The 124,215-nt window shown below is 40.6% G+C and overlaps 6 protein-coding genes across 9 annotated transcripts; 4 read left to right on the top strand and 2 right to left on the bottom strand.

The window, feature by feature from the left end:
- Positions 1 to 1,024: 1,024 nt before the first annotated feature.
- On the bottom strand, positions 1,025 to 25,769 carry KDSR (3-ketodihydrosphingosine reductase). The gene is made up of 10 exons (XM_058822543.1): positions 25,537 to 25,769; positions 18,455 to 18,544; positions 17,304 to 17,360; positions 12,411 to 12,476; positions 12,172 to 12,267; positions 11,016 to 11,207; positions 9,230 to 9,313; positions 6,802 to 6,885; positions 4,905 to 5,006; positions 1,025 to 4,543 (listed from the first exon to the last, which is right to left on the bottom strand). The coding sequence occupies exons 1-10, from the start codon at positions 25,642 to 25,644 to the stop codon at positions 4,424 to 4,426; spliced, it is 999 nt and encodes a 332-aa protein (XP_058678526.1). The 5' UTR covers positions 25,645 to 25,769; the 3' UTR covers positions 1,025 to 4,423.
- Positions 25,770 to 37,264: 11,495 nt separating this feature from the next.
- VPS4B (vacuolar protein sorting 4 homolog B) lies at positions 37,265 to 55,925 on the bottom strand. 2 transcript variants are annotated; one of them, XM_058803322.1, is made up of 11 exons: positions 55,798 to 55,925; positions 52,949 to 53,060; positions 51,422 to 51,572; positions 50,088 to 50,155; positions 48,356 to 48,475; positions 47,976 to 48,132; positions 46,609 to 46,757; positions 46,352 to 46,433; positions 44,153 to 44,372; positions 41,362 to 41,499; positions 37,265 to 39,569 (listed from the first exon to the last, which is right to left on the bottom strand). In XM_058803322.1, the coding sequence occupies exons 1-11, from the start codon at positions 55,822 to 55,824 to the stop codon at positions 39,468 to 39,470; spliced, it is 1,326 nt and encodes a 441-aa protein (XP_058659305.1). In that variant the 5' UTR covers positions 55,825 to 55,925; the 3' UTR covers positions 37,265 to 39,467. The 2 variants fall into 2 exon arrangements, with proteins under 2 accessions (XP_058659305.1, XP_058659296.1); XM_058803313.1 differs by lacking the exon at positions 55,798 to 55,925 and having other exon boundaries at positions 52,949 to 53,654.
- Positions 55,926 to 67,142: 11,217 nt separating this feature from the next.
- SERPINB5 (serpin family B member 5) lies at positions 67,143 to 82,110 on the top strand. Its single transcript, XM_058807771.1, has 7 exons — positions 67,143 to 67,300; positions 72,463 to 72,637; positions 75,202 to 75,339; positions 76,331 to 76,448; positions 77,719 to 77,861; positions 79,239 to 79,406; positions 80,632 to 82,110. Exons 2-7 carry the CDS (start codon positions 72,464 to 72,466, stop codon positions 81,022 to 81,024), a joined length of 1,134 nt encoding a protein of 377 aa, XP_058663754.1. The 5' UTR covers positions 67,143 to 67,300; position 72,463; the 3' UTR covers positions 81,025 to 82,110.
- Positions 82,111 to 86,023: 3,913 nt separating this feature from the next.
- LOC131559401 (serpin B12-like) lies at positions 86,024 to 96,383 on the top strand. Of its 3 annotated transcripts, none has more exons than XM_058807737.1 (8): positions 86,024 to 86,111; positions 91,107 to 91,287; positions 92,640 to 92,753; positions 93,099 to 93,230; positions 94,095 to 94,212; positions 94,765 to 94,907; positions 95,110 to 95,280; positions 95,404 to 96,383. In XM_058807737.1, exons 2-8 carry the CDS (start codon positions 91,117 to 91,119, stop codon positions 95,806 to 95,808), a joined length of 1,254 nt encoding a protein of 417 aa, XP_058663720.1. In that variant the 5' UTR covers positions 86,024 to 86,111; positions 91,107 to 91,116; the 3' UTR covers positions 95,809 to 96,383. The 3 variants fall into 3 exon arrangements, with proteins under 3 accessions (XP_058663720.1, XP_058663731.1, XP_058663712.1); XM_058807748.1 differs by lacking the exon at positions 86,024 to 86,111 and adding an exon at positions 88,505 to 88,605 and having other exon boundaries at positions 95,110 to 95,175; XM_058807729.1 differs by lacking the exon at positions 86,024 to 86,111 and adding an exon at positions 88,505 to 88,605.
- Positions 96,384 to 108,724: 12,341 nt separating this feature from the next.
- On the top strand, positions 108,725 to 112,421 carry LOC131559430 (leukocyte elastase inhibitor A-like). The gene is made up of 7 exons (XM_058807784.1): positions 108,725 to 108,892; positions 109,385 to 109,447; positions 109,989 to 110,177; positions 110,387 to 110,504; positions 110,824 to 110,966; positions 111,700 to 111,867; positions 112,017 to 112,421. Exons 1-7 carry the CDS (start codon positions 108,725 to 108,727, stop codon positions 112,419 to 112,421), a joined length of 1,254 nt encoding a protein of 417 aa, XP_058663767.1.
- Positions 112,422 to 118,253: 5,832 nt separating this feature from the next.
- On the top strand, positions 118,254 to 123,844 carry LOC131559438 (ovalbumin-like). The gene is made up of 7 exons (XM_058807794.1): positions 118,254 to 118,421; positions 118,975 to 119,022; positions 120,297 to 120,425; positions 121,213 to 121,330; positions 122,095 to 122,237; positions 122,520 to 122,675; positions 123,411 to 123,844. Exons 1-7 carry the CDS (start codon positions 118,254 to 118,256, stop codon positions 123,813 to 123,815), a joined length of 1,167 nt encoding a protein of 388 aa, XP_058663777.1. The 3' UTR covers positions 123,816 to 123,844.
- The last annotated feature ends 371 nt before the right edge of the window (positions 123,845 to 124,215 follow it).

The following is a 124,215-nucleotide window of genomic DNA, read 5'->3' as shown; positions in this document are numbered from 1 at the left end:
AGACAGACACCTTTTGAAGTCGCCCTCCAATGACAGAGGAAAGGAAATTACTTCATGAGGTTTTTACTACCAGCTTTTGACAGACAATCATGCACACACCTACTCTACAGCGTGCCTGGTACTGGCTGGGCAGGAAAAAACCCAATTAAATGGAACTACAAGACAATTTTATTTCACTTCCAAGGCTAAATTATGAAAAAGATTGAGGAGAAATCTAGTTTGGCCTGCTACTTGTACTGAAATGGGAAAAAACAGGAGCTCCAGTTGCAAAATGGCCTTCTCCCATTTAAAACCTTAGAATGTTGGGGAATTAAAAGAGTAACACCAGGAACACATTTTAGACAGCATATGCTTTCTTCAATCCATCTTTGATTCTGTCTCTCTGATAATTTAATACAAATGTCTCTTTAAAAGATTGAGCATTTGCGATTTTGAATTTGAGAATAAGTATCTTGGCACTATTTTTCCTCACTATTATGCTGGGGGCAAGCTACACACTCAAGCCTGTGGTTCCTACCACAGAACTCCAGTATAATCCAGTGATTTTCTACACAGCTGCGTGCTCAGTGCTGGTACAGAAAGACATCTGTCCTAACCATTACTTCTATTGTTTTCCACTAGGAAGAATGAGCATCACTTGGCTCCTCAGGACTCTCAAAAGCACTTCCAGAGAGCACAAGCACTGGTTACATACTGGCAGTACCTCCAGCAACAAAGGCAGGTTTTGTCAATTCAATTTCACTTTCATTATAGTTTGAGGACACTGGGTCTGCTGACAATGCTCACATTTTTTACATCCTTTTTTACCTCTGCCCTAAGCTGCTAAAATGGAAGGACATGTTGCCTCCTCTGCTGTCCTAAAAATTAAGAGACTCCTGGTGAGCTAACCTCAGGTTCAAAAAAAGAAAAACCCAAACTAAAAAATGTTTAAAAAAAAGTAAAATAAAACCCCACCACACCAAAGCCCTGCAAACAAATTTATCCATTACTCTTTATCCTCTCAAAGAAGTTAAAAGTTACAAGCTTTGTTGATTCTCCATTTATTTTGAGAAATATAAAATATGAAAACTAGTTTACAGTTCTGGCACAAAAAATGATGTCGCAATAAGCACAAAGTTTCTTTTTACAAATAACGCTATATATCTTTACCATTTAAAAGTGCCTAGAGTTTTTCACAGCAAATAAACTTTATTCACCTATATATTTTTCCTTATTAAAATATTAAATCTATTTAAATTGCACGTGAACACCTTGGTGAAGTAAACTAGAAGGAAAATTATAATAAATCTGTATATAAAGCAAACAGTCATTAGAAACTACATGGAATGGAAAAGACTATCGAAGCCTAAATTGAATCTTAAAGGCTGACCAAGAAAACAAGAGACAAGACAGCAAATGATATGGCACAAGTGATTAAATTATTGACAATTACACAGTAAGTAGAAAGTAAAGCCTATGTGAAGATTTTCACGGGTCTAATACACTGCTAAAACATTTCGATGCAGAGGTTTTGTAACATTTAAACTGGCAAGTTTTTCAACTGCTAAACATTTTTCCACAAGATTACAAGGCATCTCCTTCACTTTATATTGGACCTTAAAATGAGTACATTGGTAGATAGAGAATGTGCATAAGAAAACAAAATTTATACCAAAGGTTGCTGTAGTTGACAATTTACCTTGTTTTGACAGTAAAACAGTGGAGAAGTTTATCAGCTAAAATTAACATCACTAACTTGCAACTGCAGAAACTGGAACAATGAAAAAGATTATTCTTCTTGCTTTAAAAAACATACCTTGTTCCAACCTCCACAGCTGCTGAGGGTTCAACCTACAGTTTCACTGTCATGACAACCACTTACACTATGCAAAATCAGGTCTGCAAAACTGAGGTGTCTGGAGATCAGGGCCATAACTTTCACCTGGTAGCCTTACTCATCCAGATACTTGCACTGAATTCTATCAGTCATGACTGGGAGGTGAGTGGCAACCCAAGATGTCCAACCTGAAAGCTTTAGAGGCCCAGCTGCCATAGTGTTGTGTGTGCTCTGACCTTCTGGGTCGTGTTTCTTAAATGCAAACCCTTTAACATTCCAAGTCGAAGATCCAAAAATTCAAGTATCCAAAGGCTTACTGGTTTTAAGTCCTGACTTTCACGCTTGTGCTGGTATCAAGTCACATGCATAAGCATTTCTTTCAAACTACAACACAACCCATTCACCCTTTTTGGTATCTTTTCCAGGTGGTCAAAAGAATATTTGATCTGCATCAAAACCAGAATAACATAGATCATAGGGTCTGAAGAAGTGTTCCAAGGCCAGGCTGGATGGAGCTTTGAGCAATCTGGTTTAGTAGAAGGTGTCCCTGCTGATGGCAGGGGGGTTGGAATGAGATGATCTTTAAGGTCTCTTCCAACCCAGACCATTCCATGATTCTGTGAATAGCATTGTTATGTTGCTTTAAGAAACACAGCAATGTTGACAATGGATGTATGATAAATGCTCCTTTATGTCACTCACATTAAGCAGCACAGGAAATACAAATGCACACTGGATTTCTTTGCACTGAAGCCAAGCTGTTTAAAAATGCAGGAATACACTATACTCTCAAAATTAGTATTATATTATAGGCATGCACAACTTCACATATCTAAACAAAATCAGGAGGCAGGACCTAAAACACAGAATTGGTGAAGAATTCAACAGCGCCTCAACATTTGCAATCTAATGAATTTTCACCACTTAAAATGAGAGCACCAGTGTGATCCTCTCCAAAAAAATGTTTATAACCAGGTATTAAAGCAAGTTTAGTCTATGTGAAGGAAATTTGAAAAGTGATCAACCTAATTCAGAGAGGGAAAAAAACCAGCCTCAATAAATTACATTCTAAGGTTTTCCAGTTAACCACTTATTAATTTTTATCTCAGTTTAATTGAATACATCTCCTTAAATAGATATAGAGAATCTCTTAACAGAAGCAATCAATTTTGCCTATTTTGGTTGTTAAACATTACTGTCATAGAAGTGAAAGTGCCCGGTTTTACATATAATTTTAGATTCAGAGTACTGAATGAAAATGGAAATATGGCATTGAAAACACAGCAGTGCTAACAAATACAAAATATGCAGCTTTTGAAAAAAAAAGCAGCTCACAAGGCACTTATACTATAGTGGTCCATTAAATAAACTGTATACATAGTGCACCCTTAAAACATCATTGTTATGCATCAAGCTTTTTCAGTGTTAAACGAGATTTATTAGAAACAACCACTGGGTTCTGTATATTCTGAAGCAGTTATTGAGCAGCCTTGTTTCAGATAATGTAAATGAGACAAATTAGAAGTGGGTCATATAAGGAGAGTATTTTATGTAATTTCTCATGTGAAAGCTTTTCCGTGCAGTGATAAAATGCAGTGTGGAAGGCCATTCTGACACACATCTCTTCCCCCTGCTGACCCCTCTGCCCTGAAAAGCTACATTCCTGCTACTGGAAGAGCCCGGCATTTTAATTACAATTGATTCCATCATCAACCACTGGTTTGGCTCATCCTTTGCAGCTTTGAAATTAATGTGCATAACAGTAGCATTAAGCCACTTCCCTTTCCAGAGCAAAAACTGGCAGATTAGGTCTCTGTAAAAATTCTACATTGTTTCAATGGCTTAAAATGCTGAGTTATAACTGACACACTTGATACTGGTTTGATTTTTTTTTGTTGTTGTTCACAACAAACTTCAAAGGCCAGAAGAGCTACAGACCCGACCACATTTCCTAGCATTTCTCTGTGGGAACGGGTTCTTCATCTCCCTTTAGAAAGTATGCACATATTAAACCATACTTTTTAATTACTCCCACACTGAGAAAGCTTGGATCATACAAATGTATTTGTGATCTTCAGGTTTCCAGTTGTATGTTGGACAGAATAAGGAAAGCTGTCATTGACAGAAGGATCTGTAGATTGGCCAAAGGAAAAGTTAACATTCTAAATCAAAAGCAGTCCCAAAACATTAGCAAAAGGTACCACCTTGTTCAGGGGACCTCAATCTACTTCAGCCCACTCTGTCATGGTACTTATTTCATCCATAAGCACCAAAGTGAGAAAACTTAAGTATTTGTCCAGAATTACCGCACATTGTCCATTCTCAAATTCTACTCTGCAGATCACTTACGAGCTCTCCAAATTCTTTCCAACTCAAATCACCAAAAAAAAAAAAAAAAAAGATACCTAATCCTCATTCACACTTTTGCATAGTTTGGCATTTTCTGGATTTGTACTTTTGTTTTTTCTTTCATAGCTTTTGGGGGGACTCCTCTGTCACACATGCAAGTACTTCCAGCCTATATCCTTCAGGAGCAAAACTGAGTCCCACTTAAGCAGCAAGCTGTCCAGGACCGCTTGACATTCTTCTTTCCACTCACAGTAAAGATTACTCAGTTTTATCTGCACTTTCAGATTTTTCCCTTTGCATCATGCAGCGACGAACTATGCTGTCAAAACTTCCTAGGTAAAATAGGCCAATGATGCGAAAAATGCCCATGCAAACAACCTGGAAACAGAGAGAAACAGCTTTCAATTCATTTTGGATCCCAGATTGCACCTCATTATTGAATCATAATTTTTTTTTTAAATCAAGTTCTATGCAGGCATGTTATATAATCTCAGAAAACAAACTTACCAAAAAAAGCTAACTATGTAACAGTTCAGGACTGAGTAGCAGTGTATACTCTCAACTCAGTCACCAACTTGCTGCTTTAGCTTGGAAATACTACTGCAGTTTCCCAAACCCAATTGGCACAGTATTAACAGCCATTTGATGGAAAGATAATCCATTTCTGCATCATGTTCTACATTCTGAAATTATTTTGAACGATGAGAAATTATGACAACAGGTACTTCCCAAATCCTACCTGCTGAAGACCTTCAGTAATAGAAGTGACTGGTGACATCCCACTTGTCAATATTGACAGCATGTAACCATCTGATCCGACTGAGCTGTTGAAGTTCCCTTGCTGGATGGAAGGATTAAGAAAACAAAAAGTAATTTTCCCAGTTGTGGCCGATCATGATGTGTCTTATTTCAACAGCTACTCTTGATGGACACAGATAACTGATAGCACTAACATCAAATATTTTATTTTAAAAAATATTGCCACAATTAAGAAGCAAAATACTCCAAATATTTTGGGCTATACAGCAACATTCCAAAAGGCATTAATTTAAAAATGGAAAAGGAAGCTAACTCCTCTTCAGAGAGAGTGTGCTAAATTACTGCAGATTTTTACAAGATATAAAGGCTGTAAATTTCTTCTTGAGGCATGCTTACTTCTATGGAAAATACATGACAGTCTTCACAGGTATAAGCATATTTCAGAAACCAAATGATACCCTAACTCTATCAGATCACCAACCACTACTGTAATTGTATGACAAATACAGCTTGCCTTTTGTTAAAATTAGCTTGCTTATCACATGAGATTTGCAAGGGGGTGTATTTCAAACACTTGGTAGAAGGTTCTGTTTCACCTACATCAAGGATTTTTAACTGCAAGACGCAGCTTGCTAAGCAATTTAGAGGAGAGAAAAGGGGGGGAAAGATACCAGGAAGAAACACCAAATACAACCAAACAACTTTAATTACTTTACAGTAAAATTGCAGTTCTACAGCTCTCACTCCCAGGCTTCTCTCATTTGTTTTCATTTGACTTTATGCCAGACAGACTTTCTCAAACATTGTGGGACTAAGTCTGTGGAATGTGGAAGTGAAAGGAAAAGGTGGAGTTCCTGATTCAGGGTTAGGGGTAAATCTATGCAAAGTAGTAGAGGTTATTAGATCTGATTATTTCCCAACACACACCTGAGAGTACACAAACACCTTCTTGCTTCTATTTCAGTCTCTCTGCTGATTGGCCAGAGTGCATAAAGACCATGTCTGAACTAATATATGATCCAAAGTGTAGAAAGTATGGTATAAATATATCAGATGCTTAAGATGAGAGAGGAGATTAATTTTCCTCAATCACCAGAGAAGAATACTCTGTTAAGGTAGTACTTGCTTTAAAAACAAAATCAGACATAATTTTGTGTTTATGTGCTGTATCTGTGAAAACACTGTAAAAACCTCACAACTGAACACCTGCTGTAGATGTAAACCATGTTGAAGATCAAGAGTATTTGGAACTGCAAAGTCACTGCAGATTTTAGGATTCAATGGGTGTGCTTTATGATCATGAAATTTCATGTTTGCTTCTATTCTGAGATGCTTTATTAAGCTTGCAGCCATTCCCTAGCACAAAACATTGAAAAAAAAATCCTCAGAAAGGCAATACACTAAGAACAGCATTTCATGTATTTTAATCACTCAAATCACATACTTCAGATATTAAAAACCAAAAAAGGTCAACTGCCTTCCTTTATTGTAAAATTACTTTTATATGAGCTCATCTTCAAGAAAAATAAGAGTGCAACAAGCTTTTGAGGTTAGACAAATGGTATTTGATATATAAAAAGTCAATAGTTTAGTGCTTTCAAGTCAGTCATAATCCATCTTTGAGACATTGCATCATAGTGATGCATCATTTTAATCTGTCTGTGTACAACTTCAGAAACCTTTTACTTCTGAAAGACTATAAAATCGTTTGTAGGCACAGTGGCAGAAGAAGGAATAAAGAAAACAGCTCTTGTTCAAACTACCCTAAGAGAACTGTTTTGTGTTAATTGCTTTTGCATTTAGCTTAGCCATTATCTTACAGTCTCAGTCCCAGTCTCCTCACCACAGAACATGCTCAAAAAACACAATTTACTTACTATGGCATCTTTCACTATAACTCTGGCAACTTGCTCTGCTTGGCAAACAGATGAGGTTTCAGAAATCAGCTTCGTCTCTAAGGGCTTTAATAGAAAAACACCAGTTTAAGTTTGACTTAGCACACACAGGAGAGAAAAACATGAAGGTCAAATTTTGAGTCTTCTGTCACAGATGACATCGCTGCTAGCAAGTGTCACCTAAAACTCCCATTTAAACACAGGTATAAGCATGTTCATAAATAATAGTCCAATTTTACAAAGGGGAATGACAACTTTTCCTTGAGTAGTACGTTTTTGTGTATACTTTATTACTACCATGAAAATGAGGTTTTTTTCCCCCCAAGTATTTTATTTTTAGTAGAAGCTATCAAAACGCTTTAACTAGTTTTCCTCAATACTTACACTTGTTCATTAACGTTTTTTGCCAGAAATTAAGCATAAGGTGGGCCTGAAATATTTTAAGATCCTATAAAACAGCTTGCTTTTTTTTTTCAGGCCTACTGTAATATTTGGATTAGTTTAATTCTGGGATTATTATTTTTTTTAAAAGCACTTCTAGGGAAAAGTTGAACAACTACAGCTTTCTTATCATCAATTCAAAGTACTACAGTAATTAAATTTCATAGAAAAGGGCCTATTTCCCAATATTTGTAGAATAATGAGTTTTGATTTCATCAACCAAGCTCACTGAATTTTATTTTTTTTACTATGTGTATTTTAAGGGTGGCCGGGGCACATCAGTGCCTTTGCCAGCACAATCACATACAAAAACTTTTTACATGCATTCCTACAGTGATATGGCTCATGTCATCAGATCTCCATTTCACAGCCCCTTATTTACTTTTGAGCTGATTGGCCAGTATCAAATGAATCTGAATGAGCTACAGGGATATCAACAGTAATCAAATACTCTAGATCTGAGGAAAAAATAGCAGCTGTTCAGGAGTGACAGCTAAAGTTAATGACATGTTGGAAAGAAGGCAGGCAGAAATCAGCCATTAAATGCTTGATCTGGCAACTCAGCTGGCCAAGGCATGGCTGTCATTTGTGAGGCAGCTACCTCAAAAAAAAAAAAGAAAAGCTTACTGAATAAACACAGGAAAGCAGAATCCTAGCTCCTGACATTTTCTTTCACTACATTCAATAATTACAGAGAAAAATAAGGAGATGCAAGATACAGGGATATGACCTAATTAGTATTAAATATTAATATTATTTCAGTAGTATTAAATAAATGCAACAATAAATGAGTATCTGAAATGTCAGAGCAATGCAATATTGCAGAGATTTAAGGTACACTATCATGCTAAGGGCAAGTCATACAAAGAGGCCATGTAGGCTAAAACAAAGCATAATTCTCTCCTAAAAGACAAAACAGACTTTTTTGACAAATAAGATAAATCTCTCTCAATCTCTTTCAAAGAGAAATCTTAGATGAACAGTACATTCTCCTGGTGCCTGCTGGTGCCCTGAAATAGGCTAAAAATCCTAGAGAATATGCAAGCTATACAAGTATCTGCAGATGTCTAATTCTGGCACTTTATGCGGATGTGTGGGAGTGCACATTTAATACAGAATATCTGTATCAAGAAATGATGAAGTAAGAATTGTGTTATACAATCCCTGCTGATTCCTATTCAAAGGGTGAAAGACAAAATGGAATTCAAACTCAATTTCCAATTGTACGTGATGCTGCATGTTGAAAAGATGATAGCCTTAGATAGCAGATTTCTAGTTCACAGTATGCAAATAAAAAATAAAGAGATTTTTTTCCTGGTTACCTGATGCTGTAGTCTGAACAGGGGGCCTGAATGTGATTTTTGGAATTATACTTCACATGTACGGACATGGCAAATGACAAGAAGTGACTAAAGGTCAAAACTTTCACTTTTAAGGTAATCCAAATGAAAAAGGCCTCCTGCTGCTGACACATCCTTCTGAAAAGCGATACTGTCATTTCCACTATGAACACAGTGCCAGAGAGTTTCCTTTCTACTGCAATACTAGAGACCAGCCATTGCTGAACTGGGTCATTACATGCATTCATACAATTTGATCTGGTTGCAGGCTCCACTGAAGGAACTGAGGATTGCTCCCATCTGTCATATCTATCACAACAGCCACACATTATCGAAGATGCAAAACAGCAATTTTATTTTTGGTTAATTAAGCTTTAATATCAAAACAAACAGTGATTTTAGCATTTACCACCCCACAGCAATATTCTGATTGCATGCAGGAATACTCTGCAATGTTTCAGATCTTAAAGGCAAGTATTAAAGCCTCAGAACAAGAAACTATACAAAATTATCCTGCAACCTATATAACTCTGCATAGTTAAATACTGGTAAAATTGAAGTGTTTAAGAGTACTTAAAATCTTATTATGATTTAAAAACACTGATTTCAAAAATTGAAGGACAATTTACCTTTGTTTTACTTTCTTCTGCAAAGCCAGGAGTATCAGTATCTGGAGGATAGGCCACCGTTACATAGACATTGTATGGTTTTACCTGTATTTTACAAAAGCATTAAGTGTTACCTTAATACTGACAGCTTTTACATGTCCCTTATAATTTCATCAATTTCTCTTGCAATTAATAAGTTCAGCAAGCAACAATTCAGATTGCTTCTAGGGTTAAGTACTCAGCAATTTCAAGACCTGCAGCTTTGTCAACTGAGAAACAAAACAGCAAAGATTTTAAAAAGGTGATTGTGGTGCTTTTTCTAATAAAATTCCCTAAAAAAATTTGCAAATTATTTGATGAATCTTGGTGGTTTTCAAGACACCTAGGAAGAATATTAAAGTAGTTTAGGTCTATAATTTTACCAATTTCAATTTCTAAAAGAAGACTAAACCACTGTCAAATACCAGTACCCAACATTTATAAACACAAGGCCAAAAAGGCTTTCACTGAGGAAAAAAAATAACAAAAAAGTAAAATTCAAATTTGTTATCTTTAAGAGGTATACTCAAGTCTCAAGGCTTTCCAACCCACGGTATAAACTTGCAAGAGGTCAAAGTCTAAGGAGACAAAAAATAATTGGAAAATGTGAGGGAAAATGGAAGGTCTTAGATCAAGGATTGTATTTATTTATGTATTTGTATGTATGTGTCACAGAATTACATTACTTAGTGCAATCCTATTCAAACTGCTACAATGCAAATCTGTACCACAATACAAATAAAATAAAAAATTAATGAAAATATTCAGAGGGCCACGATAAAGCAAAATGTTGTAAAGCACCGAGCATTTTTATTTCTATTATGAAACATTCTATATTGAACACACTTCCTGAAATACCACACCACACGCCCATAAACACCCTATTTTTAGTCTTGAATAATTCAGTCTCCAGAAAAGTATCTGCCACCAGTCTGAAGAGAGACCCTGCATTCACACTGTTCTATCTGGCAGACCAGAAGTGATTAGAGGCAGTTTTACCCCACATTCTTATCCTGATCAAGGCATATGACAGGGACTATGTAAGGGTCTGGAACCAAACAAAGGCATTTCATACATAAACACATAATTACTCAAATACACATTCCTGACAGGAAAATGACAAAATTAATTTTCAAATCAGTTTTATCTCTCTTACTACAATGTATTTACCCACCTTGTTCCACTGAACAATGAAAATAATGTTTGGTTTTGGTCTTAAACATAAGCTTAGATCACTGCAGGATAAAAAGCTCATATATATGAAAATACTGAAGGGCGAGTAACCGCAAACCCAATTTTTGTTTTGGTGGACAATCCTCAAATTCTAGCTTAGGAGTTTTACAGTTTCATATACCACTTACCATGGACACTCAAACAAACTGGCAATCTCATGCATCCATGTGATATCTTCAAAACCATTTTGCACTTAGAACCATGAAGAAGGCTTTTAATCAAGAGTCTTAAAAATCTAGTCCTTTTAATTAAAATAAAAGATGAAAAAAATGTCTGCACATGTGGTCATGCTCAGTTTTAGGAACAGATTCAATCTATTCCCTCTTATGCAACTGAAATCAGGTTAGTTTCTACAACCCATGCAGAGCAGTAAGGTTGTACTGCTGCCAAATGAGGCAAATAACACACAGATATTAGCAATGCTGCACAATACAAACCCCCCCAGTCCATTTGAATGAAAATGTCCTGTGCTAAACAGGACAGTTACAACAAAATTGTTTATAACCAAAATTATTTAAAACCATTGCACACATACCTCCATTTGCAGGGCTTCAGCCAACCCTCGAAGAGCAAACTTGGTGGGAGAATAAGCTGTATATCCAAACAGGCCTAGCTGGCCAGCCTGAGATGACACAAAGACAATCCTTCCCATTCTGCGCTCCTTCATGGTAGCGATTACTGCTCGGCTTGGGTAAACACTGCCCAGGTAATTCACTGCCATTAATCTCTGTACAAACAACACCAATATTGGAGCATTTGAGCCTCAGAGCCAGAATTCTTTAGCCAGCTGTTTGGTCTTATTTATGGAAAACACCCTACTTCAGTCTGCTTTAACAATCAAGTTCACCAGATCTGTTCTGGCAAAAGAAACAACTGTTTTCTATTCTACAGCTTCATAAACTGTTTTATAGCTAAAAATGTCACTCCAAGCCAAAAGAAATCCTGTAAGTCTTAATAGCATCCAGGATACTGATAATACTGTGGACCATATGGCCTTGAAGGAGAAAGAATAATATTTCAGGGAAAATCTAACCTGAACAGCCTCCAGGAAGCAATCCATTTAGGCATGATGCATGAAAACGTACTGAAAGTTTAAAGAGCTTTCTAAAACAGGAAACAGGAAAAATGCTATGTATCTACACGTTTCAGAGATTTTATTCTTTGCCAGGATAGAGGGAAGTCTTTAATTTCATTCTCTACAAGACATAAAACACAACTGATAGCCTATACAAGCAATAAAATGGATGATTCAAATTTTTTATAAAATTATGCCCATTTAGAATTTTCAGATGATTCAGCATTGTCTGTAGATGAATGGAGGCCTGAGGGCTGTGGACAAAAAGTAGCCAAAATACAGGTGTTTTAGGGTGGCTTTTTTGTCTTTTCATCAGAGCAGCAGCTTCTCAAGCTGAAACAATATGTGCATCTCAGAACTGAACACTGATAACAGCTGCATTTTTCTTAAACAGGTTAAAAATATTTTTGAAAAATCTTCAAGAGAAAAAAATGAAACTATATGAAATCATTAGGAGAGAAGTTAGAGGCAACCTTTGCAAATCTGAAGAGATTCTGACAGCTAGCACAAGTCAAGTATAGCACTGGTCAAGTCTGCAGACACAGGGATACAATCTAATTGTTAGAATGGTTAAATAAGAAATCATCTTATGATAAAATAAAGTATGCTAACTCACTTCAAAAGAATTCACTTCAATATCCTCAAATTTGCCTGTAACTGATGTTCCTGCACAGTTTACGAGCATGTCAACTGGCCCCAACTTCTCCTGAGCCTGGAAGAGAGGACAGAGGTTAAGATATTCTTCATGAGGAAAAACCTTCCTATATCACCGTACAAATAAGAGACTATTTCCAACAGAAATACAACACACAGAGATAAGCTCAAGACACGTAGGTGAATCAGTTATTTTCTCACCTGTTTTAGAACATTTTCCACTTGTTCATAGTCTTTAGACACATCAACAGAAATACAGAGTACAACCTAGAAAAGAAAAGTGAAAGCACATTTTCACAACACACTAAGTCTAGTAATTGTTGACTTAGAGTCTTTCAAAATGAAACAAGCCCAATGCCATATCTTTTCCACAAAAAAAAGTCTTTTTGACAAGATATTCTGCACTTCTTACACACTGGAGAAAGCAGTTTCTGCTACCTCCAAGCTCCTCCCCCTCACACACAGGTTCTAGTATAATAAAGATTACATTAAGAACAAATAAGCACTTCATGATCTTCAAAGCAGTGACTCATGTGCAAAGTACAATTTCTAATTTACTGTACTAAGAAACACTACTGACAGAGTTATTTACATGAAGTTTAGTAAAAGCTATTTTAACTAAGACAATCAAAATTCCTCAGCAATATGTTTAACTTTCATCAGCTAAAAATAACACAAACCATCTGTATGGCTTAGGCTCATCTTTATAGAAAAAATTGGTTTTTTCCACCACATAGCAAAGCATTGTTGCAGCGTTACCCTGAAATGGTAGCACCAGCAGTGCAAAAAAAAAAATCTTTTCCAAAAGTTAGGAAGCAAGTGTTAAAAACCCTCTAATTTTAATACTTGCAATGCACACTACTTCCTTATTTCATGACTTTTTTTTTAAGAATAGTAGTAAACCTAGTTGCATAATATTTAATTGGGACATCTCAAGGACAAAATGAAAATAAAAATTCTAGGAGAAACTGACTCATTGCACAGTGTCATAAATATCTAAAAAAGTGAAGGCATGTGTACATATTTACATCTTGTCTGAAAATCAGACATTAAGGGGTTTAGTTTGAAAGATATAGAAAAATTAAAATAACCAGGGAAGAAAAAAGCAGAAGGGAGGGGTGGGCAGGCAGGATGAAGGAAAAGAAGTGATAGTGATATGGGTTTTTTGCAGCTAAAAGTTAGGCCCTGTTTTCCTTGAAAGTTACTGACTACTTTCAGCAAGATGGTCTCAGAACCTAGGTTTTCAAACACCTTCAAATGAACTTCTGGCCAAAGAAAGCACTGCTTCTCTTGGGTTACCACTTCCAAACTGTGACTGCTGCAAACACCATGTACTGACAAATAAGCTCTACTCTCTCTGCTAAGCCATCAACAGAGCTCTGGGGCAATTCCTCATCTTGAACTGAAAAGCCATCTCCTATTGCAATAATAGGAGGGACTCCTGTATTCTTGTTCCAGCTTCTATCCTGTTACTTTGGTCAAATTAATTTAAAGGTTGGAGATAAAATAAAACAAAGTCATCAGTAGTTTGTAAAAAGTATGCTCATGACCAATTATCATGGAGCATGTGGGCAAACACACACACACACAAAAAGGCTCACCACAGTGTAACTAACTGCTTTGGCAGCCAGTCATTCGTCAGTCCTGCCCCTGGTCAGACTGTGACACTTCTTAGCTGCATAAACAGCATCTGCCTGCCATTCCTGTACAGCAGGTTGGCTATTCCTGCCTCCCAGCACCGTGTGTAGTTGGACAGCAGAGTAAACTTGTGGCACAAGTTATTGGCAGGAATCCCCTTAAGGCATTTATTGCATTTTGGAAACATTTATCCTTTTCATAAGTCTAAGAACAAAACAGCAGCTGAATGCAAGCAACACTGAATTATCATTTGGATGTCTTTGCCAAGATCAGTGAGGGGATGAAGTAAATCATAGTTCTCTACAAAAATTGGAGCAATTTGTTTATTTTACAGATTGCACAGATTAGTTACACTGTGAACAACACACTTGGGAACACAGCTTTTACTGACTACTATCATGTTTTACAATTCACCTCTTGGCTTCTATTATTATACATTCTTTCTGCTGCCATATACTAATTACTTTTACTCCAAAATATGGACCATAGATCCACATCTAAGACACCAGAAGCAGTCTTATGCCCAGCCCTGCTCATCACATTTTGTTCTAAATATTGCATGATGTTGGATCATTAATAATGCCTTTCCCAATAGAAGATCAACTCAATCCCCAGTAAAGTAACAGAAAATATTATAGATTAGAAAAAGGATTTTAAAAATACTGGAAAAAAACTCTAAGGGTAAGGATTTTGCTGCAGTACACACCTATATCCAGAGAGGCTGCACCATCAGCACACTAAATCACAGGCAAATGTGAAACATTAAAGGTACATACTGGCCAGACTCTGGTTGTCAATGCAGCTTGGCTTCAAGTATGTCTCCAAGAGCAGAACAGTGACAGTACATGCTCAAAAAATAGTAATCTTTTCTGAGGATCTCTGCCTCTTGACATGGGACCACTCAGTGTTTCAAGGACACAGACAATGAGATCTGCAGGAAGCTTGCAGGTGACTCCAAGCTTGGTGGTGCAACTGACACACACAAAGGACAGGATGCCATCCAGAGGAACCTGGACAAGCTTGAGAAGTGGGCTCTTGGGAATTTCATAAAGTTCAACAAGACCAGGTACAGGTATTGCATCTGGACTGGGGCAATCCTCCCCCTCCATTGATGCAGGCTGGGAGAGGAACTGAGAGCAGCCCTGGGGAGAGGAACTTGGGGGTGCTGGTGGATGAGGGGCTGGACATCACCCTGCCATGGGCACTCACAGCCCAGAAAGCCAAATGTGTCCTGGGCTGCATCCAAAGCAGCGTGGGCAGCAGGGCCAGGGAGGGGATTCTGCCCCTCTGCTCTGGTGAGACCCCCCCCCACCTGGAACCCTGCATCCAGCTCTGAGGCCCCAGGAAGCACATGGACCTGTTGGAGGCCACAGAAATGACCAGAGGGCTGGAGCACCCCTCTTATGAAGACAGGCTGAGAGAGGGGCTGTGCAGCATGGAAAAGGCTTCAGGCAAACCTTACAGCTGCCTTTCAGTATCTAAAGGGGGCCTACAAGAAAGCAGAAGAGGGGCATGTAATGATAGGACAAGGGGAAATGGCTTTAAACTGAAAGACAGTAGGTTTAGATTAGATACTAGGTAGGAATTCTTTACTGGGAGGCACTGGCACAAGTTGCCTAGAGAAGCTGTGATTCCTCATCCCTGGAAGTGTTCAAGACCAGGTTGGATAGGGCTCTGAGCAATTTGGTCTGATGGAAAGTGTCCCTGCCAAGAGCAGGAGAACTGGAACTAGACAATCTTTAGGGTGCCTTCCAGCCCAAACCATCCCACGATTCTGTGATCTACTAAAGGTTGCAGTCAGTGTATGTTACTTACACCAGGCATCACCTTTCTCTACAGCCTTTCAGTAATCCTTTTGTACAGCTCCTCTGTTCATCTACTGTCACTTTACAGCTTTTGATCTGTTGCTCCAGTGCCAGCTCTGCCCCAGACTCCCTGCCTTCTCCAGTTCTGTTCTTTCCATTCAGATCAGTCAGGCTTCCCTGAGACCACATCCAGAACCCAGAGCTACAGAGGAGCCAGCCTGCCCACCACCTCTGCTGCCAAATGCTTAACCTGGCTGCAAGCCTGAAACTGCTTCTGCAAAAAAAGCCCTAGTCACTCCACACTGGAGCTTGCTCAGCCTTGAAGGTGCTTTTGGAGATTTTCACTGAAACTCCTAGGTACATGCACCAAATAATAGTCTTTTTAGAAGTCAGCATCTATCAAGCTAGGACAGATTTTAACAAGAACATCCTGACGCAGTGTTTGACAAGGGATTATCTGTAATGCTAAGCTTGGGAAACTGCTAGAGCAGCTAAAAGAAAATGGTTATCAGGATTTTTTTTAATGGGCAAAATGCAGCTTCTCCTCACCTCAAATAGCTTAGATTTTCAAACAAAGTTGCTCTGAGTAAGGCAGCATGCACAGAAAAAAAAAAACAAACCAGCTTGAGCCATTTGATAAAAATATAAGGAAGCATCTATCTTATCTTATAAATGGAGGTATTAAAAAATTTTGTATAATTTTCAGCGACTATACTAATATTTGTGCCAGCAAATGTGCAGCTTTTTTCATTGCTTCTTTTCAACAGAATATCTAGTATATCAATTCAATTCTTTAAAGTAAGTTCTCAAGTATAAGTAAATTATCATATCAGCTGGGACTGAGGGCCCATAAAAATTATGGACAATTGAATTGCATTTATTTGTGATCACGAAAGGAACTTAGTTACTAAGTTACTTTTATGATAACAAAGTTCTGGAACACAAGAAATCAAAGATGTTAACAGTTTCAGTACTATTTCCCCTCTCCCCTTCATTATTAGTAGTAAGAAAAAATTATTTTACTATTTCACCTCAAGTTTGCATGTTTTGAACACAGCAAGCTTAGCAAGTTAGTACTTCCGCAAGCTCTAAACTATTGCCCTCATGCACAAGTGCATTATCTATGCAGCAAAGCAGCTTCTATGTTTAGAAGTCTCTGAACTTCACAAATTTAATTTGTGTAACTGGTATAGGAATCAGTCAGGAAAAGGAACAAAAGTATGACCTAGTGAAATAAACCTGGGAACAAGCAACTAAACTTCTTTCCCAAGACACATGCTGAATTTATGAACCATGTAAAAAACATGGTATTTGAGGAAAAAAAATATTGGTTCTTCCAGTTCATTTGAAAGAATAAAATGCTTATCAAGTGACAGTAAACTGCAGCTCTCCAAAAAAGCATTCTACACCTACAGATGAAGACATCTTTTTCTAAGAAAAGCAGGCTAATGCACTAACTAGGCGACATCAAATATAGCAAAAGCTCAAAACATCTCAGACTGGTAAAACAGACTGGTATTCCTCAATCCGAAGACTGAGTCCTCACTCAGTTTTGTCAAACAGCTTTGTTTTAAATACAGGACCAGTGAACTGTGTTGTAGTCGCTGTCTTAAACAAAACACACAACAGCCCCTCTTGGCAGTGACCTTACCTGCTTGTCATTAACAGAGTACTTTTCTATTTCCTTCTTCGTCTGCAACAGCTTGTTCTGAAACGGACACAGAGACTACTGAAACATAGTTCTGAGAGCAGCCCTCAGTACTTCAATATGGCTTAAGCCCTAAAGCCCCCCAAAGTTATCCTCAAATAGTTGAGAACATTTTACTGTCATTTTGAAGACTTACAAAGACCTGAAAACATGACATTTATCAAGAACTCACTACTCTGTTTTTCACTTTGTGTTCTAAAGCCAGTAATGACTTCCATAGATTTAACGCTTTTGTTTCATGCTACAGAGAGCACCTGAAACTGTAGGTATTGATTCTTCTCCTTTATTTTGGCCCTATTTTAATTTTATGTGATATTACATAAACCTTCCTGCAGAATAATCACTGGCATGAAATAATCAAATCCCAAAAATCTGGTAATTTCAAAGTGTAATAATCCTTTCAAGAAAAATTCTCTTAACTCTGACTACATTCAAGGTTATGTAAAGTAAGTTCTCAAGTGTAAGTAAATTATCAAATCAGCTGGAATTGAGGGCCCCCCAAAAATTAAATGTTTTTATTTCCAGAATAATTAGGTTTTTTGCAACAAATAAAACAACAGCCTGTTATGAAAACAGAGTATTTCCAATTAAATTCTGAATACCTCTGAGTTAAAAAACAACAAAAAAAAAAACCCCAACAAAGCAATGCTTTTCCTTCCAAAGCTGATGAAGAGGTTTTCACTAGTAAAAAATATGATGATATGCTGATTAGACACCAGTACATTCTGTGAATTTTAGAGACGATTAAACTCCCACATGTCACTTACTGTAGGGAAATTCCACAGTTTTAACCAGTGTAGGGGTTTTCCTGATTTTGTGCTCTGGCACAAATCTAGACAATGATATAACAAATACCAATAACAAAAGCAACAGTACTGGTGCAGTTTTAAATCAAGCTAATCACAAATTCCATGTTGGGCTATGCTTCTTAAAAAGGCAGCCACCTCTGCTATTCAAATGCATTAATTTGGAATGCTTAGGGTCCCCTTAAAATACACACCAAAGTAGTATGAATAATCATCTATTCCAAAATTATTCCCCACCTATACAGATTTTGTGAACAGTTTAGACAGTAAAATTACACATGTACTTACCTCATCCCTTGCAATCAGTGTTATGAAAGCACCTTGCTTATAGCATTCAATAGCAATGCATTTTCCAATTCCACTGGAGCCTCCAGTTACCTAAAAGTTGTTTGAAAATATCAGTGTTAGTCCACTATTCTCATCTCTTCTCACATATGTATGAGTCAAATCACATGAAAATTCCAAAAACAAACTGAGGTTAAAATATCACCCAATGAGACAGAAATACAGGAGACGCACTAAAGTTAGCTTACTTATGGAGTATGAATGAAACATAAGATCTGAACAGATCAATGAGCCTTTGTTTCCACCTTAAAACCAGTTTTACCTCCGTTTTTGTTCATTTCTGTTGTCAGGCACACTTAGACCACTCCCACATGGGCGCTCTCACATGTTCCATAGGCTACCTCTAAAAGCATCTTGTTAAAAGTCTGAAATCGCTATGAATGCCATGACACTGCCATTACATACTGCCCCCTCAGACCTGGCCACAGTAGAAATTACTTGTAAAATCAGCTATTGCAGATTGTTTTCTGAAGATGTCATCATGCAAACATAAACAAAAACCACTTTCTTTCTTATTAAGGGAAAAATCCCATTAATTCAACAATTTGCCCCTTGTAGTGTATTTTTCAGTCCCCCAGTCAGAAACTTGAACTGTCCCCATTCCATCCTGCTATTTCAGTTTACTGGGGATGCCAACACCTAAATTTTGATAACTTTTTCTTCTTCCTCCAAGCTGTACCATCTGGATAGTCTTATATGCAAACAGGAAGTTAATATTTCATTAATATTAGACAAACACAAGTTGATGGCTACAGTCCTGCATCATATGCTGCAGGAGTGTACCCTGACAAATCACACCAACATACAGCTGAAAGTCACCTTACCACCTCTCTCACTACCCTCAATAAACCTCTTTATGAACTGCCTGTGAAACAAGATGTAGATGACAATCCTGACCTCTCTTTTTGACTAAAATAAAAATGTCTGCCTGATCTTTAGGTGACCTGGATCAGTCTCAGTCTGCATATGCTGCTGGTTCTAGGACACTGGTATCTTCCTTATATACTCAAGTTATTAGAATTTTCCTTAAACAGCATATTAAAACTCATGCTGAGAAAATATTGTAACAAAATACCTAGAAGCAGTTATTTTAAAGAAAAACACATTGATGAAATGAGTTTGGAAGAATTGGAAGAAGATGAAATTCAGATTTCTTTGGAAATCATCATCTTTTGCTCTTCATCAAAACCTTTCCAAAGACTCCAGTGAAAGGCTACCTCCTCCATTTTAAAAAAATGGAGGCATTGAGCTAATTAGTGTACCAGCAATGATCCCAATCTCTAACTACACATCCTATCAAAAGCCTTGTGTTGTCTTCTCATTAGGTAATGTCTCAGTTTTGTTTTCAGAAATGCATTATCCTCAAAATTCTTTCCACTCCTGGAGGCAGTAAAGTCAGAAGAGTCAGAAGTACATTCCCATGAGTCACTAAACTCTTCTTTCATTTGAGTATTTTACCACTAGCCTTCAAAAATAGCTTAGTGCAAATAAAATAATCCCAGCAAAGATTTTCGACACAATCCACAGTTTCTGACTGGCTCATCTTGAGCCGAAAATGGGCCAAGAATGGGCGTAGCACTCACAAAGACTAATTTCGGCACTTTAGGCTTCCTCTGTTACTAGAGAGAACTGCTTCAGATTAACTTCTGACTGACTCTGCAAGATCAGCTTCTCAGTACCCAAACCTTTGAGGGTAACTCCAAGAAATACAAAACCCTGTCTGCAGTATTACGAAACAACAACGACAGCTTTCAGAGTAAATAAGTCCGTAAGAGTGCGAGTGTCAATTATTGATTTGTCACTTCAGCAGAACCACAGAATTAATTTAATGATTCATTAGGGACAGAAGCAACAAATACACTGAAATTCTTAAAATAGATTGCAATATTTCAATACATAGCTGAAAAGGTTAAAATAGTTTGATACATTCAGGCAGACCTCAGATCCACAGTACGTGAGATGCTTCCACAGATCAGCAGCAGGTACACCAGCACTTATCGATGGGCATGGAAGACTGCTCCAATTCCAATTTTTGGTGAGACAGCTGACTACTACCAGCACAAACTGGTGGCTATCAGAAATGGGTCAACTACACCAGTGCTTGAGGAATTCTCTGCAGGTGAAGGTACTGGCACCAAGCCTCCAGCTTGTCAAACAGCGCTAACGTTCACTTCAGAAAGATAATGTCTGAAGTCATGCAAGGAACAGAAAAAGGAAGTTTTTACTTACAGTCACACCCAAGAACAGAGCTCATATCAGATTGGTTGATGATAAAGTGCAATATCAATTAGCTGGGAACTTTAGCATTTAGGTGGGAGGCTGCTACAAGCACGTGGGAGGTTGTTACTAATACATCTTTAAAGGAGCATTCACCATGAGTGCTACTGTAATAGCAAAAAATAAAATCTCCAACACCAGTGAAAAGTTTGCTTTGTGCTATAATGAAGTTAACCTAAGCAAATCTATGAGGTCTGTTAGGTATGTAAGTTCCTAACATGCTCAGAACTAACAGAAGAGCACACACCTAGTCTGCTAAAGACAACATTATTACAATTACTTACCCTTGTGGCTAATGGTTCTACACTGTCACTGCATTTCATTAATTATGGACATTTGAATTGCCACCGATCCCATTTTTATATTTTACTGTAACCCAGCCTCAGAGGAGTGACCAAAAATAAAAATCTGACCACTGCAACTCAAATCACAGATTAGTATTTTGACAAGAAGGCACAATTAAACCTTAGCATTAATTCAGATACTCAGAATGCAACACTTGAGCAGTGTTACTGAGCTGTTTCCATGCTTAAAAAGAAGAGGTACCAAACTATGTATGCCAAAAAGTACTTGGCTACAACTTGTTGAGCTATGATCCCTGATAACAGAGTTCAATTTTTAGGGGTCACAGGATTTATTTCCCCCTTATAAGTGGAAACAGTGGTGTGAGGTACAGAGAATTGATTTATTAGATCTTCAAATTTGAGATACTGGAAATTCATTTCATTTGATGAGACAGTCCAAATCCAAATTAACTGAACTGTCATCAGGAATGATCAAGACTTGATATGGCATCTCCAATAGAACTTAGTAACTTTCACTGAGAACTGGATGCAAGCTGGCTTCATGCTTTGAGACAGTGCTCTGACAGAAGGTTCTACTGAAGTGGAACGTGCCTTTGAGCGGCTCTAAGTGGTTAGCAGGTCTGACTAGGCTCGAAATGACCTCTTGCCGAAGCACTCGGATGTGTCCAAACCACAAATCTTATCACTCCCAGCACAGGAATGACAGACACCAAGATGGGCCTTCCTGACAGCTGACCACAGTCACCAGGCTGGGTTCTGCACAGAAGTGGGGAAATTACTGGACTAGAGACAACCTACCTGCAGGAGAGTTTGGCACCATCATCCTGAACTGCACCTACATTAAAAAGGGCCCTTGTCAAACTGAATGGGAGACAACCCCAAGCAGGTCCTGCCATTGCTATTCCAAACTTGGATAACTGCATTCATAACACTGAATGCAAACTCAGGGGTCTGGGTTCTTCTCAGAAATTTAACTTGGTTTTAGAAAGATTAAGGCTGAAACAAGGGGAGAAGATCAGCGTTCATATTTCAGCATGGAGTTTTTAAACATCACTCAAGAACTTTTGTAGAGAAACTGAAGAGAGAACATGTGTAGAGAGCAGGTGTAACACCCCTGACAAAGGGCAATTAAATGTGGTCTGAGTGAGCTCAATGCAAATGCAGCAGTGGTGACTGCCTTAGCCTATTTTCATACTCCTGTCTACTGTTACAGCCAGCTACCAAAATACTAGCTCATTCTCACAGAATCCGTGACATGTACTAGTTTTTAGCCTGAGACCAAAGGAGACATAAAGCCAACGGCAAGATAAGAAATGTATTAAACTGCCTTCTGAATCCCAAAGCACAAAGAAGTTCAGCACATGAAGCCGCATCTCTACAGCACAAAAATAACTTTTATGCCCTTTCTTTGAGAATGCTTCCCTAGTCACACAAGAAGTTAAAAAGTATTAAGCATCTAAGAAGCATTTTATTTAAAATAAGTTAAACCTAATGCCTGAGCCAATTTAAGAGCAGAGAAAGCCCTTATCATTTAGTGGTGCTAGCCGGGGTAAAGAAAATACATAGCAGATAAGGATGGGGGTGGCGGGGGGACAGGGGGTGAGGAACCCACAAGATTAGACGATGAGTAATTTGGAGTTCTCTAGACTCACTCTGAATAGCACTCCTTTTCTAAGAAAAAAGGGCTCTTATAATTCTATGATTTTTCCAGAAATCACATCTTGCCTAACACAGCAAGGGCTTCTGTCACGCAAACGTGCAAATGACTGTGGGAGAGGACAAAGGAAAAAAGCTCAAGTTTTCTGCTTCAAATTCCTATCCCAAATGGCAGCCACAGTAAGTTATTCAGCCATAACTCAGACATCTCCTAACCATAACTGCTAGGAGTAAAGAGAAATAATTTTTCTGAAGGATTAAAAGTGAAAAGAATGCTGACTTAAGTTGAAAATTCAATAACTGGTATGTAATAGCCTCTGAAATTGCCTAATGACCTTCCTTCAGAAATGCAACAGATTTCATTACACTTTGAACAGATTCGTAGAAAGAAATGTTTCTAGGGAAGACTGTCTTTTTCTGCTTCAGTAAAGCAATTTATTCGGGCATATTTTGAAAAATTATAGTGTGCAATGACAATCACTCACCCTGTTGAAAGGGCTCAGCCAGCTATATACACAATTTGCAGGTCATTCTTTTATTTATTTCAACAGTGCGTTTAACTGAGGCCTGATACTTAAACAGATTTTGATCTTTTTCAGTAAGAAGACTTCAAAGAAACCCTTACATAATGTTATGGTCCTTAAATATTTTCATGAAGTCTCTCAGTCATTTCAGTAGCAGAGACTGCTCACTCCCACCATGCGATTAAAGAATACTTTACACACACAACATGGGAAGTCTTCTTAAATAGTATTTCTGATTTACATTACCATCATCCCATACTTTTCCTTACACGTGACATTAGGGAATCTGAAATCCACAAGTACAAGTGTGCAGCATTATTAACAGCATCTACACATCCAAGAACTAGTGACCTTCAATCCAGCTGTTCCATATTTCATTAGTTTGCATAAGCACTTTAGGAGCATAACTGAAGTCAAAATAAAGCAAGCAGTTCTACAAGTGCTGACATCAATAAAATTGTTTGCCCGCAGATTTGTATTTGTATCAAGTTGGATATATCTTACAGCCTGTAAATGTAAGATCAAAAAAAATGTAAGATTTTTCATCATCAATACATTCATATAGTTAGTTTTCCAGTTGAACTCCTAATTTTACAGGACTTGCAGGAATACTGTTTTTCCGACTTCTACTAGTACCAAATGGAGCATAAACTGCTAATTAGCAGCAATGGTTACAGGAAGGCTTCTCCAACAAGAACAGTCTCATCATTTTTAATGTGAATTTGTTTTAATGAACTCTTCTGATTGGAAGAGCCATCACAGTAGCTTTTAAAGAGTTTAATTACTACACAGAACCAACAAAACTCCATGTAATCATTGCATATATAAATAAACAAAACCAACCAAGCAAAATCCATTTCACTTTTTGTTTGCTATTCTATTTCTTCACAAAAGTCACAAAAGTGTGTAAGTCTCCTTCACCTTTGCCTTAATAATCATTACTCCTACAGGGAAAGAGCCATAACCCAAGAACCTTAATGCAACCTTGAACACACCTCGCACCGAATGTAAAGCCAGATACAGCACCCAAGTTAACACCTACTGCAAAAAGCAACTGCGGAGCACTGTTGCAACTTGGAAACATCTTAATCATTGTGGGGACAGCTCCATCCTCCAAAGAGGAACTCCAAAAGATAATAATGAAAAAAACCAAAACAAAACTACTCACTTACAGTAAATTTAAACAAACGGTAAACTGCAGCTTCTCTGCACAAAACATACCCTGGAGATTTGGAGATAAACTAAGAAAGCTGATTCAAGGACCCTGAATCTTTTGAACCGCTTAACTCATTCGCTGTCATGTGCCCAAATTCACTATTTTGCGATGTCTCCAAAAGCAAATGGGTAGTATTCCTCTTTCTTCCGTCCCCCTCTTCCCCTCTTCCCAAGCCACATATTCATATAACTTCCAGCGATGTACTACTTATGGACTCTTTCAACAGTATGCTCTTCCAAAGACTTCTTCCTACCATCTTGTCAAAATATTGCCCAAAGACATCCATATCAATGTGCTTAAAGATGAAAGGGCGCCCAAGTGTCATCTGACCACTTCCTTTGTATTGGTTTTTCCATTTCCTCATACCTGACTTGGTTTTTTAGACCAAGGAGATCATAGATTTGGCCTTTGGTTTATGCGTGTGTACACACACCACGTCATTACCCTGGGAGATGCTAAAAGAAAAGAAAACTCGAGGTAACCGGTGGCTTTGGAGAATACAAAAGGAATGTCTCAAAAAGCCAGCGCTGAGATTGGAAGATGGTGACTCAGACCATCGCCTTAAGCCAACCGGGACACGCAGCGGTTGTCAGAGCCATCGGGACAGGTCATTTCCTTATCACCCGGGACTTGTGGCTCCCGGTGTTTTGGTAGCTCGGGGTGCCACCGCCAGCTTTCCACGCTTCCTCTCGGAGCCGCGGGCATCCAAGGCTGGCGCTGCCCGGCCGCCAGCCCCGCTCCGGGCGTCCCCAAACCTCCCGTCCCCGCCGAGCGCCTTCCCCGCTCCTGCCGCGGGATTCCCGTGCCCAGAGCCCCGGCTGCCAGCGGGGCATTGACCCCATCCTGCGCCCCACCTCGGAGACAACGGCTTCCTTCCCTCGTTCCTTCCCTTTCCCGGCGCAGGGCGGGCGGCTCGGGAGCCATCCCGCCGCCTCCCCCGGCGCCCAGGCCGAGCGGCAGCGCCCGCCCGCTGCCTCCTCCCGCGGCGGAGTGGGACGGCGACCGCGGACCCCCGCCCATGCCCTTCCCGAGGGGCGCCGCACTCACCACGACGTGCGCGCCGGGCAGCTTCAGCGACTTGGGGCTGATAAGCGGCGACACCATGTAGAGGAGGAGGACGAAGGCCACGATGAAGGCGGCGGCCAGGAGCAGCATGGCTTGGGCTGCGCCGGCGGAGGAGGGGCAGCGGGCGGGCGGGGGGCCGAGCCCCTCGGGCGGGCGCTACGGCGCGGGGGTCTTGGGACCGCCCGTCCGCTGCCCGTGCCGCGGCGGGACCGGCGGGGACGGCGCTGCCGCGGCGGGAGCGGGAGCGAGCGCGGAGCGGAGGAGGCGGCCGCGGGAGGAGGGCCCGGCCCCGGCCGCTCCGCCGCCCCATTGGCTGCCGGGGCGGGGCGCGGGCCCGCGCCGCCATTGGCCGGCGGGCGGGGGGCGGGCGCGCCCGGGTTGGCGGCGCGGCGGGGCCGGGCCCGAGGATTGGGGCCCGCGGCGCTGCCGGGGTCAGGGACGGAGCCAAAGGGCGGCGGGAAGAGGGAGCCGCTCCCGGCGCGGCGGAGCGCTCCCTACGGGACATTTGCGGCGCTGCGCGGCCGCCCCCCTCGGTCCCTGGCCGTAGCGGCCTCTCCCGGGGGCACCGAGGAGCGGCCCCGATCAGGAGAGCCCGGCCTTGGCGGCGGTACCAGCGGCAGGGCAGCGTGAGGGCGGGCCCGGCCCGTGGGCTCGCCGCTGCCGCCCGCCCCGAGATGGGCGGTGCGCGCCGGCTCGCCGCGGAGGCGTGGGCTCGGAGCTCGCCCCGAGTGCCCTGTCCGTGAGGAGGGAACTGCCGGCCTGGGGACGGAAAGGGGAAAAAGCCCCTGACGTTGGTTAACCATGGAATCGTAGAATGGTTTGTGTTCCAAGGGACCCTAAAGATCACCTCGACAGAGCCTCCTGCCGTGGGCAGGAACACCTTCCGCTAGAACGGGTCGCTCAAAGCCCCGTCCAGCCTGAATGCTGCCGGTCATGGGCCGTCCACAGCTGCTCTGGGCAACCTGTTCCGGTGCCTCAGCACCCCCGCAGTAACGCAGTTCTTTATACCCAACCTAAATTTCCCCTCTTTCAGTTTGTACCCATTCCCTTTTGTCCTGTCACTACAGCTCTTGTGAAGAATCCCTCTCTGTCTTTCCTGCGGGTTCCCTTCAGATACTGGGAGGTTGCTCCGAGGTCTTTACACAGACTTCTCATACAGAGAATGAAGCACCTGTTTCGTACACCAACTTGTTAATGCATTGCCTGAGGTTACCAATTGACATGATGAAAATTGTGGAGTTGTGTCGGAACGTTCCTGCAACGTGCACTCGGAATGGGATGAGGGCAGAGAGCTCTCCCTTCTATGGGAAATATCGTGTGTCAGAGAAGTAGAAAACATAAACCCTTTATGCAAGATGATTGACTGACTTTATCACAGTGTGTTTTAAAGCCTCTTTTACATCATCGCTCCAGTAAAAACAGATGCAGGTTCTGTGGGACTTGGTTTGCACAGTGGTTGAGCTCCTCTGGGTTCTTCTGCTGGCTGCACTTGAAGCTCTTGCTGCTCTCTTCTTCTAAATCCAAAATTTTTTTCAGCATGATGTTCCCTGCTGAGTGAATCTACAGGTTTTTCATGTTATTCACATTAAAAGAAGATGAAAGCACAGTTTTCAGCTTTGAGGCAGAATATTGGAACAAATATTCAAACAAACAAACAAAAAACCCAGAGCAGTCTGAATAAAATAATTCCGTATGTTTGACTTAGACGTTTTGATATTTATTTAGGATATTTTCATTTAAGTTATAATTATTTGTAACTTAAAAACTCAGATTACTTTTTCCTAGTAGTTAATATGCAGTTATTAGCTTGTACAAAATAGTTCCACCTCCCCCCCCCAAAAAACCCAAAACCAAAATAAAACAAAGGAAAACCTAAAATCCCCTAGGCAAGAGGGTGTGCAGAAGGGCGTTGAAAGTAATATTGTAGAGGAGGAGATTAGAAGGAGTGAGTAGGTGGAAATGGAAACAGAGTTGTGGGCAGGGATTATGCAGTTTTTAGGGTGAGAACAAAGGACTCGAATTTGATGCACTAAAAGGATGAGAAAACCAAGGATTAGTCTTGAAACGGGATTGATCTGGAATATGTCTTTGGTGGCATTTTGGATCCAGTGCTTCAGAGGTGGAGGCACAAGGAAGCGAGAGGAAGATACTGTGAATAATAAAAAAAAATGCTAGCTGCTAGGGTGACATCCATGGCAGCTGATTAGTGAGCCATCTAAGAAAAGCATGTCAATTATGTTGTTAGCAGGAGTCAAAATAGGATGTGGACAGGAAAAAGCAGCAACCAAATATGTTCATTTCCTCTTTTACATATGGGTCAGTCCATATGTGCTGTCTTTCCAACAACATCAAATTGACACAAAAGAGGAGATTAGTCAGATAATAACTATAGACTGTTTCTAGACCACCCCCACAAGAGACATTGAGGCTTTCAAAGCTCAAATGTCAGCAGTATAGAGATAGAGCAAAGCAGACAGAAGTAAATCTGTATTTCACCATATAACTCTCGAGATCAAGGTGAGGTGAGGACATGAGTGCAAAAATCATCTGCACTAAGCTCGCAGTAAAATGAAGGTTAAATATTGGTAGGGGAACCTGTACAATGCTTGAATTTGTGATATTGCCCTGGTCAGTCACAGTTAAATGTTCACAGCTTATTAATGGGGAATTTCTCTTGTAGTAGATTTCTTGGAAAATAACATACTGCTTTTTCCTTCTGGCTAAGAGGCCATTTTAGCAACCTTGGGAGTGACAGTGCAGCTGTGATAATGTTTGCTCTTGTTTTGCTCTCTGCATTGTAAAGTGGTGTTGACTTCTGTGAGAGAAAGGCATTCAAAGAGGAAGACCTTATGAACTCCATACAAGTTACCAGTGAATTCCCCAGCAAACTTTTTGATTATTTTAAATAATGCCAATGGAAACTGAAGTCTGCCCTCCCCGAGTTACCTGGTTTGTATCCATCTCACATGACCTCATTCACAGAGGAAATGCATTCCTGGCACAAGGGAATTGTTTACCATAGAAATGCATTCCTGGCACAAGGGAATTGTTTACCATAGAACTGTTTTCTCAATGACTGTGGAGCTGGAAATTGAATGCTAACATAAACATCATAACACCACTCCAAACTGCAGTTATACATAAAGCAATACTTAATTAATCTGACCTTCATAAATAACAGCACAAAGTGTATAATTTTCAAGAGTGAGCCGGCCAATGTCTGTATATACCCTGAGGATGGGGAGGGAGGAAGAATGGATAAAACATACTCATTACTAATTAATCTGCAGAAGAAGCTTCAATACAACAGCGATGTGTTTAGAGAAGGACAGAGAATACAATACAAGTAGATGAAAGCAAAGTATAAGAGCTGTTGCAGCTGTGGTTTTCTGCTTCCTCAGATTTTTTTAATTTAAGTCTTTCAACAGAGTTTTGCAGTGACAATTTTGTGGGACGAGATATTCAATAGGAACCAAAGTGTGGCAACTGTAGAATCAAAGTTATCATTTAAATGTGGAAACATGTTTATGAATTGATAATACTGCAGAACAAATGGCTGATATTAGAAATATCCTTTTGCTCTTAAAAGATACCTGCTCCCAAAACACATCAACATGTAAAAGACACATGTTATGCTTCCAGAGGCCTTCAGGAGAAGGGATGAAGTTTTGGAAGAGCAGGTAGCATGGCTGCAGCCTCCAGCCTCTGGAATCGCTTTTGCCTGACTATTCATCTACTGAATTTTCTGGTTTTGTTTTCTGCCTACTGGGAAGGGCAGGGGAAGATTAGGATCCCATAGGCTACACTGTGAAAAAGCTGGAGATGCCTTGGTGAGATTTCCATCCAAACTCTCCTACTGCATTTAGAAAAAGAAATAGCAGTGAAAGAGTAATTTCCATGGCCAAGCAAAATAACTTTTTTTTTTCTCTTTCCAAAATAACTTGCTTTCTTTTCTAGTCTCCCCCGACTTTTTTTTTTTTTGTTTTTCTTGTAGCAAGCATAGATGTGGCATCGAACAGCCCTCTTAGGAAATTAGCATTAATGGTTACATGACATAAGAGCCATGAATTCTGGGATTCCTGGGAAACTCAAGATTTTAGAATAATGGCAGTGCAAATAGGTGGTTCCTGTCAACCAGCTTTCATGATCCCTTATCGCTTGAAGAAGAATAGTTAATAGGAACTCAAGAGCTGCTTATTCCATCGGAAAAGGATCTAACATACTGTCCCTGTCCATTATCCCATACACCCTGTCCATTATCTATAGAGGATGCTTGGGAAGGAGGAGTGAAATGATGGCCAGTATATGGGGGTGACAAATGCAGGATGTCTGAAATGTGTATCACCCCCAATTGTCTGCCTGGCTGCGCTTTTCCAGACAAAAACCCGGCCCCGCTGTAGCTGTACAATAACTTGTGTGCTGGTGGTTGTGCTGGCAGAGATCACAGAATTGTCTTTGTCTTGCAGGGCCACACAGCTCCCAAAGCAGTGCTCAGGCCACAGCACCCGCTCCAGGTGCCCTCTCTGCTGGAAAAATGTCAGCCTAATCCTATAAGTCTCTCTGGAAGGAAATTTCCTGTGCTGCTGCTCTCTGTGTATCTCGCAGGAGGTGCTTGTTTGTCCCAGTGCTCTCACAGCCACCAGTGAGCACGGGCAGGGCTGATGGCCCAGGGGCTGCTGCAGAACCGCTCCCCAGGCCGTGTGCACACCCACAGGTGGTGCCTGTAGGCAGCCCGGGCTCAGGGCGAAGAGGGGCTGCCTGCTGGGAGCAGAGGAGGTGTCGGTGCCTGATCATGTGCTGCAGTAGCAGGTGACATGCACAGATACAGCCCAGGCACCAGCCTGCTTCCCCAGGGCTGCTGCAGCTGCTTTGGGAGGAGTGCTCTGGAAACAAAAGTGCTCAAAGCACTGTTTGAGTCAGAACTTTGCCTTCAGACTGTACTTCAAAACTTATTTAACTATCTAACATCTTTGGCATAGGTGTTAGAAAGAAAAAAAAAGGAAAACAATATTTTGAATTAACTACTTCTATATGATGAACCATTATATGTTATAATTTTTACTTTATGCTGAAGAAGTAACTGTACTGATATTTGCATGCTGAGCACTAGATCTATTGAAATAGAATTAGTGACAACCCATCAGTAAAGGCAAGTAATTTGAAAAGACATAAATTAAACTTGGGACCAAGATGATCTTGAACTTCATTTAGTATGTTTTTCTTTTTGTTTGGTACACCTACTTATACCAGACCTCACATGGGAACAATTTGCTGTTCACACTTGGACATGAGACTCCTTTAGCTTGCTAAATATTCCTAGGGATGCTGTGGATTGTGGGTTGGAAGAGAAGGCTGAGCAGCCTACCTTCTCCTCAGGTGGCATGGAAAAGTACTGCTGAAAGCGAGCAGGCACAGGAGGGAAGAGGCTGTGGCTGGTCCCTGCACTGAAAGGTTCAGAGCTAAAACATACTTAATATGTGCAAGAAGTGAATGCAGGCCTTTTGCACAGAGACATCCACTTTGTCTCTTGACATAAGCACCCTCTCTCAACTGGTCTTTTCGCCTCAAAAATTATATTTAAGCAAATGATTACAATGCAAGTTCATGTTACAAGATAGCATAGCTGATATTACAGATAACAGCAGTTGTCTGACTAGATAAAGCTCCAGAGACACCAACTGTTTGTTCACCTGACACCGTAACAATACCCCCAGTGCCTCACTGCCCCTCCCACCTTATTGCACTTATCCTCTGGGAACACTCTGCTGGGCCACAGTCATTGAACATGTACAGGAAAATGCACTATAGGATTAGAAGTGATACACTGGGGAGTTTGAAAATGCAGTTCTACCAAAATCACCTTCCTTTCAGGTGTAGTATGATTTTCTCCACTACTTATTATACCCTGAGTGCTGGGTAAGGGGGTTCTTTTATTCCTAATGAAAGGCAGTCCTTTTTCTAATATGCAGATATGCCATAGTCTTATTGGAGGAAGCTTGTGTTTTGAAGGTCTTCATCATAAAATCAAATGTAGAGCCATTCTTACAACCAGCAGTATTTCAAGATGTGACACGTGTCAGCCTTTTCTGGAGTTGCTCTGGCTTTCCACACCTTCCCCCTGCAGCCTTCCACTTGTCAGCACTGCCATCCAGCCTTTCCTCCTTTGCCAGCAAAATCAGTTGCAACTCCTATCCTGCCTCACAGTTCTCCAGCTGGTGGCAGCTGCCCCCTTTCCCCAGTGTCCTAAGGAAGAGCTGAATGGCTGAATGCACAAACCAAGGATCAAAAATATGCATTGCATGGGAATCTGTGCTTCAGGGGGGTGGAAGAGGAGGAGATGCCAGTGCTGTGCTTACTGTGGGGTGACACACACCTCCTGCTGAAAACTGGATAATGAGAGAAAAAGAAGAGGTTCACAGTCTTGAGAGCCCCCCTTCCCCTTTGTTTAATAAGGGCAGATAAGAGTAATGTGAGGATTGCCATGGCTTCACCTTCCCTTGGCCCCAGCTGTCTAGAAAATCCACAGCTGCTTTAATGATTTCTAAGCTCCTATTATGATACTGTGACAGGGAAAGCTTTAATACAGAAGTTCATCTATGGGGAAATTAGTTCCTTGGCCACTATAGTTTTCCAGGTTTTCAGGTAGAAACTGTAGGTGGACAGCTAAAGGACGGAGCCTTTTCTGGTTTTTAAAAAAAAACAGCCAGAAAAGGCATAGGAATTACCATTGAAGCTACTGCATTGCTTGCTCAATGTCTGTATCATGTTTTGCATTCCCTCAGATACAGTCTTTACCTATTACTGTCATCATTACCTTCCTGGATATGTATTTTCATGAATGCTACCACTTTTTAGCCAGATAGGGAACATTTTTGTAGTAAAACTTGCAGCAACTTCTGGCCTATGTCTACTCAGTAACCTGGTGATTAAGTTGCTCCGCCCAAGCTGCTAGTGTGTTTTTCAAAAATAGGAATAATTTTCTGCTTTGTATAGTGCTTTTGGAAACACCTCCATGTAGTGTTTAAAGATTGACAGGTCCTACACATTTGTGAGTCTTCTCTGCTTCAAAACTAAGCTACCAGTTATACCACTCTAGTTAAGCCATGTCTATTAGGCTCATGTTGGTGTGACTTGATCTTGTTACAAAAGGCCAAATTAATGATTTGTAGGCCTGGTAGGCCTCTGGTTGTCTCAAGAACTTACCTTTTGTAGGTGATCTTAGGTAGCTGCTATGCTTGCAAACCACAACATTGTTCCCCAGGTCTTATTTGTGCCTCTCACTGACATCTCTTGTTTCTAGAGCTGCTTGCCCTATCCCACGTTGCTGCGTGGGACAGCATTGTAGGCTCCCATTGCTCTTTGCTTTATAGCTGCACTCTTAAAAATACCAGAGGAACTGAAATTACCTCCTCCAGGTTCATGCCAGGTTCTCTGTCAAAGTCATTCAGACAACTTTGTTTGCTCAATCTTTTAACATGAATTAAGTCTGTTTCCAGTTCCAGGTAACACACAGGATATTGACTGGCAAGAGGCACTGGCAAGAGGCTGGTGTTTATTTCTTGAATGAAATTACACAACCTCTGCCCTTGCCATCAGTCCCTGCTAATTTATCTTTGGCACACACTGCAGAGAAGCTGCTGCTACGCAATAGAAATTTAGATGTCTTGTACATAGCTCTGTTTTCCCCCTCTAACCCAAGAAACAGGCACAAAACACGAGCAATTCAACCATTCGTCCCCCTTGCACTGCTACCAAGTACATCAGAGTTGCTTGTGCTGCTCCAAGTCTGTCTCCATCCTCTAACAGCAGCACAGCCCATTGCCTTCCTGCTGTCAGCCTGGGAAAGGACAGTGTGTACAGATGGGCCTGTCGCTTTGAAGGGAAAAACAGAAATCAGAGACACTCTGTCAGCTTCTGCTTTGTTGGATGTAAACTTGCTTTGCTATAAACACTGGAAAAATATTGGGACATAAAGAGCTTTGAAATACGATTTAAAAAGAAATCAGTGCTTTATCTTCTTTTTGAGAAAGGAAAAAAAATGGTGTGAAGGACAGAGGGTAAGGCAAACAAAAAAAGAAAGAAACTGAAATTTAAAAAAAAAGAAAAAGCCCCAGAAAATTAGTCAAAAGCAACAGGAGAGGCAGGCAAAAATTGCCAATTAACATTCACATCAAAGGAAAATTCTCATCAAAACCTTTTTCTTCTTATAAGAAGCATCATGCATTTCCAGTCTGTACTGCAGTGAAGCGAGCACACTTTACACAAAAAAAGGCCCAAGAGAATAAGCCAAATAGCCTCAAAGCTTGTGGAAACCATTTTACACAGCTGACAACTAGGAGAAAACCCCATAGGAGCCCTGAGTGTCAGCATCGCTGCCCTTGTTCACCAGTCAGCTTCCAGCCTGTGCCAGCTCCAGGGGGTCTGAAGCACAAACCCTACACGTGTTTCTATGGATTGATTTATCCCATGTAGAGCCACAGGCTGCTCAGGCTGAACATCAATACCATGTCCCACTGCCCCACAGAAACTCCATAAATGCTCCAGCACATTTGTTCCCTGCTGGACTGAGCCCACCTAAACCTGGAATGGGCAGGAACCTCACAGCACTCCAGGTGCAGGATGGAGGTAACTTTGCAGCCCCTCCCTGGTGTGCACTGGGTAAGTGCTCACACAGGACCCTGCGTGTTTGTGAGGTGTTTGTCACCAGTGTTCCCACGTACAGGTGTGCCCTCTGTATGAGTTTGGCAGTGTCTTTATAGGGGCACTCCTTCTGCCTTGAAGCTGTGAAGGGGCAGTGAAGACACAGGGGGGACAGAAAGGGTTCGGCTCTGTCGGCAGGTCCTGTGGCTGCTGTGGGAACCTGGGCTGTGCTGCAGCTAAACCAGCTTTGCTGTCAGGCAGGCACTGTGCCCTGCTTGCTCCCACACTGAAAGGGGACACGTGCATCGTGGGCATGAGCTTTCTGGGCAGGTAAGAAAAACAACAACAAAAAAGAAAACATTTTAAAATTATAGTGATAGGGCAAGGCAGGACACAAACATACCAGTCCACAGCAAAACAAGAGCAGATATAAAGATTAAAACAGTAATAATTTCTTTGCTATTCAGTTGTCTATGGAGCAACTAATAGCTGTGATTAATTAATTAAAACATCATTAAAACTTCAAGTGAGCTCATGCTCAAGTCACTCACGAGCATGAGCGTTTCAACTGGCAACTTAAATAGGACATTTGAAAACAGTAATTTCCAGATTTTCTAAAATCTTGCATAAAGCAAAAGTCTTGCTAGTTCAGAGCCTTCCTGCTAGAGCCCATGCTCTAGCCTTCAAGGAGAAGAGGAAGAAGTGATAATTTGCATTCATATGGTTTTCACATTTTCCTAACTTTCTACTGGGCAAACAATTCACCTGGCTCTGGCAGAGGCTAAGGCACAGCTGCAAATAACAGTCCCCACTTGCTGCTGCATTTCCTGAAGGAGATGGTGATATTTATAGCCACTTTGGTGATATTTATAGCCACTTTCCCAGCCCCTCGCCCAGCGACTCGCTACTGCTGAGACATGGACGGAGAAGCAGCAGAAGGCAACTACTTCAGCTGAGATTTTTGTAACAAATTACCTGTGGATGGCCATCAGGCCAACAACAGGGTGAGTCAGAGGAAATTACTGTTTATAGTTGACAGAATGCATGTGACACTGAGCATGTTTGAAAGCAAAGTCCCTGCCTTGAATAGCTTGGATTTAAATGAGTTGAGGCAGCAGAGGAGGAGCGAGGGCAAGCAAAAGCAAGTCCTGCCAATTCATGTTACAGTGCCTGATAATAGGTCACCAAGCAGGAAAGAAAACTCTGGCTGCATTATCAACACCAGGCCTGTGTCATGTGTCAGTGACTTATTTCCTGGAGATGTCTCAAAACACAACCAAAGCCTTTTTAGAAGGGAACCTTGCTCCTGCTATGATGCAGATAGGACATTCTATTGTGTTTCCATGAGTAATGGTTGAGAAGTTCAGCTGAATGAGTCCAAAAATGTCAATTATTTCTGCAAAAGACTGGCAGATTGTACATGTGGCAGGTACCATGCACAGGTGGCATGGATGGATGGAAATCCAGTGTCCCTGAACTCGGGATATGACAAAGGAAAGAAGTAGCCTTGAGTGTTTATTCAAGTTGGAGCCTCTCAGGTAGGAAGGCTGCAAAGGCAAGTAAACAGAAAATGTCACAAACCAGCGGCCTAATAGAAAAGCTCCCATCAGAAGGGTGTGTGTGCATGTAGAAGTAGGGAGGGAGAGGAAGAATTCTAATTAGGTCACAGGGACCAAAAGATAAAAACAGGACAATCTTATCTAATACCTGGGCTGTCACTACAAATGCCAGGACAGAGGATGAACGACCAATTAAAAGAGTTTTTATGCAGCTAATTATGACAACAGGGGATCTGTGGAATAAAATCCCTAGATTAGTACGTTAATAAAAACCTAAAGAAAAATTGAAGGGGAAAGCACTGAAGCTATGCCACATGAGCTACAACAAAAGCTGACTGCTCAAGAATAAAAGAAACAATGTTTTGATAAGAATTAATTATCTGCTGGAATAGCAGCACAGTGTGAAACAAACAGTCCACTGAGTTCTTGCAATAGTTTACGTAAGTTACAGGAACGGCTTTAAGTCAACCATGATTACTAGGGTGAATCTGGTTAAGACCAAAAACATGTATGGAAGCCAATCTTGAAACCAGCTTGTCATTCTGGAGGAAGGAAAGAGTAAACAGCAAAATGAAGATGTTCCTGCATATTTCAACATATTCAGAACTATTAAATAGCTTCCTGTCAAGATAATCCTCTGAAGGCCAACAAAAAAATGTGGAATATTCTTATTAAAACCCTTAAGTAGATCAAAACATCTGACCAGAGAATATTCAGCAGCCTCTTTGCTTCAGTTGACAAAAAGAGCAAATTCTGACAGGCAGGAACACGAAAAAAGCCAATTCCAGAGTATCTCCCTCAGCTACACTTGTTCTGCTCCACTAGTTAAAACAAAAGCATATGAGTATATTCAAAGACCAGTAGACTTGAAAGACAAACCAAATGAAAAACTGAAGAGATTTATGGAAGACTGAAAAGACTTGTATGCTTTTGTTATGCTAGACAAGAACAAAAAGGCAACATGTAAATCAAACTACTCTGGAACTTGACGTCACTCAGGGAATACAGGAAAAAAAATAAGTTGATTTACTGAGCTATTCTAACCCTGTAAGTATGTACATCAAGAGACAGACCACAAATGGTAGGATATCCAAAACTTAATGTCACTGTGAAGAAACCATCTGTGAAGGACATAAGCACATACAGAAGTGATTTAAAAATTATTTTACACACAGGAAGGAAAATCACATTTTTTCATATTGCAGTCAGAGTAAGCAGTAACACCAGAAGGTACGAAAACAATTTGTAAGCTAACCAGCCAAAGATCAGACCACGTTAAAAATGTACAACTAATTTGTCCAGTATTTAAAGAGGTTTTGATTATTCAAAGCAAATACAGTCTTTCATGAATTCTTTGATTTAGACTATTTTCAATTAACACTGCAAACTAAAAAGTGATTTTGCATGCTCCCTCATTAGACTATCATCAGCTATTGATAACTTGGCTAAGAATCTCGATGATAGATATATATTAATTTATCATAATTTCACAAAGACAGCAAACCAAAAAGTTGCCCTTGTAGCTGCAATTCTAAGCAGCAAAGTTTATTTGGAATATATTTCTAAAAACAACTTTCAACATCAAATACTAAAGGTTCTGTTACAGATGTCATCTGAGCAAGCAGCAAGATGTAAATTTAAAACATACAGTATACTTTTCTTTTGCATTAAAGATACGAGATTATACAGTTAAGCATATGGAAGCCCATAAGACAAATCAGCTTACCACAAAAAGGAAAACATAAACCAAAAACCAAAATATTCCTGAGAATTTTAAGATTGCAGGGTTGCAGTAAGGACTCTCATTTTTCAAAAGGTCAAGAGATAAATACTTCAGACAGTGGCTTCAAACCTCTGAAGGACAGCCACGCTAGTGTGTGGCTCACTTCTGAAGTGTTCACAAGAGAAAACTACAAACAAGATCCTGTTGCAATAAGGATTAAGTTTACTAACCATAGTTGCTCTACCTATGCTGGAATTCCTGCCCTCACCCACTCCCACTCCTGCCATCCCCCCAAAAGCTGTCAGAAAGATTTACAGCCCACTGATTCACATTTACACATTCTGATGTAAGACAAAGGTAAAGCTGTGTAACTGAAGGATTTTGGAAAAAACGCTTCACCATGTTAGTAAAAAAAAGCTCAGCACCTTGCAGATCAAAGAATATTTAACTATTTTGTTTGGCTATTAAACACAGAAACAAAAGTCTAAGGAGACAATAAAGCAGTAAAAACTTGAACATAACATTGAAAAAATACTCAACATAGCTGATGTTGTACTACAACATTTTACTTCATTAAAGTACAGAAAATGTCACCCATCCTATGATTTATAAAGTAGACAAAATATGTACATAGAAGAAACCAAACCCCATCAAAAGATGATCATATTTGTGCATATGTACATAAAACATACACACCTAAAATGTGCAAATTTCTTTTAATACAAGTTAAACAAAACATTTGCAGGATAGAGTTGGACAATGATAATGGAAGATAGAGTATTCTAGATATTCTAATGATGTTTCATATCTACAGCCAGTGCAAACTTACAAGGCACAAACTCAATGCTGATGCTGTAGTGTTTTAAGTTACATTCAGGCACATCTCCATTTGCAGTTCTGCAGAAAAAGAGCAATGGAAGTGCTACTTCTGTACTAAACTGCCAGCCTTCTCTCCCAGTTTAAGCACTAAATTGATGTAACCTATATGCTACAGTTACCAGTGGGGTTCTGGGTTAATTTATCACTGGAAAGGCTGTGGCTAAAACATCTGTTCTAATCTCCTCGCATGTGAAGTATGCTATTTCCCAAATACCTCCCAGACATTCTCCAATGACTACATATACCTTGCCAGCCTCAACACGTGGGATCTCAGAGGACATTTCTAAAGCTTTTTTCTAACTTCAGTCAAAACTTCACCAGGAAGAGAATCCAGATTTTAAAAACCAAATAAAGTAAATCCAAACAACCCCCCAAGAAGAGCCAGCAAAACACCTTCCGAGTGACTTGCATTTAACAAACTTGTGTTAAATTGCATAGTGACAGTGTGTACCAGCTAGTAAAGAGTTAAAAACAAAAGCCTGCTGTTTAAGGCAAAATTTTAACATAGCATAGCAGAAAAAAAAAGCCAAATAACAGGTCCACCAATATTTAATCAAAGTACTGGCCCATGTAGTCTTATCCTCACAGTGTTTTCTTTCTTACTTTAACAGCAAACCCACACTCGCAGTATGCTTGATTAGAAAATTTTGTTGCCATTTTCCTAAATGAAATGAGAGCAATTAATACATATGCTGATTGACTGAAAACACCTGACAAATATGTTCTCTCCCACTCCTTAAAAAGGTTTTTTACCTTACTGGGAGGTAAGGTCAAAAACTAAAATTCACTGGTATCCAGGTCTAATATACTACCTAATATGGAACTAGTAATTTAAAGCTTTCTAGTATTTATTAGACATTACCACATCACTTTGCTGTCTCACCCTAAAATTGCATTTTTGTATTATTTTTCAATAGAAGACATTTAATAGACATCTGAGGAAAACAATACAATACAAAAGCTTAAGGGTCTTTGCAAAGGTATCTTCTATTCCTTCTGCAAAGTAAGAAAGGGGTGATTTTATTGGCATTTATTTGAAGTGCCATCAATAAAGACACAAGAATACTTAAAAAAAAAAAAAAAGGTTCTAATGCTTCACACATATCTTTGGTTTAGCCTTCCTGACCAAAGTCTTCTGTAAACTTCCTTAACTTCTCCAAGTCCTGTTCATTAACTGTTGGTTTTGTGCTAGCAAGCGACCTGAGCATATCAGCCTGTCAGAAATAAAACAAACATGTTTTCAGAAACAAGTATAGTACCACTGCTAGCAATTTTTTTGCCAGGACAAATATGCATTAAAAAAACCCTTAAAAAGTTCCCATTAACACAAAACTTTAAGTAAGCCTGAACACTTCTGCACAGAGGCAGCCTTTTAACCCTTTGAATACAGACAACAGTCAATGAGTTTTCCAGTAACAAAATCACAACCTAAGGTTTACGTTTAAGCCACTCATCCATTCAAGTTTTATTCATCTCTTTTTTTGAAAGAGCTGAATTTTTTTTTCTTTTGGTTAGTTACTATTTTCAAACCATTATTAACTACAGCAGATTAAGTGGAAAATACTGAGATGTTCCCATGTATTCTTCACAGTCCAGCAATGTAGAACAGCAATTTGTGATTCATCTCTTGCAAAGTTTTACTGCTCCTGACTGGTAATTTCTGACTCTTCAACTCAGTAAATTTCCTAGATAAATATTTAGATGCTAGGAAATGGAGTTTAGAAAAAAATTTCATAGGTCTTGAGCAGCAGTTAAAATACATTATGAATAAAAAAGGGTAAAGAAAACGAATAAATTCCCAACCAAGGGCAACTGAAAAAAGTAGATGCCCAACACCTCATATTGCTATAAATGATGGGTAAAATAAAAAAATTAGTATAATGGTTTTCCACACATGATATTTGTCTCATCAGACCATAGGCACTCTGCTCAAAAAGAATTAAAGCCTTATATTTTAAGGACAAGAATGGATTTTGGACACTGAAACATCTGCCTGTAGTGCATCAGAGCCCAGGTACCATTAGGAGCACACAAGGAACTGCTGTCTTTAATTTCAGGAAGCACTGATTAAAAATCCAATTATAGATCATGCAGAGAGAAGTTTTAGGGCAGGCCTGCACCTGCATAAATCCTCTTCTGCTTCCTCAGTATGCAAATTCACACAGGAAATTATTTTCTGAAATACAGTGATGGTTCTATTTTCAAAGCATTGCCTGCGATTCCCCATGAAATGCATTGATTTCTTTCATTCCTTACAAGACTGTTTGCACACAGGAAACTACAGCAACACAGATTTGTTATTAAGTGCTTCCCACAAACTTTGTACTTAAATACAAAATTTTCTTCTGCTGCTCTTGGGCGAAAATACAGAATGAGTGTCCAGCAATTATTTTTTTTTAAAGTAGTGATCTAAAACTGAAAACTGTCTTACATATTTTATTCCCTAGGCCAAAGCAAGTATTTGCATATGCACAAAGAAAACAGCAGAAAAAGCTGCTTTATTACCTGTGATAAATTTAAACCTAAACTACCTTTATATCCAAAATCTTCTTACATTTTGGTTTTATACTTGTATTTATTTCATGGGCAATATTTTCCTATAGAACATCACTTCCTAATTTACAGTGAATGTAATTTTCCATTTCCCAGTATTAATGCCACAATGATGAGAAGAAAGTGTATCATGGTGCAGGAACCCTAAAGGTTTTGAATAAATAAAAGCCAAGTGAAAGAACAGTGCAAGAGGCAAATACTGTCTATGGATGAAAGAATGGCAGCTGCATGCCAGCAGACAAGAATAAGAAATGCTTATCAGGGATAGACAGCTGTCTTTTTCATAGCATGCCATACTGTAGTGATTTATGTTGAGAATTCAAAATGTTATCTGGTATGCCCAGCATTTCTGAAAACAAATGTCTCATCCCATTGTCCTGAAAAAGACTCTTTACCTTAAAGTCTTTTCAGAGTTCTGCAAAATAAGAAAGAAATGCTACAAGCAATACCTACCATGGAAACTCTAGGCTCCAGTAATTTATCACCTGGGACCTCCATCCATGTCATTTCTAAGGCTTCAGGATCACCTGGAGAGCAAGGGGTGAATAAATCTACCATCGTATTTGGATTAGACACTGATGGTCCTTTTACCTAAAAATAAGAAAACACTCAGTTTATGGGAGTTACTGTTTTGAAGACAGAAACCAGAAGCTGAACAGCACCCCAAGCAAAAACCATTCCTTGATTTTATGCAGATGCCCTACCCATTGGGAACACACGTCCTGTGGAAGAGAAATTGTACAAGTGTACTGGTATTATTCACCTTGAAAACATGCAGCTGTAGCTAGACACTTAAATTCACATCAGGTCAAATCCCAGAAGCCACATCCTCTTAAGTCTGAGGATTTCTGCAGAAAACTGACGTGCCAGGAAATCTGCTTGGTGAAGACCACCCTTCCTGCTCCCTGGTCACTTGAGGAGCTCATTCATCGCTGGTAAACAGCTCTCTAAAAGCTTCCCAGTGCTTTTCCCTCTGACATCCCGCCTTCCCAAGCTCCCAGCACCTTTCCCGGCACCACCTGGGCAGCGCTGCGTAGGAAACAGCGCCACCTAGCGGGAGAATAAAACAGCTGCCTTCCCGCCCGCCCCCGGACGGACAGACGGACAGAGCAAAGAAAAGCTGCGCCGTGCATCTGTTCCCTTTGTGCAGCACACTGTCCGGTACCAAGGATTTTGCCTTCCCTGGCTGTTACCTGCAGCACCACACAGCCACGGGAACTCGGAGCATACACAGAGGTTCAAGGACAACACGCTAACTGACTATGGACAGAACTGCATCTGCTGCTCCAAGCTGAATTTAGAGCAAGAAGCAGGGCAGCAGATTGTAATATTCAAAATGCACTCTGGCAAACCTGAATTATCACACATGGCAAGGAAAGGTTTACAGTTAATTACTGACAACTGAGGAAAGCTCTGTCTGTTACAACACAAATAATAACGCTAAGATTTTGCTCAGAAAAACACAAAATCGCATCCAATTAAAGCATTAACAATATAAGTGGAATCAACTTGGCTCATGTCAGAGTGTTCAAAGTGCTGCAGTTGTGGAGTTTTTCCTTCCTTTTTTTTTATTTTCTTAAGCAAAAGTAGTTAAGATGCAAGAAGCGCTTTTGAAGTCGTTCCACAAACTGTGACAACTGAGGTTATTTCATTGCTCCATGGCAAGCTCAAACATGCCTCAGATTGTTCCAAATTTGAACTAAACACTAAAAGCTAACAGCCCTTTAGCCAGAAATGCCATTGTCATGTAAAGTTAACAACAGATAAATACTTCAGACATGACTGCTTAAGGGAAGGAAGCATCTAGAAAATCCTTGATATATCAAAGTCACTGTTTATTTATCAACAAATACCGCTTACATCACATTGTTACTGTGAGTTGTCCGCAGAAGTCAAATTTCCTGCCCTCTCATATTCTGGACCATACTGGATTTAAGTGTGTCTTTCACTTTGAATCTTAAGCTGAATGAGTTCATTGGAAGAAACCACATGGAAAAAAAGGAGCCTATCTTCAAAGTGAGTGTAGCTGTTCGGTTCAGAGGCCTTAACCCTTTTATGTCAGGTTGAGTTACTGGTAAAAAAACTGTAATTGTAACTGAGATGACAAAGAACAGCTGCCAACACAACATACATGGTACCTGACACCTTAGGATCTCGAGTTTTTCCTACCACACCTGCTCTTTGAAGAAGCAACAAATTAAAGCTTCCTTTTACAGCAATTAGCACCTCTGCAGAATATGCTGACCTACCTTTACCCAACAACCATGAATTTCTGTCAAAATCAAACTTTGCACTAAAAATATTAACAAAAAGTACCTTTAGTCTGGGTCTATTTTAAAATATGGTATACAGCAAAATAAAATTTTATTCAACTGATACACATTGTATATATTTTAACCTCTGTTTATAACCATTGATACTATCACTCCTTTTTCTCTATTTAAGAGTTTAATAGTTCTCAGGGAGCAATAAATTTGACTGAACAAGGCCCATCTGTGCAAATTCCCCAGGGGAAAGACATTCCCAGATGTAATGGATTTAGACTGGTGGTAAAGAATGCCAATTGGTTCTTGTACAGATGAAGTTTCTGAGATTCAAATATTGTGAAGAAATGTTACTTAAGTCAATACATAGTAATATAGAGGTAACTGGAAGATAAGCCAAACAATATAGTTTGAATAGGCTCTTTGGTGTGTACCTACGTGAAAGTAAACTCGTTTTCACATTACAGCAGTGTAAATGAAACACAGACCTTGCTCAGTTGTGTTGCATCTTTACTACTGTAATTGATTCAATGTTTCTACCAGAACTCTACAAAAACCTTAATTTTTCAGTTTGAAAAATATGCCCAAGTAAACAGAATGTGCTTAAGTACAATCCATCTGTTCTCAAGTGGATGAGGGATACTTTTATTTTTTTTCCAGCATGTTAAGAACCACTTAACTTGAAATACAAAAAAAGCACTTCTGTAACATTGCCATTTAAATGGCAAACTGAACGCTTTTAACACTCTCTAGAGACATTAAGAGTCAGAGCATGAATATTCAGAAATGAGCTCCACCAGACTTATGGCAGGACTAGGGGGGTACATGGAAAGGAAGAACAGTTCTCCCCAGTCAATAAAAAGGACATTCATAACCATGCAGTATTACGTAAAACCAAATTCAGTTTATTTGTAAGGGATTTTCAAATTAAGACTGCTCTCATAGATGAAATAACCTGAAAAATTTTGATTCCTACTTACTTTTTTAAAGTGAGTGGCTGATTGCACTTTTCTAACAGGCTGCATCAGTGCATCACGGACAATGATGCTTATATCTGCACCAGAATAGCCATCAGTTCTCTTCCCAAGCTCTCGATAATCTGAGTCTTTTAGGTCATTTGGAGTTGACCCAAGGTGAAGTTTGAACATTGCAGCCCTGGCGTGGTCTTCAGGTAAAGGAATATAAATACGCTTCTCAAACCTGGTGTAAAAAAGACAAAACCAAAGCGTTCCCAAGATGCCAACTCATGCAGGTGCACAATGGAAAGAGCTCATGCAAATGAGCTTGCTTCTAGCAATATTAAAAAGCAGTTTCAGTACAACAGACCTTTAAAAAAAATCTGATGCAAATATTCAGCAACCTGTTCTCATAAATAGTACTTTAGTTAGCATAAGCTAATATCCAGAATATAAAAACTGCTTCCTTTCCATTACAAAATCCTTCTCTCCAGACTGACATTTTTCTAGCAGAGTTTGAGTGCTAAAAGAAAAAGACTTCTTCCTCTCAGTTTTAAGTGTTAAAGTCTATTTGAACAGATTTCACACTCAAAGAAAGAACTGCCTGATAAGTTTATGCAACAACTTTCTACAGTCTCCAACTAAATTAAGAAAACACCATAGATGGAAGTAAATCTGAAGTAATTCTCAAGAAAATATTGGTAACAGCATTTCCTCCTTTGAAGCAGCATCTGTTCTCAGAGTAGAGATTACCTCTTACCAACAAAGAGCAACTCCAAATCCTGCTGAACACAATAGCCTGATATACATGACAAAGTGGCTCAAATCCATGAAAAATAAATTTTATTATAGCCATTGTTGTACAAGTTCCTTTAAGTCTTGTGGGCTAGAGCTACGGAATTTCTCTTTCATGTTGCTGAGAATGAGAAAATGGTTTGGGTTGAGGGAGACCTTGAAGATTGTCTAGTTTCAACCCCCCTGCCACAGGCAGGGAGACCTTCCCCTAAACCAGCTTACTCAAAACCCCATCCCACCTGGCCTTGAACACTTCCCATGATCCAGAGCTTCTCTTGGGCAACACATGCCAGTGTCTCACCACCGTCATCATAAAAAACTTCCTCCTTATGCCCAATCTAAGCCCATCCTCGTTCAGTTTGAACAACTGCCCCTTGTCCTGGCATTACAAGCCTTCGAAAAAAACCAAGGAACATCTCTCCACCCTTCTACTAAGTTCCCTTTATATACTGAAAGGCCACAATAAGGTCTCTGTATCCTTCTCTTCTCCAGGCTGAACAGCTCCACTCTTGTAACCTGCCTTCAGAAGAAAGGTGTCTAGATCATTTTCATGGCCCCTTCTGAACACACTCTATCAGATCCATGTATGTCTTTTACTGTGGATCCCAACCAAAGCTGGAATTTCAAGAATGACTTGAAATTCTCAACAATACCTTCATTTTTAAATCTGGCTCATACAACTCTAGAGTCATGCAGATGAGAAGTGACATCTGGAGGTGACCTGGTCCAACCCCAAATCAAACTGAAGTATGGCCAGCTTGAATTCGGTATATAAACAAAAGTCAGTGTCAGTCACTAAAAAAAAAAATCAGTGATTCTTTAGTCAAGAAAAATGGCCATTATCCAAGCTGTGTCCTCATCACAACATAATCCTATTTGTCACATAATTGTATCTGTCCTCTGCTTGCTCTGCAGCTCAGAGAAAGATCCAAATAATCAGGTACAGGCAGTCCTGTATCTGCAAAAGTCCTTTATCTGCCGAACAGCAGTTAAAAATCACAAGTTATGCCTGACTAGTAGAAAAATATGGCATTTCTCCATAAGGTTACACTTCCATAAAAAACGCAAGCTATTCACCAGTTTTTTAACAGCTGAAAAGGAAAGTCCCACCCTCTCATGCCCTTCTGAGGTGTGTACTTTTTACCTTGTCCCCTAAGCCCCCCAGAAAACCAAAAAGCAAGCAAGAAACTCCTGTTTCTTCAAGCATAATCATCTAACCAAGAAATCAGATAAACTACAGGACTGAACAACCTACCTTTCTCTAAAGGGGCAAGTGATTATCAGTGTAGCTAAGTCTACTTCATGGAATTGAGTTGCAGAACATTAACCATTCTGCAAACATGAGCTGCATGAACACCTTAAGCACTCTCTGGCTGAAAGCTCACACCAGTTGTGAATCGCACACCATGAAAAAAAGTGCCATCATACCTTCTCCTGATAGCTGAATCCAAAACCCAGGGTATGTTTGTTGCTCCTAACACCAAGATTCCTTCATTGTCAACACCAACCCCTGTATCAAGGCAGAAATAATTTCACAGTTTAGATGATAAACAGAGATTGCTTTAAAAAGCCATCAAAATTTAATGGGGTGGAACTGCAGACATTTTTAGTATTCTAATGAAAGTTACACTTAAAAATACATGTCTTAATCTCTCTGTCTGATTTTGAAGACCAAATAAACTTACCTTGCATCTGGACTAGAAATTCTGTTTTTATCCGTCTAGCAGCCTCGCTTTCATTTTCACTTCTTGACCCACAGAGGGAATCTATCTCATCAATGAAGATGATAGAAGGTTTGTTTTCTCTGGCAAGCTGGAACAAGTTTTTCACTAATCTTAAAGAAGGAAACAGCTTCAGCTATATTAATAATTACAACAGCAGAAACACATAACTTCAGAACGTGATATAGTCATTTCCTTTAGGGAAAGCAAGGGGAAAAAAGCATTAACACACAGCTACTCAAAGAAACAACATTCTTCCAGCTCCATGACTCAGAATTACACTGAATGAGAGAGCCTAGCATAACAAAAAGAAAATAAATTAGAGTGCTCCAGGCATGATTTTGCAAAATAAAGCCCTTTTTCAGTTTACACTTCTACATGACAGCCTGGACTATACAAAAGCACCAATTTAGAAAGATTCAAAAGAAAAAAGCTTTCTCTAAACATTTCTAACTGAAAATAACTAGAGATTTTGTAAGAAATAACATGTATCTTTACTTTCTACAACTTTACTTACTAAATCATTTTTGTATGACATGCAATATTGGTTTCAAATCAAATAAACAAAACAACCTATAACAAACCCCATATACTCCTAGCCATCTCTCATGAACACACTTTACTAGTTTGAAAAAGAAAAATAAATAGGAACATGCTGGGAAATTCTTCATATTACAGCACTAAATCTCAGGCAATAGTCTCAAATGAAGTCAAGCATAATATCTAATGCCAAGCTAGTCTCCAGTTCTGTATTTCTTCTGCAACAGAAGAAAAGCAGCTTAAGGTTTCCAGCTTTCTGGGGAAAAAAATAACTCACTTCAAACACTTTATCTAATGGCCTTTCTTTCTCATTCTATCAGCTTTAAACAGTGTTGCTCAGTTGCCCCACACCTCAAACCATTAAATCATGGTTATGACAAGTATGCTTATCATTATATGAAAATCCTTTCCCTGTAAACCCAGAGCTTTTTATTAATTCAAGAAATCTCTTTTGGAAGACTATATGGACAAATTCCTGGACTTCTAGACTGCAGCCATGTTACTCATGGTCCTTTGCCTTCCTGGTCTTCTTCATACATCACACAGTAACAAATGAAGAGTTAGCATGAGCTCTGTGGTGCTCCCAAAATCTTTCTGAGCACTGAAAAGAGTTTCTCAAAATGCAGCATGTAATGGTATCTTTACATGGCACTGCAGCATGAAGCATAGAAACACCTATAGGTGGTTTTTAAAAAGACAACATCATTTTCTTAAATTCTCTACGGCACTGTATCTCTATAATAATTTCCTCTCAACAACATTTTCCTGGACCTCTGGAAACTCCAACTTACTTTTCACTTTCACCTAACCATTTTGAAACAAGGTCAGATGAAGATACTGAGAAGAAGGTAGAGTTGTTTGCTTCTGTTGCTACAGCTTTTGCTAAATAAGACTTTCCTGTTCCTGGTGGTCCAAATAGAAGAATCCCTCTCCAGGGCGTTCTCTTGCCTGCAAGAGAGAAACCAGCAGTCTTCAAAATGCTATTTTCTGATTATACTCCTCTAGGCTGCTCAGAGGTTTTCTGCATCTACCCATGAAACTTCTGTCAGATGGATCAAAATCTCTTTGTTAAGAGATCAGCTTGAGTCTATGATACATTGGCACAACACACTTCACAGGCCCCAGTGCCAGGCCTGACTGGCCAATAGTAAACAAATGCTGTAATCCTGACCTGTAAACAGGTGTGGAAATTTAATGGGAAGGATGACTGCTTCTTTAAGTGCCTCTTTGGCACCTTCGAGGCCAGCAACATCACTCCATTTGACATTTGGTCGCTCCATAACAATTGCTCCTGTAAAAGACGGTCTAAGTTAGAGACATATATATCTTTTCACAATTACAATAAATTCCAATTGGTGGAAAAAGAAATCTATGCCCATGTCTATACTGAATAAAAACAAGGCATTTCTAATATGATAGAATTACATTACTCAAATGAATGTTATTTTTACAGAAATTTGACACACTTTTTTATCAAAATAAACCATGGATAACCAGAATATTTGTGAGTTAGTAGAAGTCCTGGCACCAACTCATAACTAAATCACCACTGCACTCCCTAAAAACTTTGAAAATCCATTTTAAACAATGCGGCTGCACTAGCTCAGGATTTTTTAAGATTCTCCAGCAGATGAAGTAACTTGCTGCTATCTCCAGACATGCAGCAAACAAACGGATCATCTAATGGAAAAGAGGTTTGAGAGCTAGGGCTAAAAGCATCAGGAAGGTTATATGGATCCTGCTTAGCTGTAGAAGTATTTTCTTAGTCAAGGCACATTTAAAGTTTTGCACCAAGTCTCATCTTCCTCAGTCAGTGAGTTCATCTAACTGAGCTGTAATTCAGCTTTCTCTTCAGACTGGTTAGTCTGGCATGCTAAAAATTTTGTCTCAACTACTTCTAGAAGGGCAAACTTGGAACTCAGGTAGTAATAGGTTATTAAACCTATAATATTAGATCTTGTAATCGTAGCCACTACTTCTGCTATCTGAAGTCAGATTCATGTGGGAAGAAACGAAGTCTGTATAGCGAGAGACAGGATAGGAGTTCAATGCTCATCAATTTTCTGTCACTTTTAAAAAAACAAGAAACTGTCTCTTATAACTGTGCATAGGATTAAATAATGTGCAGAGAAGTAGAAAAAGCACAGCACAGTTTCCAATGGTGATACAACAGCTCCTGAAATTACACAGGCAAAAGATCTGGTAAAGGCATTTCATCTTTGTTACAGTCAAAAACAGGAAAACAATGAGGTTTCTTCAGATCCATAAGCACCTTCTGGTAGGGAAGTTCTGAACAGTTCTTCATTATTAAAGGGAAATAAATATCAAAAAGCCTCTTTTTTACCGCACACCAAAGTGCTGGTAGCTGCTATACATTGCTTCACTGACTATGTTCTGGTTTTGAGTTCAAAAACGCAAACTATGCTACTGAACTGGGACAGCATCATCACTGCATATTATTATAAATGGGCAAGAATCCATGTTTCTCACTCCTAAACATGAATTCCAGTCTTTTTGTGAAAACAGTTCTGTTTACACTATGTATTTGTATCATCATTTCCTTAGCCTCTAGGCAACAGGCTAGTGCACTTCAGAGTAAAAAACCACTAAATCAGTTTAGCCACCAGCTAGCTGGGATTTTGCAACTTCCTATCTTGATAGGTGATACAATTTTAACATGAAGTACAGGGTGCAGGAGATACATTTCAATGTAGTCACTGTATAAGTTCATGGCACACAAATCCTTTTACTTCCATAAAGACTGTGCTTTTGCACATCAAGATTACATACTAGCTGAGCTACTAACAGACATTAAGTTAATCCATACAATTTAGATGGCAAAAATACAGGAACTTGCTTAACTGAAGTAATCCCTATTTAAAGAAAAGGATGCTCCAAATTACCTTGAAGTTGATTCTGTAGCTTCTTTTTTTCTGGGTCCTCTGATTCCCCTTCCCCATCACTGTCATTCCTGATTTGGAAACAAAATGTTGAAATACAGTAAGAGAGACTTCTGTCTTAGGATAAAAATCAGAATGCAAAAAGCAGAAAACCCATCAGGCTGAGGAACTAAAGAAACATGGAGATGCTTTCAGAGCTCTAGAGGTTTACATGACTGTAAAAAACCAGAAGGACACTTTTCTCTAATTTCTTTCCCATTCACCCTCCTTTGCCATTTCAACTTCCTCTTATGGTTCTGAGCCCTCTTAAGACACTTCTGTGTGTTCTGAGCCAGCTTTTAGAAACACAATCCCTTATATATAGCAACACAGAGGTGCTGGAATAGTTTGTTTGTAGACATTGGCACTTCTCCTCTATCTGGACATGCAACAGGACCTGGACAATTCCATCTAGTACTATGAAACTCTCATCAGAGCAAAGGAGACTGGAAATTAAAGGAAAAGAGACTAGAGAGGGAACAACTGGAGTGGAGGTCATGAAAATACATGTAGCCTTTGTGGTATTACCATTTCCTTCTAATATAAATTAAGCCAAAGATGGTACACCTCAAAAAATAAGGCTGATGAAATGAGCAGACATTTAAAAAGACTGAAAATCAGGTGAAGTTTTAAGAGACAACTGAGCAACTTTAGCTGTTCAGGACTCCTAGGAAGGGCAGTCCCACCAGAAGGTATAATCCTGAATTCTTCCTCTCTCCTACCCCCATAAAGGGAGTAGCAAAGGCAAAAGAGGCTGGGCTTGTTTGGGAGGCTCTGCTTGTTCAACTCTCTGATATGCAAAGTGAGAAACAAATCTAAGAGAAGGGAAGCAGTGGAGAGACCAGGCAGCAGCAACACATTGGAAGGATTCAGTCCACCTTACAGAACTTTACCCTACACAGGGCTTTTCATCTCTTCTCAAGTATGAGACAGATCAAACTCAGTAACCCCAGTAATCACCAGTCTGAAATTTTCTAGTTACTAAGTATTTAAATGCAAAAAGCCTTGAAAGGTCATCAAGCTCCTTGCCATTAAATCAAATAATCATTGGATTCAGCTGTTAGTCTGAAGGAGATTTTATTCTTCAGTGATTTCCTATGCGAATGTTCATATTTTAGTAAACAAGCACAGAAATGCTTGTGATTGTAACTCAAGTTATTTTTATTAGCCCACTGTACTTCAGAATTAGTAGTCATCTGAAGCATTTCAGAAACAAGTTAAAATGATCTTTGAAGAGTAGAAGTTTAGAATAAGTTGAGTTCAGGAAGTATTTTGCTTTACCTTCTCCAAAAACATACCCTTTTCCTTCAGCAGGACCAGACTCTTTAACTGGTTTTGGTGCAGATTTTCCTCTCTTTTTCAGATATTCTTTCAGCTTTTCTGCTCGATCCAAGTATTCAGTACATTTTGCTCTAATGCTTTGTTTTGCTTTATCACCCTGTGCTTCATCTGAGAGTTTGAAGATAAACAATTCTTTGTTAACAGCAAACACATGTGCATCAATCAAAAAACAAGACTAAAGATCTGTCTTCTTTATCTCTTATGAATGTACCTCTCTCAGGGCTCATGACATAACCAAACATCTCAACTACTTATTTTTCCACTATACCTTGGAAAGAACTGACCAGAAGGATGTCGTATCAAATATTCACCTGAACATTGCCTTGGCTTAAAATTTGACTCTAAAGGATTAAGGACATTAGCACTGGAAGCTTTTCTGTCAGCCTTTCAAACTGCTAGACATTGCCTTAATAACTGCTTTTCTAAAATAGCTAATCAAGAAGCTGCTTGTGCTAGGCAATTTTTATTTAGAACCATACTTGATTCTTCCATAGCCTGCTAATTTTAAAAGATAAAGAAACATTACATAAAACATCTGAAAGAACTAATTGCGTTTCAACAGCCACACTGTTCTCATAATCACTATTACAGCATTTCAAACCAACGATCAAAATTTAACATGTCGGGTTTTTGAGCTAAGTTTCCAAAAGTCCATCAATATTGTTAAAAGCATAGAAAGTGATATTCTGAGAAAGTCTGTAATATTTAAATGGACAGGAAGTTATAAACATAGATTATCCTAATAATAAAGGACTATAAAGAAAACTACTTTTTTCAAATCATGAAGATTTGTAAGTGTGCTTTTGTCAGGCAAGCAACCTTAGCCCGCTTAGATTAGGGCTGTACCCACACTAAGAAAGTCAATTCCTTGCATACAAACACTGAATGTGGCACAAAAGGAACACAGAAGTGTGAAAAGGCATAAAGTAATGAGAACATGGAAACTAAAGAAAAATTGTTACATACAAGTCCATCTCATACATTTTCTTGGCCAAGATAAACAGCAAGACTATGACATTAAGGAGCAAAAAATGTCAGCAGAGAGGCTTTAGAAGGGCAAGCAGCATGAATTAAAGGTGCAAAAAGCACTCTGCAGATACAGCAGACTTCATGTGTAACATGGTTTTCAGCACAACAGAAATACAGGGATCCCTGTACTTATTGTCATATTTCCTCGTGCAGTGGCCAGCTTGAAACACTGCTACAAAAGTCCAGAGGAGAGACAGCAAACACCTGCCTCCTGTCTTAAAAAAACCTAAAACAAAACACAAGCAAAAAATAATCTAATTTCTTACAAGAATGGAGCAAGCACACAACACAGTAAAGGTAAAAGCTGCAAAATATCTGACCTCAGTCAAACTACAACTAGCAAATATCAACTGTTGATGAGAGCAAAAATTTAAATACTGATGTCAACATAAGAGATTGCTCTTGTGCAATCTGACGACTAAACTCTACTGAATCATCCAACACATCACACTTACATTTAACAACATGGAGCAAATACTGCACGGCGTGTTGGTACAAGCGGAAGGCTTCCTCATAGTTTCCTGCTTTATCTTCTTGTGCTGCCTTGCTAGCAAGGTCTATTGCTTTCTGTAACACAAACAAATCATTAACTGCTGTACAAGAGCATTTTCCGTGATCAGAGACCATTTAAGCTGTTACTGTTCTTTGAGGGACAGTTTTTCAGCTCCTTCACATTTGTCTCCTCAAAGTTGTATTTCCATCCTTCCATGAACAGCAGGATTTACAAACTGCTGAAATTTACTAGCACACAGAAAAGTGCAAGTGAGAAGGACAAGTTTCTGTGTACTAAGCTGGGACTACTATTTTATCTATGTAGTCTGCCCTACCAACCTCTTACATTTCTTATGGAAAGATTTGGAAATCCATTATAAGGCTTGGGTTTTTTTTATCACAGACATATAAACTTTGAACTATGATACAGTTATGCTGTTTAAGGTATGCTTTAGGGGTGCAGTTGACAGTGCTGGGTTAATGGCTGGACTCAATCTTTTCCAGCCTAAACAATTCTAAGATTCTATGACCAATGACATCAGTAAACCCTGTAAACAGCAAAGTCAATATAGGAAGTACTTGATTACAATCACTGAAACTAGCACTATCACTCTTCAAACATTAGGCTGGAAGACATCTTCAAAGACCAGTTGCTTAGTTTCTCTAGGAGGATTTAGATTCTTGATATCCTAGTGAGAAATTTCAATTATCACTCCAGTGGGAGAGGAGAAAAAAACCAAACCCAAACAGATAGAGAACATACCCAAATCTTAAGGACCAAAGAGTTCTATGAGAAGTTAAGAATGGATTTTTACTTTATTTGTTCAGCTAGTTTCAAATAAATCTGACTGAGATCTAAGCCACTGTATTGCACACACTGCTCTATGGATTTATTGTACCACCTCTATTCCATTGCTTGCTTGTTAGTGCTTATTAATTTTCATTACACTTTCCTTCTTGGAATGCCCATACCACTTCCAGACAATTAAAACTGTCATTTTGACCACTGGTAAGTTGAAAGTTGAAAATAAGCACTCAGCCAGAATTAACCAACACCAACTAAATATTCTATAGTCCCTCACCTATTCTTTCTCATGTGGTTCCCTTTCCTAAGCATTGTGACTATGCTCAGGATGATTATGTAATGTCAGGGAGCAAGGCTGAGAGTTTGAACTGCAGCAAGGAGTTTCCATTAGACACTCCAGTACAGATACTCTTGCCACTACCTACACTCTGATGTGTTTCAGGCAGAAAAAAGCTAGTAAACAACAGCCATGAAAGAAACTGCAAAATATAGCATTCTACTGCTTTGTGTTGCTGTCTTGGAAGCAAAGATCATCTCAACAGATCTATCTGAAATCAAAGGTATGTAAAAACAATGAAGCAATCAAACAGACCGTGGGTCTGTTGTGGCAAGTGCTGGAGCACTGTAAGCATCTGTTTCTTTGGAACAGAACCAAAGTCTTTCCTTTTTGGAGAGGCTGGGAGCTCAGGAGCAGTTTCCCAGGTATGAATGGACAGCTGCCTCCTGCTGCCCATTTTATGGTGACTCCCTTATGCACCTCTGTGCACCATTCAAATCTAGCAACAGAGCAAAAGTTAACCCCCCAAACAGTTATTTTCATATCAAAGTTCTTAAGTCCCATCAGTGACTTTAATTATCACATGACATAGTAACTGTATTATTGCCCAATATCCAGAGCAACCCCCTGCACCCAGTACAACAAAGACAGTGATACACATGACATTAATTCCAAAGAATAAATGGCAAAGATCACCTGCTAAAACAGAACTGTGAGAAAAAAGGGCATGTCACAGACCTGCTCTTCTGAAATGGGCAAAAGTCTGCATCACGTATTGCCTGGTTTTGCTATACTCTCTTTTTGTAAACAGCCAAAGACTATTACCTGGCTATTAGATTCTCAGCTCTAACACTTCATTACATCAGCTGCATCTTAGCCTGCTACTGTGAAGAACACCACTGTTATCAAACAGAAAGCATTATTAGAAACTTGTATGAACTAGGGCATAGATGGCCAGCTCTGAGGCACAAACTGCTTTATCAGGCCATGGGTTTATAGTTTGATGAACATCACCCAAGCAAAGAATGTCATCTTAAAGAGGTGTCATTCTTCTCCTGGTTATTATAAACCCTATAACATCTCCTCTAGCTTTGTCAATGCAAACAACACACTGCCAGTGTAAACACTGCACACAAAAATGATCACGGTTCAAACAGCCGGAGAGAAAGAGAAAGAAGGGCTGCTTGGACCGCACTTATTTCACTTCGGGGTTTGTTTTGCCGGCCAGCCGCAGCACCGATGACACCGCCGGAGCCGAGGGTTAACACAAGCGGAACAGCAGAGCAGGCAAAGGCTTCCCACAGCCAGCAGGAGCCTTGCGGCAACACAAGCCAAACCACGCGTCCGGAGCAGAAGCGGCAGCAGCGCTTCCCGGCCGGGCGCTAGGCCCCGCTGCCCGCGTCCCGCAGGGTTGGTGCCCCCGGGCCCCCCTTCCCGGGCCCCTCCGCAGGGTCTCGGTCCCGGGGCGATGAGGGCTGACCCGCGGGCTCTGGCACCCCGGGCCCAAGCCGAGTTCCCCTCGGCTGCGGTGCCCCGGCCCGCTGAGCAGGGGCGTTCGCGCTCGCTGTGCCCCCGCTCCGCCCGCAGCCCCGGCCCAGGGCAGCCCCGGCCCAGGACACCCCCGGGGACGCTGCCGGCCCCGCTCCTTCCTGGCGCCGCCCCCCGTCCGCCGCCGCTTGCCGGGTCCGCCCCGCGCCGGGCAGGGCAGGGTAGGGCCGGCGTGGCTGTACCTGCAGGTTGCCGGTGTTGGCCGCCATGGCGAAGCGCCGAGGGGAGGCAGCGGCAGGAGAGTGGCGCGGGGAGCGGGCCCGGCCGCCGGTGGCGCAGCGCCCCTGCCCCGCCGCCCGCGGAACCCGAACCGCTGCCGCTTCCGCGCCGAGCGCCGAGCGCCGCTTCCGCTTCCGGGCACGCCCCGAGCGCCCGGCCCGCCCCGGCCGCGGGTGCGCCCCGGGCCGCGCTCGCCCGCGGGGTGTTGGGGCTCGGGGGCGACTGTGGGGAGCATCCAGACCGATCCCACCTGGAGCGGGTGACACAGGAACGCACCTAGGCGGGGTTTGGAATCTCTCCACAGGGCAGCTCACGGCCTCCCTGGGCAGCCGCTGCCAGTGCTCTGCCGCCCTCCACGTTCAGGTGGGGCTCCTTATGCTTCAGTTTATGGCCGCTGCTCTCCGTCCTGTGGCTGGGCACCAGCAAAAGCTGTCTGGCACCTTCCTCTTGGCACCTGCCTTGGGGATATTGATATGCATTAAATAAGATCCCCTCCTAGTCCTCTTTTCTCCGATTTAAACAGGTCCAATCCTGTTTAATCAATCACGACAGAGTCATGGGCAGGTGTCACTCACCCGTGGGTTAGTGACGAAGGTCAGGTGACGGCGATGCTTACGGAGTGGGGAGGAGGAAGTGACTCAACACACCAGCAATTACAAACCAGTTCTGAAAGCCAACTTGCTGTGTGGATATAAGGACATCTGCTAAATAAGTGCCATATCTTCCCCTCTGGTTCATTAATTCCTTTAGGGCAAAAAATACATCTTTTAAACTATAATAAACCCCATTCTTCCAAGTACCTCCAAGTTACCACAGTGCAGCTTTGACTTAATAATTCCAGTGTAACTGTTTTGATTTTATTTTGTAATAAAAGTCCTCTGAACTTTTTGATACAGTAATCTGTGTACTCTGTGCACAAGGGAAAAGGCACATCCACAGTTCCCCCTGTACCAGGGAAGGTCATGGTGAATCTCTTCTTTAAGTCACCTGGTTGGCAGTTTATTTTGGTAAGCGTCCTCACGAGTTGGGGATGCTTTGGTTGATTTTTACACATGGTCAATAACAGGTGTTCGCCTTGGATCGACTGCAAATGTGTAAAGACGTGGTGTAGGAAAGACTAAGTCATGCAATCAGGCTTTGAGAAATGAGAGGGTAAAGAGAATTTACTACTAAAGACAACTGAAATTGGCCAAAGTGAAAGGAGAGATGATGATTTCTAAAGGAACCTTAGAGCAGTGTGGTCATCAGGATTCAAGCATAGCATCAGTGGTGGGAGGGGCTCAAGAAAACTGGGTTAAATATTGTATTTCCATTTCTTTCTTATTCCATCTTCAAAGGATGAGGCAAAACCATGCCTTTCACTCATTCATGGTTGATTATGCCATCATGAAGCCTTTGGGGTACTTTTAACCTCCTTTTTATTTAAAACAGGCTACTTCCTTGGGGCATAATTTCCTTTTTGGCTTTACCTTCTCATTCTGCTTAGTGAAACTAAGACTATTCTCAGATTCATTCCTGTTACTAGTAATTCTGTGTCATCTGTACCTATGATTTTTCATTCTTTAATGTTATATTTAGGTCTTAGACCAAGTTCTAAAACAATACATACCTCACAAGAGTGTAAGTATGCCTCTCCAGTCACACTGAACTGGCTTCCAGAAGAAACTGGAAAAAATGACTGGTTTCTGCAAATGTGATTAAAGAAAGTAAATCAGAAAAGGCACCTCTGTCATTTACAGATAACAGGCTAAATCTTGCACTCCTTACTTAAGTCTTACTCATACAATATTCCTGCTATAATTTGACTTTTTTGCCTGAGGAAAGACTTGATGAATGCTGAGTAATGACATCAAGATTATTTCTTGAGAAGCTAATGAAGTGTCATGTTAGGGGCATTACTTCCATTTGAGGGACAAATAGAGTGACATTTTATCTAATACTTCCCAGTGCTGAAGTTCCTGTGTTACCATGTTCTAAGAATGATTGTGTACAACCAAATGTAATGAAAATAAAACATATTAAAGGTGTTAATATGGGTACCTACTGGCCTCAGCTAAGGCCATCCCATAACTGCCTGGGGCATTATTGCTCACATTGCTATGGCATTACATGGCACAGGCACTGATGATCTGTGTTTCCTAAGGCTGAGTCAGCTGTTGTGGAGAATGCTTCCTGCTGCCATGCCTTGGTTTGGAGGGAAGGGGCCCACACTGCTTGTTGCCTGGACACCTTGGGCCAAGAGCAGATGGATACATCAATACAACAAGTCGTGCCTGCAGCACAGCCAGGTGTCGTGTCTATGATTCTCCTCAGCTGTGGCAGCTGAGGGGTGGCTGGAGATGACTAATGTTACCTTCAGAGGGAGATTGGCATCAGCTAAATGATGTGAGAGCCATGCAGGTGAGGGCAGTCACTGCCTTAGAGACCTTTACAGTGCAGACAGACAAGGCAGAGAAGGCAGGAAAATATAGCCTCATTTTCCTGTATTTCTCTAGCTGAATGATGAAATCTTCCAGCATCATTTCATCTAGAAATTCTTCTAGATGAAATGATGCTGAGTCTGGTCAGATCAATCTGACCTGGGTAACAAAGGCTGTCAGTAGCAACACTAGCAAGTAAAATTCAGGTTGTCCCAATTCCATTGCGGCACCTCGATCCAGTTTGGTGTACACATGGTGAGCTCGTGCACTTGGGACAGGACCTGCAATGCACTCGTGGTGCAGCTGGGTCCCTTCTTTGAACCACGCTGGGCTGAAAAGCAGGAGCACTTCAAGCCACCAGCTGTCTTTGGGAGCCCTTCTACCTGTTCCATAGTGCCTGGCCTGTGGGAGTCCTGCTGCTGTGGTATTCCCAGGTGGATGGCTGCCATACATAACCCCCCTAACAGCACTGAAACCACAGCAGCCTTGAGGAGGAGAGCTGTGTCCTAAGAGCTCTTATTCCTGAAGCACTCAGTGCTCTGGGTGCAGAGAAGGTGTTGTGCAGCTATGGAGCCTAGGAGGAAAAGAAATAAAGCTGTATCCACGATCAGAAGGACTGACACCAAAAAAAGCTATGTTACATTTATGGCATTAAAGACAAGAATGAGCTTTGGGGCAAGACTTGAAGCATTGGGTTTTGAGGATTTCATGGTCCTCCAACTCTACCTAGTCTGAGGTGGATGGTGACATTTCCTGCCATAGTACAATAATGGGTGTGGTTGTGCCTACCTAGAAAAGAAAACTTAAATTTGTCACTTTTGAGCTAAACTCTTCATATTTCTTAGTTATGGTAGTTTTCACTCTACTTCTGGTTCAGTTTTTAAACTTGGAAATTCAAAATATGTAAATGCTTGAAGGCACACTGATTTCAAATCAGGTGTGCATATATACAAAATGTTGTTTTCTGGACTAAGTTAGTTTATTCCAGGCAATGGAATGACTTAGAATGTATATTCCTGTAGTTCTTATTGAGATTAATACAGCACACCATAGAAAATAGTCTATGACAATGATTGCAGGTATAACTCAGGGCATATTTTGAAGCTGTTCATTTAATCTTTTGACAGAGCATTTCTATTTCTAGAAATAGAAATGTTGCTCATTTCCTTAAGTTGTGAAATATACACTCCACTGCTCCTACTATGTTTTATGAATGACATTTAGCATAGTGAATTTCAGGACTTTTTCCCCTACTGTTACATGAGTACCAGCAGAAATTGTCATGAATAAAAATGAAATCTGAAACAGTATTTTTCTTAACTTTGCATATGTTATCTTCAAGGGCAATATTGCCCTCTATGAGCATAAGTCTGGAGATTTCTGAGGTTTTTCTTATCTTGAACTCAGCAAATAGGGACTCTCATGGGCATTCTATATAGAGACCAAGGGCAAACATTTCACCTAGGTCTTTTCTGCATAGCATTCCATTTGTTAGGTTTTGATAACTTGTTGAGATTGAATGGAATAAAATCTCTTTGGTGATGGCTTTTTGTACAGTTGAGCAGATGTGGCCTCAGGGCTGTATTGGTTGACTCATTTTCATTTAAAATACACAATTTTGCCAGCTGGAAATTGCCAGCTCTTTTACACATATATGAGTTCAGGGTGCAGCAGCATTTCTTTTTGAAACGTTTTCATAGTCACAGGACTTAACAGCCTTATATAGCCCTATTCACCTCAGAGATTTTATTGTTAAAAGTTTAAAAAGTGCTCCCCAGCCAATGTTTCTTTGAGTTTAGAAATGTTCAGGTTTGGACTGTGCACTTTAGATTGCTTCATACTGCCTTCATTTAAAATTCTGATGACCTGTAGAATCATTCGAACAACTCCTTAGGATATTCTAGATGCTGTCATTAGCTGGGGGTTTGTTTTCATCACTGCCAGATTTTTCAAAAATATAAGCTGTAACCTAAAGAGAAATCATTGGTCTCATAAAATTGGTAGATGAGGTTCTACAACTGTGTTATGAAAGGGTTTGAGCCAGCTGGTTGTCACAGCATGTGTCTCACTGTCTTAAAAAAGACACAAATCTGTGAGTTGACCCAGATTTTCTTTCCCTGAGTCTCCTATGCAATAGAAAGTCTGTAGTGTTTACTGTTGCCAGAGTACCAGAAATCTGAATTTTGTTAGGCAGGGAGAAGTATAAAAGCAGTTCTGCTCCAGTAGGACCTTTTTAAAGTATTACCAGACTCCTCTAACAGATGACAGGGGAATAACTTTTGCCATTCCAATATACAGCAGAATAACTGAACCTGGCTGTTGCAAAACAGAGATTCATCTGCATGAGTAAGTTTTAAGACTGATGGGCTGCCTCTGATGCTTCCAGACTTAATTTTCATGCTGAATGGCTTTTCAAAGTGGCTTTTGCCTGTGTGACTGTAGAGAGCAGTGTTTCCAACATAACTGAATGGCTTTTGGCCTGAATGATTAAGGTGATGAAGGGAAAGAGAGGGGGTATGGGACTAGACTAGCTGTGAGCTACTGCAGTGTAGTCTGCACTAGATTCCTGGGCTAGGATTTCCCTACTGGGTCCCTGTTTATTAATCCCTAAGCCTTTTAATTAGATATGGAAAGGAGCAAAAAACTGGATAGAGAGGTCATTTAACTTTCTCTTGATCCAAGCCACTCTTAGCAGAATAATTTTCATTTTAAGCAGGAAGCTCTTGAAACCAGGCTATTATTCTACCATAACCTATCTATAGTGCTTCCACATGTACAGTGCTTCCACACCTTTCAATACAATTGTCTCTAGGAAGTCCTGTTTTTACCCAAAACCCACTGAAGTCAGAAGCCACATTTGCAGTGGACTTTGAATGTTGGCCTCAGACAAATAGGGAAGTATTTGCATTACCATAAGTAATTACATCTTTCCTCATTACATTTTTGTGTTATTACATTTAATGCCCTACTCCTGTTATATAAATGTTAATGTTATTGTGCTAGTAAGTTTATTAGCTTGTAATATACATGCAGTATCCTCTGAAGTTTTTCCATAGAGCTTAATAGGACCATTAGAACTTAGAAGGACTGAGGAAAATTACTTTTCAGTGGACTTCCTATTCCCTGGGTAAATGTAAGTGGGAAAGTAAGAAGGAAGAACTCTATTATCAAGTCCTAGAACTTTCTTTTGTAAAATATATAACTGAGTCTCACAATTTACAGCATTTTTATACTTTCCCTATCATGGGCTAATAAAATATTATTTTCTGCATGTTTTGTGGTGCAAGTCTTGCAGTCCTGGGTCAATGGTCATAGGAGCTGAATCAACTGACTATGGGAATAGCTGCCTCACTTTCATGGGCACTAGGTTTGCATTTTGCATTAGCTGGAGTCTTGAACTATTATTTGTAAATTTTAAAACCAGGAGCCAAGATGGGTTTGCAGGTATAACTTCTGTAGTTTACTGATTGCACAGACAACGTGCAGGGTGTGTTTCTCCAAGTTGTGCATAAGAATCCACACGGTGTTTTGGTTGCCTTTCCCCTGGAGAAGCAAGAATTAACATGTTCTCCCCTTGTCTCAACTGCATGCAGGGAAAAACAATGACCTTCATGCTACCCTGAAAACACACAAGAGGAGTAAATTCAGCCTGTGAAGTCACACCCATTTCCAGTGAAATATTCAGCAAATATTTATTCTAAGCTTTTATTTTCCTTTAATGTGCATAAATTCAGACAGTGAACCTGCACTAAGCAAGCCTGGGAAAATATGTGTCTTCATCAAGATTATTCACCCAGAGTTAACTACTTGGATTACAGAAGAAAGTGACTCATCTACAGATGACAATGGATAATAAAAACAGGGGGGAAAATTCTCTAAGTCTCATTCCCCCTTCCTCTATACTGATAAGGAGGCACCTAAGGGAGTTGTACAAAAAAAACAGAGCTGGAAGAGAAGCTGTGTGTCAGTCCAGGTCTGCTACGGTGAGCAATGAAGGTCATGTAATTCCTTCCAGAATCTGCTGAATCTTGAGTTAAAGCTGGTTTGGTGTGTGAGGGAGGGAGCTGCTTGGTCCCTTTATTTCCTTTGGGAAAGATACTTCAGGTAATTTACCTTATGTCAGTCTGATCTCCTCCCTCTCTAGAGTTTCCACATTGACAAGAACAATCTTATCCACATACAAGTTTTATTTTGCTATTTGAAGGCAGATAATTCTAAAATTGCTCATATGCTCCATTTGGAATTTACTAATGGATTATTATGCTGCCAATAATTCACTAGTGAGGTCTTCCACAAATCTATAATCAAGCACAAAAAATTGTGGATATGTAAGGAAAGCATTCCTAATAGCAGCACTCTTGTGGTTAAGTGATTTCAACTAAACACTTCAAACATTTGAAAATATCACTAAATAGACAGAAATACTGAGAAAACATAACAAATGTGAGTGTGTTTGCATTTTTTCTGGGACAGAAATAGGGCAGGTGATTTGAATCATAGATTCAGCCTGGTGGAGGAAGCTGATGCAGTAACAATGGGCACCGGTGACAAAGAAAGAAGACTATTATGTTTGTCCCCATGAGATGGCACCCTGAACAAGCAGTGCATGCAGGGATGGGTTCAAAGTTGGGTTTTTTTATGTAAGGAATGGAACACAGGTGTTTTGGTGAGAAGTTATTAATCCAAAACATTGTCTCTCTGCTTTTGTTTCACGGAAGTTGATCTTTCTACAGTTCCAGAGTAATGTGTCAGAGTTTTTAAACTGGTTTACATATATTAATTTCCCCTTGTGTTTCAAGTTCCTAGTTATATTGCGAGGCTATTCCAAGCAGTCAGTCAAATCTGTGTTTTTCTTAAGTTGATTTACACTAAGCATAATGCCTGGTGCTAAGTGCTGGGAGCAACACCTTTAGGGAAAGTAGTCAAATCTTCAACAACCTTATCTCAGCACACAGAATCATTAATTTCCTACTGAGCAAATTAAAGGCCTTGTTCTCACTGAAATCTGTCAGCTGTTTGGTTGCCTATTTAATTTTTTTCCTGATGAAACATTTTTTCCAATGAAACCTGCTCAGAAGAGTTCAGAAGAGCCTCACCAAAAAAAAGAAAAAACAAAAACCCAACACAAAAGTGAAAGCATTGAAGTATGAGAAATTAATTTCCTGTCTGTTACTATTAGAAGTATTAATTTCCTGTCTGTTACTATTAGAAGTGGTTACTATTAGAAGTAACCACTGGTGAGTAATACTTCTACATCATCAGAGATGTCTGAAGAAAACTATTCTGCTACCATACGTGTTGGTTTGTTGTGTTGCTATGTGACATCATCCTTTACACATATTGGTAAAGATGCCTTGGGAGGGAAAAAAAATAGGCTGTTTGTTGCTGTTCAGTTTATGTCTCTCTCAGTGGAAGCATGGCGTTATGCTTTGTTATTGTTGTGTTATTTTAATTTCAAATTAACTTGTGGTCAATGTGATATTTTACTCACATTTCTTATGAAATGAAAAGTACTTTGGCTATGGCTTATTCCTGTTATTAAATAGTAATATAGACTCATGCTATGTGAAAAATATGAAAAGCTCTGCTGTGTATACTTGTTTACAGACACTGCAGTCTTTCTTACCCTTTGAATATTTCTAATTGTATTAAAGCTGTAGGCCGCTAAATCAAAACAAAAGTGTACAAATAACCTCCTACCACTGGTTTCCTTGCAAGATCCAAAGCTTATAGTGAAAGCTGTAACTCGATTAGAAGATCTTTCATGACTGAAGGCATAGAAAGAGTGCACCAGTTTTAGTCTATTCATTATTCAGTCCCACTTGTAGATGATTCCCCATGTGGTCTTTTAAGTATGTGGGCATTAATTGCAATCAGACATGCACTAACAGTTAGTGATTAGGGGGAAGGAAAAATAAGGACTACAGTGGATGCTTTGAACCTCTGAAACAATTTAAATAGTTCTTCATGCTGTATTGAGCAGCAAGAGTATTCCCTCCCTGCAGCAAGAGTGGGGAGAAGGCAGCTGGTGTTTTTTCCTTTCCAGCAGCATGTAGGAACAGTGTTCCTAGGAGGGAGTGGCAGGGAGAGCCAGGAGAGAGAGGACTGAGAGCAGGCTGAGTAACAGTAGAGTCACCCAGTGGGTCGCATCCCTTCTGCAATGGAGTGTGTCAGTTCAGAGATGCAGGCACACAAATGTAACTGCTGGATCCTAGCATGCAGCAACATCTTTGGGTTTTTCCATGAGACCTGGAAGAGTGAGGACAGTAGCTCATTTATTACTCTGCCAGTACAATGTAACTTGGCTGTGTTAAAGGCTTCACACTAAGATTCAAAGTGTTCTATGTCACATCCCCATTGTTTCTACCTTATTCTTTTTTCTTTTTACCTATTTTTTGATAGGAGATGTCCAATTCACAGGGGACTTAAAAATAATTTTTATTTTTTCATAAGGAGAAATCCTGTTATTGGTTCTATTTTTTTTTTTTTTATTTTGGTGGTAGAAAAATAGGTCATAATAGGTGTGAGTTGAAAATACTTTGAGATTAAACTGAACACAACTGATTTAGTGAAAGGTAAATGAAGGACGTGGGGATGCTGATACAAGTAGTTGTTATTCAGTCAGACTGAGGAAGAGCGTTCGTGGACACACAAAGCTTTGCTTCTTGTGCTGTGCAAACTTCGACTACCTGAGATTCAGCATCTTCTTACTCTTCAAGTAAGCATTTTCTACTTTCACACATCTTCCTTGTTGGTCTGTAAGTAACAACCATAAATTCCCATAAATCTGAATAAGTAGCTAGCAGGAAGTCACTATAGTAATTTTAACACTGCTTTCAAGAGCAAGTGAGCCCAAACTGTCCATTCTTGGGGGAAGCAAAACTGCCTCATGAGTCACTCAGTTACCAAAGCCAGTGTACTTCTTCACTTGAAGCATAACAATTGCAGCAGTAATTACTAGTTTCATGGCACCATGATCAGAATTAATTAATTTCTCAGCACTAACTAGGTCAGACTGAAGGATTCTGTACTGCTACATGGTGCCAGATCTCAGCCATCGCAGAGCAGTTTCCCAGTGAGGTGTACCCCGTGATGTTTACACACCTCCATCTTGGCAATGAAGAGCCCTTTCCCTTTTCCACTGACCAGCCCTTTGAGGCACATACCTATATCTGTATTTCTTGCCTGTCAGTAAGAAGGAAATGGATCTGGTGAGTTGTGCTGTCTCTGTGAAGGCAGTCTGCCTGTTGTCCACCTCCCCACAGCTTATCCAGAAGCTCCCGAGCCACTTCACAGTGACTGTACTTGTTAGACCTGGGTCTTAAAAAAGGTTTGCTTCTGCAGAGATGGCAACACTTGGCTTTAGATTACCTGCAGACATCTGAGAAGAGTCTGGCAGCCAAAATTATTGTGTATTTTCATAAACATTTCCCTTACAGAAAGCTTAATTAGATACACAACAATGATGTTCCAGATGGCACAGTTTAGCCAGCTGGCCTGTATCTTATTTTAATTGCCTAAACATATCCACACCCTGTCTTTGTTATGAATTCAGTTATGGAAAAGGACATGAATTTTAAATTTGCTGTCTGGCAGTGACGGAAGGTGAACTCCATCTGCATCACAGCAAAAAAAAAAAAAAAAAAAATTCATTTGGGTAATAAGAGCTTAGAAGCCTCTTGGAAGGAAACATGGGTAGGACCCAATCAGGATGCTGTGGTGTGGTCTGATTTATGCTCAAAGCAACACAGAAACATGTCATTCCAGAAGGAGATACCATCTCCCCAATTCCCACTGTCACCAAGGGAGTACCATGCTGGTGAAAATGCATCCTTTGGTGTCCTACCCCTTTCATTTGGGCAGCTGGGCGCACCAGCACTTCAAACCTGAAAGCAGATTCAATTATCTTGCTTGTGCTTTTTATAGTCTGAAAATATGCAGGGGCACCTGGGGTTACTGAGGTGTGAACTCGGGCTGTGCCTGTGGTGTGGGGCCATTTCCTCATGGGGACTGAGGGGCAGCCGTGGCCTGCCAGGGGTACTGGCACATCAGTCTGATGTCTCCGCTTTCCACTGCGGAGAGTTCAGCTGCCCAGCCAGGGAATTGTGTGGAGCAGGGGCAGGGCTTGGTAAGGGCAGCATATGTCTTTCAAATTATAGAAAATAGACCTGGTGGGCTGCGCTGGCACCTCTCCCTGTCCCTTTCTTTTCCCACCCTGTCATGTTCATTGGTACTAAGGTGGGCTGTATTTACATGAACCCAGTGGTGCCCAATCTGGAAGTGAAGGGGTGGGATTTTCTGTTCCCTGCCACCTCTGGGCACAGCTGGCAGCAGGGAAGGCTGCTCCCTTGCAGAGGACCTGGCTGCTTATGGGAGGGAGCTTTGCTTTGCAGCAAGAAGATGTTTTCCTTTGAGCATTAACTCCAGTTTGACCTTGAGCTTTTTAGGCAGCCAAACACACACATATGCCTCGTGGGCAGAGTTAAGATACTGCCTTAACGCATATACAGATGCAAAGTGCCCAGCCACACACTTCTACGTGTTTTGGTTTTCTTCTGGGTCTCTTTTTCACGATTACATTTTTTCTGCAAATAGCAGTAATCCCAGTTGGAGTTTCTTGGGGTGCTGGTTTTGCTGAGAAGATCTTTAAGTTGCTCATCAACTCCTGCATTCACTCCTTCATTCGTTTTTGTCTTCTGCCTTTTGTATTGCGCTTGCTGAAGGCAACACACAGGGCTGCTCTTTCCTGCCAGAGCTTGTTGTTGTCTTCAGTGGCTGGGCAGGCAAAGACAACTCTGGTGTGAATCATTTTGCTCCTCCAATGTAGGAGTTGCCATGAAGAATGATTAAGGGAGGGGGAAAAAAAAGCGAGAGTGAGAGGGAGTGTGTGTGTGTGTGCACAAATTGAGGCTGGGAAAGTGGGAGTGGTGTCCATGAGTAGGCAAGTAACAGAGTCTTCTGCTCAGCAAGGTTTCTGCACGGGCAGCTGGTTCTTTGTGCTGTGCTCACTTCATTGATTCGTTTACCAGGATTATAGCCTTGCAAAGTAAGTACAGCTTTTTTCTTTCTCTGATACTTTAATTTATGCTGAGCTAATAGTTAACAAATCTTGGCTGTGAAGCATAATTGCATGGAGGGAGTGGGATAAGGAAATTTGTACCAAAAATGTACATGTGGAATCAAAGAAGCTTTTTTGCCTTCCAAACAACACTGTTTTGGTTTCATTTCAAAACTGCTGCAATTGCTATGCTAGGTTTCTTTCTTTTTGGAAAGATTCATTGGAAGAATGAATAAGATCCGGCAAGTGAGACAGCAAGGGCATTAGGAATTATTAAAATATGGTGGTTTATTGCAAATGGCTATTCCCATATTAGAAAAAGCATGTTGTGTATCATGCCATGAAAATCCTCCATATGCCAAAGTATGATTTAGGTTGGTTTGTAAGCCCCTGCTAGAAAGGAATATTCCTCTCGTTTTCTGAAGAGGTGTGTACACTCTGCTCTGTTTGCTCCGAGTTATTAACCAAGTGACTAATCCACACTTGTTTAAAGTGAAGGACAGGAGCTTAGGCCTAGTAATTACACATTTATTTTCAGTGTGACCATTTAGTTTGAACAGTTCATTGGCTATTGAAGTACAACAAAGCATGTTGCAGTGGCTTGTTTCTCTTTCTTTCCTGGAGTGACTTTCCCCGCTCTGTTGCTGACAGTGCTTTTTCCTCAACCATGAGATGTTCTGGTCCCACATCAGTCTGATGTCTTGCACTCCTCAATGTCTGTTCAGACAAAATTTTGTCCTTGATTTTTATCCAGGTAATTTGCCAGGTGGAGAGTTGTCATTTCTGTAGAAGAAGGAAAGGTTCGGATAAATCTTTTATTTCCTTTGTATAGTATATGCTGAGTAAGAGCTTAAGTAGGGTCGTGTTAAACTCTTGATCTAGTTTCAATATTAATGCCTCACTTGTGAAATTTGCATGTGGGTTATTTTATATAATTCATCCTCTTGGAATTTTGTTTGGACTGGAGAGACTGCAGCACTGGCACTCACAACTCCTGAGATATAAACCAAATATATCCCCCAGGATTGGATAGCCAGCAATGTCTCTGCTTTATCTGCCACAGATGTCTTCTCCTGGAAAGACTGCTTAACCAAGAGAAGAATAACATAAATACTTGGTTCCGCTTTATTGGATTATTCCTGCCATACAACTAACTTGACTTGTCAGACATTTGCACACAGATGTTGCTATTCTTGTGATTGTATTTTTGAATATAAGTTATATTTAGATTTTCCCTTAGTAAGCAGATAGTAAAAAAAGCCTCCCTGTTGGTTTAGTTTGTTTTTTGGGGGGAGGGTGTTTTGTAGTTGTTGTTGAATCCAAGAGTGACTAAGCAAAAATGGTGTCTTATACCAATAAACGAGTTTAAGTTGGATTTTTCTGAACTGGTTCTGTAGCCTTTCAGCTCCCTTCTGTATCTGAAAATGTTTCTTTCACACTGTGACAGTCGCAGTTTTAAATAAAGTTGGGTGGATCGCAAGCTCCAAGTGCTTAGAAGATGCCCCAGTGCTGCAGGCTTTTCTGGAAATGCTGATAGTTTGCTTTCCTGGGAAAGGAGGCACCCAATGAGAATCCTTGCAGCAGGCCTTTTTAAAAATTCATTTTCAGTTTTTTGACTCCTCCCTATTTGAGGGTTCCCTGTGATTACTGGCTCAGGAGCTATGTCTGATTTCTGAGACTGCTAATGGGCAGCTAATGGGCTTTCCTCTCACCGGGAGCCTCAGCCCTTCTCACCTGGCTGGAACTGGCTTTACTGGACTTGCAAGGCTTGGGGTGCTCAAGGCTTTAAAGAGATTTAAGATTTTAAAATATTTAATGCTGTAAATTCTTTTCAGTAATATGAATGTTGTAAGCTCTTAAACATAATATAATGGTCAATATTAAATGGAGAATAAAAAACAGACTGACCAGTTGAAAAAGATGGTGGAATAGAGATTATTCTTTGCTGCCCAGCCAATAATTCAAGGTCAAGGGTGCAACTGAGCTTTTTTCCCCAACAAAATGCCCTGAATGCTCCTTATTTCAATGGTAGCATTGAAAAGAAGAAATTAGAATAGAGAGCTTTGCCACTACCAAACAATTTCACTCTCCTCCAAAGAAGCTTTGAGAGAATCAGCAGTTACTGGATGAACAAAGGTACATAAAAGGTTCACCATGAAATACCTCCTGTTTTTCTCACTGAAAAGAAACATCGAAACTTTATAAAAAATCATCCAATGAATAGTATAAGAGTTACTCATGAGGCCAGAGGAGTTTTTAAGCCATGGTACAGCTTTTAACTGGCATAAGGAAGAAGAAATTAATTCAATTATGTAAAATTTCCTATTTTATTTTCTTACTCTGGATGTCTTGCAACCCAAGGAAGTGAAACACAAGTAGTGCATCTACATCTCAAAGTCAACATTAAGCCAGAAAGGAACAAGTGATACCTTTAATTAGGTATGATTTCATATTGATTTTTACTCTGTAAGGAATATCCAGAGGCCTGAATAGAATAATATCATGCCAGCTAATACTAAATAATATACTCCATTAAAATTAAATTAAACTCCAAATTAAATGTTTTTTGGGTGTATTGCATGACTCATGAGATTTTTTGTATTATTTGTCTTTTTGAGGGTGGTTGATATTTACTGAATGACGCATTCTTGGTTCCCTGGGAAATTTTCCAGTTAGAAATACCTGTGAAGTTAGTACTTGCCCCAAATCTTCAATTTTGGGGGGTGGAGTGGGGTGGGGCAGAGAGAGAGAGAGACTGAGAATCAGACAGAGTATAGGAGTGTATTGTCTGTTCCTGTGAGAATGGTTGAGGTAATGGCAAAGATAAGGCAGGTAGCCTATGCAGGGGAATTTATTTGAGACATGCATGGGCACAAAATAGCCCACATTTGTGATGAGCAATTGCAAGGAGGCATTTAAAGGAAAGATTTTATGTTTGCTTCTTTGCCCCGTTTTTCCAAGTTACTCCCTGATCAGTATTCTCAGTCTTTCAGACTTGTTCTGCCTTTGGCCACTGTCCTGCCTAAAGCTCTCCTCCCTTAAGGTGTGTGCTGAGCCCATGGTTGCTGACAAGCTCGACTTTTCTGCTAATTAGTTGCTCTCATGGCTGAGAAATGGTGTCTGCGTAAGCGAGGCGGGTGGTTGCGGTGCTGGGCTGGCACTGGGTCCTCTCCTACACCCATAAGATCTCTGAGATGTTTCCTGAACCCCGTTGTGACATCAGCCCGATGCATGCTGATGCTGTGAAATGGGATCTCCCATGGAAAATTCCTCTTTACCAAGCAGCTGCCAGAGCACTGGAAGGGAGACAAGTCCAGCCAGACCCATTCTGAATTCTGAGTCTGACAAAACCTCAGGATGTTGCAAACTCTCTGGATTTTCATGTGGGGATAAGTTTCTCCAGTGAAATATATTCAATGTTTGCTATCTTCAAGACAGATTCTTTTTCTTGTTTGATTTTTTTTTTTTTTGTTCCCCTCAGTGGGAGTGGATTTGTTAGCAAACAGTTTGTTGCTAATACCAACAGTCAGAACATTTTGCAGGAGTGCAGGGCTGGTTAGGTGAGCTTTTCAAACTTGGACTTAAAAAGCTTTGGTTTAATGCCACTGTATCTTTTATTAAACTTGATTAAATGCAGTGCATTTCACTAACCTTTTATGCTGCATGTTTTAGCCCAAAACAAACTAGTTGTCAAGTAAAACAATTGCCCTACCTAACAGATACAAGAACATGTATAAGTTAATTAAAATAAAAATAAAGACATTTATTTTGTAAAAGGCTTCTGTAGTCAAACAGGTCTTACGAGTAAATCAAAGTTCTTTCTCTATTGTGTCGCAGGCAAATTACGTGCCCATTCTGTTACTCCCACAAAAAATAGTTATAAAATTTATAACTACTGCAATTTATTTGGAAGTCATTACTACTGTCAAGTACCACAGCTGCTCTGAAGTGTCTCTGTACAATGGTGTCAGATGTTCAGCTTCATTTGGGCAGCATAACACATGCAAAAATTTCCATTTCCTTTCTGTCCCTGTCAATAGCTTTGATGGAGCCATTTAGCACTAGTTTAAACAGTTTCCTTTTTTTTTAGGGATACATGGTATTGGGGGCATGGTACTGCCAAATTCACTATACCAAAGGGGTCATCTTCTGTGTGACTGCTGGTCTAAAGCCAGAATTGTGCTATTGACTGAAATTCTGGGGCTCACCCTTCTTGGCTTGAATCTACACAAATGTGCTCATATGAAAGTGCAACTTTGGGTATGTGAAAGCAGCCTGGAAGATGGGAATAGTCTCTGGCTTTCCCAGAGCATGGACAGTAGCAATTGTGCCTTGCCTTTCCTGACTGCACAGGTCATGTAACACCCCTGTGGTATCTGCAGTTACTGAGAGTGGTTAGGAAAATCTTTGAGTTAAAATGGTGCCAGTGATGGGTGGGCACACGGCAGAATTTTTTAGAAGGCCTCCTTTAAGTTTCTAAAATAATCTCAACATACAGGACCAGACAGTTTTCTGGAGACTTCTGGCAAGGCCGGGGATAATCAACCCCAAGAGGAGGGACATGTACCAAAGCTAAAGGTTTAATGGACAATTAGCCATTAAGCAAGATGGAGAAGTTATGAGACCATTAAAGACCTGTCTGAGAGCCAGGAGATCCCAGAGCATAGGTGAATTACCTTCTGAGTCGGCACTTTTTAAGAGTATCAATTAAAAACAAATTAAATTCATATATGATCCAGTTTGACTCAGTGTGTGTGGGTCAGATTGTCTCAAGTGCTTCTGATAATACTGGCTCTTCATAACACGTGGCATTGCCTGCTGTCACTTGAAGATGATGGCTATTACTGAACCTCTCCTCTCCTCTCCTCTCCTCTCCTCTCCTCTCCTCTCCTCTCCTCTCCTCTCCTCTCCTCTCCTCTCCTCTCCTCTCCTCTCCTCTCCTCTCCTCTCCTCTCCTCTCCTCTCCTCTCCTCTCCTCTCCTCTCCTCTCCTCTCCTCTCCTCTCCTCTCCTCTTCCATCCTGAAAGTCCAAGATGCCCAGTCCAGATCCTGGTGCCAGCCTCTTTCAGTGCTCTGACCCAGCCCCACCACAGCAAGAACTGGAATTACAGACTAAGTGAGTCATCTCTCCTTTCTCTTTTCCATTTCAGGATGACAATGGATGCTCTGCAACTAGCAAACACTGCCTTTGCAGTTGATATGTTCAAAAAGCTATGTGAGAAGGACAAAACAGCCAACATTATTTTTTCCCCACTATGCACCTCAACGTCTCTGGCTCTGGCATACAAAGCTACAAAAGGTGATACTGCAGAGCAGATGAAACAGGTAAGTTGTCAGCAGCCTGTTCTGTGGCTGCAAAGTTATATGGCTGTTGTAGGGCTCTTATTAACTCCTGTTAACGTTCTCCTGGATGTCTGGTTGCCTTGTAAGAAAGACTTCAAATTATCCATCTGAATTTCTTGAATAGTTCCACACTCCATGGCCCTGCACAACAAAAGGGTGAAACTCTGTCTTAGATCACTGCATGGATCTCTGTCCAGATCACTACATTTTCTACATACCTGTTTTTTCATTATTCAAAAACGCTTAAGCTTTAGAGAATTGAAAATGATTTTGCCACTGCTGTCAGCAGCAAGTATTTGTAGCAGCCCTGTCACTGACTTTTCCCCTTTCTCCCACAATACTGTAAAGAGGAGATGGATAGAGTAGAAGGGGCACAATTTAGTCCATGTTTCTCCTTTCAAGCAGCTCATGGTGTTCAAGGGGTTTCCAGCATCGTGATCCAGCATGGCAGTCATGATTCAATCAGTTTATGTGGTGCAGGGAGTGAGCCCTCCAGCCTTGTCTGCTGCCTCTGTGTAAGCAGAGATTGAGCTGGATCCTTTTAATCCCAGTGAGGGTCCCCACAGTTTCTGCAGTTACCTAAAGGTTCATGAAATGCAAATTAAATATACAATTGTATGCTGATTATCACCTGGCTCTGAAAGACTCTCTGTATATTTGAATGTATTTTCCCTCCTTTGGAAATTCCTCCATGTAGTTTCTCATTCACTGAAAGTACCTCTGAGCACAGCCTTCTGTGCTCCTACTTATGCCACAGATTACAGGAATCTTGTGCTGTTCACAGAGCTGCACAGCAATATGTCCATGAAAGTCATAGAATCATGGAATGATTTCTGTGGGAAGGGATCTTAAATCTCCATGCTCCAGGCAGGAACATCTTCCACTAGAGCAGATTGCTCCAGACCCTATCCAACCTGGCATTGCAGACTTTTGGGGATGGATCCTGTAAGCTCTGCACATTTTTCCAAACAGTATTAAAAAAAAAAAAAATTAAATTTAAATTTAAATGGTACCCTGCAGCTCCCTTACCATTTCAAAATTCAAGTGTTGTCTTTCTGGTGGGAAAGTTAAAAATATTACCCTGCCCTTATTTCGCTTTCACTTGTGTCTGCAATTTGCTTTGAACCATTCCATAATAACAAGTTAACCTGCACCTCCTCAAGTGGAGCTCTGTTACACAAGCGCACTTGTGTTTCATATTTCTCTAGTGGTATTTAAAAAGTGCTGACTACAGATGCTAAGGAGAGCTTGGTATGCTTTTAAGTGTAATATCTCCTATTTTCCATGTCTCTTGTAGCTTCTGCTTTCCCCTGAGTTTGTGCTTGGGTTTTAAATACTAGGTACAAAAGGAGCCAGATTGGCAGCTGTACTCTGGAACATTGGTTAACAAACTTGTGCCAAAAATTCTTTCAGGTAGAGAAACTGCAGTAGCTTTCTCCTCCAACCTAGTTCCCAGGCACAGAAGCTTCCTGCACCTAACATGCAAAGAGATAAAACTGTTGGAGGAAAAGGAAATAAGTTGAGAAAATTGTTTCTAAGGAGATGGAGTTGGCTATGACAGCTGTGCTGCTGCTGTAATGGGAGTTTATTTCCTTCTGCTCCCACTGACCAAGGAGAGGGGAGGTTATGGAAGGGTGATTATGGCAGAGCAGCAATTTTGTCTGTGAAGATGTGATGTGTTCTGGGAGAAAGAGCAGTAGTGATGTACAAAAGGGAAAGAAGGTCACAAGTGCCTGCTGTGCTTCATAAGGCAATTTGAGGCAGTGAGGTGGGTGGACAGGCTTCCTTTAATGAAACAGCCACCATCAAAGAGCCTGTAATAAGTAGGCATCAAAAGTTGAATTCATATTTATAGGGTTATTTCCAAACAAAGGCATCATTATCCCAGTATTTCGTAGAACTGGACTTGTCGTTCCCAGGAGTTGGGAGGTAGCCATGTGTGGGTCAGCAGCCCTGCCCATGCTTGGACTCTGCCTACAAAACCAAACACAGTTATCTTTATCTGATCAGTTTTTGCTGAAATGTCATGTGATGTCACGTATTAGTCACAGCAGTCAGAAAACTTGATGATCTGTCAAGCATTTTTAAAGGTATAGCCCAGTTCTGGAAAGGAGATTATCTGGGACCCTCTCACAAGCTCTGTCCTAAAAGCTTCAGGATTTTGGGTGGGAATGTAAGTTTGACAAAAGCATTATGACTCCATACTATGGAGTTTTAGTTCAATAAGTTATATCAGCAGCATGAACAGCTCTATTGGTTTCTTTGGATTGCTCATAGGAAAGAAATGCATTTGGTGAAAGTTCTGGTAGGATCAGGTTTTTAGATTTATGTGAGCATGTCAAATACAGAAATGATTTTTGAGTAACAAAAGTGAGAGGCTCTGTCATTAGCTTAAATAAAAAAAGCAACAGCTCTGGTCACAAACGAACATTTTTTGCTTAGCTGTTAGGAATGTTTAGATGATGATGATAATAATAATAATAATAATAATAATAATAATAATAATAATAAAAGATGTTTAGTGTTTTATCATTTTAACTTAACAGGTGCTCCATTTACAAGATGTCAAAGATGTTTCTTTTGGGTTTCAAACAATAACTTCAGATGTTTCCAAACTCAGCTCTTTCTTTGCACTGAAAATGGTTAAACGGCTCTTTGTAGACAAGTCTCTCAATCCTACCACGGTAAGTACTGCAGGAAAACCCTGGTGTTATGAATTACTTGGCCATCATGTGGATGAATTATGGTGTCAGACCATATGTTATTTAAAATTAATTCTTGTACTTTTGGTTGTTGGTTGACTGGACTCAAATGATAAACAGCATAATGTTGCCTGCTGCCATAATGGTTTGTGGGAGGATAGATGAGTCTGCTGCTTGACCCCAAGCTGTGCAACTCTTACAACACTTTTAATTCTTTCATTACTATGCTTTAGGTCAGTAGCAAGTTTGGTTTTGAATGCAACATAACTTCTATGCCACATCAAAGTCTTTGCATTGCAAGTATGAGTGAAAATGAGTATAAAAAAAAATTGGTAGTGCAAGTGTATGTCCAATGCACACACCCAAGTAATTATTGCAAAAGCTTCAGTGAAGCTTTGAGAAGGCCGAAGCCTGACTATTGAAGCAACGCAAGTGAAGAAGGTGATGTTTGGCCTTTTAACTTATGAACTTTGCAAAAAACTGACAAGAATGCTCTGTGTGTTGGATTTTTTCCCCCCCAAAATTGTCTCTGAGTAGAGTCCCAAGCAAGGACAACATCAGCCTGAGAGAGGTGTTTCAGAAAACTCAACAAGCTGCAGTGATGCTGTGATCAGATCACCGGCAGTTCAGCCTGTGCTGCAGCAAGCCAGGACCCAGGGCAATGAGTGTCTTCCCTGGTGAGGACAGATGTGATGGGAGCAGACTGTGGCCTCTGTCTCAGTCTTGCTCAGGCCTGGACTGAGGGTTGTTCTATGCTGTAAACTGGCAACATGGTCACTGCTGCAATATCAAAGTTACTGTACTGCTGATGTAGCACCACTGGTCTGAAAACCTTGGGAGGGATGCACTGGATGCATCACTGTCTGTCCTTGTTGTCTCCTGCAGTTATTTAATACCTTTCCTCAAACAAAAATGAACTCCTCAACTACCCAATGGAACTTAACTAAGGTAACTGGTTACTTGTGTCTTTCAGGACTTTGTCAACTCCACAAAGAGACCTTTTCCTTCTGAACTGGAATTAGTGGAGTTCAAAGAAAAAACTGAGGAAACCCGAGAAAAGATCAACAAATCCCTTTCAGAGCTGACTGATGGTGGGTACAGCTTAACCTTGGGAATGCTGTTTGCCTCTTTGGAGAAAGATCTTTATCCTTGTGACACCTCTTTAGGAGTAAATACATAGTGAAAGAAGACTAGGCCTACTATTTGGATTCATGAGGATTAGCAGCACTGACTTCACTGCTGCAGCGCTTCTGAAGGTGGAAGTGTGAGATTGACCTTGAATTAGCCTTGGGGAAAGCTGCTCACATTTGACTGCAGCAGGATGGGCTGGGAGAATGACAGGTCCTGGCTGTGGAGCATCACAACATGAAAAACCAAAACATCCAACCCTCTAATTCCTTTAAAACCTTCATTGTAATGGGAAGTACTCGTTGGACTCTGAGTTTCAGGCTGTTAATTACTGTCTCAGCTGCTGTTGCCAGCAAGGGTGCCACAAGCAGGTGTGGGTGTCTCATTTGCCACCTTGTGGAAGCCCTGGCAGAGGTGGCCCTGGGGTTGGTTGCCACCTGTTGCCCTCGTGTGGTGCAAATATGGAAAGCCAACAAATTCTCTGGTGGTAGCTCAATGCATCACTTCCATGCAAGCTTACAAACTTTCCTCTGTCACCATCTTACCTGTGAATATGGAAACACCACGCACGAGTCTGCTCCTTCCCAGGCTGGCACAGGTGCCCACGGGGGAGCACCTGGCCTTGCCTGGGCAGCTCCAACACAGGACTTGCCTTCCCAGTGCTCTGAATTCACGGTCATTTATGGCAGTGCTTGAACCAGTCTAAAACAGAGAGAATGGGTCATGGAATTTACATCCTCTTTTGAACTTTGTAGTGGTATTTGGATATTAACTGTAATCAAAGCAGCATTTTTTTTTTTTTATCCTGGTTATTTTATTCTTGTGTATCAGTCTAGAAAAGAGTAGCTGCTAATTTGAAGCTACCCTTCAAGTCTTGCTCTCCAAATAAGAAAGTGTTTTTTCACTTAAACCTGTTGAATTTCACTGAAAACTCAGCACCTTCTTTAAGGTACTGAACAAAAGCAGGAGATTTAGTTTTCATTACATCTAATATAAACCAACAAAACATGTCATTTAGAAGATCTGCCTTGAACCCAAGCCCCACATCAAAAATTAAGCTGCAATTTTAAGTAAATGCTCCTTTTTGTAATTTTCCATTAGAAAGAAAATCTTTTATCTCTGAGATGCAGGACACAAATGTGCTTAGTTCAGTGAAATGTTACCATATTCACTTAAAGCAATTGATATATTGCTAATGTAATGTATTAACAATCATCTTAAATCTGTTCACAGGAAAAATGGAGAATGTTTTGAATGAGGATAGTGTAAGTGACCAGACTCAGATCCTTTTAGTTAATGCTGCTTACTTTGTCACAAACTGGATGAAGAAGTTCCCAGAGGCAGAGATCAAAGAATGTCCTTTTAAAGTCAACAAGGTAAGTTCTGGGAAAAAAGAAAAAAAAAAGAAAAAGAAAAGTACTGTTTTCTCTCCCGAAAATGCAAACTTTGAGCTAAGGAAGTCCCAATAAGAGGAAATGAGAAATATGTATTGCTATGGCATTCTTAGACTCTATCTAATCTTACCCAGTGTTTCAAGGGTCCCAGATTGTCCTGGGAGTATGTTAAGACAACATGAGCTGAGTACAAGTGGTCAGAAGCAGCTGTTGCCTGCAAGGAGATGCAAATTCTCATGGGTAGCTTTTTCCAAGAGATTGGAAGGTTGCAGGTACCAGAGGCTGCATCCAAAATCCAGCAGAGGTGAAGCACATTGCATTTCTTGAGCTGGTGAAATGTGTACAGTTGTGTCATCTCTTTGATTACGTCCCTTAGGTGCCTGGCCCTGTGTTTTCCTCTTCAGAGATGTCATCCCATCATTCTCCCTCTTTCCAGTCAGGCTCAGGGCTGCAGCTCCCTGCATGTCAGTCCTGCTGAGCCACGAGGTCCATGTGGGAGCAGCACCTGTGGCTGGTGCATTCAGGACTCTGTGACCAGTGATGAAGATTGTAGTCAGAAAACTTACAAGATATAAAACTGCACAACGTTTGTGAGATAAAGAGATTATATTCCAAATATACACTGACACACACATAGAGATGCATAAACAAAGTTGGACTTTCAGGTTCTCTGAAAATATTCATAAATTACCTCATCAGCCAATAGTTCCAGGTAAAAAGTTTTTTAAATCACACAATCAACACTAAAATTTTTAAGTGAAATATCTCAAGATTTTTTTCCCTAAAGTAACATTTTTCTGCTGAATTTGAATTTGAACACTTTCATGTGGACGGAACTATTTTAAAGTCTTCCCTAGAAAATAAAGTGTTTTGTTTTGTCTGTTTGATTTCATTCAAAAGCAAAGACTTAGAGATTTAGGTAAGCCTGAAATTTCTTCTGATGCTGTTTCTACTCCTGAACCAAAATATCAATTATTGGAATGAACAACTTGACCTTCACTATTGAGCAGTGCTCAGTGCTTGACACTTGCTAGCATTACAACACCCTGTAGACAGTGTAGTTGGTTTTACTCAGTGAAAAGGCATGAAGGGCTACCAATATTAGATAAATTTCTCTTTTAAGGCACATCCCCCATATGCTGCTATTGTATTAAGTAGAATTCTCTTCCACTTTTCTTTGGAAAGCTGCCTACTGTAAAAAGCCAACTCTGGCTGCTGCTTTCATTACCTGTGAAAGCCAACAAATTCCCTGGTGGTTACTCAATGTATCCCTTCCATGCAAGTTTACAAACTTTTCTCTGTCACTATCTTATCTCTGAATTAAAACTAATGACAGATTGTTTCCTCTGTGTTTTGCAGACTGAAACTAAGCCAGTGCAGATGATGAATCTGGAAGCTACTTTTTGCCTGGGCTATGTAAAAGATTTAAATGTTGCCATCCTTGAGCTCCCATGCCTTAACAAACATATAAGCATGCTCATTCTCCTGCCCAAAGAGATTGAGGATGAGACCACTGGCTTGGAGAAGGTGAGAGAAAAAAATATAATTGCTGTGATACTTCCCTTGGAAACAGCCCATATAATGCCATAGGTCTATGGAAGGTTTTTGTTATTTAGAAGCAATGCATGAGGAAACACAAAGTAACTTTCCTGTGAATTTACCATCTCATTCTGCTTCTCTGTTCCTCCTCTCATATTTGTGGCATCATCGTTTTCACTGTGTCCCGTGGGAGGTTGTATGTGAGGTTTTGCTCGAGATAGGGAATGCACAGAAAACAGTGTTAAGTGCAGAAGGTGCTTTTTTTCTGGTATCCTTATTGTTTTTCATGTGTACATGATTTATTTTACGAAGGTCTTATACTTCTCCAAGTTTTAATTTTGAGCAGAGATGCCTGCAAATGAGCCATTTTTATTTACCAATTGCACATAAATATGAAAATTAATATGGCATTTCTTGAAGATCAACAATTTCTTATGTCATTTCTCTATGAAAATTTTACGACACGTTTTCACCTCTATTCAAAGTTTATTAAGGACTAAGTAATTAATAATATTAATTAATAGTAAAGTTATTTAAGGATTGAAAGATTGATGATCACTTAAGTCTCCTTTGTAATTTGCTGCAACTGGCCACAAATTTTAAAGGCAGGAAACATCTGTCTTTGCAGCTGTAAGATGCTTTTATATGTTGGAGTAAATTACAGAACACACCTATCATAAAATGCAAGTAAGGCCTTTCGTGATACCAATTTGTTGTGGCCCCACATTCTGCCTCCTCCCTTTCCAGTTTTAAAAAAATTGCTTGAACAGCTGCATGTTTGATTGAGATCAGGCTCTGGGTTTGGATTTTGTATCCCAAATACCAGCAATTTCAGTATTCCTTAGAGTCAGGAATAAAGACTTTTGGATCTCTGCCAGTTGGCCAGGTGTAACCTGGGTAGGGACTGTCTTCCTCAGGTTCCTTCATATGGCTGCTGAGGTGATTGCTTATCAAAAGCTTGCCAGAGCATGCACACGCAGAAGAGTTGCTCCAGAGGCCTGTCCTATGGATTAAATCGTACTTGAATAATATAACTGGGAGTATGTTAAGCCTGAATGCTATAGTTGTGAATTCAAAAACAAAAATTGCCTTTGGACTTTATTTTTTGGAGGGTTAGGAGTGAGAAGTTCAGGAATGGTCTTTTTTTTCTCCTTTCACTTTTCTGAGACTGCTCACTAATTTCCTTTTGTTTTTTTTTTTTTTATGTTTTCAGCTGGAAAAGGCACTGACCCCTGAGACATTATTACAGTGGACGAATCCCAGCATGATGGCCAACACCAAAGTGAATGTATTTCTTCCAAAGTTTAACGTGGAAGTTGACTATGACCTGAAGCCACTTCTGGAAAGCCTGGGAATGACAAATATCTTCAATGAAAGCACATCAGATTTCTCTGAGATGTGTGAGACAAAAGGTGTGGTTGTGTCAAAGGTCATCCATAAAGTCTCCTTGGAAGTCAATGAACAAGGTGGTGACTCCCGAGAGGTACCTGGATATCGGATTCTGCAGCACAAAGATGAATTTAAAGCTGACCATCCATTTATCTTTTTGTTTAGACACAACAAAACTCGCAACATGATTCTTTCAGGCCGATTCTGTTCTCCTTAAGCGGGGTGTGTTCATTACAAAAAAAGCACAATTATATTTGTGGTGGTGCACACTCCTGTAAAGCTTTTCTTCCTGACTATCACCTTTGAAAGGAAATCTAAGAGGTTCATATATTGGCTGAGTAATACAATGTACTCTACATATGCAGCAGAACTAGGTTCTCTCCTTTTGTTTCCTCCCCTTTAGCGGAATAATTTCCACTGTGAAGAACACACCATATTTTATTGAGAAGTATCCCAGCTTCAGCAACAAGAACATTTTGTTCCTCTGTGACACTTCTTTCCCCAAATGAAGTGAGAGCCTGATTTGAGATAGCTCAGGAGCTGGAAGAGGCTCTAGGAAGAAGAGCTGCATTCCTACTCCCTGGTGAAACCTCTCTCTCTCGTGACTCACACTCTCTGGATTCCTAATACCTAAAAGGGGAAATATGGACATGTGGTATGATCTCCCTCTGTACCTGACCACACTCTGGTGGTCCAGGGTGCCTTACCAGACCCTGCCAGCACCCACTGAAGAAGTGGACAAGTTCTGCAGCATAGCTACAACAGTTCAGGCTGGCATCAGGATTTGCATCTGTGAAACAGCAGCCACACTGAGGCCTATGGACACCAGAGGCAAAAGCCATGGGGACAGTATGTGTTCCCAGAAGACTCTTCAGCATGAAGCTCCCAGACTGGGGAGGTTGAACTCTGCTGTGTGGCCTTTTTTGATTCATTCCCTTCAGACATGGAAGTTGGGACAAGAGGAATCTTGTTGTATATATCCTAAGGAAAAGAACATTATGCAAATCAAGGATAGAACACTTGGATTAATACTGGAAGTGACACACTTCTCATGCACAGATTATCTGCCATTTCTAGCTCTGGATTCCGCATTAAGGAAATTCCTTACAGTTATTCAATGTCTAAGGCATGAGAAAGAAATAAGGACTTCAACTTGACTGAAATTAACATTGTAATTACTAGTCTTAAAATTCCATAAGAGATTATGGTAATCAGATTTCATTTCTATCTAAAGACTGCCTGCTGCATATGTTCAGTACTTGTTTGCCTAAATACTGTTCAGAATAAAGCACTATAAAACCTGTGTCAAATGTACAATACCTCCAGTGTCAGTCTGTGTGCTCATTGACAGTGTCAGTGTTCACGCCTGACTTCCAATAAATTACAGGAATGGAAATAAGCAGATTCACTTAGGCCACAAAGTCAAAATAACAAAAAAAGCAACTAAGTGAATGTCTGGATTGCCCTTCTGATACACATGATGATAGTTCCCAGTCAGGACTATGTTACTAGGTGGTAAGGATACATGCAGAATTCAATTATGTATCCTGAAAAGAAGGAAGGATTCTAGTTGAGAAATCCTCTTGGTGCCTCAGGTCTGAAGGAAACTGGAAAGAGATCTCTAAATGAGAACACACAACAACTCCTAATATGCATACTTTCAACATCAGAGCACTGTTTATTGTGAATTTAGAGACAGGAGATCTGTTTTGATTCTTGAACTTAACAACCCATGAGTGTCACTCGTGTGCCGGGGTTGGGGCAGGAACAGCGAGAGGCAGGGCTGTAGCAAAGGCCAAGAAGGCTTCATTCAAAAGAACCACACGGTTTTTATAGAGCGGTACAATTGATTCTATTCTATTGGCTAACTAACAGAAGCATCTTTCTCACACACTGTCTTTGAGAGGAACAGAAAAATAAAGTAGAAAAACACTGCCTGTATATTGTTTAGAGTCAACAAGTTATCACATCTTTCCAGCTCCCTAAAATTTCTCACAAGCCGCTTTGAGAAACACTTGCCGTTTCTCTCTCTCTGTCCCATGGCATCCACACATGAGAAGCCTTTAGTCACAATAATTCAGTAGTTTTCTCAGAGGACCTTTAATGGTTTCTAAGACATTTTAGTGCCAGAGGGTTAACTGGGGTCTTTGGCCCATATCTTTGAGGGTACTGAGGAGACTAACTTGGATCAAAAACAATGGGAGGTGAGACCCTGTGGATCTCTGGGGGTCTTTGTTGATATGCATCAGATGTTTAGACACAAGGATAGTGGTCAGAAAAATAAAAAATACAATTTATGTGAGCCCATCCTGTCCGAGAAGGACTTAGCTGCAAAATCTTTACTGGCTCAATTTCAGTGATACCTGAAAGACTGGTAATGATTGATACACCCCAGCATGTCTGATCTGCTCTGGAGGCTTGGATTAGTTGTATCCAGGGCTATTGTCACTGTGGCTTCTACTGGTTCTCCTGTAGGAGGTGGATCAGGACATTTTGCATGGGGTTGGTGACCAAGCAGCTGCACAGGCAGTCCATGCATAGCGGAGAGGGACTGTACACTTTGTGCTTGGGCACTGACTCTTTGTCAGGGGGTTCCAGTTGCCCAGCAAGCCATTTCACACTTGCTGCTACAGCTCTGCTGCTCTGCTAGACTGATGAAAACCTCTGGCAGATTGTCCCAACCCTCTTTTCCTTCCTGGATGAGATTTCCTAAAAGAGAAAAACTCAGACATTGCTTTCTCATTTTTTTTAGGTTCTGAAAACATTCCAATTCAGGAGCAAGTCTTAATTTAATGGAAGCTGTAGTCTGTTTAAATGCAGATCCGAGGATTTGGCGTATCCCCACAAATTTATGACACCATTCTTCTCCTTGTGATAGCTTGGCCAGGAAGGGTTATCCCATGAAAGCAGAGAGGAACACTGCTTCAGGGTGGGGCCCATCTTTCTCCACCTGCTGACTAATTCCAAGGTATCCCAGCCTGTGCAAGGCAAGCAGATGTTGGAGATACAAAGCTGTCTTGGCCCACACAAAGCAAACTCACTTATTGGTTATTTATGAAGAGGGTGGCTTGCTCATGAAAACCTCAGGTTCATTTTTCACTTCTGCCTCTTCTCGCTGCCAGTCCCAATGTGAAGCTTTTCCACCTTGCAGCATGACAGGGAGAAGTATCCCTGAAGTTCCTGTTGCTGTGAGAAACCATGTTACAGTCTACTATTTTCATTCTACCCGTGCTGTCCTCTGGGTCTTGGGCAAGACCTTGCCTGGGAGGACGTGGGAAAGCATGTGTGGGAGTTTGTGTGCAGGAGCTGTGATGCGCTGGGAGGTGTTGGTCACAATGGAGGGAGTGAGCATAGCTGAGGGCTTGCTCAGAGTGACAGGGTGCTCCACCTCACCTTGCAGCACGGCATTGCTATCCAGTGATGGATGGTGCCCAAAACCAGCAAGCTGTGGCTGGCTTTGGCAGCAACACGAAGATGAATTTAATGCAAACTGCGGGGCTGTGTGCCCGCTCACCTTATCCCTTGCCCACCTGCACAGGCACTGCCTGCTCCTTACTCCCAGCATTTGGTAGAGAAGGGACACATCCCAATGTCTTGTGGTGGCAAAAGTGGTTTGTGGGGAAGTTCTGAACCTTGACAAATGCAACTTAGGGCCAATTTGCCCCACTGGAAAAGCAGTACATTTTGGTGAATATGCTGTCCTAAGGGCTTAAAAAAGAGAGAATTTGCACCTACATTGACATTTGCACCTACATTGACATTTTCTGAGGCAAAGCAGTTGAGCAGATGCCAGGGAAGTTCTGAGGGAATATATAAGAGGGCAAGCAAAATAAATCAGTGGAGGAATGATGTCAATATAGAAGGAAAGGAGAAAATAGAAATTGGAAGAAGGAAAATCTTGCAAGATACTCAAAATACTTAGGTTGTCACTGGAAATATGCATGGATTAGAAAAGCGTCAGAAGATACATGGTAAGGCAATGTTCATAAATAAATAAATTTTTAAAATAAAGAAAGAACTGAGAAAGAAGACTAAGGAGCTCTACAGAAACATGCAGGAAGAAAAAAAAAACAGAAACAAGGAAGTGAATGGCAAATGGAAGCAAAAAAGGAAGGAAAAGAACTGAGGTAATGAGAATGGTAATTTTATCCTCGTATCTTCCATTGCTTATGGGTTCCTGTTTTCAGATGAGTACTGGAGCACTGGAGCTTGGCCAGCAGGGCTGATACCTTGGCAGAGGAGTGGGGAACAGCAAAGCTGGATGTGCTGTGCCTAAAGAAGAGGGTGGTCCAGCTTCTGCACTGGAAGGGAAATGTGGGTAGGCAAGATGGTGCTGAGGGCCTTCTTCCTCTTTCCTGCTCACCATGTTTGATCCTATAAATATGCTATGAATCCAAAGCCAGTTTTATGCTTTGTAGGAAGAAAGAAGAGGTGAGAGAGAAAAGACATAAAATTTTTGGTGTTTCAAAGCCACATACAACCCTAGTTTATCTCTGATCTCTGAGTCCAGCTGCCATAACCCAGTGTTGCAGCTGAGTTCACTGGTAATGATCAGAGATCAAACAATGTGCTACTGCAGCTCTGTGCTTCCCATCTCTTTTCTTCCTTCTCACTTCATGCTGAAGACTTAACCTCAGTGATCAACCACTCCTGGCCTTCTTTTATTCTTGACTCCAGTGATTTAAGATTTAAAAGAATACCCCCTGGCTGGGGATTCCTGTTACAGTTCAAGGAAATATTTCTTGCCTTCTCTAATTAAGCTCCTTCCACGCATATAATGCCAGCTCCTTACCTGAGAGGGAGAGATGGCTGTAGGCAACATAAAGCTCATGCATTTCCCATTCATTTGCTCTATCTCTGCAAGCAAGCTCAGCTCCAAACAATCTTGGCATGAACCCTGCACACACCTTTGTCCAGGCCAGACCCCATCAAAATTTGAAAGGAACTGAGCACAGCAGTGCAGTCATGGGTCTTCTTAGGGTTAATGACCAGCTTTCCAGCTGAGAGTGGCTTGGCATTGTGATCAGGAGATGCTGCCAGCAGATATTGCCTGCCAGACTTGTTGGGCAGCTTGAGAGAAATGCTAATAGCATATTGCTAGATACAGGTTTCCCATTCTTCTGTGGGGAAACTACATGGTAATGGCATTTGCATTAAGCAGCAAGATGCTGCTATCAGCAATTATTGGTAGAGGCTGAACTTTCCCACAAGAGAGTGGGAGATTTTTTTTTAATACATTATTCACAGGAACGTGCTCCAGAACTCAGCTGTTGTCTTCTTCATTTAACCTCTTCAGGCAAGAAGGTAAAAATTCTATGTTGTTTTATTGTTTTCTTCTTTTTTTTTTTTTTTTCCCAAAATAACTGTGATTTTTGTTTTCTTTTTATTTTTTTTCCCTGATCCAAAGTACTCTACAGGCTAGTAAAGTAAACATAATTCTTACGTATTGGGCAGAAAGAGAGATACCTTTACAAGCTGCAGACAGCAAAACACACTGCTAAAATTCAGGTGGCTCAAGAGCTCACACAAAGGGAGCTGGTCTTCAGTGGGACATGAATGAGGATTTTAGGGACACATCTAAAGCTTCTTGCCTAAATTTCACAAGCTTCTGAATCTGAAATTTCCCCAAAACCTCTCTGTCCACCTAGTAAAGTCTAACTGATGGGTTTTGCCACAAAACTGATGGGTTCATTGGGCTGTATGAGAAAGTAGATGCTTTTCTGCCTATCTCTCCAGAAGGGTTGAAGTTCAGGCACTTTCAGAGCACCTCTACTCACTCTGGTAGAAACAGGCTTCATATAAAGCGATGGTGCTGGTGACCTAGGCAACCTGACCCACTGCATGAGAAATGCAGGTTAATTTTCCTTCTTTACTCACATTTCCATGGCACAAGAAAAAGCCTTGAAATGTTCTCTGGAAGAGAGAGAGGGCAAGGCAATCCTTTGGCGGATTCTAAGGCATTTCCCCTTTACACTGATCCCCACTACCAGGGAAGCTGTTTATGTTCTTAAACAATGACGCTATAAAAGAGAAAGGGTGGAGTGGCATTCAGATTTTGTTTTGCTAGTGGGGGTGCAAGTCTTTGCTATTAAAATATGAGCTCCTGGGTTTGGCAATGCTGTTTAAAAGCTTGCGGAGAAGCCTGCACACAGGCAAAGCAAATGACTTGCCACCTTACAGCCTGTAACAGGCCAATGCACATTCGGGCCTGTTTATGCAGAAATAACTGGCCTAGAAAGAGGTGTAGAAGATACCAGAGGGGCTGATGCAAACTAATAAAAACAGTCAGGAAAAAGCTTTCTGGCATAAAAGTAGCATACTGAGAGGCTAGGTTGTTTGGAAGATGAACTTGGCACCATTTCACTTGAAAAACTGCTTTGTACTGAAATGTATTGGTTTTTAATTTAAAGCGTGTGCTGTGCCATTTAGGGATGATCAGAATTGCTGTGTTATAGGAAATTTAAATTTTCTTATGTGCTGTTTGTCCATTTTATTCCAAATCAGCACAGAAACTCTTGGAAACTTATTTTTGTATATTATTTTGTTTGGTCATGAAAAATAAAAAAGTCACTACCACCAATTTTCATGTGAGGGGACAGTACTATCTGTCATATTGTCTTTTTCTGGGATAGAAAATTTCTGCCAATTCTATTTCCCTCTGTTTATGAGAAATGAATGTATTTTAAGACACCTTTATGGGACACAGATTGAATAAGTCAAACATGCAATGGGAATTATCATGTAGCATCAGGCAAAACAGGTTCCTTCTTACTTAACTTGTATGAAATACAGAATTACCTTAACAGCAAGGCTACAGGTCTCTTACCTTCTCCACCCTATTTACTGCCTCCTCCTCTTGACTGAATAATATAATCTAATACTACCATTAATTATGACAGCTTTCAAGAAGCACAGGCTTCTTTATTATTTGATAGTTTTTATTTTGATTTCATCTAACTTTAGCCAAAAACAGTCTATAAAGAGAGAACAGATCATGAATAGTTATAGAAAAGGAGTTCATCATTTCACACAGCCATGGAGGAAGTTTGTAATTTTTTGAGGTCTGTGGTAGGCAGTGGTTCCTTCTGAAGGAAGCTATTTTCCTGGGTAGCTTCTTGCTCACATATTGCAGTGTCAGTAATTCCATTTGCCAGACCATGTTAAAAGCTGCTGAACCATCATGCAAAGGATCTCCTGTCATCAGGGGCTCTGCACTACTAATAGTGCTCAGCACAGGTGCTTTGGCTAGTGTGGATCAGCATCTAGAAACTGCCTGGAACACTCCTTTTGATCCTGTATCACCCCTCCTTACCACTCCAAGATTATTTAAAAGTGACATTACCATTTGCTGTCCACCATATAGATGTTCTCCAAACGCTGTGGTCCTTGCAGTATCTCCAAAAGTCTGATTGAATTATTGCACAGATTACACAGAAGGCTTTGTGGTGTGGAATCATTCATACACTTATTCCCACCCCATTTTAGCTTAGGAAAGTTCACTAAATCGTTTCATTGTGCAGTAAGAGAGTTCCTTCACTAGCCTATGCCTGCCCTCCCTTCCTCTGGATTTCTAGGGCAGCTCTCTAAGTAGTTCCTACTCACAAGCCATGGAGTTGGCTGTAGTGTTTGCACCTGCATGTCTCCCTGGTGACAGCCTGCTGCTTTTGCTGAAGGAGTGGCCACATCCGTGTGCCAGACACTCACTTTAAAAGCTGTTCCCATATCCTGGGCTCTCCCTCCATTCTTGGCACTCAGCCTTTCCCCGCAGGGCGGGGTGGAGCTGCCTTTTTCCTACTGAGTAAGATTATTAACTCTTTTTTTTTTCTCCTTGACTTGGTCTGAAGGTGGGACACACCTACAAAGTGCCTCATGCCCCACATTCACTGTGTCTGATTTCACAGCTCCATTTTAGATCTTTCAAGAGATGTGGAAGTATAGCACTACAAACTTCAGCACTGAAGATGCACTGTTTTGTTTTCAGAAGGTTGTGGATAGTAAGCTATGAAAGTGGAAAAAAAGAGAAATTGTTTAGTGCAATGTCTTCTTGTAAGATTACTGCATTATCAAAAGGAAAATTAAAATCATATTACATAAAAATATATTAACAGAAGAGCTAAACCAGCTGTGTTCAGAATAAACAAGATAAAACTCATCCTTAATTTGTCTGTGCAAAGAACCCTTTGGTATTTCTCATCTGTTTTGTCCATTTGCATTAGGTGCACTTCTGGACTCCAGAGCAAAACAAAATTCTCAGTATGAAACATCTATGAAGTTTTCGTGCAGCATCACAGGTTCTTTCCACAGAGCATCACTCAGAAACAGGATGAAGCATTGATTGAAGCTTTTGTTAGTCAAATGGAAAGAAATGTCTGCATTTGCCAAATGTTTTACCTTTATACATTCAGAAACTTTAGTTTCTCATCTCTCCCAAGCCTCTGCACCAGTTTGTTTTAGGCTCAGTCTGTTTTCCTGTGGGCTGAGTTCATTCCCATTGTTTGGCACTTGCTGCAGGTGAAGATGGTTTCACAGACAAATGTTGTACCTTGGCTGAGCCATATCAACTCCCAATGCCCTGGTAACTTCTGGCACCTGAGTCCCAGCTTTCCATGCAAAGTCATGTCTGGCTCATGGCTGAGCTGGAGATAGAGTGCATGCAGCATCTTGAGAACAGTGCAAGGCATTTTGAGCAGCTCTTTGCATAAAGGGAACTCTGTGAAGGTCAGACTCTCTGTGAAGGGAGGGAGCTGTGGCTGTGGTAGAAGAACTGGGGCCTCAGTGGGAGGCTGACAGGAGAGTTTTGGCTGGAGGCAACCCCTTCCCCAGAGGGCTCAAGACAAGTCTCAAAGGAGCACCAACAGCCCAGGGCAGGCTGTACAAGTGTCCTGCTGATAAAAGATCCTGAAGTTCAGCTTTGCACCACCTTTAACCTCTGGTGACACAGACTGGAGCTCCTCATTTAACGTCACCTTGCAGGCTGCAGCTTCAGGGCAGACAGGGCTGAGGAAGAGTCCCTGCTGTGCTGTGGCCATCTGTGGGCACTGGGGAGAACCACTTAGGTAGGCACTCACTCCTTTTTCCAAAAGAGTGGAACTCTGGCAGCTTTCTCTGGACCTGACCCATGCTGGTCCCAGTGCAGGCTGAAAGGTAGAGACAGCCAGATCTGTGCCACGGGAGACATGAAGGACTTCTGTCCATACTATGGCTCTGTATTTTCCCCTAAATAAATAATCTCTCTGGAACTCAGACCAGTGCTATTTGTCCAAAATGCTTGTTTGATACTGAAAGTGATGTGGTTTTTGGTTTTTTGTTGTTTGTGGGTTTGTTTTTGTTTTTGGTTTTTGTTGGTTTTTTTGTTTTGGTTTGGCTTTTTTTTTTTTGTTTGTATAATGGTTCCAGAAAATTTTATGTGATCCCACTGATATCTACACAACACCTTCACAATTCTCCTAAGATTCAGCAGAGGATTTTCTAATTGCCTGTTTTTTGGATGGCTTCCTCCTTGCAAGGACCAAGCTGAACTTGGTCCCAACTTGTTCTTAGCAGACTGGATTGAACGTTAATGATTCGTGGGAGAGGTATAAGACTGAAATGTTTCTAGTACAAAAGTAGAGAGTGACACATATCTTGTCACATCACCAAGCAGGAACTTACAGACTTCTCTTCAGGGCTATTACTTTGTTTGGAATTTTAAATTGTGGATCTTGCCTCAATCTGTGATCCTGGAAAACTTATTAGAAGTTAAAAGTGTATTTCAAACTGTTAGTGTTTCCATATGTAGTTGTCTCCATAGCTGTTAATGAGCCTTTTTCATGTATGAAGGCATTTAATTAATAGTGATTTTATTTTTAGAAACCTGTTGTTTGGAACCCGCTTGCCACAGCTCTGGTTACCACAGATGGTTATATGCAGGCTTAGTTTCTGTCACCAGGTTTCTATCATTAATGTATGTTGTTAAGAGGAAAGAGTTGATGCAGGTGTATGCATCAAGTCAGTGTGGAGAAGGAAAATTCTAATCCATACCTGTCTAATTTCAATACCATAAATTGAAATAAGGGTCCTTTCTGAGGAATGTACATATGTTGTGAGCACGGGTCCCTTTTGCAGACCCTCTGTGCCTTTGCTCCTGCTGCACATCATAGACTCATCTGTGCAAGGCTGATTAAAACTTTCAGGATTTAGAAAATGTCTATTATGTTCAACAACCAGCTATGGGACAATCTCAGGGCAGACAGATGCTTCACAGTGTGGTCTAGCTAGGCCAGCTGCACTAAATTTTTTTTCCTTTGTGCTCCCTCTCAGCAGCCACCTCATGATGGATTCCATGTCTAGACCCATCACTGAGTTTTGCCTCGATCTCTACAAAAAGCTCAACAGAAATGCAGAGGATACAAATATTGTCTTCTCTCCTATGAGCATCTCTGTTGCCCTGGCCCTGATCCATCTTGGTGCAAAAAACAACACTGCTGCTCAGATAGAGAAAGTGAGTATGGATGAACCATGGTGAGGTGCTGCCACACCGCTCCCTGTTCCCTCAAAGGAAATGCTGGGCATCCCAGCGCAGCACACGTGTGAGTGCCTCACAGGAAACCTGCACCAGGGCAGGCACAGGTGCTGCCTTCGCAGCTGTGCTTGGAGCACCGTGATCCCTGCCCTCTGCTGGTGTGAGTCTCACCCTATCCCCTGCAAGGGCTGGCTGAGGGGAGATGATACAGCACAGTGGGGTGCTCTGGCTCTCCCCAAGCCTGTGGCAGAATGTCAGGCTTTATTTCAGAATTATGGACAGGCGTTTCCTCTTGTGGGTGCTACAAAATTCCTGAGAGTGGGAGTCTGGGTGGGCAGTGGGGAGAGCTGCAGACACCTGAAGGAAGGGATTGCATGGGTGGCTGAAAGCATTAACTCAATTGTCCCTTAGGATATTCAAGAGTCAAAATGTCTCACCCCACAGAGACCGAGGTGGGCAAGGAGGAGGTGAAGAAGACCACCCCTCCAGTCACTGTGCCTTTACTTCCTGCCGTGCTAGTTCTGATTTCTACAATCTTTTGTTTTCTGCTTTTATTCTCTCTTTCTTCTTCTCTACCATGAGTGGTAGAAGACCAATAATCCTAACGCAGAACTTCTCATGAGGGTGTGGTGGGTTCACCTTTGCTGTGGCTGCCAGGTGCCCACCCAGACACTCTGAGTCTGCTCTCTTTGTACAGAGACCACCCCTACAGCCCCCTGGCTACCATAGCCCTGCCACATCACTACTTTAGACAGGAACTCCTGCTTATTTTAGAAAAGCAATGGGAATTGCTCAATATCAATATCCTCTAAAAAATAAGAGTAAGTCTATGTATGATGCAACATTATTATAATAGAAAAACTGCTGAAAATTTTTCAGTGATGTATTTGCACAGTAGAAACAAGGACTGGTTTCCATTAAGAGCACTGTGGTTTTGATCTATTTCTTAAGCTGATGCTAATGTTAAGAACAATGCAAGAAGCCAGTTTTGGTGTTTTTAAAGAAAATTAAGTTTCCTCACTTGGGGCAACTTTTTGTTTTGTTTTTGTAGCAATGAAAACACAAATCAAATATAGCAATGAAAACACAAATCAAATAGAAACATTTTGAGGTATTAAGTGCAAGTTCTTGGTTTGTTAATATAGAAAAGTGAGTCTGAACATGAACGTGTGAACAAGTTCAAGTCTGTCATTTCAGCTGATGAGTGAAGCTGCTAAAACATCTCTTGTGAATCTACACCACTTATCCAATAGGGGACAGCAAAGCATTGAAACAAGGAATTTGGTTTTATCCCAGTTACAACTGACATAACTTGACATCTTCACCTCCAGGTGCTCCATGTCAGGAAAGCTGCAGGAAGAATGAGTCTTGGATCTGATCACGAGAGTGCAGCCCCAGTAATGGAGCCAGAAGGAAGCCTGGAGAGTCAGTCTTCCTCCTCAGAGGTGTGTCCTGGGTGGGGGAGTCCTGCCTTCACTGGGTGGTAGGTTAGTGCAGGTAAAACTCTAGGGTTTGCCACTGGAGGGAGTCAAGATCCCATGCTCAGAGTCTGCCTAATCCTCTAGGAAATGACTGATACAAGGTTTTGTTTTATTAGGGGCCAGTAAGTCAATACCAAAGCCTTCAGTGATCTCATCTGTAGGAGGATCAGGCTACAAAGCTTGGACTAGCTGGATTTAAATTCAGTGCAGCAGGAATTAGCCTTATAGCGTTATCTAATTAAGATGCAAATTAGCAACCAAAGCTGTACAGAGGAATCATTTTAATTGTTATGTTTGTGTTACTCCCAGTGTAACAAGGAGGGAGACCTTAACCATAAAGTGTTCCAGGAGCTGCTTTTGCAACTACAAAATCTTGGTGAAAAGTACATTTTAACCTTGGCCAACAATCTCTTTATGCAACAAGGATTTGAGCTCCGGCAGGTAAGTCACCTGCTAATTGCTGTGGCCATGACCTCAAGCTTCCCTGGAACTGTGAGCCTCACTGTTCCCCCCTCTTGTGTGTGTTTTGGAGCACATGATGTGCTACATGGAGCTATAGCTCTTGAGGCTGTCAACTTTCCATACTTTTATTAAAAGAACACAACAAGTAAAAAAACCCAAACAGAAACAAACCACCCTGTGGATATCAAAGGCTATAGAGCAAAAATAAAGCAGGAATCTGATAAATTTTGGCACATTTTTCAGATGTGTGCACTCGGCCAGAGGAGAACCTACAGCCAAAACCAGCCTATTCAATCTGTCTGTAAACTGCCTACTCCAGGTCTTGCAAGTGGGACAGCTGAGGCAGCAGTAAGCTTGGGGAGGGTTTATCTCCAGGGAGGTTGTACAGATTCATGCACAGGACTGCTCTGCTGAGCTTCTTGCTCCTTTCCTACTGAAAGGCTGAGTGGTCTTGAGACTACTTGGTGTGGCTAACTTGTTTGTCACATCTTTGCTTTTCTGTCAATTATTTCGATACCTAAGCACCGAACAACTTGTCTTGATTTTTTTCTGTTTCTTTAATTTTTTTATCCCAACCTCAGTTATGCAGTTCTCCATGACAAGACTCATTCTTCTGGTTTTCTTTTTACTTATTTACATTGTTGACCTATGCATTAGAGTCTCTTTTTCAAAGATCTTCTGAATAAACTTCAGATACTTAACATTTCCAAAATGAAATTTTGCCTTATAGATTCAACAGGTCCCTCACCATTTCTAAAATACTATCAAGAGATTGATTTCTTTCAAAAGGCAGTAAGTGCTTGATAGATTTGACCAATTCATAATCTTTGTTTTGCTTTACAGCAATTTCTAATGTGTAGCAAGGAACTGTATGGAGCAATGTTGCAAACAGTGGACTTTCATGGTGCTGTTGAAGCTGCCAGAAGAAAAATTAATGCTTGGGTTGAAAGTGAGACACAAGGTAAAGCAAAGCAAAACTATAGCCATTCTATCCCTGACTTGCTACATGGGTTCAACAAATGAAATTCCAGGGTAGGAAACGCAAAGACCTGTTCACATTTCTGTGTGTTCACTCTTATGCAGTTTAAGGGTAGTTTGTCTTCCCATCTGCTCTTGAAATATTACAGTAAGTTACTGGCTAAATTATTTATGAGTTAAAGATATGCTTGCTGTCAAATATTTTTTATTCCCACCCTTATGCCTGGCCTGATAATTGCAGTAATAACTACAAGTCTTGACTAGACAAACTGCTTCTGCAAACAGCCATAAATGCAGATTCAGAACACCAGGGGAAAATCTGGAGACCCCCATCCTCCCTGGCTGGCTACAGGGCAGAGGAATCTACCATTTGTTTACCTACATTGTTTTTGTTCTTTGAATAAATCAAGAACTGTGTTTCTAAGTTTTTCCAAAACTAAGTTCACAGACCAATAGAGTCTGTGAACCACAGAGTCTCAGTCCAGAGTCTTAACCACAGCTAACAAATACTTCTGTGTGTCAAAATTTTCTTTAGGTAAAATCAAGGAACTCTTTGCACCTGGTGTGATTGATGGACATGCATTGCTGGTGCTTGTGAATGTAATCTACTTTAAAGCATCCTGGGAACACAAGTTTGAGGAAGAAAAAACAGTTCAGAGGGATTTTAAACTGAATCAGGTACCCCTGCTGTAAATCTTAACATTACTCACCTTAGATAGTGTGAACATTGCAGCAAGCATAACAATGTCCAGGGCTGAGCTGCCCTGTGTGTAAGCTGTGGGAGTGTTGGGAACTTAACTTGCCTCCCCTGTTGTGTTGAGATGTTGGTAAGAGCAACAGCCTAACTGCCTAACTGACTGTTTAATTTTCTTTTTAATAGAATAGAAAGAAACCTGTGCAGATGATGTATCAGAAAGGCAAATTTAAACTGGGCTACATTGAGGAGGTGGGTGCTCAGATCCTTGAACTCCCTTATGCTCAGCAGTCACTGAGCATGATCATCCTGCTGCCAGGGGATGTGGCTGATGGATCTGTCAGTGGGCTGGAGCAGGTAAGGCAGTACATGTCACAAACTAGGGTTGGATGTCAGTTGTCTGAATTAACACTGGGTAAAGATCTTGATTTTTCAAAGCTTCTCACCTATTTTAATCTCCTTTTCCTCCCCATCTTATAGATTGAAAGCACAATCACCTATGAAAATTTAATGATGTGGGCCTCCTCAGAGGCCATGTTTGAGACAACAGTCGAGGTTTACCTGCCCCAATTCAAGCTGGAAGGCACCTTTAACCTCAACCAGGTTCTACAGGAGATGGGGATGACTGACATTTTCACTGAATCAAAAGTTGACCTTTCTGCAATGACATTTGCAAAGTCTCTGGTGCTGTCAAACGTTGTCCACAAGGCCTATGTGGAAGTCAATGAGGAAGGCACGGTGGCGGCGGCTGGCACAGGAGCTTCCATTGCCAGGAGGTCTCTGCCTCTCACAGAGGTGTTCATGGCTAACCACCCTTTCCTATTCTTTATTAGACACAATCCTACCAATACTATCACTTTCTTTGGCAAACTCTGTTCACCTTAAAATCAGGGCCGTTTTCTAACACTGTGAGGAGCACCTGAATGAAAAGCAGAAATTGTATTTTTCTCCCAAATGCTTTCTTAATCCTTTGATGGCTAGTTTTACTTCAAAATAATCACTGCAGCCAATTTTGTTTAGAACCTATGAATCAAATGGTCTGCCACTAGGCTCCTTGAATTGCAAATATTGATCTGAATCCAGAATATGAGTAAATTTTACCTTAAGCTTGCTGGATATGGATAACACTTTGTTTCCTTGATGTGCACATGGGCTCAGGGTGACAATAGGGTTGAGGTGGCAAGGGACCCCTGGAGGTCCTCTGGTCCACCTCCCCTGCATGAGCAGGGCCATCTACAGCTGGTCTGCCCAAGAGCAAGTCCAGATTCCTTTTGGATATCTCCAAAGATGGAGACTCCACCACTTGTCTGGACTCTCCTAAGTCTCTATTGTCAAATTGAGAATTTTGTATGCATGGTGTCTGCAGGAACAGGATACAAACCCATGTATTTCTAAAGATGGTTAATTAATTCATAGTATAGAAGGCTGTCTTTTATATGGGGATGAATCAAACTATTTATCCTAAGGTTTCAAAGAACAGGAAGAAAATGGTCCAAAACATCCCACTGAAGTTACCAATGTGGAACACTGTAGCAATGAATTTCCAAGAAATCTGTTTTCCTTTTCCCATGTTATTGACTGGTGAATTTAGAAGTTCTGAGATGCAAATCTGAGAGTCAGAGCTCTCTCCATGCTTTGAAGAATGAGGAAAGGTTTTTTAAAGTGCAATATAAATAATGGAAATTACAGTTAAACATTATCTGGGAATGCTTGTGGGAAAAAATTTAAACTTCTTTCCAGCTGATAGGGAGACATCACTGATAACTTCCTGGTTTAACATAAGTGATGTCTTCCTCAGAGGGAAATTAACATTTGTAATGTGCTTTTGAAATTTATATATAATGGAGAATCAGTGAAGAACATGTTTAATGCACAGAATTATATATGTCTTCAGAAAGAAGAAGACACACTACAAAATGATGTCTCTCCTAAAGAGAATATAGGCTGGCTTTAAAGATGTACATCCAAAAAGCCATCTGAAAGAAAAATTCCCTCAACCAAAATTTGTAGGCATTTTGTTTTCTCCTTCAGTAAATTTTCTAGCAGTTAGCATTTTCCTTTGCGTGCTCTGATCTATCTTGATGTGAGCAATTAGTAGATACTTTGCCCATGTTGAAATTCAGGAGCAAGGTAAGATGAGGTGTAAATTCTTGGAGAACATCTAGTGAACGGATTCAAAGCAGACCTTGAGAAAGCTGTTCAAATAGGACTCCTGAAAAACACCATTACAATGACTCTTTTTTTTTTTTCTGATTTTTAAATTCAAAATAGTACTTAACTTCTGTAGTGGAGAAATTCATGCGGCTCAGGAGGTGAAGGGCCTATATCCCATACCCTTGCTGGAATTCAGGCCTGCAGCTCTCAAGAGAATGCACCAAGTGCTCTCAGGCACTAGGCTTCAGCGTAGGCTGCAGGGCAAAACTGCCCACCTTCGTTTTGAAGTCCTTACATGAAGGAGTGCAGCTTAAAGGCACAAGAAGAGAATTCCAGGACTGGTAATTTTGCAGTTCAATAACTGCATTATAGATGAGTTCTGGTTTCCAGGGTCTGGTGCCATTCCTGTTTCAGTGCAGTAACAGGAAAAAAAATATCTGTATGTGGGTGTCTATCCTAACTAGAATGCAATGGAAGAATTTTTGTCTGTATTTTTCTGATAGCATGAATTTTTCTTCACTTTCTTAATATCTGCCTAGAAAAGAACATAGTGAATGAAGTAGGTCAGCTGTGAGCTTCCTCTCAGCTCTTCAGAGAGTGCTGCTGTGCAGCTTTTTCATCTGAATCCTCAGGCATGAAATTAGATATTCTTAGTTATGGGATGGCAAGTCACAGCTTTTGTGTAAGAGCACTGCCACCTACACATCTCCAAGATTATTTTGCAGTCCTCCCTCACTTGAGTGCTGCAGTTTGGAAACAGAGTCCAGCTTTTCCATGCACTTACTGACAGTTTTAAACACGCTGGAAAAGCAGCCCCAAAGGACCTCTCTCACCAATCCTGATGGATGCCTTTTTTTCTTGTGCAATGCCTCACAAGGCAGGTAGCTTTTAGCACAGGCCAAGTTACAGCCTGCAGCCTCAGAGCACCAGCTGCTGCTCTGCCTCCACTCACACCCTGACAGCTCCTTTTCCAAGAGACCCCCACTGCAGCCCACTCTGCTGCCTCTCACTTCTCTCCCCTGCAATCTGTCAGCATGAAACTCTCCCAAAAGTGGGCCAGCAATGACCAGTCCTGCCTTTTCCACAGCCCTCAGCATGCCCAGTGAGGAATCGTCTCACTAAATTGTAGTGGGATGACCACTGTGGGGAAAGGCTTTCTCAAACTAGAGTTTCATAACAGGAAAAGTCCCCTCAGCCATATTTTCAGATTATATTCATGTAATAATTGCATGTTGTCTAGTGGGGACTTAGCTGCATTTTGTCCAATGGGTTCAGCTGCTGTTCTTCTGTGAGAAATGTGATATTCTGCCCAGAGCAGTGCTGAGCACAGTGCCTACTGGCCTAAAATAGAGGCATTGTTCAGCACACAGACACCAGAAGGAAACACTGTGGAAAAACTGACTGCTGCTTGTGATGCAGAGCAGCCTCCAGGGTTGAAGGACTTGGAAGCATGGAGCCATTTCCTTGCTCATGAGTGGTGAATATGAAGGATCCTGGAAGTCATGCCTAGGGGCCTTTGGTGTATCTCTTGTACCCCAGAGAGGAACAACTCCACCCTGCTGCCTTATTTGCTTGTTGTTTTGCTTGGTGCAGACTCACAATGACTGTGGAGCTCAAAAAAATCCTCAGGAGGCCAACATACATTTCAAGCCATAACCATTGATGCCTCAAGCTCCCCACACTGTTCTGCTGAAACATGTGGGCTAGGCCTAGGGTACAGGAAATCAGACCCATAGCTGGAGTACAGCAGCAAACATCCAGAACTGAGAACCTCAGTTATGCTCCCATACCAGTGTCTAACTTCCTGCGGTGTTGTGAGAAAAATGTACATCCAGTATGATGTACTTTAGTGAAACACAGTGTCTGAAGCTTGGTCAGTGCTTCTGAACCATGTAGCAGTTCTTGCAAAAAACCCAGGATATTGACTGCATGACTCTGTTTACACAAAGTACAGCCTTTATTAAAAAATGGAATGGAGGAGATTAAAGTGCCTGTGGAGCTAGCTGGAGCAGATAGGGGAAGAGTTTTCTTTGTGGAAGTAAATGAAGAAGGAACTGAGGCAGCTGCTGCTACAGGGGTGACCAAAAGAATGCTTTGCCTCCATAATTCTTATATGTTCAGCTGTATTTCATCTGTTCCTCATGTTGATCTTACACAATCCAAGCAAGAATGTTCTCTACTTTGGCCTATGTTGTTCCCCCTAAGGGTAGAGCAGGTTCTGCTTCTTTCTGCACAAAGAGAGCACAATACTGTGGTAGAAAGGAGTGAGGCATAAATAACATGTTGCTATCAAGTTCCACTGATATTTCCTGGTATCTATATTCTTGAACCCAAGAAAAAACACCAAGACAACTGGAAAAATTATAATGGGCCTTTCCTGTTTAGAGCTCTTCTCAAACCAGTGAACACACTCAATGGAGCTTATTTAATTCTTATTTCACTCTTAGCCATGAAAACTCCCATTGTAGTGGGGTTGTCTAAAGCGTTGGATGATGTGCTGTGTAAATCAGACAGCAGGTCTGATTTACAACAACCACCAGGTCCCTAGCTAGAGACAGCTCAGTGATGAATCCCCCGCTTTCCTGCCATGTGTCTCCAGTAATCCCATCTCCAGTGCCTAAACACCACCATGAGGGAAGGCTCTTGGCTGCCATGAAGGCAGTGAAACCCACAGGTCATGTTCATGTCCTGAGCGAGTCTCCCTACAGATGTTGCACATGGAGATATGTACAGATTTGTCCCACACTCTTTTCCTCAGATACTTTTCCCAGGCCCTCCCTTTGGAAGCAGTAAAGTGTGGCAGCAATAAAAATATTCAAAGTATTTAATTGGTATGGCTTTTTAACCTTGATTTGAAGGTTACCTTACGCACTCAATGCTTTTTAACATCTGCCATGTCCTGTCTCTTGCCTGTTGCATTTCATCCCTGAACTACAGGCACAGTAGGTGTAATTTACCACCACGAACTTGAATGTCTTTCACCTTCATTTCTCTGACCTGTCATTCTGAAAATAACAATGAACGCAAAAGGTAGGGTTTATTTGGTATCGCTATGAAACTTTCTAAGAAAATTCTTCTCCAGTGCTCTGATGTTTGACATGGGCCTGAAAAACCATGGTCCCTGGAGACCATGAGGTGTTTGGCCTTGGAGGAAAATTGTTCTGTCTATAATTTCTCACCCTGGCAGTTCTTTGACCTGATGAGTGGGAAACAATCTTACAGACAATACAGATGCTGAAGGGAAAGTGTTTCTCCATCCAGAAGTCCATAATGGATGAAAGCCCCACCAAAGTACCATAATAATTTCAGAATATATTAATGCAATTGTCTCATGTCTGCTCTGGGGTGCACTGAATGTGACTGGGATGGAGCTGACTGTGCTCATAGCAGCCTATGTGGTGGTCTTTTGGGATTTCTGGCTAAAACAGTGTTGATGTATTTTGGCCACTGCTGAACTGTACTGAAAAAGCAATTCTAGTCTAACTCTGGACTAATTCTGCCTACACATTTTTTTTTGCAATTATACAAAATGTGTTTATAAGCTATTAAAACATCAGTGGTGGAGTTAGGATAGATTTACACTCATGTCTGAGAACAGAATTCAGTTCCAGTTCTCTAGCTGAGCAGGAAGAAAAAAGGGCCATCTTGAAGTCTCAGTTTAGAAATGAATACAAAGTTTTGTTTCTCCACATAGCATAAAAGCAGACAAAGGGAGAATATATTTATGGGTACATCCTGTTTCTGGTTTACAAATACAGGAGGAAAAAATTAACCGCGTCTTAAATATACAGTAAACTTCAGCTCTGTGCATGAAGATGTGGGAAGCTTTCCGAAATCTCAAATGAGAAAGCTTGCTGGCAGGGTCAGAGCTTTGAAGTCACCTCACAGGCATTTGATGGTGCTCCAGATCCTGTTTACCTCCCATGGCTTACTAGTAATGTTTACTTTGTACAAAAAAAGAAGAGATTTAGGGAAAGGGCCAAATGGCACTTTCCCCCAGCAGCAACACTGGCTGTGTGTGCTTCTGTACCATGGGATCTCTGTTCCTCTGGCACACAGAGTTGCAAGGGAAGTGTTGTGCCATGATTTCTCACCCACCCTTAATGTCCCTTCATCAGCATGCTGTAGTTAGATATCTGCCTTCATCTGGAACAATGTGAGGCTCTTCTGTGTGTGAATTTCACTCAGGTGTCCCAGGCCAAACACCAAAGCTATTGAACATCATGTTCTGTCAAGACATTCTTGTTTGCATCCAGTGGTTACTCAAGAACACAATAGCAGGGACTACTTTACATGTTCTGCATGACGTAGTGGTTCTTGGAAGCATAATGCATTTAAGTCAAGTTTTCTTAAATATCTGTGTAGTAAAAGTGCCTTGCCTTAGGAAAGATGTTGGTAAGTGATGCTGGTCACAGGTTCCCCATTGGATTATACACAAATGTTTACAAACAGCCAGGATACAAGTATCTGGGAATCACAAGGTGATGTGTCTGGGGTACAGGCAGGCCAGAAGAGAAAAGGGCTGTCAAATTTTATCCAGGATAATATGAGAGCAAAAACTTTATCAATGGTAAAAATCAGTGGAACTGAGGGAAAGCAGAAATGTGAAGAGATATAGAGAACTTATTTTCAGGACAGTTCAGTAGTCCTTGGTTACCCCGGGCAGGTAGGAATTTGAATTGCAGAATGAAGAAATAATATATTGTATGAATTCCATGGCAGCATGTGGAAAACATAGCATTTATACATCTGTATTATTCTGTGGCCTGAAGAGGAACCTTTTTCCATGGAAACAAATTCTCTTTTCACACCTCAATTGGAGCTGAGTCACTTCACATTGACTGAAAATTTGACTCTGTGTTTTCAAATTATTCATCTGCCTGTTCTTCACAGTGCTTGGCAGCTTAGGAAGGGTATTTTCAGATCTCATTTTGTTTTCAAAACTCAGTTACTAAAAAAAAGTATGTGCACAATGCTGGCAAACAAGCTCTATTTCCAGACCTATGATACATCTGACTTCACGAGCTGTAAGGACTGGCAAGAATTTCTGCATTAACATTTATGAAAATAATATATGGGACTACCTAGCCACAGCATAATTTGACTAGCTATGGAAATCACACCACAAGGATTGTCACAGGAATGAGGAAGAACAATTATTTTTAACATCCAGACTGATGGCCAAAAGCAATACCTTTCTCCTCAGAATGGTGAAAATTATGCAATGTGCTACAGGGCTGAGCAGCCCTGAAGGGTGTTTCAGGTTTCCAAGTCCATAATTTGGTAAAGTAGCTCTGTAGCTAACAATACCCACAGGTTTTGGGTAGTGTGATTAGTGTAATGTTAAGCTCCTGGTTATGAGTACAACTACAATAATTACATTTTATGACCAGGGAGACACTCCCAAATACTAAATCTTGTAAAAAGGATAAATTGACTAATAAGTATTTGAACAACTTAGCCAGTAGCACATATTCAAGTTTAAATATAACTGAATGCAACTGCTTTAATTTAGAGTCAGGACAACTTAGGACAAAGTTGAGTTAAAACTGCAGGAATAAGGAAGAACAGAAATGCAACAGAGATTTGAAAACACTTTGTCCAGAACCTTCAAAAATAGGTTCAACAAACACCTATCAACTGTAATCTAGATCTTTCATCCCACCTTAGGGCAGCAGATGCACCAGGAATCTCAAAGATCCTTCCAGTCATAGTCCTGTCATTTTTAACCAAAGTTAACAACAACAGCTCCATTGCATGAAAATATCTGTTGTCTTTTTCACTGTCTAAGCAATATAGAAAAACAACCTCTTTTTGAAAATGCAAAGGAAATGTCTTACTTTCTACTGCATCCCACAATGATGAATGACAAGAGAAAGCATGTACTGAGGCAGAGGAAAGAGAGGAATACTTATAGACATTCTGTATCACACAGCTTTAAAAAATGCTGCACTTGCTATTAAAGTAAATAAACATGGCTGATAAAATGACTTAAATTGCCACAAAGAAATTATATCCAGAAATACTATAAATGAGATCACTCATAAAGCCTGAATCAGCATTATAAAACATAATGCAGAAATATTTATTAGTGTAGTCATAGCACCTTACACTATGGAAGTCTGTTAAGGAGATAGATGCACACATCCCTGCCTACAAATGTAATTTCCTGTTAGTCAAAGCTTGTGAACAAGTGAGAAAGGGTGTGAGCAGAGAAGGTGCAACAGGCAGAACTGGCTGTATTGCTAGAGCTATATTTGGATGCTGATAAGTGAAACAAAGATGAAGACTATTTTGTGTCACGTCTAAGTCTCCCTGGGGAGTAAAGGGGGTTTATTGCAATTGTGGAAAAGCTTCTGGTGCACAGAGAGGTTCACTTGGAAAAATGACAGTGCTGGGCTCAGCTTTTCCCTGGCAAGTTGAATGACCAGCATGAGGTGACTCAGGTCTCTGCAAAGTTCACACTCATCAATTCTTGCACCTTGTTGCCAGTAAATTCAGTAATGGAGAGTCAGCAGACAGCAATGATATTTATAAGCTGACACTTGGTTTTCAATAGTTCTTGACTCATACAACCTGACGATCACAGAAATGAATATCAGAATCTGCTCATGGGGTGGTTCCCAAATGAGCTGAGACCATCAGCAACATCTGAAGCATCTCCAACTTCCTCAACTTCAAGAGATATGTTTTCAGCCATGCTAAAGTTTCAGTGGATCACCACAGATACTTTATCACTCTAATTGCTCTGATATATTGTATAATACTTGTTATTTGTTGTAGCAGATGTCTGACAAACAGGGAGGGGGGCCCTCTTGGCCAGTGAAAATCAAAGGAGTGCTTGTTTTGTTCTTGCTATTCAGCAACTCCACGTACTCACAGGCAACCTCAGACAAATCAGGTACTCTGTAATTACCACCTGAGCAGGGTGGTAGCAGAAGGTGCATTTTGTAAGATGAAAGGGGCAAGAAAAGCCTTTGCTGTCAAACTTGAGATCATCCTCTGGTTCCTCGACAAGAATCTGCTTCCCTGCTACGTCCTGCAGACACCGACAGCAAGGGAAGCATATGGCTGCAAACAGTGAGGAAAAAGCCAAGGGACAACTGGAGACATCCAAGCTTCTTGCATTCTCTTGAATCAAAGAATAATCACAAGGAATATGCTGGTGGTCTGTTCTGCTTACAGAGTGAGTCATTGCTTCTTGCTGTGATGTTGTGTTCTGCTGATTGACATCACAAGCTGGTTCTTTGTTCCTTGCTTTGGCCTTCCTATGCTTATCTCATCCGTGTAATCACCTTTGTGGTTTAAAAATCATGCAGAGAAGTCTTCATTCCCTTGGTCCTGGCTCCAGGGCCATCACAAATATTAAAAAAATGTGGCTGGAAAGTGAAGTAAAATGTCACTCTCAGCCAAAATAACTGCAAACAGATAAATGGTGCTGGGCAAAACTTATCCCTAAGGATGCAGTGCTATTTGCAGTTTTATGTAAATGTATGGAATTTTAGGTGTAGAAAGCAGGTCAGTCTGCAATCCATTCCTCTGTGCCTTAAAGCAAGTTTACTATGACAAACATTGGACCACTAGCTAAAAGGGCAGAAATTTGCATTCTTGACAGAGTAGTTTAACTATCTGAAACAAATTCTGTCAGTGCCTTTGTACTTGCAGTGCTTTTACATCTTCATCTTCCTTTCCACATGATGCATCTCAGCAATTACTTCTCCGTAACCTTTAGTAAAAGTCCTCCTGCTATTTATCCTTTCCTTTTAGCAAGGTTTTTAATGGAAAGGAATAAAGAGAGTCTTGTGATTCTGAGACTATTGTGACCATCTTCAATCCTCATAGCTTTTCTCTGGCCTGCAATGAACCTCTGCATTTTTCAAAGAGCAAGAAGGGAGCCACAGATCTGGAAAATGCAGTGCAAGTCCTAGTCCAGCCCTCTGTTCAACAGCAGGATGAGCTATAGCTTTGCCTTTCCCAGCAAGCATTTGCATAGTGATTCTCCTCAAAACCTACAATTCAGGAAATCCTTCAATCTGCTTGAACAAAAGTTCCTGGAATTCTCAGACATTCCCATTAAAAAATATCTCTGCCTAAGCCACATTCTAACCTTCACTAAACTAACCTAGAAGAGAACAAAATAGCAAAGCAGGAGACTAGAACAACAGCAGAGAGTGTTCCTTTCTGGGAATGAAGGCCTCTCTAACTCCATTGTCTGAAATTTGTCCACTAACAAAAAAATTGTGTGAAATAAATATCCACCAAATGGAAAAATGGAGGCATAGTTAAGCTTCAGATTAATTAAAAATGAATTAAGAACAAAACCACCTACAAAACCAGAGAAACAACAAACAATGTTGAAGAAACCTGGAGAAACCTGTTCAGCTAAGAGAATTAAAAGTATAAGAAAACTAAGCAGGAGCTAAGAGAGTAGTGTATCACTCTGTGAGCATATTAGATAACTTGAGCTTTTTTTTAACAGATTCCTACACAGAAGAATGTATTTTAAGGGTATTTGTAGCTTTTAGCACATACCCCTGTGCCTAAAGGCCATGAATTATTGTGCTTCAGGATTGCAATTTTCCATTCACTGTATTAATTTGGATTAAAAATTCCCAGTGTTCCTGAAAGACAAATACTTGGTTGTGTCTTGCTGTTCACAAACCATCTCTTTTCTGTTCTGGGAGACACCTGGATGCTACACTAACTTAGAATGGTTACAGCTTGTAGCTCCTACCTGTATGCTTATCCCCTCATATTCCACAACATTTTTCCTCCAACTGTGACTAGTGCCCAAAATAAGACTGCAGAGAACAGCCCATCACCACAAGAAGAGAAACACCATCTGCCCAGTTCTGCTCTGCAGTTCCCTGTCGGTGGCAGTGGTGAGTGTTGGGGAATCCATTCAGAGCAGGTAGCTCGGGATGCAGCTGCAGGCTGGGCTCTGGGTGGGAGCCCAGGCAAGGGGCTGTGAAATGCCCACCCAGTGCAGACAAAGGGCCCTGGGAACTGTGGCCTGGCCAGGGAACTGGACACTCAGAGATGCAGCAGGAGCCAAGGACCTTGGACTTTCCCACACTTAGCTGGTGAGGGTGTAAAAGGTGTCCTTTTATCCAAGGTCTCCTTTCTTTGGGGTCCCTCCTTGGAGGCACCAGCTCAAGCTGATATTTTTTATTGCACCATGATTAAATTATTTCAAGGATTGAGATGTCAGAGGCTCTGTGGTGGTAAGGAAATCTGGTGTGACTGTGGGTGTGGGGGATGCAGCTGTGAAGTGGCCTTGATCCCTGCTTGGCTGGTGCAGATGTAACTGCTGGAGTGGCTCCTGGATGGTCAAACAGGGCTCAGCACTGAGGAACAGGCTCAGCAGGTGGGTTTTTAGGTGACTGTGTGGAGAGCAGCCAGAAACCAGGAAAGCAAGCCAGATGCTTCTTTGGGAAATTTTCTTGTCCCAGTGTTAAGCGAGTTTAACCAGACTGCATGGCTTTCATTGCTTCAGGCAAAATCTGTGCAGGTGTGACTCTCTTGTTCTCAGGGCTTGAATGAACAGTGTGTTTTTAATTTCTATTTCCTCCCAGGAAATAGCTATGGGAAAATTCAAACTGAAAGGGAATTAAACCCCATGAGTACTTTATGACTGATAGGAAACTGCCTTCAAAGTTTCCTAAATACCAGAGAAGCCCAGTATCTGGTTGGATTGATGTGTAAATACATCTTAGTAGTGATAACTAAGTACTTGTTACAAAACAATGTTGTTAGTACTCATACGAATACTTGCCCACCCACACACCATATCAACCTGAATGTGAAGAAAGATAATTTCTCAGGAAAATAACACCAGAAATATACTACTTCTTATTAGCAGGTTGTTCTGTCCCTGCTGCCTACGCCTTGCTGAAGCAATACAAGACAATGATCAGGTGTCCTCAGAGACACTGACAAAAATGAGGAGTAATGGGAAGTTCTGGGCTAAACTTAAGATACAGTTTAGATCAGGACTAAATCAGTGGGCTGGTTATAGCAGTATAATTGTTTCTGCTACAAAACCTGCGCTGCATTCATTGGTGCCACTTCTGACATCAAAACATGAAACATGATGATGAATGTTTTTTTACAGGTGAAAAACCACTCTGAAATTGCCTTTGTTTTTAGGAGTTTGCTTTCTTTTTTTATTACTACTTAGATTTTTTTTTTTTTTTTACATCTTAGTATGCATTTAAAACTGTGACTTCTTTCTGAACTCCTAGGGATATAGAAAAATTCGAGATTCCACAACAGATCCCCTAATTATACGAACTGTTTGCAACAGACAGGAATGTGATTCATCATGAGTGAAATTTATGCTGCCACTGGGAGTGGCAATGGTTTTATATCCCATTGCTCCAGAAGCTCCGTCAAGAAGCTCGAGTGTCCAGTTGACACCATCAGTACGGAGGAGAAGGTAAATATCTCCATGATCTTTAATTCTAAATGACAGAACTAGGATCTAAGGATCAAGATGTGCATAAGTAATATACCTCCTTTGCACATATATATGGCATGTGATATATTTTGGAGAAGTGACAATGTTTTGGATGACATTAAAATGTATGGGCTGTGTAATGAATCTGTGCTTAACTTGTACAATGGTACTTCTAAACTTCTGCTTTCCAAGTGTGCTTCTAAAGAAGATTAAAATCATTTGCCACTTCTTCTGCATGACACTTATAGGATCATAGTCTTTCTATAGTGCTCTATCTTTCAAATGTTTATATGGATAATTTAATTATTCTTGTGAAATAGGGGAAATATGCTTACTACATGTGTGTAGGAAATTATTCAGACTCAGTAAGAATCAAACCAAATGTGACTTAGAATAGTGGAACTTCTAAAATACTGAACTTATGATCAGATGTTTCTACAACACTTCACTGGATGCAGGCACTACGTCTTTAAGTCTTTAATGAGAAAGAAACTCTGTTCTAGGTCTAAGATATGAAGAGTTTTGCAGGACATTCAAGATGATCTGCTTGTAATGATTGTGATTGTAACTGAAGGGTATATGGGAAAAAGAGTTCAAGCCACAGGAAAAACAGTTTAAGCTTCAGATAAAAAAACATGTCTGGAATTTTCTACTAATGCATAATGTGTTTCTGCTCAAAATCTTACTAAGTGAGCCTGTCTGTAGTTCCATTTTCTGTCAAACATTTGTTAAGCAACCAGACTTAGAAGGATGTGTATGTCAGGCACAGCTGAGTAATACACATAAAGTTTTTAGAGAGAAACAAAGAGTCAGATATGATCAAGGGTGTAATTAATAAGTAGTATGCCTAGAGGACTGAAGGCACAAAGATCAGGATATAAACTGAGCTGGAAGTTTGGTTAGGACAAAGTTAGGGCTAAGTGGCAAAGCCATAGCTATTTCTTGAGCTGGAGAAGTAGCTCAACTCAGAATACTGTTTCTGTAAATGCATTTCTTCTGCTATTCAGGGTGCTGGTTTTCAGATTCACTGTGAAATCCAAAATGCAATGAACAGGGAATTTCCACAAAGTACTGAATAATTGAGCCAAGCTATTGCAAAAACCTTACCAGGGCTTCTAAACATAGCAGGTGTAAAGATGAGAAACCTAAGTTGTTTTTACCCTTGTTTCAGGTGATCACAGTGCCACAATGTGCTCTCTCAGTGCAGCCAATGCCAAGTTCTGTCTTGACTTTTTCAGAGAGCTGAACAAAAGAAAAAGAAATGAAAACATCTTTTTCTCCCCACTAAGTCTGTCAGCTGCCTTTGGAATGGTTGTCCTCGGAGCCAGGGGCAGCACACTTGAGCAGATTGAGAAGGTAGGGCTTTGTTCTGAAAAGGGAATGCTGGCAGAGGCTGATTGTACCATCTGATACAGTTGCTAAACATCCAAAGGGCTGATGCACACAGAAAGCCCTTTTAAAAATACATTATGCAGTTCCTAATACCAAATTTCTTCAGACTACACATTATTACTGAATTGACTGTTCAATGAATACATCAGTGCTAAAGAAAGCATTTTGGAGGTATCCCTGCACTCTCAGAGCTCAGAAGAGTTCCCTACCTTTAATGTGGTTTCTTGCCTTCTCTGGACACCCAAAGCCTCCTTGCTCACATAGAAAGATTTCAAAGATTTCATGCACTCACAGTCTCCTAGAACTATTTGTTCACTTGCAAGGGTTTAATGGTAAAGAGCAAAGAGGCCTTTCCACAGGGCCTGAGTCTGGCTGTGTTTTGGGATAGGCTCGCAACACTGCTTTAGCTTTGAAGTATCTTCACTCATCTGCATTCACCCAACATTTACATTGCAGGTCTTTCATTTCAGAGAAGTTTTGAGCAGTACGAGACAGGAAAACAGATACCCTTCTGAGCAGGTAAGACACAATTGCAGCTCTGAGCTGAACCAACAGGAGCCAGTTTGTCAGCCCTTTTCCTTGAAGACAATCACTTAATCAGAAAGCACAGCAGGGCTGATCAGCCTCTCCATCTAGATTTGCTGATCTGCTTATTACTCTTCCTTTATTAGTTATTTAAGGGGCCTTGTGAGATCACACATTTCAACAGCTGAGCCTTCTCATTATGGGCTTCTAACCAAAACAGCAGGGCCAATCTAAAATGGGATAAATGATTCAATTGCCACCTGCAAAGGTTTGCCTAGAGAGCATGCCAAAGGCATCTTGGAGCTTGCTTCTCCCAGTCTCTAAGCCAGCAGCCTTTTGCTTAGTGTGCACAGGGACATCACTGTAGGATACAGTGTGGTTTGGAGGTGAGGAGCCAGAAGGGGGCCTGTTTTGTCATTCTGTACGTGTGGCACAGGGGGAGTAGGAGGTGGTGTCCTGGTGCATTTATTCCAGTGTCTGAGTCAGCTGGGTGGAGTAGGGTTTCTCATGGAGAGAGGCTGCAATTCACCCTCAGGTCCAACTTTGCATAGGAAAGCTCAAGCCTACCACGAAACATCTGTTTTCCTGTTTGAAGTGTGAAGAAGATGAAGGAGTCCATTCCCAGTTCCAGGCTCTGTTGGCTGAAGTCAGTGAACCTGGACCAGGCTGTTGTCTCACCATTGCCAACAGGCTCTTTGGAGAAATTACTTATCCATTCTTTCAGGTAAGGGACTGTGGTCTCCCTTGTAACAGCTCCTAGGAGTGAGGAGCACAGCAGAATGTTTTCCGTCATGAAGCACAAAGGGACAAATGCCTTTTTTACCAATTTCTTTCTTGCTGATCTACTACATGGAACTATCCTGAAGCCATGAAATTAACTATCTTATAAAAATGATCACATCTCAAAAAACTTCTGCAATTTGTACTTTCCAGCAATACTTGGATTCCACAAAGAAATTCTATCGAGCAGAACTGGAACCAGTAAATTTTAAATACACTGAAGAAGAAGTCAGAGACAAAATTAACTTCTGGGTTGAAAATGAAACAAAAGGTAAAGAAAAAATTGACAGGTTTTTTGGTTTGCAATTGAACCACTTATGAATATCACTCTCTAATTTTTTTCCAAAGATAGTAAGATTTTTCTATATTAAACACCTGCACTTCAATTTTTTCTTTTCAACAGAAAATAAATGTAGTAAGGAGAACAAAAATGCCTTGACTTTTTTTGTTCCAAAGCTGTACATAAATACTTGTCATTTGTCTGACAGCATTATACCACTTGTCAGTTTAAAAGAAATAACTATAAATAGTCAAAGTCAGCTGATTGCCGGAACAAAGTAATAATTAATCTTAATTCATTATTTTTAAAGGTAAAATCAAAGACCTATTTGCTGCTGGTTTTATTGACCCCTCTACTGTACTTGTCCTGGTCAATGCTATATATTTTAAAGGAAAGTGGGCAGTAGAATTTAAAAAAGAAGACACTAAGGAAGCATATTTCCACCTGAACAAGGTACAGTGTGGGCAGGAACTGAAGCAGCTGGGGGATGGAGGTCAGATGTCAGATAGTAACAGATGGGGGCTTTTCTCCTCTCTTTTATCCCAAGACAAAACAGTGGTCTTAAGTGAGAACAACAGAAGACTGTATTTCTCTCTGTTTTCCTAACCAAATATGAAAATGTTTGAACCAATTCACATCAGAAGTTCTTGTGCAGCTGAGATCCTTGTTGGACCAATTCCACTGAGCTCATGCACTAACTTTGTTGGGGATTTTGCAACTAAGGGTGCTATTTCAAAAATAGTCTGCTCTTGAGATTGAAAGAGACAATTCTGCTTCTCTGCTACTATTTATGAACAGAACAGTGTGTGCTTTCAGGGAAAAAGGTATTAAAGACAAATTATCTCAGGGGAATGTACACATTATTCATGACGAATTTAATTTATGGTTGCATAAGATGTATCAGTTTCCTCATCTGACACAGCAGAAAAAAGAAAGATGTAATGAGGAAGTTGTCAGTAAAGTAATTTGGCACCATTAGAAAGGGAAATGTAGTTTTTATGCTTCTAAAATGGATAACTTCATTGGGACTACAGTTGAGAGGAACATATCAATGCTACAAGTATATTAAACCCATGACCAGTTTAAATAATGCTTTTGAGCTGAACTCTAAGCTCAGGGCCGACACCAATTAAAACCAGGGTGATAATTTCTGTATTTTCCGTTTAATATGTTTCACGCGTTCCAGAATGAGAGAAGGAAAGTGCAGATGATGTTTCAAGAAGGATATTTTAACATGGCCATCGTAGAGGAACTGAAAACAAAAGTCCTAGAGCTCCAGTACTTCAATAATGAACTGAGCATGTTCATTCTTCTTCCTGACGATGACTGTGAGGACTTTACTGGCCTAGAACAGGTAACACTTCATTTTCTCTCTAGTGGCATATATAGAGAGCAATGCTTTAGCATTGCTCCAGTATGGTCAGAAGACAAGTGGGAAAAACCGAACTTCCTTTCCTTGCATTGATTATGGTGCCACTCATTACTCCCAATACCACCCTACAGCTTGAATGTGCCCTCACCTACGAAAAACTGGCAGAATGGACCAGCTCGTCTACGATGCAACCGCTGAGAGTGAAGGTGTACCTGCCCCAGTTCAAGATGGAGGAAAGTTATGTTCTCAACAACACTCTCCAGGAGATGGGAGTAATGAATGTTTTTGACTGGGGAAAAGCTGATTTGTCGGGAATCTCTGTGAAAGGTGGCTTGGTTATGTCCAAGGCCATCCAGAAGACAATTGTGGAAGTCAATGAAGAGGGCACTGAGGCAGGTTGTTCCATGGGGCTCCTTGCAATGCCTCTGTGCTGTCCAGAAACTTGTGAGTTCAGAGCTGACCGTCCATTCCTCTTCTTCATCAGACACAACCAAACCAACACCATTCTCTTCTTTGGAAGATATTCCTCTCCTTAAGTGGAGGTTATATTGGAAATTAGATCATTCTTCCCACTTATATCCCAACTGGCAAGCAATAAGGATAAAAGACATAACAAAAGACATTTTTCTAGACTTTATCCTAAAGTCTGGTTTGCTGTAAATAAAAAGACTATCTGAGAAGATTCAAATTAAAGATAAAACCCTAAACCCCATGAATCTTAGGCATATTTTACTTTTAGGAGGCCTCATGAAAATGACATCTACCTTAAAATACACTATGAGGTATTTTCCAAAAATCTGTAGTCCTCTAGAGGTATTTGCAAAGAAAATTTTACTTTGAGCTTTTCCTAATGCAGTAGGGATCCAACAAACCCATGAGTTTAGTTCCCTGAAGATAAGTGATGCCTTCTCTCACATGAAGTAGACAGGACGATAAGGATCTGCATTAAAAGCATAACCTCAGGCACTTGGTCTCTTTTAGCCTTACCTACCTAAGGTCTCAAGGAAAACACCACTTTATAGGGGAGCATCACAATGTTCCCCTGAGGCGTCCTATTAAATACTGACTGGAGGCAGTGTTTCAAATTGGAGCTCTCAGGGTTTATTCTCAGAGAGCAGAGAAGACAGAGGATTTTCTGGTGTAATTTTGCTTGCTTTCAAGAAAGGCAGACTAATTTTTTGGTGAAAAACCCTGTATTTGTGACTAAGTTTTCCAACTTCCTCATAAGCTCCCACATAACAAAACCAGGCTTTCAGAATAATGGAACAATTTTCTGACAAGGCCTGCTCTGTGATGGCTGGGAATTAGACACTTAATTCCCACATTAAACTTTGAGTAGTGATCAGCCATTCTCACTTTTAAGAGCCAGCTCTGTTTGGGCCTCAGGTAGCATGAGTTTCTTGTTCCAGCTATTTTGTTAATCATTAACATAAAAAAAATTAAAACCTGTAGTGATGGTTTTTAAATGGGTAGTCTGTGTTTATTATTTATTATTATTACTACTATTTATCATTATAAACCCACTGCAAATGCAATAGTAAATGTTGTAGTCTGCAGTATTAAGTAAACAGAGGAATAGTCTAATATAGTAAGTAAAAATAATGGTAATCCTTTCCAAAAATGAAAATAATGTAAATGACACTGAAGTCTACCTCCCACTTTTAAATATTCCCCATGCTGAGTTTAGGCACTGGACAATTCAACATTAGGGTACATAAACTCTGAACCTTCTCCCTCTTTTACATGACCACTATTAGTCGCCTGACTTGTGGGTGAGCAGTTCTCTGGGAAGCAAACCAAGAGGAAAATTTCTGGTAAAGCTAATTTTCTTCCTTATGATCTAGTTCCCTAAACCACCTCCTGGATGTTGTGGAGTTGGTGGTGGGAAGGAATAGCACAGGGTCACAAGAAGGGAGCAGCCTGCCCGGTCTGGCAGAAGGTAATGTCCAAAATCCACAGATACATGAAGAATATTTGCTTTTATGGGAAAAATATTCCAGCCTTTGATGACTCACTTCTCCTTCCCCCGTTACTCACTGATGGGAAGAAGGTAAACACTGGGAGCAGACTGGTACCATTGTAGAACTGATGATTCAAAGGGCTCTTCCAAATGCTGAGATATGCAGGAAAAATTACAGTAAATTACAGTACTCAACACAAATTGAACTGCTGAATAAAGCAGACCCATTATAGTGTGGAGATACCTCATATGGATGCAATTGCAGTGTGAAATGCAGCCTGAAATAGTAAAATTACCTGTAGAGATACAGTTTTCATACCAATTACCTGGTAAGAGAACACAAAACACAGGCTGTTAGCTCTTTCATAAATAAAGTATTCAAAAAACAGCTATACATGTTTTTCAACAACTGCCATTGGAATTCTGTGTACATCTGGTTTGTCTCAAATTAAAATTACTTAGGTTAAAAGAAAAAAAGGGAAATGAACAGTATTAAATTGTATTAGCTTGCACAATCAGGCCTATATATTTTGAGATAAAATGCAAAAGAAAAAGTATTAAAGTGATAAAGGCAAGTGCTTTAACATATTATCCCAAAGAGCACAAGTCTTACAACAGGAATTTTGTGTGTGAGCAAAGGAGAAGGTGTGGCTGAAACAAGGATGTCACTTAGTTTACTATAGCAGAAGTAACTTCATATTGTAATTATAAAAAACCCCCAAAAACTTGCTTCAGGGATATCTAGATAATTCAGAGCCTGCAACAAAATACAGTATAAATTATAATTTCAAAATCCCTTCTCTTCTCCTTATGCAATTTTTTTTCCTTATTGCCATTTTAATCTACAAGACATGGAAAAAAAATGTGGTGAAAAACACCAGAATCTGGAAAGTAGTCTCCTGCTGCTAGTGTAGGGGCAGCAGCTCCTACTGTGGAGGGCAGTGCTCCCACAAAATCATGGATGTTTACTTAAAATAGAAGGTAAACCCTCCACTCTGGCAGCAAATGCTTCTCCTGTGGGAAACTGTAGTTTGTAAAAGTTCGATGCCAAGCAATAGAGCTCACAGAGCAGAGAAAAGCAGGAAACTCCAAATGGTGCCTGGAGCAGACATAGCCCTGAAGGGCATTCCACTGCCTCCTCCCCAGGGAGGACATGCTTCATGCCAAGTGTTGAACCACACCCGCACACATGACAGCCTGCAAAAGTGTAGACTGGCAAAAAGCAAAGCAAAAGATGTCAAATAGTATTTCCATGAGGATCCATGGAAACATAACACACATTTGTCCCACAATAGAAAGATCTGTGGCTTCCCACAGTCTGATTACTGAGTAACTCCTCACATATTCACATTTCCACTGAACTTTATTCTCTCTGATGGTTGCAGTTCTCCTCAGTTTTCTCTGAAACTGTCCTTTCCTTTAAACAGTTTCTTAGTACCTATGTATAGCATAATTTTTTATTGTATCTTCAAAAGCTTTGCAATAGATGGGTAAGAAGGGCAAAGGAAGATTTTTTGGATTGTCACTGAAAAAGCCAAAGAGGGCAGCTTTGAGTCACATTCCACCTTCTCCCTCACCTTCCCGACTCCTCCCCTGCCACCATGAAGAAGACTAATGTTTATTTTCCTCAAAATATAACTGGTAGTAGGTTTTGTAGTAGGAAGTCCTGGTTCCTTATGGTCTCAGTCAGAAAGGCACTCAGGCACAGTGCACCAGTATGTGTCATACAGACAGACAGGCCATTTGAAAGCACAAGCAAGCATTACTCTCAAACACTGCTCAGGAGTTCCTGAGCAACCAGAAGAAATTGCATGTGAAAATAAGAACATAGAAATGTTGGAAAGAGCTGCTTTCCCAGCTCCTTTGTCTCCTTGTTTATGCCAGCACCAGAGGAAAGCTCCTTCTTCTATTCAGATTTTCCCATCCTCGTTGCTGCTATAATATCCTTATTCTGAATGGGGAAAATGAAAACCACTCAAATTATCAGGCTCTGCACATACATCCCTGCATTTCAGCAAGGCAAAGAACACTGTTAAGGGGAGAGCAGCTCCCTTTCCTTTTTACAGAGGGTGCACTTACTGTTGTATGCCCTGTGACTTAAAACATACAAATTTGGATTCCTATTATCCAACCCTATGGCCCTTGCAGATGCCAAATTTGTTTCTTTACTGCTCATCAAGTCTATTATTTAATAAAGAGTAATAGCTCGTTACAATTGAATTATATTTTATATTGTGCATTATGGTTGTCTAACAGACCATGAATGTTCCTGCTGACAGATTCTGTAGTTTATTCACCTGCCATAGTTACAAGGTATGGAAGATCTATGGGAATGGCCTGTGCAAGCACCATGGGCCTTGCTGCCATGACCTGCACAGAATGAAAATTAAAAGCTGACTCTTAGTCATTCTTTAAATATGACTGGCTGGTTTAAATAAATTTCTGAATACCTGAATACTCTGGGGTCAGGCTTACAACCCAGGAAATATGTAATTTCTGACCATTCTTCAAATCTTTTCCTCTTCCATGCCCATCTTCAGGCTCTTAAGTCATCTCATCCTTGTTGCTCTAAATGTTTTCATCAAAATGAAGTTTTAGCAAAATGTGTTTTCTTCTCAAACCCTTTCTCCTCTCTTCCTGCACGCCTATGCTGTAGACCCTCATAGTGTGGCCTCAGGTAAAATACTGTAGGCTCACCTAGGCAGAGAAATGGATGTGGCTGTGCTTTTGACAAGTACAAGTCATACACCACACCAATTTTTGCACTCCAGGAATATATTTCTGCATTTTCTCAGACAAAAAACCTTTCAGTCTTGAAAACTAAATAAAAAGTTTTGAGTTTGTTCTAACATGGAAAAAAACCCAACCCATTTCAAACCCTTCTCAATAGAATGACCATCCTGCAGCTGCTTTACTTGGGATTACATTACTTTGGCAAGGTCAGATGGCCACTGTTCTGGAGGAACTTCCCTCTGTACCACTGCACAGATGTTGTAGTGAGCTATTGCATGTCTACCAGACCTTCAGCAGTTAGCCCAGCATCCACCTTTCCCTTCATGACTGGTGGGAGTGCTGTTTTAGAGTGCTTTTGACACTGAGAGTGCCTCACCCCTGAGGAGAAGAGAAGGTTACACCAAAAGCTTAAATAATTCAGTTTTAAACCAGCTTTTAGGTAATAAATAAAGCTGACTTGCTGCAGATAGAATACCAGCTTAACCTAGGCCTGCTCAATGTTTCAAGGTGCAATGAATCGTGACAAAAGGCAGTGTTTGAAGATGACTCCTTGAAGGCAACAGTGGGAGTGTCTCAAAATCTTGCTCTATATATCACCAAGAGCTCAGGGAGCTGTTTAGCTGCAGCTGGCAAGCTGGATTATTACATGCCTCTTTGAAGTTCGTGGGGTAAGTATTTCTCCAAGAAAATGTAATTTCTAATTTGTATTCCTTAAGATGGAAAAAAATTATAATATGTTTAAGAACCTTAAGGTAAGTGCAAGACAGGTATGTAAAAAGACAGCATATACAGTAATTTCCCTTGCCTTCTCATTATATCTTATACTGTTTGACTGTCAAATACTTTTCTGTGTGTAAAATATGTGGCCTGTGCACCACAGCATTGAATAGAAAAAGTTCTTTTTCATTTAAAACCTATTGTCACATTAAAACTACCCATTTATAATTCTCATAATTGGGAATGAAGGTATTTCTCTTTTCTCAATCTCACTCCCTGACAAAACCCATATATTTTATATATATATTTATATATGTGTAGATACATATATATATGCATGATTGTGCTAAAAAGCGTCAGCAGCAATTAAATGTCTGAAACAGAACCACAGGAAAACCCTAAATTTATTTGCCAGCATCCAAGCAGCTGTCTTACAGCTTGTATTATTGCTATAAACTGCAGAAAAGCAATCTCCAAATTTGTGGCTGGTTGTACTAAGCAACGGTGAGAAGTACACAAAAAGTGTAATGTGTGACTACACTTGATTTAAAGATGGAGAGCAGCCATAGAAGAAATGAAATACTATGTTTGCATTGCCTCAAACACCATTCAGAGCCCTCTGGATGGCCAAAGAGAAACTCATTCAATGTTATAGTTATCATATAGAAGGGTGGATGAAACTTTCTATTTCCTAAAAGGCAAGTACAAGGTACTATCCGGCTAATAGGATTTTGTTGAAAGAAAGCAAACATGTGTTCATATGTGAATGCATCGGGAGTTACAATATTTCTAATGATCACAGAATTTGTAGGCTTCACATCATTTACTGGTTTAGCATCACAAAACCAGCAATGAAGTGGCAGTATCTGGGCTATTGGCAATACTCCTTAAAACAAGCACAACATGTTGTGACCATAAAGTGATATTTCTGTTTGCTTTAGGAAACGCTGATTTCACAATGGGCTCCATCAGTGCAGCAAATGCAGAATTTTGTTTTGATGTATTCAAAGAGGTGAAACTTCACCACCCCAACGACAACATCTTTTATTGTCCCTTGAGCATGATTGCAGCCTTGGCCATGGTCTACCTGGGAGCAAGAAATAACACTGAGTATCAGATGGAGAAGGTAAGGTACATAAATGGGTACAAACTCTCTTTGATCCCATTCAAAGAGGCAGCAGAGTATCCATTTAGACCTTCCAAACCTGCCTAGCAAAAAAATGGCTTTCCAAACTCTGGAGCTTTTCAGTTATTGCATTTCCCCAATGAAGGGCAAGAGCAACTTTTGGTTTTCATTAAGAAAGAGCAGTTTTGGAGGATGGTTAAGGCAGGTCTCTTGCTTCAGCTTATATTATCTCAGAGACCTGATTCCTTCCAGGTGGAAAGGACAACTTGAAACATACAAAAGATGAAACATTTGGAAAACAAGAGTCATAGTTATAAATACAATGCTGTAACGCTGTAGCTGATTTATGGACAATGCTGTTAACTGGAAAATAAGGGATCTAAGATGAGGATCACAATCACAAATTTTCACGGTGGGGCCTGGTTTAAAGCTCACATGAAATTTCTCAGTTCATCTTTGTGCTAATCAGACTTGCTTAGTGAAAACCTACTTAGCACAAATATCAGTGACTGACAGTGGACTTCACTTACCTAATTTCTACTTGCAATTGCAGGTTCTTCACTTTGACAAAATTGCAGGACTTGGAAGTATACAGACCAAGGTACAGAAGCCTAAGGTACATTGATTTCTCTTTCACATCCTTTTCCTGAGAATAGACTGTTCTGATTGTGATTTCAGTAGTTTCAACACCTTGCCAAATCTTTGCTAATTCTCTTAATTTAAGAGATGTAAGTTAAAAAAAATACAACAAACCACCAAAGCCCAAAGAACAACAGCAACAAAACAAACGCCAAGCAAACAACCACCAACAAAAACAAACAAACAAAAACCACCCAAAATGAACAAAAACAACCTCCAAAACACCACTAGAAAAAGAAGACAGGCTGCACATACTGCAAGTGACAGGACAGGATAGGGTGCTTTGGGCACCAGGACACACTTTGGTGTAAATGAACTTCACACCTGCAAGTGCTGCTGGGCTACAGCCCTAGGAAAGGTCTCAGTACCTGAAGCCTGAGTACAGTAGGCAGACTTGCAACTGAGACTCCAAAGCGGGACAGCAGAAAAGAGCCCAGAATCCCCAAAGGATGGAAAGTAACCACACTCTTAAAAGCTACAGGGACTTTTCCAGCCTCCAATTCCCACTGCTACCCCAAGAGAGCCATGAGGGGTCCCAGTACCTTGCTACCTGTATGCTTCTGTCCATGTTAATCCGCTGCCTCTGTAAAGATAACAAAAGCCATGGAGCCTGGTGTGTCCCCATTTACTTGGGATCCGAAACATAAGGTGGGACTTAAAAGGATGAGACCTTTTTTTTTTTTAACCAAAGGCAGTATCCAAAGCTAGGGCATTTAGGGACTCAGTAAGCATTTAGAAAGGAGCTGTTCAACACAAGTATTCTCAAAAAATACAGTCCCACCTACTGTTTATCATTGTGCATTTTTCTTACATGCTTTTAGCCTGTGTCACCATTCCTGGAACTAGAGACAGGTGATTCATTTTTTCACTGTATAACAAAACACTTCCTCACTCCCTTGCCATCTAGCTCTCTTCTTCCATCTGCAGCTTCTGCAAAATATGCCATGAAAATGCAAGGAGTGCCTGGGATTTAGAGGCTTTGTACCTATGAAAAGTCACCAATTTCAATAATTAACCTCTAGAATGAGTGGCATAATAGGCTGTGAATTAATTATATATCATTAGCTGCTTATACTAAAAATCCCTCCCATGGAACTCTTAGACTCTATTACATGTTCATTTGCAAATGTTCAAACACTGTGTGTTTTCCCACGTTATTTGTACCTTATAAATAATCCTCTTTCTCATAAAATAACCTAACAGCTGTACTTCTCTATCTTCTTATCAACAACTTAGTGTGGCAAGTCTGCGAACATCCACCTACTGTTTAAAGAAATTCTCTCTGATATCACTGCACCAGAAGCCAATTATTCACTGCACATTGCCAACAGACTCTATGCTGAAAAGACAAGTCAGATCCTACCGGTAAGTGATCTCTTGCTAAACCCTGTAAAATTCTGTAATCCGGGAGGACTGGCCAGAGTAGGTGACCATCTAATCCAACAGTCCCTACTGGTGTAGATTTACATGGCTTTTCCCTTTGCATGGCTCTGGCAACAATCTAAATAGAAAGCAATTTGAGGCAAAAATACGGCCCTACTAAAAAAAATGAATGGAGTAATAAACAAAATGATTGATAATGTAACTCCTCACTCCCCACTTGCTCCCCCAGAGCATTTTATTTTAACTGGTTATTGGAGTTTTTCTCAGAAAATAATTTGACTTTCGAATATTTCTTCACTTGAAAACTCACCTCAAAACCAAATTTTGAAAGTGTCAAAATTTTTCTTTCATATTTCCAAAGCAAAAGATACAAATATTCTAAATAAAAAGGACTTCTTATTTTTAAAAATAAGGAAAATGCTTTGAAAAAAGAAGTGAACATAAAGATGACAAAACCCTCTATAATGAACCTAAAACCTGGGGGTTTGGATCAGACTTTCTTCCAGAAATTATTAAATATTTTTAATATATATGCTCTTAACTGGTTACATAGTAAAGATGTCAGATCTGAAGTTGTCGTAAAATTGTCATTGTCACAAAATATTTTTTCTGGTCCAGTTTTAGCAAATTCTTTCAGGAAGCAAGCAATGAGAACACCTTAACCATGACATCACTCTAAAAATCTTATTACCCAAATTTAATTTCACTCTTATATTGTTTCTAAAAAAATTACTAGTTCACTGGCTACAGTTAATTGGTGTCTTTACAGATTTACTTAAAATGTGTGAAGAAGCTGTACAGATCTGGTCTAGAAATGGTCAACTTCAAAACAGCATCAAATCAATCCAGACAGCGCATTAATTCCTGGGTGAAAAATCAGACAAATGGTAAGTCTGACAAGACTATGAAATATACTTCTCTCTGACAACTGCATTTTAGCAATTTCTGAAAGGACTAAACATTAGAGGAGAAATTTCCTCTTCCTGTCCCCATTAGTAGATATTTTCTGTAGAAAGGGATTACTCCATTGCACCTGTGTGGCAGTGATAGTGTGTTTTAAACACATCTGGCAAAGGCAGAGATGCCATGATATGCACACTTAATATGCACATTTTATATGCACTCTTTATGTATCTGGAGAGATTAACTCATGCAAGGTTACTCCCAGCTTCTCTAGACTATTAGTATATATTTACAAGGATATGCTGGATAGGTAAGTGGGCTTCCAGGGGAGAAAGTAATGCATACTAAACTGAAGATGGGAAATAAATGATTCAGAAGCTTGTGTGCATTTATTGTGTTGAGGTGGGAGGAAAAACTTAGAGTGAATTGTGAGAAACAAACATACTGAGATCTTTGTTGGTTCTTCCCTCTCCCTTTCCTTCTTTTCTATATAAATATTTATTTTTCCCAGGCACTGGTTAGAAATGTTCCTGGGAATCTATAACACTCTTGAACCTACCCGTCTTCTTGCAGAAATGTCTGGCCAGTTGCCAGTCTTTCAGTGTATTATTAAATCATCCTCATGAAACGTAATTCAATGTGCAGAGTTTTGGAGAAGGAGAAGTCAAGTGAAGGAGCAGTATATTGATTGACTTCTAAAACTATTGCTATGAAACTTACTACTCTGTGCCCTACTTTTTTCTTAAAGGACAGATCCGGGATTTCCTTGAACCAAGCTCTGTTAATCCTCAGACTGTGCTGGTCCTTGTGAATGCCATTTACTTCAAAGGGAAATGGAAGACCCCGTTTCAAGAGGAACACACTGAGGAAGTGCCCTTCAATGTGACAGAGGTGGGGGGCACAGACACACTTTCTGGCCAGATGTGTATTTGTTGTATTAACAGTTCTGTTGTCATTGGCTGGGTGATTTACCTGGGGCCTCACTGTCAGATTTATGACAGCTGTGTCTGACAGAACAAACCAGCAGATGAGACAAAAATGGAGACACAACTCTTTTCCAAAGGCAGCATGGTTGAAGATTCAGTCCTGTCTTTTCAAAGGCCTTGTACATTTGTCTGACCAAAGAAAAAGTTTGCTCCCACATTGCATCATCTCACATATTTGTTTTTGCAGCAAGAGAGCAGACCTGTGCAAATGATGCATCAGAACAGCACCTTCAGAGTGGGAAGAGTGGCTGAAGATAAAATCAAGGTCCTGGAGCTTCCATATGCCAGTGGAGAGCTGAGCCTGTTGGTGCTGCTGCCTGATGACATCTCTGGCCTGGCACAGGTATGGCCCTGGCAGGGTGAGCAGAAGGGCTGTGGCATCAGTGGGGCTTGGCTGCTGTCAGACCTTTTGCTGCCCATTGACATCCCAGCTACCTACCCCATGGCTGGGCTGGGCAGGCAGGGGAGCACAAAATCTGCCCAGGTGCTGAGGCAGAGCCTCTTAGGAGAGTCCTGAGCTCGGTTTTATAAAATTATGGTAAAGCAGTGTAGTGCTGCTGCAGCCCTCCAAAAGAGGATGTATATATAGGCAGTGCTATAAAGTTACCCATTTGTATTCAAGAAAGGAGAAAAATCAATGCAGTCTAAAATATATGAACAATTATTCATATTTCAGTAATATTTTTAAATTATGAAATAGAGTTATTACAGATGTGGAAGAGTTTGCATTTGTTAGGTGCTACCAACCGTAGGTAAAGTTTCACGGTCCTGTTTTTTGCAGTCTTTCACAAGCTGACTAATTTGCAAGGCTGTGAAACTGTTGGGTTGTGCCTCATGAGACACAAGATTACTTGGACAAAGGAGGATGCATTAAGCTGGTAAAAATCTGAATAAAAAGAGAGTGACACAGGCAGTACTGGAGAGGCAATTAATAAAATAGCAGAAGGATGCCAATAGGATGAGCTTCAGGAATCATTCTAGTTGGGGTTTTACTTTTATGATAGCCTTGACAGAAATGAATGGTAGGAAGAAGTTGGATTTGCATCTCACATATTTCATTCCCTGCCTCTCTTTGCAGCTTGAGAACAAAATCAGCTTTGAAAAACTTACCGAGTGGACCAGTTCTGAGGTGATGGAAAAGAAGAGAGTAAAAGTGTACCTCCCACACATGAAGATTGAGGAGAAATATAACCTCACATCTGTCCTGACATCCTTGGGTATGACTGACCTGTTCAGCCCAGCTGCCAACCTCTCTGGCATCTCTGCAGCAGAGAGCCTGAGGGTGTCTGAGGCTGTCCACGAGGCATACCTGGAAGTCAATGAAGAGGGCACTGAGGAGGGCACTGGCTCAGCAGATGACACAGAAGACATTCTATATTCCTCTGAGTTTGAAGAGTTTAGGGCTGACCACCCATTCCTTTTCTTGATCAAACACAATCCAAGCAACCTGATCCTCTTCTTTGGTAGATATTGTTATCCCTAAAAAGAAAAGGGCTGGAAATAATGCTTGCCTACCCCTAAGAAACAGACCCTCTTTACTCTAGTATTGTAGTGTAATCTTATCTCTTCAATATTTTCTGCAAGTGGAAAGGCTACTCTAAGTTGTGCCCTTTCCTGAAGCTTCCATAGCAAAGACACACATGCAGGTGAGGAAACAGCAGTGTGTTTGCTCCTTTCCCTTCTCATTCTGGTTTCAGTGTGGATTGAGCTAAGCAAAGAGTAAGTCATCAGAGAATAGAGCCCCTCAAAGACCAGGAAGTGGCCATATGATTTCACTTGAGGAAAGAATTGCAGACAGGGCTCCAAGTCTTTGGTATTCCATTACATAGAAAGCCATGGGCTATGCTCATCCCATTCCCTGGTTCTATCCTGCTAACAAACCC

The sequence above is a fragment of the Ammospiza caudacuta genome, chromosome 1, assembly GCF_027887145.1.
Source record: "Ammospiza caudacuta isolate bAmmCau1 chromosome 1, bAmmCau1.pri, whole genome shotgun sequence".
Taxonomy (NCBI): domain Eukaryota; kingdom Metazoa; phylum Chordata; class Aves; order Passeriformes; family Passerellidae; genus Ammospiza; species Ammospiza caudacuta.
This window is presented reverse-complemented; position numbering and strand designations above follow the sequence as displayed.

Bases quoted from the DNA above. Each gene is read 5' to 3' on its own strand.
- LOC131559401 (XM_058807737.1), top strand. From the start codon at position 91,117: ATGATGGATTCCATGTCTAGACCCATCACTGAGTTTTGCCTCGATCTC. The intron at 92,754-93,098 runs GTGTGTCCTGGG...TGTTACTCCCAG, and splicing joins GTCAGTCTTCCTCCTCAGAG to TGTAACAAGGAGGGAGACCT. The intron at 94,908-95,109 runs GTACCCCTGCTG...TCTTTTTAATAG, and splicing joins GGGATTTTAAACTGAATCAG to AATAGAAAGAAACCTGTGCA.
- KDSR (XM_058822543.1), bottom strand. From the start codon at position 25,644: ATGCTGCTCCTGGCCGCCGCCTTCATCGTGGCCTTCGTCCTCCTCCTC. The intron at 17,361-18,454 runs GTAAGTACATGT...TGTCCGTTTCAG, and splicing joins CACTGATTGCAAGGGATGAG to AACAAGCTGTTGCAGACGAA. The intron at 12,477-17,303 runs GTAAGGTCACTG...TTTCTTTTCTAG, and splicing joins ACTCTGTTAATGACAAGCAG to GTTGTACTCTGTATTTCTGT.
- LOC131559438 (XM_058807794.1), top strand. From the start codon at position 118,254: ATGGGCTCCATCAGTGCAGCAAATGCAGAATTTTGTTTTGATGTATTC. The intron at 118,422-118,974 runs GTAAGGTACATA...TTGCAATTGCAG, and splicing joins CTGAGTATCAGATGGAGAAG to GTTCTTCACTTTGACAAAAT. The intron at 122,238-122,519 runs GTGGGGGGCACA...TTGTTTTTGCAG, and splicing joins TGCCCTTCAATGTGACAGAG to CAAGAGAGCAGACCTGTGCA.
- VPS4B (XM_058803313.1), bottom strand. From the start codon at position 53,120: ATGGTCTCTGATCACGGAAAATGCTCTTGTACAGCAGTTAATGATTTG. The intron at 48,133-48,355 runs GTCAGGATTACA...TCTCTCTTGCAG, and splicing joins ATTTCCACACCTGTTTACAG to GCAAGAGAACGCCCTGGAGA. The intron at 44,373-46,351 runs GTATGATGGCAC...TTTTTACACCAG, and splicing joins GATTCAGCTATCAGGAGAAG to GTTTGAGAAGCGTATTTATA.
- LOC131559430 (XM_058807784.1), top strand. From the start codon at position 108,725: ATGTGCTCTCTCAGTGCAGCCAATGCCAAGTTCTGTCTTGACTTTTTC. The intron at 110,178-110,386 runs GTAAGGGACTGT...TGTACTTTCCAG, and splicing joins TTACTTATCCATTCTTTCAG to CAATACTTGGATTCCACAAA. The intron at 110,505-110,823 runs GTAAAGAAAAAA...TTATTTTTAAAG, and splicing joins GGTTGAAAATGAAACAAAAG to GTAAAATCAAAGACCTATTT.
- SERPINB5 (XM_058807771.1), top strand. From the start codon at position 72,464: ATGACAATGGATGCTCTGCAACTAGCAAACACTGCCTTTGCAGTTGAT. The intron at 76,449-77,718 runs GTGGGTACAGCT...ATCTGTTCACAG, and splicing joins CCTTTCAGAGCTGACTGATG to GAAAAATGGAGAATGTTTTG. The intron at 77,862-79,238 runs GTAAGTTCTGGG...TGTGTTTTGCAG, and splicing joins GTCCTTTTAAAGTCAACAAG to ACTGAAACTAAGCCAGTGCA.